The sequence below is a fragment of the Dermacentor albipictus genome, chromosome 2 (assembly GCF_038994185.2).
Source record: "Dermacentor albipictus isolate Rhodes 1998 colony chromosome 2, USDA_Dalb.pri_finalv2, whole genome shotgun sequence".
Taxonomy (NCBI): Eukaryota; Metazoa; Arthropoda; class Arachnida; order Ixodida; family Ixodidae; genus Dermacentor; species Dermacentor albipictus.
Genome location: NC_091822.1, coordinates 31,404,801 through 31,548,979, shown reverse-complemented (window position 1 = coordinate 31,548,979; position 144,179 = coordinate 31,404,801). Strand labels below are relative to the sequence as shown.

Genomic DNA, 144,179 nt, shown 5'->3' with positions numbered 1-144,179 from the left:
GGAAGGCAGGAGATGGAAATTCAAAATGATGAGCAACATGAGAACAAGGTGAAAGTAGGAGCCAACGTTTCCACACATGGACCTTGAAGAAGACAAGTCCACTTGTCGAAATGTTGGCTCCTGCTTTCACCTTGTTCTCGTCCTGCTCATCGTCCTTTTTTTTCTGGTAATTTATATGACTCGCCACATTTTTACAAATGAACCTCAGTTGAAAGTTAGTCCTCATCCATATCTAGTGTCATCCTGTTGATACTGCTTTACGCTATGCACTCTTGCAACATTTGTGTGTGCGCGCGCACACAGGCATGGATTTGGATGTGAAATCGGGCCCTGGGGCAGAGGTATCATTCTTCTGTGCAGCCTCGTGAATTCATTAACTATATTGCAACAGAAATGTGATGGACAGGAACGAAATGAACACACAGAGCGCTTCGTTCTTGTCTGTTGTCTATCTGTTGCACTTTAGTTAATAATGAATACACACAAACTCATCTAGTTTTCAGTTATTATGTCGGGCTTATAAGCCTGCTTGTGTCCTGGAATATCTGCATGGCTACGTATCCTGTAATTTAATTTCTGGCCATGTGCTTGCAAGTCGCGTGTCAATCACCTGATTTTCCTGACAATCTTGTGTGATGTGCAGGCACAGACAGTTTCTGGTGAATCCATGCAGGGTGTTGTGCAGGGTGTAATCTGCACTACAAGTGCTGATTTGATTGCTTTCAGTTCAGCTTTTCTAGGTATAGGATGACCTGGAATGGTACTCACTTATATGGGGTTTAGTTTATGTAGTGTCGTACTACTGTTACACTGCTATTGTCAGATCAGTGTACTATATGTGCCTTATGTTTGCTTGCATCTTCATGATTAGCAACCTCCTCTGTGTGTTTTGCAGTTGCATATAGTCTTCTGGCCTAATTGTTTGCCCCCATATTCCACGGTATGGGCCTGTTGTGTTTCAAGTTCAGGTACTCCCGAGGTTGTGTTTCTGAAGGGAGGGGTAGTCGTCTTTGCATCTCATATGCTAGCTGGCATAGTATCTTGGGACGAGGTTCTGAGCTCTTGAGACAAAGAATTTGTGCTGCAGGCTGCAACTCTACTCCGTCTAGGTGCTTGTTCGTTACTTTCTCATAGAGGTCTTCAAGCATGGTACAGCTGGAAAGACCTGTTATTACTACCCGATGCCTGTATTCAATGAGTTGTCTTTTTGTGTACTGCTGGTAATTCATACCGTACGATACCTTGGACACAAGCACAGCATCTGCGATTTTCTATAGTATCCACTCATCCACCCCCATTATTTCGAGATTATTCTTTTCACCAGATGTGGAAGTTGCGTCCAGGCACTGCATAATTGTTTCACCCACGTGCTGGCTCTGCCGTCATGGGCTTACACTAGCTGAGGATTTGTGGATGTTGACTTGCGGGCATATTTGTCCAGCTATGAGGATCACAATGTGCAATCTGGGGTAGTTCTTGATTCTAGTCTTTTTTTTTCCGACGTTGATATGAGCCGACTTATCAGAAAGCGAGAGGCCAGACTGGCCAAGAAAGTCTGCAGTGTTGTCGAGGGCTTGTTGCATCATTCTTGATTTCTGTATAAGGTAGCTTTCCCATGGACTGTAATACACCATAGGCTGTAGTGTTTCTTGTAGTATGCCCGTGTTGTTGGTGCGTGTGGGTCAAATGTACCTCCAACTCTCACCTGGAATTTTCTGTCTTTGAGAAAGTTACTGTTTAAGTGCTCTACCAGAAATGCTTTTGCTCATCGTTCCTCTTATTAGAGCAGCATGAGGTACTGCTGTTAAAAGCCTTTTCACTCTCTTCATTCTTTCATAAGCGGTATTACACAATGTCCTGCAATAAAGTTTCTGCTGCTTATGGCCCACTCATATCTGCCAGAAGGGACAACTCTTGAAAAAGGTTTTCTTTGTGCTATGTGTGCGACGTAGTATAAGCATTCATGCCTTTTGTACATCTGTAGAACCAGCTTCCTGACAGAGTACTTGCTATACCTGATCATGCTTATTTGTGCAGTGCTGTTGATCAATACATATCGATGCAATGAATATTTACACATTCAAATTATCACGAAAGATGGTTGTTTTACAATTCTGCCCTTTGCTTTCTATTGGTGTTAGATTTTGCATAAGCATGCATGCCCCCCTATGCAATAGTATTTTGAAGTGTAAGGGTACAATAAAAGGTGATGAACTAAATCTAAGTGCAAGAGCTTTTTTTCTCACCTACGACTCCCATCGAAATGCGACTTCCATGGCTGGCAAATCAACCCCTCGCCTTGTGTTAGCAGCAGAATGCTATAGCCACAGTGGCAGGTGAACAAATTGAAGAACAATATTTCTGTCTATAATTTTTTTTCTTGCCTGTATGTAAGTAAAGTTTGGTATAAGTTTGTCATTGCAAAAAAGCCCAGTTTATGGTCTTTTATTGAATAAGCCACATATTGTGTATAGTTGAAATGCAGAAATTTGTTCTGAAATCCTCGGGTGATATATGTTCTTGCAAGTAGCATGGTATTTCATTACTTATAAAGATAATAATCGCAGCGGATATCGTTATATGGATTTACACACTAATACATGTGATCACAAACTTATTAGAAACTTACTAGAAACATGTAAGGCATGAATGTTTCTGCACACTTGATCCGCTGTGAATGTGCAAGAACTGCTTGTACTGGCTGACTTCACTGCACAGTTTTGATTTACTTTTCTTCAGCGTGTCGTTTTATACTGTTTTATCCCCACAAGAACAGGCCGTTTGCCTGCTTTTCGCATTGTTGCACGAGTTCTACATAATTGTGCTGGAGGGTACGTTGTCACTTTGCCAATATAGCAAGCAATTTAATTAATCTGCTAGCTGTACAGTTAATTACCTTGCAGAGCAAGTGTTCATACAGATGCAGTAAGGATACAAAGTCCGCAACATAGTCTATGTTTACTGGTTTCTGTGCAAGAAAAAAAAATATCCACATAAGAGGTGCAACTTAACGTGCATGTAATATTTTATTCAAGCCACGGATTTAATGCTACCGTAGCAAATTCATTACGATAGCCTACACTTTTGCTCTGTCAAATTTAATAAGAGGCAAGATAAGCTTTGAAGATGCATCGGGAAATTCATGCTTGAAAACCGACAAGAAAATGCAACTGAACGGTACCGCGTTCAGCGCAACGTAGAAACTTCGGGTACTTTGCTGTCTTGTCATTTGCCCTTGCCGAGGTTGAAATAATTCAAGCTGCTCCGTAAGCGCGATTTTTGCATGCTACTCAACAAAAGAAAATTGTGACGACCTCGTCGTCTGCTGGGGATCGAACACCTCCTAGGACTGACAACTCGCAAAGGCGCACGAAGCAAACGTGAAAATGCACTTCATTTGCTGTGTAGCGTGTCAACAAACGCATAGCAATAGGAGAATGCAATCTGTACAAGTTTTTTATTCTCCCTTAATTCGCGCACGTACCTAACTCGACGATCCACGTCTCCGCGATTGCACTTGTCGTGCGAGACGCCATCAAAACAAACCGGCGAAATAGCTCCGTTGACAGCTCTCCACGCAATTTCGACGGAAAATCGCAGCGATCGGTGCGACGGTGCGACTGTGCGACCAACCGGTTGTTCGCAGCCGAAAATCGGGGGGACGGCACTGCGACTGCGATTTTCATCGCAAACGACGGAAATCGCACTTCCGGTGCGACGAAAATCGCATCATGTGAAACAGGCTTAAGCTGTTTCAACACCGGAGATTCTCACGGCACGTATCCGGAAGCGGTTTCACGTCATTTTGGAACCAGAGCCGATCACACACTGAACACAAACTTCCAAACGGATTGTCTGTAAACTGTCGCCGGAAAGCATTTGTTGCACCCTGACTGTTTGCGAGCCTTTGTTTGCGTTTGGCCTCGGCCTCGTCCGCGCGAACGGTAGAGTCTTCTCTGCGACGGCGATGAGCTTCTGCTTCAGCCTCGCTTGCTGCTGGTTGCTCTCGACGGCGGCGATGAGCCTCCGCTTCGGCGGTGCGAACGGCAGGGTCTTCTCGGCGGCGGCGATGAGCTTCTGCTTCAGCCTCGCTTACTGCTGGTTGCTCTCGACGGCGGCGATGAGCCTCCGCTTCGGCGGCGCGAACGGCAGGGTCTTCTCGGCGGCGGCGCTTAGCCTCTGCTTCGGCGACGCGTACTCCTGGATCATCTCGACGGCGGCGACGGTAAGCTTCTGCTTCGGCGGCACGCACCTCTGGATTCTGACGGCGACGGCGCTGGGCCTCTGCTCTGGCAGCTCGTTTAGCAGCAGCAGCAGCAGCAGCAGCAGCAGACGGAGGACTTCCATCGGTCGTCTCGCTCATGGCTCAGAAAGAACTGGCAGATAATTTCGCAGTGGCGAACGGCAGCGGCAATTTCGGCTCGGGCGGTGCACATATACAGATCCGCCGCCACCGATCTGGCTCTCTGATTGCCACCGCACAGGGCGAACGGCAGCGGCAATTTCGGCTCGGGCGGTGCACATATACAGATCCGCCGCCACCGATCTGGCTCTCTGATTGCCACCGCACAGGGGTTGCATTGGAGGAGGAGCGAAGAAAGGAATTAAGTTCGAGCCGGCGCTTTGACAACCGGAGACTCGCAGGAAGAGGGGGGAGGGGGGCGGCGTGTACACCCAGCGGCAAACGATGGGGGCAGAAGCGCGCGCAGCAAGCGGACAACACGATAAAGGGAGGAGGGAAGAGATAGCAGCGACTGACTGATGCTGCTGACGCCGATAATGAGTCAACCCCAGCTGCGGAGTTGGTTTCAGGGACAACGCCGCCGATGCCGACACAAACAATATGATACCCTCGCTTCCGCAGCGCTAAGAACCAGGTCTAGCCGTGGGAAGGTGGTCACGTATTCGTCGACGTGCCGGGGCCTACGTGAAATAACCGGCGCGTCGGCAACTGAAGAGCACCCTATCCGCCACACAAGAACAGGGGGGGGGGACCCTTTCCTCCTCTTTCTGCATGGCGGCGACGGTGTTCTATGCAGTCACGTTATCTTGACTCTCTAGCGGCGTCAGCGGCATCCAGCGGTATCAGTCGGTCGCTGCTTGCGCTGGGGGGATGAAAGGGGGGCGGAGCTGGTTACGAGGCCGACGACAACGCCGACGACGACGCGAAACCCAGGAACGGACGCCAAAGAGCTGCGCTCTAAAACGCATACCTGATGGTTTTATGAAGGTGGTACGTTAATATTAAGTTTACAGAAAGCGATCGCTTAGTCCGTCACTTATGTAAATCACGATGTACGCATTCATGCAATAAAGGATGACGCGAATTTCGGTTTCGAATCTGTTTTTTGGATGCGTAGCAGTTTCGTTTAGGTTTGACATGCGATCGCGCGTCGACATCGGACGCTATGGCTCACTCGTGCCTTATGTGCCACCGAAGCCCCGGAGTGGTCTGGCATAATATACCTTCACATGTAACTAAACAAATGTATCTCCTTGTTGAGAATATCACGCGAGTAGGCAGCTCTTGTGGTACATCACAATCGTTTGAGAAGCGTCACAGTAGAGCATTTTTATTTATTTATTTATTTATTAAGTACTGCTAGCCTGAATTCCAGGCCTTAAGCAGGAGTGGGTTACTCTTCGGTACAAATATACCTGAACAACAAAAAGAGCACACATACAAAAAAATGTAACTGGAGAAAAAGTGAATGTTGTGTGAAGTACGGCACTGAATTATATAATTTCAAATGGTAAAGTGTTATATATATGAACACACATCATATCGCAATAGTAGATATATGAATACACATCAAGACATATTTGACAAGTGCGTTGCTCAACAATTGACAATGTGAAGGAAACAAGAGAAAAAAGGGTATTTGGTTCGATGCGTTATACATGTCAATGCGATGCACAATATAAAGAAAACATAACTGTAAAAACATCAAAATAAAGAAAAGCAGGAGATAAGTGCGACGCTTTCATGAAACGTTGCTAGATCATTGGTGAAAAGACACTATGATTTCACATTTTGAAGTGCGGCAGTGAAAGCGGCAACAGAAGAGCTCTCGATTATTTCTCTGGGCAAACGATTCCAATCACGGATGGTACGGGGGAAGAAAGAATTCATGTAAGTGTTGGTTCTACAATAAATTTCGCTAACTTTTTTTGAATGGAAAGAACGCTGCGTAAGAGGTTTGAAGTACGTGTTTTTGTCGATTCCAAGGTTATCATTGTATATCATGTAGAATGTTTTTAGCCTTTCGCGGTACCGTCTTGTTTGAAGGGATTCTAGATTTGCAGAAGTTAATAGAGCAGTCGGCGATGTTTTGCTGCTGTACGAATTAAAAATGAATCTAGCTGCCTTTCGCTGAATGCTTTCTAGTTTCCTTAAATTTATATTTGTGTGCGGATCCCACACTGCTGCAGCGTATTCTAGTGTTGGTCTTATATACGTTTTGTAGGCCAAAAGTTTTACATCGCTTGAAGCTTTGGGAAGTGTTCGCCGTAAGTAGCCTAGTTGTCTCATGGCTTTCTTGTGTATGTATGTGATGTGATCATTCCATCGAAGATCGGATGTAATATTTACCCCTAAATATTTGTAACTTGGAACTACAGATAGATTGTTACCGTTGATGCTATAAGTGAAAATGAGTGGGTTCATCTTACGCGTAAGTCTCATCGCTACCGTTTTGCTGTGGTTTATTTGCATTTGCCACGAAGTACACCAATTTGATATTTGGGCTAAAGATTTGTTAAGAGAAACCTGGTCGTCAGAACTGTGGATTTCGTTATATAGAATGCAATCATCCGCAAATAAGCGGATTTTTACCGGTATGTCTTGAGCAATGTCGTTGATGAAGATTAAAAAGAATAACGGCCCAAGAACAGAACCTTGGGGGATACCTGAATGTACGTAGGCAGAATCTGAACTGACATCGTCGATGGACACTGATTGCTGCCTAAAAGACAAGTATGCTGCGATCCATGCAAGGAGGGAATCGTTTTTGAGTATAGGTGTTAGTTTCGAAAGGAGTTTAGGATGCGATACACGATCAAAAGCTTTCTCGAAGTCAAGGAATATGACGTCAACCTGACCAGATTTATCCAACGCTGCGGCAAAGTTGTGAATGCTCTCTAGTAGTTGCGTTTTTGTAGAAACTCCGCGTCGGAAACCATGCTGGCGACTATCGATTATCTTGTTATCTTCAATGAAGCTGGAAATATGCTTAAAAATGATGTGTTCGAGTACTTTAGCGCAAGTACAGAGAAGAGAAATTGGCCTATAAGAGGTAACAATGGAAGGATCACCTTTTTTGGGTATTGGAGTTATTCTGGCGCATTTCCAATCACTAGGAATTTCGGCGTGTGACAGCGATTTCCTAAATATTAAACATAAGAATTTTGCGCACCACTCAGCATATCGATGTAGGAAAGCGTTAGGGATTCCGTCTATTCCAGATGATTTTTTGACGTCTAGTTTGAGTAAAATTGATAGTATTCCCTCCTCACTGATAGTGATGTCATCAATTGGTGGTACTGCTTCAAACGTCAAAAAATGTGGAACAATTCCATCGTCGTCAGTGAACACCGAGCAGAAGTAGTTGTTAAGTGCATCAGCCATTTCCTTCTTATCAGTTCTAGCCGTGCCGTTAATTAGGAGACTCGCGATAGATTTCTTTTCCTTCGGAGATAGATGTCGCCAGAATTTTTCCGGGGATGTAGAAAGAAAACTTTTTAAGGTCACATTTTGATAATAGTCCCTTGCCTTCTTGATGTCGTGCTTTAGTCGAGTTCGCAGTTCAGATAACTTATGGGTACTATCAGCAGAGGGGCGTCGCCGGTGCTGCCTACTCGCTTTTTTTAGTTTTCTTCCCAGTCGAACAATATCTTTTGTTATCCAAGGATTCGTAGTACGTGGCTGTCTTCGCTTCCAAGGTACAAAATTGTTCATGCATTGCCAGACCGTTTCTTTGAAAAAACACCACAGGCTGTCGACAGATATGTTGCTTGATTCGTACCGGGACACAAAATTAGAAAATGAACAATCTAATGTATCTAGTATGTCGACATCGCTTGCCTGGTTAAACAAGGGAATTAGCCTATCTTTTCTCTGTTTTTCAGGCACGACGTTAACTGGGATTGTGAGACAAGTCATTTTGTGATCCGATATCCCCTCAAAAAGATGCACTGTCGGGTGTCGTTTGAGCAGTGTATCGTTAACGAGGAATAAATCTAAAACAGAAGCGGTAGTTCCATTGACACGTGTTGGTAGCTTTACAAGTTGGGTTAAAGCATGAAGGAGGACAATGTCAACGAGAGGCTCAGCGGAAGCAGAAAGTGCATCAGGGAACTCGTCTGCCCAGCTGACCTCTGGAACGTTGAAGTCTCCGACTAATAATAAATTGCTCTTACAGTTTCTATGTACACACAGGAATTCGTTAAGTTTCTCAAAGAAAACACTGGGTGAATTTGGTGGGCGATAAAATGCCCCAACCAGAAGGTGGAAATCCCCTGAAACAAATTTTACTATAACACATTCTACGTCCGCGATATCGGGTAACCTCGTGGCAGTCACAGATTCGCGAAACATAACTGCTACACCACCGCCGCGAGAGCCCCTATCTTTCCTGAAAATTCTATACCCGACTGGTGTAATTTCCGAGTCATTAATGTCGCCGTGCAGCCATGTTTCAGTGATAACCAATATATCCGGGTTATGGGTGACCACAATAGTTTCAAGGTCCACCGTTTTATTGACAATGCTGCGGGCATTTATGTTCACACAACAAAATGTTCTTTCCGCACAGCGTCCTTGTCATTTTGGCTGTGCACTCTGTTTTATGTGTTTATGAAGAGGGACGATTTTCATTTCGACAGTGTCCCATTCAAACAATTCGTTGTCAATTTTAACTTTATCGTGAATCAACCTCACTTTTCTGCCATTACGTCTCGCGTCAGCAGTGTTATCCCAAAGGTGTTTCCTAAGCTGTCTGGTTGCGGCTGAAAAATCTTCGGAAATCGATACACTGCTTCCTTTTAGCTTAAAGCAATTTTTGAGTACCATCATTTTTTCGCGATGGTCGAACAACTTCAGTATCGTAGGCCGTGGTCTATTCGATTTCGTCGTTCCCAATCTGTGAATTCTTTCGACAGATAGTACTTGCAAGCCCAGTTTGTTCCGGAATAGATTGTCAACCACGCTTTCTGCGAGAAGTTCAGGCGTTTCCCGAGTGGTTTCAGGAATACCAAATATGATTAGATTATTCCTTCTACCGCGGTCCTCGATGTCAACTAACTTTCTTTCCAAATTTTGGATTGTTCTTTCCATATCTGTCATTTTCTCGCGAAATTCTTTCACTACAGCCAGAGACGTTTCGACGTCCTTAAGTTTCCCTCTATCGCGTCAAACCTTTGCTGCATGCTTTTTTGACCGTCAAGTAGCTGTTGTAAAAGCTGTTCAGTGCTCGGACCAGGATTAGATTCTATGTCTCCACAGAGCATAAGTAAGGACAGTGCAATGTTTCGTACACACAACAGAAGGCAACAAACACAGTTGGGGCACTTCAGCTGGACCAAAAATCGGTTGCTAGATTTGATAGATGAATACGTATTACTAACCTGCGTGAAAAACGCAGGTTAGTAATACAGAGTGGTGCAGAGCGGTGCAGAGTTAATAATGCAGAGCGGTGTTTTTATTTGCAGGTTTCCCTTCAGTAGGAAATTGCTGGACAGGCGCACCGGAATTGTACTGGCGAAGCCACAAGCAACTCAAAGAATCTGTTTAATTGTTGCACTTTGAACAATCATGCTTCTACAAAGGCCACAGCAGAAAAACAGCCTGATGCCGAGTATTTCTGTGCCACGAAGTAATCAAGAGGCGAGTGCCTAATGCGGACTAAATCGAGTGCATCGAGACTTAGAACGACAGAAAGCTGAGCTAGTTCGCAAGGATTCATTATGCAAAACAGAGGTGAGGCGTGCAGACAGGGCACAAGAGTAGAGAAGTGGGCGGCGCTCGTGTTGTTTGCTTGTAAATACTCTACTATTGTGTCCTGTCTGCACGCCTCACCTCCGTTTTGCATAACGAGTGCATCAACCCATATATTATTAGCTTAGGCGTTTTATTAACTGTAAAATATTTTCAACACTTCCTTGCATGCCATTTCATGTTGAATATCTTTTCTGGTCACAAATTTGTGCAGCAAATCTATTTGCATGATCGACTCCGGGCCTGTGGGACCGTTCACTTGCACTTGATGCTGAGTCTTTTACATGTATCCATAAACTGCAGGTAGGCACATCAGATCCCTGCGAGCATTTTCAAAATTCAATTATTTTCGACAACAGGCACATATGCAATACTGACATAATCCCGAATACCACTAAGCAGCTGGGACACATTTTTGTTGACCATACTCGCAGGTAAAATAAGTACATCATGTGGACAGCTCCAGCTCATTTTCCTTAAGTCAGTGTGTACAAGGGTTATGCAAAAATAATTTTTTTTCTCGCGCACCGAATATTTTGCGGTATAAGCAAGAGAACCCACCACGTTAGTGTAACGTATCTTGTGCATCACACTAATATGTGCTTTCATTTACCAAGTGAGATGATTTATTTTTATGGCTCATTCAGTCATATCACACTGCAAGCTGCATTCATCAATCTTCAATTGGATTTTGCAAATGTTTAATAAAACATGTTTCCCTTTTATGCAGATATGCAATGGCAAGCCCTTCCATGTATTCCAAAAGTAAAATTTAAGCTCTAAATTAAAGAAGATATTTCTAGTCAGAAATAAGCAAAAATGGTGACTGCAGAGTATCAGAAGCCCAAGGTACAGAAATTATGAGAAGTGTCGAATTATTTTAAGGAAAGAGTCGTATTTGAAAATGCAAGACTCTTTAGTGGAGGTCAAGCAAGTCAATATAGGTAGAATACTCTGCAAAATTATGCGAGTGAGGGGATGTCAAACAATGGGTCAGGAAATGCATTGTTTTTCTGCAAAACAAAAGCTGATTGCCATTACATAAGCCACTTTAGCATCATGATAAATTCAAGAATAAACAAAAAAACAAGACACGCAAAAATAAAAAAAAAACAATTTAATGATATTCCAGCAGAACTTTTTGTTGGGCTAGTTGGTGCATATTACTGAAGTACTATAGCGCCAAACAGATGACACAAGAAGAGACACGGACGAGCGCTTATGTCCGTGTCTCTTCTTCTTGTGTTATCTGTTTGGCGCTATTGTACTTCAGCCATTTAATGATGCTCTCTCCACACTGGGATAAATAAAAACAAACACATCACATCTAATGTGGACATATCAGATGCCTTGTGAAACACTAAAGGAACAATTCAGTTTCGAGCTATGGCACTTGCCCCATAGATGTGGGGGGGCCTTGCACCAATAGTGATAGTTACCACTGCATTTAGAAATTGAAAGCATTCGTGCAGACAAGGATGATTCTTTATATTTTTGGCTACCACTTCAAGTGCCTCCACCAAGTGTTACAATGCTGCACGCAGCCATACTAAGGATCTCGCAGCAACACCTGCAGGTAAAAAGCAGAAGCAGTCAAAGTGCTGGTGTGTTCTGGACACTATGTTTGAAAACTTTTAGGCAAGAAGAGTGCGAGAAGCAGACATAACAACTGCATTTATTTCAATAATTCCCCATTTATATGGCCTTTTCTTTTTGCTTAGAGAATGCCTACGCCTAGCCACAGCAGCTCCCTCATACAGACTCCGCAAGCCAAGAGGCCGTGGAGGCAAATGCAGGTAAGAGGCAATGAGCAATAGCACTGGTATCGACATTCATCTAATTTCTTTTTATTTCGTTTAGGCAGCCAGCACACCTCGAACAGCCACCTTGACTGCGGGTGTGTCACCCTAGTCGCCAAGGAAACATTTGAGGGAAAGTGACAGGCAATGTGAACAGCCACTTCTCCATGTAAACAATACTCTTTCTCTCGGATGACTCCCACGACTCGCCACGCCAGCGGACTTGTGCACAAAGATGCTGCAGAGGCACGTGCAGGTCAGAGGCAAGAAGCAGTAGCACTGGTGTCGACATTTACCCAATTTCTTTTTCTTACACTGAGGCAGCCAGCACACCGCGAACAGCCACCTTGACTGCGGGTGTGTTAGTAGATTCCTGTTGTACATATGCTCATAATAAACTTCAGTAAACTTGAACTTCATAATAAACTTGAAGGCAAATGGGACATTGATGCATTGTATTTTTGAACATTTATTGTACACATACAATATATGTTATACTTTGCAGTGCTACAGAGCGTATTTTGAAGCTTCCCCCTATATTTTGCACCTTTAATTACGTATGTGTTGTGTAGCCCTCAATGCAGTTCATGTTGTAGCAGCTGCTTTGTCTGTGTATCGCACATTGGCTTAAGCTCTTGATATCCACATACTTCTCTCACATATACAAAATAAAGTTCTATGTAGTCCTCAGTGTTACAACAAAAAATGAAGGTAAACAATCCGATCGTGGAATTGTGTTTATTACAGTGATTCCTACGACAGTTACTGGCAAGTTGACAACTTGAACTGGTCAATCGATTCATAGCCTCCTCTATTTTTCAAAAATAAAGGAGGCTATGATCCGTCATGGCAAGGAATTGTATGTATACATAAAAAAGGGGGTATGTGTGTGTTTGTAGTGGGGGTATAGGATTAGGGCGGTACGAAAAAGTGTACCAACACCGTCCTCTAGACCAATTCCGTTAAGGTACCGTAACAAAGCGTATTATGCATAAAGTTCATACAACCAACTCTGATATTACTACAGACGCCAGGCGACGCGAGCTACATTTGTCATGATGCATTCGCGACTGCACCGGATGCCCTCCACATTATTCTCGTTAATCGTGCTCACTGCGCTGAGGCAAAAGAAAGATCATGGGCACAGGTGCCTTTAAAGTATCTCGACCTTGCGAGGCACGGCTGCGCGTGCCAGGGGAGCTGTCCGTGCGAACACTCCCTGGCACACACCTGCCTCGGCGGCCCCAACCTACGTACCGTTCTGCTGTTTGTCAGTTACATGTGCCCTACAGCTGGATCATTACTTATAATAATAAACAAACCCATCTATCGTCACGACGATAGATCGCGAAAGCGGCTTTTGCAACATACCGCGCCCGTGCGAAGAGAATTACGGAACGCCAAAAGAATCTGACCACAGCTTCGAGCTCGTAACGTCGTCGAGTGACACTCCTGCAACAGGCGTGACCGCTGAAAACCGCATACCGCCGGAAACTTGAACAGGATCATCCCTCGGTTGCATAACTGCCAGCTGTACGGCCAACATGGACCACACCCACACCATCCCGCAACATAGAATAAGGAACCGACTTATAAAGCCCAAACGCACGGCTGCACGCACACATCACGACACTACAAGCGAGACGTCATGCTGCTACGCTGCTACGGTTGCCGGATTAAAACTGACTACTGTCACCAAGTCTAGCAAGCGTCTCAGAAGCTGACAACCTCGGCGCGTAGCAACATGGCGGCGCTCTTGCGGTTCCCGATTTTGATGCATGGGCCCTATGGGCAGCTTGTCCTCTAGAGTCAGTATAGTAACTCTATGTCCCCGTCACTCCAGTGTCGTCATAACATCGTCGCCACTCTTTGCGCACATTTTAGTCGTCTATACCTTTCATAAATCGTTACATTTATAATCGTCATGGAGGGTCCGTGCCTTAAAATTTTGAGCTTCCTTTGCCGTACGTGATCCTTGACGAGCCTCGTTGTTGTCTAGGAAGATTTGCATCATGTGTACGTCGATTGAAACAGTCTGTGCGTCGTTGAAGTTCCTTTTGGCGTGGTTTCAAAATATTATATAGCACGACAAAATGAAGACGACGGAAGATGAAAGAACGAATACATGCCCTTCCATCGCTTGTCCTGTAATTTACCTTGTTTTTGTACCATTTCATGCTCGCCTTTTCGTACTAATCAACATGTAGCAATTCGCCTTACAGCTTCCTTCGCTGCGTTCCTGCGTATATTCTTTGTGTAGTTAGTGAAAACAACAGCTGTTCACTTGTCATCCCTTGTTGCATCTTTGCAGATAAAGTGAACGTTGAGTGTGTAGCTTACAGATATGCATTCATGGCACTCTTACATGGCTCCTGCCTTCATTCATGATGGCCAGAACATAACGTAGCCCGCGCATTCACCCGCCGCGGTGGCTTAGCGGCTATGCTGTTGCGCTGATAAGCACATGGTCGCTGGATCTAACCCCGGCCGCGAGGGCCGCGTTTCGATGTGGACGAAATGCAAAAACGTCCGTGTCTCGCGCATAGGGGGCACGTTACAGATCTCCTGATGGTCAAAATTAATCTGCAATCTCCCACTACACGGCGTGCCTTATAATCACATCGTGGTTTTGGCACGTGAAACTCCAGAATTGAATTCAAGCCCGCGTATTCGCGCCAAGATGTTGCACGAATAGCACGATCAGCATTTTTTCAGGACGCCAAGATCACACGCACGCGTTCTTTCGCTCGAGGCACATGCTGGCCTCACGTGGAGAATAAACCCCGTAAAAGGCGGTGAACGTGCCCCAGTGCCCCTGAAGGGGATCGACCGAGAACGCGGGCCCTAACGCAGTTATCTTCAAACGTTTGCGGGCCGCGGAATCTTAAAAATGTGCATCACAACTCCACTTGAGCGCTACGTAATGCGAAACATTGTTGTTTGGTAGTAGAAGGACATTAACGAACCGTGGTAATTTTCTGAAACAAAATGTGTGCCCCCGTTTTTGAATTTGAAATCTTTTTATGACATTGTGTTGTTAGAGGTGATTGCTATGTGCAAATTTACATTTTTAGAGCATGTACAATTATACACATATTCAGCTTATCAAAAATTTATCACGCGAGCGTGGACCGCACAGCCTTAGTGCTGCAAGGAATACTCCTGAAGCGAACGGCCAGCGGATGGCACTTGAACTAGAAATCGTCTTGCACGCCTGCCCATATTGGCGCCGATCCCACCGCCCTTGATTCACCGCTACAAGGCCGTTGACAACACGCCATGTGGTTGACTGTCGTGCGATAATATTAAACTATTGGGAGGCTATACATCACTTCATATAATTACTCGATGCCCAGCGGCTAAAGGATTGTGGTTCCGACTCCAACGCCGGCCCGCAGTGGTGGAGAACAGAGATCAACCAACCACATACAGTGAAATTGAGCAGGAATTTTTTTCTCGGCAGGAGAAACTTTCCCCTTCCACACGAAAAGTTAAATAGAGCGCAGGCATTGACCCTCAGATTATTGCAAACAGGCTCGTATCCTAGCCCGGCTTTATTCCACAAGCTTTATCCCGACACCTATGCCACTAGTTCTTGCAGGCACTGCAATGGCATCGCTAGCCTAGACCATATGCTCAGGCGTCGCCCCTCGTTACGAGGCACAGAACAAATCAACGAGGACAAGTGGCTCTCCGCTATCAAGAGCCCCGATGCCGGGGCGCAACTATGGGCTGTCCAGAGGGCCCACGATGCGGCGGCCGGGCATGGCCTGACTGTCCCAACGTGGGAGCGGCCCGCAGCGTGCTGAGTCTCGTACCTGAGGACCTTCATTGAAGTTTTGCATCCATCCGTCCGTCCGTCCGTCCGTCCGTCCGTCCGTCCGTCCGTCCGTCCATCCATCCATCCATCCATCCATCCACCCACCCATCCACCCATCCACCCACCCATCCACCCATCCATCCATCCATCCATCCATCCATCCATCCATCCATCCATCCATCCATCCATCCATCCATCCATCCATCCATCCATCCATCCATCCATCCATCCATCCATCCATCCATCCATCCATCCATCCGACCATATCTTGACCGGTGACGTCACTAGTGGATTCACCTGTTAAGACGGAGCAAGTCCAATGTGCGTCATAGGTGACGCCATTGCGCGCGAGGTACGCCATATATCCAGCTACGCTATATATGAGTAGAATGTGATCACGTAAGTGCGAAAGAATAAGTGATAGCGCATTGTTCCTTCGACGCTCTAGCGGGTTTGATAGGGGTAACTTAGCAGGTCATATTGATAGAGGTAACGTAATGAAGTGAACGTAACGTCCATGATAGTGTAGTCGGTTGAAAACAGCCTTTCCCGTGCGAGCACAGAATATTATTGCAAATGGTTCATTTCCGCATTCGAGCTCTTTTGTGCTCCTTACCTTCGAAGAATGACAGACTTCATTAACGGCAGAACTAGTTGCGGGGTGAATCGGCGTTTTAAAGCGATGGAACAAAGAAGCTCAGTGGCATGCAGGGACACAATGAACGGGAACAGGCGCCAGTAGCCTTCTGCAAGTATACCGAGGACAAAAGCGGTGGCACCGGGCCAATGCTGGCACACATGTAAATGTCAGTAAATGGGTCCCCCGGGTTGCAACCTTTGTTAGAGACCAAGGATGCTCTATGAAGGCATAACGACAGTGTTCTGTCTTCAGCGACTTTGCTTCACTGTATATATATATATATATATATATATATATATATATATATATATATATATATATATATATATATATGTTGTGAGCATTATATTACCACTCCGTCTTCTTCATCTGTGTATATTCATCATCATGGCCAGCGTCATCGTCTTCAGCGCGCGACCGGCGCAATAAACCGTGGAGGCTTAACAGCTGTCTCGCAAGTGGTGGAGGCTGCTTTCGATCCCTTGGTCCTCTACGCCTTCGAGTTTCCCTGGAGCTTCGTTGAGGCCGCCGCTTGCTCCACCTTTCCGCCAGGATGCCCCAAGAAGATCCTCCAGGAGCCTCCGGCGTCACCGTCTCTGCTCCACCGGCCGTTCCTTCATGGACCGTCAGCACGTGGCAGCGCGATCCCACCATGTTCGCTGGCCTTCGTGGTAACGACGTTGATGACTGGCTGGACAATTACGACCGCGTGAGTGAGTCTAACTGGTGGGATGACATGGACAAGCTTCGCTACGTCGCATTCTACATCACTGACGTTGCCAGGACTTGGTTTCTCAACCACGAGAGCACCTTGCCTGACTGGGCGGCATTCAAACACCAGCTTCGCTAGATTTTTGGCGCTCCCAACGTCCGCTCTGAGGTCGCCAAGGAAAAGCTTGGCGGACGTACGCAACTTCCCGAGGAGACATACACCTCTTATATCGAGGACGTCCTCGCCCTTTGTCACCGTGTTGACGCCACCATGAGGGAATCTGATCGTGTTCGTCATATCCTAAAGGGCATTGCCCACGTCGCGTTCAACGCACTGGTGATCAAAAATCCAAATACAGTTAACGATGTGATCGCGACTTGCCAACACCTGGACGCACTGCAGGCCATCCGTTTACAACCTGTCGTCGGTGACGCGCCTCCTTCGTCGGATACCGACCTGCGTATGCTGATTCGGACTCTCATACGCTAAGAGCTACAAGCGTGCGGCCTGCTCAGTCCTCTCGTTCTTCAGCCTCAGCCTTCGGTTCCTGGCCGGCGCGACATCATCAGAGGAGCTGTCCTCCATTACCTGCGCTGCGAGCTGTGGCCCTCCTTCACCATCCACCTTGTATGCTCAATTAATAATTATGGGGTTTTACGTGCCAAAACCACTTTCTGTTTATGAGGCACGCCGTAGTGGAGGACTCCGGAAATTTTGACCACCTGGGGTTCTTTAACGTGCACCTAAATCTAAGTACACGGGTGTTTTCGCATTTCGCCCCCATCGAAATGCGGCCGCCGTGGCCGGCATTCGATGCCGCGACCTCGTGCTCAGCAGCCTAACACCATAGCCACTGAGCAACCACGGTGGGTGTCGTATGCACAGGTTGCGGCTATGCAGCCAGCGTTCGTTCGGACAGCGGCTCCTGCTACTCTCTCCAACCATCGGGTGACTCTACCACCCCGTCCGCCTGCCACAGTATTTTACACTACCCGGCCTACGCCCCGCCCCATTTGTTATTATTGTGGTATTCGTGGTCACATATCACGTTTTTGCCGAAGATGACAACAGGACGAACATCGTGGCTACGATATTTATGAAAGAGACCTGTTGCTTCCTCCGAGTCCTTACCAGCGCCGGCTCTCCCCACGCTCACTTTCTCCATCTCCCGAAGCGCCTCGCAACTACCGTCCAGGGCACCGCCGCTCGCCCTCCTCTCTGCGACGCTCGACATCACCCTTGCAACCGGCCACCCGCACTCCTGACTACCGATCGGAAAACTAGATGGTGCAGTTTTTTGAGGGAAAGCTGCATGGCTCACACAGACTACAATTCCTCCAGCGTGCCCGTCCGATACTTTATTCGTGTGTGCAGAAGGTGTACCAGTCCTAGCATTGATTGATACGAGAGCATCTATTTCTATTATTCACGCTGGCTTGTGCGCTCGTCTACGCAAAGTTACTACACCTTACAGTGGAGCTCTTCTTCGTGGTGCAAATAATGTTGTGATTCGGCCATCAGCGCAATGCACCGTTAAAATTTCGATCGACGGGATACGCCACCATATCCAGTTTGCAGTGTTGACTTCCTGTGCTCACATGCTTATACTAGGGCGGGACTTTCTCTTCAGCGTCTGCTTTCATCTCGTGCCGTCAACGCCTCGTTAACCTTACAGATACTGACAATTCCGACGACGTGCACGAACCGCGCCTTCGCTTACGAACTGCTGACGATTGTATGGTGCCCCCTGGTCGCGAACAACTCCTTGCAGTTAACTCTGACATCACCGATGGTGACGTTTCAGTTGTACCGTCAGCCCTTTGCTTATCCAAAGGGATTGCTCTGGCACCCAGCCTTGTTCGCTTCACCAACGGCGTGGCCACTTCGGCTGTACTCAACACACCAATCAGCCAGTCCTGCTCTCTAAAGGCACCGTTCTCATGTGCGTCTTGGACACTCAGCCTGTCTCTGTGCTTACCTCAACTACTGCTGTTTCACAACCACCCACAGCTATGTATCCAGTCCCTGCTTCTCACCGATCTAGCACTACAGCAGACGGGGGAGTTACTGGCGTTGTTAGCCAAGCATAAAGACTCTCTCGACGTCCACTCTCCTCTTCTGGGACAGACTTCTACGACGGCTCATCGCATACACACAGATGGAACTTCTATCGTTCGCCGGCGGCCATATCGCGTTTCTTCCGCTGAACGACAGATCATCGATACCAACGTTGTCAACATGCTGAAACGTAGCTTAATCCGCCCATCTTCAAGCCCTTGGTCGTCACCTGTCGTTTAGGTGCCTAAGAAAGACGGCTCAGTGCGATTTTGCGTAGACTACCCTGCCTTGAACAAAACAACCCGCACAGATGTTATCCACTACCCCGAATCGATGATGCGTTAGATTCATTACAAGGCGCGGAGTATTTCTCCAGCTTTGATCTACGCTCCGGATACAGGCAGATACCCATGCACGAAGCAGACAAGGAGAAAACCGCCTTGCCACACCCGATGGACTTTACGAGTTTAACGTAATGCTTTCGGCCTGTGTAATGATGATTGACACCGTACACGGGGCCTAAAGTGGAAGACTTGCTTATGCTATCTTAACGACATCATCATATTTTCGTCGACCTTCCATCAGCACTTGCAGTGCCTCGACCAAGTCCTGACATGCCTCTCAGCTGCTGGCCTTCAGCTGAATACAAAAAAGTGCCACTTCGCCAGCAAAACCATTAAAGTGCTTGGACACTTTGTCAGCAAGGAGGGCCTTCGACCTGACCCCGCTGTCCTCCGCTTCCCCAGGCCTCAAGGCGCCAAAGACTTGCGTAGCTTCCTTGGCCTAGCTTCGTATTCCGGCGCTTCAGACGTAACTTTGCCACCACTGCGGCGCCGCTCCATCAACTCCTTCCTTCTGGAGCTCCCTACGTATGGTCGGGCGAATGTCAAACTGCTTTTGACGCCCTCAAGCATGCCCTCACGTCCGAACCTGTGCTTTGTCATTTCGACAACACCACACCCATTCTTTTAGATACTGACGCCAGCGGACACGGTATCGGAGCTGTTCTTCCGCAAAGTCGGCAAAATTCTGAAGAACGTGTGGTTGCATACGCAAGTCGCACGCTAACAGCTGCAGAGAAAAATTATACGATTACCGAGCAAGAGTGTATCGCCGTTGTTTGGTCCGTCCAAAAATTTCGGCCTTATCTGCACGGCCGCCACATTACGGTCGTTACTGATCACCACGCCTTGTGCTGGTTGGCGACGCTAAAGAATTTAACGGGACGTCTCGGCCGTTGTTTACTCCGTTTACAAGAATACGACTTCGACGTCACCTACAAGTCTGGAAGGAAACACCAGGACGCCGATGCCCTCTCTCGTTGTGCCCTACCACAAACGCTGCTTGCTTACCACCTTCCGTGAGGGAACCGCAGGGCGCGTCGCATGCACTCCCTTCGCTCGCAGCTCTCGACTGGCTCCCATCCAGCCATTATCATACGTTTGCCTCTAGTCAATGTAATGACTCCTACTGCCAATCCGTTATGGAACGTGTTCGCGGATCATCTCGCCCACCTTACGCTCGGCTCCATCGCCAGTTGAAGAACTTCAAGATCGAAAATTCGATATTATACCGGTACGTGTTTCATACCGAAGGACACCGTTGGGTTCCTGTCGTTCCCCAAACACTTCGGGCCCAGATATTGGAGACCTTTCACGACGATCCCACTGCCGGTCACTTTGGTGTCCATAAAACCTACGAGCGAATTCGCAGCCGCTTCTCTTGGCTTGGACTTGCAACCAGCGTAGCGAAATACGCGGCTTCCTGTTCGCTCTGCCAACACCGCAAACGACTGACCTCACCTCCGGCTGGACTGCTTCAACCTGTACAGAGTACTGAAGCTCCTTTCGCAGTCGTTGGTATTGACCTCTGTGGACCGCTACCCTTAACCACAGGCGGTAAACGATGGAGCGTCACAGCTGTAGACCACTTGACACGGTACGCTGAAACAGCCGCACTATCTTCGGGATCCGGAGAGAAGGTTGCAGACTTTTTCTTGGAAGCCATCTTTTTACGGCATGGAGCCCCACGGGTTCTTTTGAGTGACCGTGGCAGGACATTCCTCTCTAAACTTCTCGGCGATGTTCTCCGTGCGTGCAATACCATCCATAAAACGACTTCCAGCTACCACCCTCAAACTAATGGTCTCACAGAACACTTTCATCGCTCGCTGTCCGACATGATATCTATGTACATCAACCCTGACCACACCAATGGGGATGTCATTCTACCATTCGTCATTTTCGCATACAACACGGCAGTCTAACGCACTAGGGGATACTCACCCTGTTTCCTCGTGTATGGTCGCCAACCACTCACTATCCTCGACGCTTCCTTCTTCGGTGTCCCCGTGCTTTCGTTCACATCACTGTGTGAGCAGTTCGTTTTGCGCTTTGCCCGGTGTTGCCAACGTGCCCGCCTCAACACCGACACCAGTCAACAAGACCACAAAATTCGCTATGATGCATGTCACCGTGTCGTTCCCTTCCATCCTGGAGACGAAGTGTTAATGTGGACCTTAGTTTGCACTCCTGGATTGTGCGAGAAATTTCAGCCCCGTTTTATTGAGCCCTACATTGTTCGGGAACAGACTTTGCCAGTTAACTGTCGTGTCACTCCAGTTGTTCCGCCTTTAGACGGCCGCTGCCGTGCCACAAAGATTATGCATGTTTCGCGTTTAAAGCCTTTCATACGGCGTGTCCTGCCATAACAAGCAGCCAGGTTGGCCGCTTCCACGCGGGGGAAATTGTGTGAGCAATATATTACCACTCCATCTTCTTCATCTGTATATATTCATCATCATGGCCAGCGTCATCGTCTTCAGCGCGGGAGCGGTGCAATAAACCGGTGAGGCTTAACAGCTGTCTCGCAAGTGGTGGAGGTTGCTTTCGATCCCTTGGTCCTCTACGCCTTCGAGTTTCCCTGGAGCTTCGTTGAGGCCGCCGCTTGCTCCACCTTTCCGCCAGGATGCCCCAAGAAGATCCTCCAGGAGCCTCCGGCTTCACCGTCTCTGCCCCATCGGCCGTTCCTTCATCGACCGTCAGCACGCAGCAGCGCGATCCCACCATGTTCGCTGGCCTTCGTAGTGACGACGTTGATGACTGGCAGGACAATTATGACCACGTGAGTGGGTCTAACTGGTGGGATGACATGGACAAGCTTCGCTACGTCGCATTCTACCTCACTGACGTTGCCAGGACTTGGTTTCTCAACCATGAGAGCACCTTGCCTGACTGGGCGGCATTCAAACACCAGCTTCGCCAGATTTTTGGCGCTCCCAAAGTCCGCTCTGAGGTCGCCAAGGAAAAGCTTGACGGACGTACGCAACTTCCCGAGGAGACAGCCATTTTTCCCCATAGCCTTAGCCATTTTTCCTCATATTAACTTGTACCTGGCTTCTGAACTTGTTTATTCCTGTCTTCAGCCGTTTATATTCTGTGGTGTATATTGTTAAGTTTTCTTTGATGAATACCTCGTTTGTAATGCCCGCGTTGGGCCTTTAGAGTAATGAAATAAATAAATAAATAAATTCGGAGTAGCAAGGCGAAGAGAAGGAACACCAGGACCTCTTTGTCCTCCAGTACACAATCTGTTGGGCCTACGCGGAGCCCCGACGCCAACACCATCCTGTATATGCCTGTGATACACAACGGTTACATGAAGCGGCTTAATAGGCAATCTGTCTCGGTTCAGCTGGAGATCGTGGTGCCCAACGAAATCACGGACGTTAAAGTGTACACTCGCAAAAATGTACTGGCAGTTGATGTTCTGCCTGCGGGTGCTCTTAGCACCCTACGCAAGGTAACAGATCTTAATGGCATGCAGGTGCGCTTTCACATCCCGCTTGGTTCTGATGTCATCACCGGTGTCATATACGGCGTAGACTTGGCCATCCTCAGCAGTGACTTGCCGGTTCTGGTTAAAACAGCGAGTGATAATGACGTCATTGTTGATGTCTTGCGCCTGGGCAATTCCCGTTGCGTGAAGAGTGTGCTCAAGGGCCACAGCGTGCCGTCGCACGTTAAGGTAGGGACTTCCGTCATCCTGTCCGGGCTTCCATTCCGAAGCCTTTGCAGTGCCGCAACTGCATGAAACTATGTTCAACGACAAGGGATATGCACCGGGTCCTGCGTTGCTCCTGTGCTGTGTGACATTTTCTTGGCTTCAATTGACCGCGACCTGCACAGTTACTTTGACGATAGGTTCTACCTTAAGGCTTTTAGATACGGTATGTCGATGGCTTTTTAATTCTTTTAAAAAGTAACCATGATTTTACCATTGACCAGTGCATTAGCCAGGTCTTAGATGTTTTTAGACTACATGGGAAGGGCATGCTATTTACACATGAAATCCCTTCCCATGGCACTCTTCTGTTTTTAGATCTGTCTTTATTTTTTGACAAAGACCACGTATGTTGGCAGTATAGCCCACGTGCCCAGAAGGAATTGCTACCGTATGATTCGGTACACTCAAAGTTAGTTAAACGAGGAATAACCACTCTTTGCCTTGAATCTGCTCTCATGAAGTCGTGCCGTCACACGATGCAGACTAGCTTTGATAAGCAATTGGCGAGGCTACACACAGCCGGCTACCCGAGCTCGGTCGTTGGGGCGGTGTCTAAAACATTGCTCCAGAAGGTGAAGGGGAAAAGGCGTGCGCCTAGGCCCGACCAGAAACGAGGCAAACCCGCAGTGGTGCCATACGTCCACAAGCTTTCCCACAACTTGAAGAAATTCGCTTCTAGGTTTGGTGTGCCATTTGTTTTCTCGGCACCACGCAAGTTGGCTGGACTGTGTCCGCGCATAAGCCGCGTTGACAAGAAGTCGGGATGCCAGAAAAAGCACACTAGACAGTATGTCAAATGTGTGACGGGCGTTATATACGAAATACCGTTAAAATGTGGGAAATCCTACGTTGGACAAACGGGGAGATGTGTTAATGACCGGGGCCCGGGAGCATGAATTGTCTGTAATCAATAAAGGTAATGCGCATTTACCTGCGCATTGCACGGTTTGCCTGGAAGGCAGATGCCAGCCACTGCTGCGTGAGATAAAGATACATGGCAGGAGTGGTGATACGTTAGCAAGAGAACTTTTGGAGGCATATCACATTAAAGAGAGAGGCACGAGTTGTATTAGTGACACGTCTGTTTTTCTGTTTGAAAACGAGTTGTACCCGCCGTGGTTGCTCAGTGGCTATGGTGTTGGACTGCTGAGCACGAGGTCGCGGGATCGAATCCCGGCCACGGCGCCCGCATTTCGATGGTGGCGAAATGCGAAAGCACCCGTGTGCTTAGATTTAGGCGCACGTTAAAGAACTCCAAGTGGTCAAAACTTCCGGAGTCCTCCACTATGGCGTGCCTCATAATCAGAAAGTGGTTTTGGCACGTAGAGCCCTAAATATTATCGTTATTAAAACGAGTTGCAACTGTTAAAAACGTCACTGGAATCGCTCTAGGCAACACTGATGTACGCATGCGCATTTGTTTATTCTCCCTGTCCTGCTGTAAGAATAAAATCAGTTGAATTTCAGCGCTCAATCTGTCGCTTCGTACTCTTCCTTCCCAAGTCTTTATTTTTCCTTTTTTGGCGCGACAATGTATTCTTTACATGCCAGAGGCTTGAAGTCCGGCATCCCTGATTTGCGCTAATTTGTCTTGAAGAACCGGTTTCCTATAGTTGTTATTTGCGAACCGAACGTATCAATTCCTTACAAATTATCTGGTGACAAAATTTTTCTTCTTACTCATGCGAGGAACGAAGCAGCGTTCTCATTTACATCCGCATGGACTTGACCTATGCTTCGCATACGGTTCAGCCTCACGACTACAACCAATACGTATGCCACCACGTCAGCGACAACAAAGTGTCTTTCACCCTTATTGGTTGTTACAACTCCCCATCAAGGCAGTTCGGCTGTGAAAGACTGAAATATATATTACACGAAATTGATGACCCCTGGGTCATCACTGGGGACTTCAATGCGCATCGCTTCCTTTGGGGAGGCACCAATATCAACTCAAGGCGACGGAATGTTGTGTCGCTTGCCACTGATTGTGGCCTCTGCATCATGAACCACGCTAGCCCGACGTATCTGCGCGGTACGGTGCATAGCAGCTGCCTCGACTTGGCCTTAGTGTCACGGAGCTTCCCGTCACATGTCAAATGGTTTTGCGACAACGAGACTCACGGGAGTGATCGCATTCCTACCTACCTAAAGATTATTGGACTCACTCGGTCTTTCTCTCATACTGTCTCGAAGAGCACTGACTGTACTATGTTCACGTCGCTTATTGAAGAAGCGTGTCGGGGAGATTTCACCGGCAACGCCGACGACACCATCGTAGAAGCAATGGAAACTGCGAAGTGTTTATTATCGATTTCGTCAAACCATACGGATCTCGACATTGAACTTGAGAGACTTCGTGCGATTCGATGGCATGCAGAGCGACGATACAGAGGCACTAAATCTATTTATGATCTCAGAGACGCACAACCCATTCAGAAGAAAATTGAGCCTCGCAGAGACAAACTAGAGAGTGAGCGTTGGAAGAGGTTCCGTGAGTCACTGGGCCCTCGGCAGCCGCTTTCACATAACTGGAGGACAGTCCGCGGTCTTCGTTCATTCCCGCAACAACGACACCCATTACCAACTTTGACCCTCCATCTCGGCCAAACTGAGCTCGGTGTGGCGGAGGAATTCTGTACGAGAGTCACTGGCGAGCCTGTCAATGGCAACATTGATGTGATTGACCTCCCTGCGGCTTGGGTACCAGAACTGGACGTGTCTTTTACCATGAAAGAACTCGAAGCTGCCCTGGCTATTTCAGAACGATCATACTCTCCAGGCCCTGTCGGCATCACCTATGCTGACCTAGGACCCCTTGGACAAAAGGCAAGAAGAGCGCTTGTGAGCAGTTTCATCAACTCATGGCATAAAGGTACGGTTCCTCGGCAATGGAAGTTATGTCGGCTGGTACGTGCGCTAAAGCCGGGAAAATCCCCGTTGAATTTGACGGCATATCGCCCTATCGCTCTGGACAGCTGCATCAGAAAGGTGAGGGAAAGGATGGTCCTTGTACGTCTGAAATGTTATCTCGAGCATGACAATATCTCCCCAGCTTCCATGGCAGGGTTTCGTGGGGGTCGTTCCTCAATTGATAGCGTCATTGACCTGACAACGTTTGTGCAACAGGAGAAAAGCCGTAAACGCATATCAGTTACGCTCTTTCTCAACGTGAAAGGCGCATATGACAAATTTGCACATGGCGCCGTCATCAACTCCCTGGAGAATATTGGAATTGGCGGCCGTATGCTTCGCTGGTTATCCGACTATATATCTCGCCGGTCGTTTTTTGTACGAACAGATGACGGCCCCAGAGCTGAATATTACACTTATGGTGGCGTGCCTCAAGGAGGAGTATTGAGTCCCACGTTGTTCAATGTGACACTAATTGCACTAGCTGAAGTTTTTCCTAAAATAATCTACCTCTCGATATACGCAGATGACATTTGCCTTTGGACGTCTGTGGTAACTCGCCTTCAGGTTCGCGCACGATTGCAGCGGGCAGCAACTTTGAGATCAGCATCGGATCGGATCGGAAAACATTTATTGGGCTCTAGAAAAGAGATCTTCGCGGCTTCAGACGGCGTCTTCCATCTTCTGATAGATTCTTCTGTCTGCAATCACAGGGTTGGTGCCCTAGTCCAAGGCTCCACTGAGTATGGCCAACCCGCGAGCTCGCTCTACTAGGCGCTTTTGGCCGTTCAAGCTTACGCTGGAAAGCATACTCTCCCACTGTTCCGCACTCGGGTTTTTAATTTTATAGATAGTTGGGACTCAATATTTTGACAGGCCCATGATATGTGGTACAGATCTGGCTTCTCTCCGCACCATGGGCACTTAGCCTCATATTGTGTAGGGAAAATTTTATTCAGAAAGTTTAGATTCGGGAAAGTACCCGTCTGCAGTTGTCGCCATGCAACAGCATCCTCTCTGCTTAGATCCTTATCCGGGGGTGGGTACTTCAGTCTGACCCCTTTATAATAATTTAGTATATCTGAGTAGCCCATGGGTACTGACTCGGGTTCCTCAAGGTTGGATGTGTCGGACGCCCGGTTGGTATGCCCTCGAGCTATCCTATCCGCCTGTTGGTTCCCTGTTATGCCAGTGTGCCCTGGTACCCAGATTATGGTATGGTGAACTTTGTTTCCCGGGTCGCATGAGCAGAGTATATGGCGTGCTTTGCGGCCAATTCTGCCGTTTGTATAATTACGGCATGCTGCTTGAGAGTCTGTTATTATTGTTAGGGACCTGCCAGATCGATAGCCCTCCAGTGCTGCCAGAGCCACAGCTGCCTCTTCGGCCTCGACTACTGTGCAGTCCTGTAGTGAGGCGCTGGTGATCTCCTTGAGGTCCGAATTAACCACCGACGCCACTGCTCTGCTGTTGTGTCTTCCGTCTTTGACGAACGTTGCCGCGTCCGTATACCTTGTGTTGTCCTTGTTCGCCAAGGTTCTCTGCACGTACTCCGCTCTTGCCTCTCTACGCGCCTTGTGCAGGTTCCGGTCCATATTCTTGGGTATCGGTGCGACTCGCAGTGTACTGCGATACTTGTCCGGAATGGCCTCGGTACGTTCGATCTCTTGGATCATGTTGCCGCCGCCATATCTTCGCAGGAGCACCCTTCCCGTGGGGGTCTGCATCAACCTACGTGCCTGAGAGCATAGTAGTGCTTCTCTTAGTTCACTGAAGGTATTGTTCAGTCCCAGGGCCAGCAGTTTCTCGGTTGATGTGCGCTGCGGCAGGTGAAGCGCAGTTTTGTACGCCTTTCGCACTATGGCGTCCGCTTGTTCTTCTTCTTGCTTGATGCATTTGTGGTAGGGAAGGCTATACACCACTCTGCTAACCACGAGGCTCGTGACTAGCCTAAGTGTGTCGCTCTCCTTCATACCGTGTCTCTTGCTAGATACTCTGTTGATCATACGGGCTACCTGCATGGTGGCAGCCTTCAGCAGTGTCAGAGTATGATTGCACCGTTGATTGGATTGAAGCCACATCCCCAGGATCCGAATGGTGGTCTTCTCCGGAATGCGTTGTCCCGCGAGGTATACGTTGAGGCTGAGCTCATCGCTTGTAGGGACCGTTCGATTTTGTTTGCCTCGCCACACCCTTAGGAGCTCGGACTTCTCCGTCGAGCAGGTGAGGCCCCTGGCCCTAACGTAGGTTTCTACGCAGGTGGCCGCTTTTTGCAGGCACTCTTCTTTTTCGCTGAGCGATCCCCGGTTCACCCATACCGTGATGTCGTCAGCGTAAATGGCGTGCCGTATGCCTTCAAGTTGTTCTAGTTGTCTTGCTAGCCCGATCATTGCGACGTTGAAGAGGATGGGGGAGATGACCAACCCTTGAGGAGTTCCCTTGTTTGGGGTGCGAAACTTCTCTGATCTGACTGCTCCCAGGCCAATTGTTGCTGTCCGGTTAGAGAGGAAGGCCTTGACGTAGCCATGAATCCTTCTGCCACAGTTCAGGCTATCCATTCCTGTGAGTATGGCTTCGTGGCTGACATTGTCGAAGGCTCCTTTAATGTCCAGTGCCATGATGACGTGTTCGCTGTTTCGTGGGACGTTGCTGAGCACCTCCTCCTTGGGCTGGAGGAGCACGTCTTGCGTCGATAATTTAGCGCGGAATCCAAACATGCTGGGGGGTACAGCTCGTTGTCCTCCATATAATTTTGTAGCCTCATTGTAACCACCCGCTCGTACAGCTTGCCTAAGCATGACGTGAGAGAGATTGGTCTAAGATTTTCTACTTGCAGTTTTTTGCCAGGTTTTGGAATCATCACTACCTCCGAATACTTCCACTCCTCGGGTACTGTCTCCTCCGGCCAGTGCTTGTTGAGATAGTCAGTAAGTTCGACTACCAGCTCATCACTCAGGTTGCGAATCAGCGAGTTTTTTATCTTGTCTGCGCCTGCAGCCGTATTCCTAGTGGTATTTCTTATTGCTGCGTATACTTCCTCTTTGGTTATAGGCCTGTCCAGATCAGAATTTTCTTTCCCCTTGTAGCACTCCGTGTAGGCTGCTGGGTCACCGTCCCCGAAGCACTTGTGCCTTACTCTTTCCATGAGCTCATACTCTGAGCCCTGAAACTGGTGAACCAGCCTCTGTACGGCCTTGTTGTTCTCCGACTTGGTTTTAGTCGGGTCCAGGAGTGCTTTGAGTATGCTCCACGTTCGAGCGGTACTCAGGGTTCCGCTTAAGGAATTGCTAAACTGCTGCCAATTTGCTCTCGCCAATTGTTCCGCATACTCTTCTGTCTTTTGCGTTATTTCCGCAATATTCAGCTTTAGCTTCCTATTAAACTTCTGTCTCTTCCACCTTTTGGTCAGGCTCTGTCTTGCCTCCCATAGCCGAAGCAGTCTAGAGTCAACCTCCGGTATTTGCTCTGTGCGGTCGATCTCCTTGGTGTACTCGCTTTGCCTTTCCTTCAGCATATTCCCCCATTCCTCGATTGACAGTATCGCGCCCAGCGGATGTCCATCGCAGGCTTGTCTAAAGGCATCCCAATCCGTTATTTTTGCTGTACCTATCCGACGCTTTACGTGAGCCATTTCAATTTGCGTCTTGATGATGTAATGATCACTACCCAGGCTTTCCAGCATATTTTCCCAGACCGCCTGTCTCGCTCTTCTTACGAAGGTGAGGTCAGGGCTGGTGTCCTCCTGGACGCTGTTTCCCATCCTGGTGGGGACCTCTGGGTCCGTTAAGAGTATTGAGTCCCACGTTGTTCAATGTGACACTAATTGCACTAGCTGAAGTTTTTCCTAAAATAATCTACCTCTCGATATACGCAGATGACATTTGCCTTTGGACGTCTGTGGTAACTCGCCTTCAGGTTCGCGCACGATTGCAGCGGGCAGCAACTTTGAGATCAGCATAAACACAAGACTTGACTGTATCGACTGAGAAATGTGCATTGATTGCATTCACGCGTGAACCTATGACACCATACCCAGTCTCCATCCATGGACGCACTATCACCTATGGAAAGACCCATTGATTACTGGGTGTAATAAATCGATCGAGATCTTTCCTGGAGCCCTCATTGCACGTACCCGAAGAAAAGACTGTTGCCGATTGCTCAGGTACTGAGATTCATGCGCGGAAAAACATGGGGCACATATGTACTCCCCATGCTTCAGTTTTACAGAGCTCTATTCCTAGGCTATTTACACTACAGCCTTCCAGTGTTGTCCAGTACGTGCAAGTCAAATATTCGCTCATTGGAGAGATTACAGGGCCAAGCATTGCGCACGTCTTTAGGCCTTCCTCGCTGTGCATCAACAGCTGCAACAATCGTACTCACCAAAGATCATTCCATCCAAACATACGTCGCTGTAGATTGTCTCAGAACACATATCCGTCATCTTTCCCGCGTCCCTGATTATCACTTGGCGTTCTTGCCATCTATGAGACCGCGTGCAACGTTTTCTGAAGTTATAATCACGCATACAGCTTCTTTCATTAGGATACATACCAGCAGCAAGACCTTCATTACCCTTTTGGTGTCTTCAACAGTCTCAGGTGCGCCTAAGTATCCCGGGTGCAAAGAAGGCTAATCACTCAACAATAGCTCTGAGACAGGTGACGCTGCTATTAATGAATGAGACATACGGGGCCCCAATACACATCTATACTGATGGTTCGGTCTCACCTCATTCCGGCTACGAAAACCACAATCAAATTAAAACTGTCAAACTTGACAACATCAACGGTGGAAGAGCTTGCTGCCCCACGTGCTGCTGTCAAATATCTCCTGCAAAAGATACCTCAGAAATGCGGCATCTTTTGCGACCTTAAGACAGCACTTCAGAGTCTGCATTTTTCCATGTATCATAGAACTCCTGAGCAGCTGACATATGTAATTAGAGATCACCATCAAGCTAACGCTAAAGGGCATGATATTATGTTCCATTGGCTACCTGGACACACCGGCATAGCTGGTAATGACCTCGTCGACGAAGGCTCCAGGTCTGCTCATCTCGATGCCTGACCAGTTCCAATCCCCTTATTAAGAACCGACGCTGCAAGAAAGCTTCATAATGTTGCTAAAGCTATGACACACAAATACTGCTCTTCTCCCAACCTCCCGAAGTGTCATCTTCATAGCCTGGATCCATCCTTCAGGCTACAAGTGCCATCAAGAATGTCCCGCTCAGAGGCGACAGTAGTGAGCCGCCTCTAACTCAGGGTACAATTCATGAAGGCCTACTCGTTCCGCATTGGAATGGGGGATACGCCCATGTGCGAATCTTGCGGAACCGCAAAAACAATTGAACACATCCTATGTATCTATACCCAATACGACGTCGAACGCGAAGTTCTCCGCACAGCACTCGACCAGCTCGACTCCAGACTATTTTCCTTAATGAAGACCCTTGGACGCTGGCCGTACGGGCCGATGGCACAGAAAGCCACGAAAGTGCTCTTGAAATACCTCAAGTCGACAGGTCGTGGGAACAGTGTGTAGATTCGGTGCGAACCTTCCACTGTGCGCGAAACTGTGCTCTCTCTCTCTCTTCATCCCTATACCCCTTTCCCCAGTGCAGAGTAGCAAACCGGGCGTGCGCCTGGTTAACCTCCCTGCCTTTCCTGTCTTCTATTTCTCTCTCTCTCTCTCTCTCTCTCTCTCAACTTTAACAATACGTACCATAGATAATCTAAGTCCCATCCAGGTCACGTTGCTGTAGGGTTGAAAGGATATCACAGCAGGACATACTAAGTGACCTCTAACAGATGTTCATTTTAAGAATGCAGGAGGTCCGTAGAACATCTAATGGATTTTTGTTGTTCACACTATAAAATCTGCGTATCTGCAAGATGCACAGCATATGTACTGTCGTATACCAATGAAATGCTAACAGTAGAGTGCGTGGCCGAAGCATAGCTGAAAGCACAGTGCGGCATTGGCCAGCCATCATTGCGCACATGCGAGCGCAGGTAGTTTCCACGCGGAGTTCGGGGCTGCTTGCCTTACTGCGATTAGGTCACGTGTATTTTGTTAGAAGCTTGTATAGTAAACCCGAAACTGCAGTGTTATTCCTACCTGCAATTTCTGTTAAGGTGGCTATCATTGTTGCTCCTCCATTCTAATACATTTTTCGTGCTTGGCAGTTTGGGCGAGTTGGTATGTCACGACATTTTTTTTTATTTTTTAGGCTTGTAGCGCAGCTCAGAAAGAGCAAAAAGGAAGGTGAAATGGGTAAAGAAAGGGAATGGGTTGCAGAGTGAGCGCTATTTTAGGCTTGTATCGCAGCTCAGAAAGCGCAAGAAGGAAGGCGGAAGGGGTAAAGAAAGAGAATGGAGAACAGAGTGAGCGCTAGTGTAGCGCACACTCTGTTCTCTGTTCTCTTCTTTTATCCCTTCCACCTTCCTCTTCACTCTTTCTGAGTTGCGCTACAAGCCTAAAAATTTTTTTTAGTGCTATTCAAATTGCGATTAGACAGTGGCAGCTTCGATGATGGAACCAAAAGCAAACCAACGCACGTTAGGAAACTGGGTGCGTGCCAGCTTACATCATGCTACCGATGTGGTAATGGTGCTAGCCACCATAAGAGTGTGCTATCAGGTCGGCTCCACTCGTTTGTTATGCTAATTAGGCCGAGGCTGACGCTCAACGCAGAACGGGCGCCTAAGAGCGGCTCTCGAAAATCACGGCAGAACTCGTTTCCCAATGTCTGTTGACGATAACGCGAATAGCAGTTCAGCAATTTAAGAGGCATAAGAGGCTGGATAGATAGATAGATAGATAGATAGATAGATAGATAGATAGATAGATAGATAGATAGATAGATAGATAGATAGATAGATAGATAGATAGATAGATAGATAGATAGATGGATGGATGGATGGATGGATGGATGGATAGATAGATAGATAGATAGATAGATAGATAGATAGATAGATAGATAGATAGATAGATAGATAGATAGATAGATAGATAGATAGACAGACAGACAGACAGACAGACAGACAGACAGACAGACAGACAGACAGACAGACAGACAGATAGACAGATAGATAGATAGATAGATAGATAGATAGATAGATAGATAGATAGATAGATAGATAGATAGATAGATAGATAGATAGATAGATAGATAGATAGATAGATAGATAGATAGATAGATAGATAGAGCTCAAGACGGCTGAAGTAGACAAAGAATGCTATTCGCTTTAGAAAGCTGGAGTGACAAATATACCGAGCGCATACATATGACCCAAGCTATTAGGCAACATAGGCCACTAGGTAGGCGTAGAAGACGTGATGACGACTGCATGACGGGAGGGAAATCAATAAACCACTTATTTAGAATTACGGCGATGGAACGACCATGATGGTAAAGAGACCATGACCACATACCAAGTGTCCCAAGCCGTTGGACAACTTGGATCACTGAGTGGGTGAAATAGGACAGATTCGAGAGGCTCAAAGCACTTGAAGTAGGCAAATAATGTTAATTCGCATTAAAACTCGCAGGATGGTTACGAGTGTGAAACGCGAGTGTTTAAGCGTGAGCTACTGTGTGAGCTAGGCATTTTCGCTCCCGATCTCGAGTTTACCGATAAGTGTGGGGTTTGCAGGTGCTATTTCCGCGGCATTTCAGTGAATGTTTTACAGCGCTCTTATTTGAGCTACTACGAAGGGCGCTGAATAAGAAGGTATCCAGCGTGCTAGGATAGAAGCTTGGGCGAGTTTGTCGTAGTGAATAACGGCGGTACTGCGCAGCGCGCGGAAGTAGCAAAAGACAGAAGAGCAAAGAGCGCTCCAGCGTATCCAGCGGCCGCGCTACTGCATTCCTCTCCGATGCTCGACTGCTTGCCTGCTTTCTAAGGAAACTATCATCGCCGAAGGCTCTATGACGACGACCGCATGCTGACGGGATGATGATTCTGAATTGACGAAGCTAGTATAACGACGACGGCACGGTGACAACCGAATGACGACAGAACGACCACGACGGCATCATGACGACTGCATGAAAACGATTGCATGACAATCACTGGATGACTGCGATGACATGACAACGCTGGCAGGATCACGACTTAGTGCCGCCAGCACGATTACAATGGAATGGCGAAGGAATGACGTCGATGGAACGATGAATGCGGCATGACGATGAGGATGTCATGAGATGAAGAGGTACGAGGAATATGGCCTGAAGGTGGCTGTATGACGACGACGGCGTGATGATGATGACTGTATGATGAAAAGCAGATGTCGATGGCGAGAGATGGTCCCTACGACTTCATCACAATAGCGGCGTGAGCTTGACGACGACGGCACATACGCAGTGGCACGTACCTATCGGCATGTATCCATGGGAGCTGCAGGTTGTACTATCTCCGCGATTGGCCCGCACCTTGGGACGGCGCCAACGGCGCAAGAACGAGTGAAGAAAGGCTAACGCTTTAATGAAATTCGGAAATGTTGCATCGGTATTAAAGTCATTGGAAAGCGTGCATTGTACACGGGTAAAAACATCCATTGGTCAATGAAATGAATCTAGACCGCAGAAGCTTACCTGGAGAGATAGTTTTGATGCGTACATTTTGAATAACCCAATCGATAAGCGACGGGCACTAAAAGCCTCGTTCTTTCTGCTTTTACATTGAATTTGCAGGCCTCGCCGAACATTACGACGGACCTAACTACATCGGGATCTGTTGAATCTTCTGATTCTTCTTTCCTTGTTTATTTATTTCTTTTTTTATTTCTTTCCTTTTTTCATTCTTTCTTCCTTTCTTTCTTTCCTTCTTTCTTTCTTTCTTTCCTTCTTTCTTTCTTTCTTTCTTTATTGATACTGTCAGCCCTTTCGTTACAGGAGTGGAGAAATAATAATAAAACAAGCAATGTTAACACATCTGATTCAGGCAGGGCGTACAATACATCTGAATACAACGTACAAAAAAGAAATTGCATTGCATATACATTGTAATACAGCAAGCAGAAAAAAACCAATCGGTGTACCTTGAGGCATGTAAAGTAAGAACAGCATACACAGATAATAACGAAATCACAAAATCAGATGATTCAGAAAGTCAGATAATTAACGCACCGCGCTCTCGGAATAAATAATGACATGGAAATTACTCAGAAAATTATTTAAAGAGGCAAACTGAACTACGAAATCGGGAAGCATGTTCCACTCTTTCATCGTTCTGGGAAAGATGCTATATTTAAACGTGTCATTACGGGTTACAAGAAGGGGAATATACACGCTGTGGTGATATCTCGAAGATTCATTAGATTCATCACTATTGACATCGAAGTTGTCGAGAGCCAAGAGGAGCCGCAGTTTGATCAGGGAGGTGACGCAGCCGTGACCGGCGATGCCCCCAAGCTGATGATGCGCTGCTTCCCGATCTCTTCGATTTCAGCGTTCCCAGAGACGTCGTCAGCAAGAGGGAGTTGCCCATGACGTCTAACCTACCGGAAGCGTACCACAAGGAACCGAACTAACTTTTGTTCTTCGAGAAGCGCTTGAGGACCCTCATCTTACGATCCTCCCACAAGCTTTTATGGCGTTTTAAACGTGGCACAAATAAACATTTAATCCCCAAGAGGTGAATTTTCCTTCCTAATAAATTGGATATATTTCTTGATATCCAAAATTTTTGGAAAATTGATGTCACTTCGTTTATTTTTCATATTTTTTTTAACTTGAATTTCCTAGTGCCTTTGCTTTTCAGTCTTTGCCGTGTCGGAAAAGCACACGAGCCCTGTCAAACCTTTCACGATGCTTGTCGTTTGTGTCATCATCATAACTGCACTTCTATAGACAATAATAACGGAAATAATTTGTACTCGTCTCCATGCGAAGCAGGGGCTCACCGTCGCGGTAGGTCAGTGACTATGGTTTTGTTGAGGATGATTGTTTATTGGCATCCCCTTTAAATTTGAGCCGTGACAAATGGTCCCCTAGCCTGCTTGACTTAATTAGGTATGCTTTACTTGATTTTTATTCAAGCATTTTTGTATACATTTGCTTAGTCTTTTCCTTCTCCCAAAACTTCTTTGCCTTCCTTCTACCGCTACTTGCGCCTGTAACGGATTCGGTCGTGTTATTCTCTTCTCTGCTTCATTTCCAGCAATACTGTAAACGTCTCTTGCTTATCTCGACAGCTGAACGGTTGATGCTTCACTCCACTTTAAATCCAAGGGCTTCTGGAAGGTGTAGGTTACCTAGGGTTCTCACTGGGTGAATCCCTGCGCATTCCATTGGGATGTGCTGAGTGGTCTCCGGATTTTTGCTGCAGCATAAGCATGCCTCATCTCGTTGCGAATATTTGTTCCGCAATGTTTTTGTACTTAGGCAATCAGCTCGAGTTTCAAATGACAAGCCACCGTCTTTTGTGTTATCGTACAGATTTTCCGATCTAATTTCTTTCGATTCCTGCAGATATCCATGGTATACTTATATATCTGTGAGCCTGCTTGCCATCACTCGACCGCTATGACAAACGATGCGCCATTTATTAAGGTGCTGAAATGGGCGAATTGGAATTTCGAATCTGGAACCTACGCACTTTTTCGGGCGAAATGGTACGCCTAACATTAAATGATAGGACGGCGGAAGAATGGATTAAAGAGCGAAGTGGGTGGCTGGTATTCTAATTAGGATTAACGGGTTAATTGGATTTCGTTGGGCAGGTGACATAATGCGTAGCACACTTGGTATTAAGAGTAATACACTGGGTTCAAAGGGAAGGCAAAGACAGTCGTTGGCTGTAGAAGAAAGGTCGTTATGTAGGGTTCTATGGCGCAAAAGCACCCGGCGCTATGATGCGCCGACCAGAAATTGGTTGGCACTAGAAAGATTGCGAGAAGTGATGACATTAGGGCGTTTGCAGGCGGCAGGCTGATGAGTCTGCTGGCAAAGGACACAGGTAAGTGAAAATAGCGGGCAGGAAGTTATTGTATTGATTATCACAAGAACTTGGGTCTATATATATATATATATATATATATATATGAACCGGTAACCCATCTTTTATTTAACCATTATTACAAATAGCGCTTGTGTGTTTCAACTTCTCTGTGCTATGCACCAACTTTTTGCACTAAGCACTATGCGAGAGGTCGTAGCAACACGACGCAAACTCCGCCCTGGCAGGAAGTAAGGGGCAAAAACTTATCATCATGCCTGCGCATTTTCGCTGACGACTGCATTATCTATCGTTCTATTAACAGCTCTGATGACCACCTGATCCTCAAAAATTATCATACCCAAATTACTAATTGGTGTAACACCTGGCTAATGACTCTATATTCATCAAAATGTAAAGTGATGTCCTTCACCCGCAAACGCATTAACGTGCACTATTGCTACTGTGTTAAAAATGTCCTATTATCTCAGACTTCATCACTTAAATATCTAGGCGTAAATCTTCCAAAAAACCTCTCCTAGACTTCTCACATTACCACCATCTGTGCCAGTGCTTCTCGATCACTGGGTTACCCGCGTCTTAACCTTCAAAACTCATCAACACTTATCCGCAAACTGGCATTTCAAACATTTGTTCGCCCTCGACTTGAGGTTGCCGCTCCAGTATCGTCTCCCCACCAAAATTACTTAACAAGCTGGAATCAATCCAAAACAGAGCCGCACGTTTCATTTCCCGGGACTATGGCTACCATTCTAGCGTAAAGTAAGATTAATCTTTCACTACTTCTACTAAGTAATCATCGCGAGATAGCCCTTTTGTCATTGTTTCATAAATACGCCCACCACACAAAAAAACGCTCCCTGCATCTAGAAACGTCATTGCACACGTCACACAGATTGCACAATCATCATATTTTCACGCGCATCTATGGTAAAACAGAATCATTTAACTCGTCTGCAGTTACACGTGCCATTCGTCTCTGGATCAACCTCCCCGACAACATAGTTACGGAAACTCACCGTGAAAAATTCACGCACTCACTCAACTCGCTTAGACCTTGTTAACAATTGATATCACACTAACTGTTCTCTGTTATTTTTCCAACCTTTTTCTTGAACTGTAATATGTTTGTTACAATCTCATAGAATTGCTTTTTATTGTACTCATATACAGCTGTATGCAGCTAATACGTTTCTCTAATCTTTAGGCTGTGCACTTGGCTGATGTTTTTTTTCTTCTTCTTCTTTACCTTCATATTGTTACTTGATTTTATGTACTTACTTGATTCTATGCACCCCTTACTCAATCCCTATGTAGGGGCCTTGTAAGGCATTTTACAAATAAATAAATAGATAAATAAATAAATTCTTCGTCCTCTACAGCCATTGGGGTATTTGGATGATTGTGATCTCGACCACCCGGATATCCTCAAAGGCGGAGACTGGTGCTATATATATATATATATATATATATATATATATATATATATATATATATATACACACTAGCGGCAGTCACCGAATATCGTTTCTCCGCATGGTCTGACACAACACGACGACGGCGCAGGCTTGAAGCCTTCAACGAAGCTTTAATACGAATATATGCATCGGTTTGCCCAGGATGCAGACAGCTCGCGAGCGAACTGACAGCCTATAGTCGTGGGAACCATTGCTGAGGGGAACAAGGGGCGCTACTGTTTTCGCTGCCAGCGTCGGATTCGCTTTCGCTTCAAAAGTGCGCCTCGATTCGAGACCCGTACTCATTTCACCCACGGTGCCCAGACGCCGTCGTGGAATTCAGGACTGCCCCGAGGATCGATGGTCTCGTCTACGGGCGGCACGACGGTCTTGTTGTAGACTTCCAGTCTCTCCAACAGCATCGAGAAGAGCTGCACGCAATGACGGCGAATTAGTTTGTCGCACACGGAAACACTGCAGAGACCTGTGCTCTTGGATAAGTATATCAAAGCGCACTAATTAAAACGTGGAATAATAAAAGCGGACGCATAATTGTAGCTGAAAGCTGTAATTAGGTGCCGCAGACAGAAACTTTAGATGCCATACAATAGCATTTGATTTATATCAGAAATATGAAAGAGGCTGTGGGTAAAAGCTCTTCCTAAAAACAACTTGACAGATTTGCACGAGACACTATAGTAAACAGTGACTAAATACAAAACGCATCAGATAAGTCGAAAAAGAAGACTACAACAATATGCGTAGACTTGCACGCATCGAAGGATATAAACCTAACGTTAGAATTCGTAACTACTCAAATGAAAATGATTTATTTACATCGAGGAAAAATTATAAGATTTTTTTTGTAATTAAAGGCGGTTCGCAAATCGCCAAATTACAAGTCCGCTACAGTAGCAAAATGCCAGGCGACATGATGCAATCGTAGCAGTGTGGTAATGTTTCCACCGGGTCTTCGGAATCGACGGAATTGTTGCAAACCAGGTGAACGAAGCATTTCCGCTTATATAGAAGTTCACTGCCAAACATGCGGAAGTTACTTGTAATTCAAGAAGAGGCACAAAACAAAAATATCCCGCTTCCCTCATGTGTAGTCTGACATGCAAACCGTAGAAAAGTCTTCTAGCGATAACAGACATTTCCCAAACACATAATGAATGATCACATTTAGCAACAAAAAAAAAAAACGAGTTAGAAAAATTGACCTTTCGCACAGTTTTTCACTACCACACAAAGTGTGATCCATTTTCTCGAGTAGTTGCTGCTGCTTTTTTCGTGCACATTTAACCTCGAGTGAGGATATTTTCTTCTTCAATTTCGTTACTTTACCCTTGACGGACACCAAGTGCGAGTAGCTGTCGACTTACAGCCGCATTCTCTCGCAGCAGTTTTCACGAGGATGAAAATAATTGCGGGATGTTTACGAGTGTGTGCTGCGAATGTTTATGCTTCAGGCAGCACGGTCCCGTCTGGGTGTTTTCACTCCCTACTTCGAGCCCGCTTCCCGGAAGAACCTAGACAGGTTAAACCTTGAGAGGGCGCTAGACTCTAGTTGTCGGTGTTCGAAATCTGACAATTTCATCTTCCGTGCTAGGTGTTGTGCACGGCGGCCATTCTGAAGGGGGATGCCACCCCTGCGACATGCAGTTGTAACGCTTCACGCTACGATTCTTCGCACCTGTCAGCAGCCCAAATTGGCCTGTGTAAGCTGGAGTGAAGGTCCGTGCAACGCTACGCTTCTTTTCACCTGTCAGTCGCACAAACTGGCATGACCACGCCGGGGATCGGAGTCAGCCTGCGTTCCCTCTACTTTCCCTCTTTGTGCCCAGTGATGTGCGTGCGTTTCCGACTGGGCTCACCGAAAGGGGCAACCTGCTCACCGATAACATCGGCGCACCGAAAGGGGCAACCAGCTCACCCACGCCGGCATTGGTTCCCTGATGACATCTGGATCCTGACGCCGGATGGGTGGAAACCATGAACAAAGGCGACGCTGGCCTAAAACGCGGATTCCGACGGCTGAGGAAGAGGACGCTCGGAGACAGTGTGACTCGGACACGTTAAGACGTTACCATGGTCTGCTCCGATAGTTGGAGCCCTTTTATAATCTCAACCATGTACCTTTTTCAATATGTTCCTTTTTCTTATTTCTCCTAAGCGTTGCTAGGAACCCATTCTCCCGGCACCTGGCACGGCGCCGTCGATGGAAAGTTCGTTGGCCGTACGAACCCCCGACTTCGCAACAGTGGCAGTCAGCGGTGAGATTGATCTCACGGAACTTGGGACGTGCTGACAATCGCAACAGTATGTATGCTGGCACAAAGGCGCGGCGTTCGTGCGAGCTGGTATCTTCTAAATATTCTTGTCCTTTTCGTTTTTTACATGTTTATTGCAGAGAACTTTCAAACTGAAGATAGGTGCGCGAATATATGACTTCTAACCGCAAAGCGAACATCTCATTAATTTGATTCGGTCTGCAACATAATTTAACATGTACTACGCTGTCGGATTCTTATATCAAATAGTTGGCATTGGCTATTACAAGCAGCACAGTTGTTATATGATAATCGACCATCACGCAAGCCTCACCTGACAAGCGGATTTGTAACAAAGGCGGTATCGTTCTTCCAAATTCAAATTTGTCAACCTGAGTAGTAAATCATCATCATCATCATTATCATCATCAGCAGCAGCCTGGCTACGCCCACTGCAGGGCAACTACTACTTCTCCAACTACCCCGGTCACGTACTAATTGTGGCCATCTTGTCCCTGCAAGCTTCTTAATCTCATTCGCCCACCTAACTTTGACAATTTCCCAGTATTGATCAGCGCCTATCAAAAGGTCAATATTTTCACTTTCGCCACCCTGCGAGGCGTCTGCGACTTGGAAGCGAAATCTTGAATGTTGAGGAACTTCCAGCGCTTCCACTCGCACCCCTTTTCCGCAGTACTGGCTTCTCAGGATGTGTCGACCACATGACGCGTTTTTGTGCGTGCTATATCTGACTGGTCACCAAAAAGCTCCTCTTCCCTGTGATGATGATGATGATGATGATCATCATCATCATCATCAACCTGGTTGCGCCCACTGCAGGGCAAAGGCCTCTCCCGTACTTCTCCAACTACCCCGGTTATGTACTAATTGTGGCCACGTTGTCGCTGCAAATTTGTTAATCTCATCTGCCCACCTAACTTTCTGCCACCCCTTGCTACGCTTCCTATCCCTTTCCTTGGAACCCAGTCCGTAACTCTTAATTACCATCGGTTATCTTGCCTCCTCATTACATGTCTTGCCCATGCCCATTTCTTTTTCTTGATTTCAACTAAGATGTATGTAGTGGCGCGAAGCGCCGAATGATAAGACAAGACAATACGTTGACGGGGAACCACGGAACTGACTTGTATTCCGATCGCAATCGCTTATATATAGCTTATTTAATTGACAGCGCCCCCTATACACAACACATTCCCCTGTCATAAAAAAAGAAAGGAAAGAAAAATCAATCCACTTTCGCGCACTCACTTCACAGCACATGGCACGAACGATGCTCTTACAGTCAGGTAAGCTCATAATCTTCATATTGCGCTGACATTCTTCTTGTTCCATCTGGCCTGGTGCGTTGTGGTGCTGTGGTTCTGGTCAACTGCGACAGAGGGATAGCCTGCTGATCGGGAACCTCTAGTATAGACTCCGTTATTGTGGGCTGGGCACCATCAGAATTGTTAGCGCTTCCCTGAATCTCTTCTAGTGGCACCAGTTCAGATTGATTCTCGATGGTTGTAAGTGTATTTTGCTCCGCTATCTTCCCTATGTGAAGATCCAGGTCGCAGGAAAACCCTGAGGCTGCACTGCGTCGCGCTGTAACCGCGTTACCTAGGGCTTGTGCCTGTCCTGTCCCTACTTTACCAATAACTGTTAATTTTGATGCCTTCCATTTCGTACCGTTTGCCAGAAAAAACGAATTCGCGTCCACTCGTTTCTCCACTTGGATCGGCTAAGAAAACTTGTGTTTCGTCTTTGGTCCGCCTTGCTTTATTTTTACGAAATCTCCTGGCTCAGTGGTAGACGCTCTGGCACCTCGTTTTTTATTGGTGTACTTTTTTGTTCGTTGTTGCTGCTCCTTAACGCGCTGTTTCAATTTTTCCATGGCGACACGCGGCTCATTGAAAAATTCAATTTCTGGAAGGCCGACAACATCCAATCTTGTTCTGGGTCTTCTTCCATGCAGTAGGTAAACCGGTGACGCTCCTGTAGTTGCATGTGGGGTGGCCCTGTAAACACCCAGGTAGTCCCAGATTGCCACCTTGAGTGGTCTTCGTTCCAATACCGCAACCTGAATATATTCCTTGAGAACGCGGTTGAACCGCTCAATCTGACCATTGCATTGCGGGTAGTACAATGTTGTAAGGCAGTGCTGGATTCCCCGATCTCATAAAAACTGCCAAAACATGTCGACATAAACTGACGCCCATTGTCAGTTACAATGGTTTTCGGGTATCCTTCTCTCGCAAAAAGTTCCAAAAGCACTTTCACCACTGCCTGCGCAGTGATTGTGGACGCAAATGCCACCTCGGGCCACTTGCTGTGGTAATAAATAATAGCGATTGCAAACCTGCACTCCGGAGGGGCCCGCTCCATTGGCCCAACGATGTGGATTCGAAGCTTTTCCCACGGCTTCTCGGGCCACTTTACTGGCTCCAATGGGGCCATTATAGTTTTTGCAGATTTATCTGATGCTCTGCAGATAGCACAATTCCTAACCAGAGATTCAACATCACTGTCCATTCCCGGCCACCAGTACTTTTGCCTCAACCGTTGTTTGGTCCTTACAATGCCTGGATGCGATTCATATGCCATCATTACCAGCCTGGAAGTGAGTGCCGCTGGGGGAACGACCCATTCAGCGCGAAACAGTAGCCCCTGTATAACCGACAGTTCTTCTTGTATACGAAAAAACAACCTTAGTTTTCCAGCTAAACAGCCCTTTTCCGGCCATCTGGACATAACAGGCTGCGCCAACTCATTTAGCAATGAATCCTCAGCTGTTGCTGCTCTCAACTCAATCTTAGGGATCATGCTGGAAACCACAGCAACTACTTCCTCCACAGGTTCGTCCTCTGCAGAGGTCAAAGGTAACTTAGAAAGCACATCCGCAACGACATTAGCGTTCCCCTTTGTGTAATGTACAGTGAAGTTGTATCTCAAAAGTCTAGCACACCAGCGTTTAATACGCAGTGGTCGTCTTCCAACCCCATTTGTGGACAGCAGTGTCACCAAAGCCTGATGATCAGTTCGTAAGACAAACTTGCGGCCCCACAGATAAGCGTGCCAATGTTCGCACGCGCATAAACATGCCAGCGCCTCTCGTTCCTCGGTAGAGTAGCTGCGTTCCGTTGGAGTTTGTGTCCTCCAAGCGAATGCCACTATACGTACTTCTCCGTCGACTACCTGCTGTAGCACAGCTCCCAGTCCATATGCCGAGGCGTCAGTGGTCACTAGTACAAGCAAAGACTCGTTGAACATAGCCACCACCCCGCATGACGAGAGAATCTCCTTGATCCTGCAAAAACTCTCCTCGGTGCTCTGGTCCCTCACGAACTCCTGTCCTTTACGAAGAAGCCGTCGCAGCGGCTCCACCACCACTGCATAATTGGGAAGAAAATGAGAGTAAAAGCCTACGAGCCAAAGGAAAAACCGCAGCGAGACTACATCAGCAGGCATTTGTGCTTTAATCACAGCATTCACCTTTGACTTTAGTGGGGCAAGATCACTTGCACTCACATGGTGACCCAAAAAGGAGAGTTCCTTGACAGCGAACAAGCATTTCTGATTTAGCTGCAGCCCCACCTCAGGGATCCGGTGCAATGCCTTGCGAAGGTTACGGTTGTGCTCGTTCTTAGTCTTTCCAAATACTATAATGTCGTCGATATAAAACAACAGACCCTTGCAGCCTTTCAAGATTACTTGAATCATTCGCTGAAACGCGGCTGGTGCCGATGCGAGGCCAAAATACACTCTGTGGAACCTAAGTAAACCTTCGTGCGTAATAAACGTCGTTAATTCGCGACTCTATTCGGAAATTCCACTTGATGGTAGGCTGCAGCAAGATCCAGTTTCGAGAACCATGCTGCTCTGTTCAGCGCATGCAGTAGTTCCTCCGTGTGCGGCATAGGGAATCCAATGACTACTTCTTTCTTCGCCTCGCGCAAATCGACGCATAGACGGATAGTTCCATCTTTCTTCTGTACAACCACTATAGAAGACACCCATTCCGCAGCACTGACCTTTTCTATAATGCCTGCATCCAATAATCTTGCCTGTTCAGTCGCAACTTTCTCTCGCAGCGTCAGGAGCGAACGTCAAACCTTCGCTGCTACTTGTTTTACATCTGCGCGCCGCTTCACAGAATGTACAAAGCGTTTCGCTAATCCCAACTTATCAGCGAAAAGAAAGGAAGACTCACATAATTCAGGAGGAAGCGACTGGGGGCTGACCCTGACTTGTAGACACTCCAGTGTAGAACCGATGATATGCAACTGTAGCTGGTAGACCCCATCCAGTCCTGGTATGCCATGCATTGGGGAACAACGTAAAAGCGAAGGCAAGCCGATTGTTCCCGCGTACAACTCTGGCTGTGAACCATCCCAAGACTGGAATTTTCTTCTGTGAAAAATCCCGCAGCGTCGCTGAAGCCGCAGTCAAAGGAAACCTGTTGGCGAACTTGGCTCGATAAACGTGGTCTGGCAAAATACACACCGACGACCCAGTATCTATACTGAAGTGGCTCGTTCTCAAAAACGACGTCAACGACCTTCGTCCTACTTGTCTGACCGCCCGCACAGTGAGCACATCCTCCTCGCTAGCGCCGTCGTTTCGGACCGTCCACATGTCCCGCTGCGTCGACCTGCCACAGACCGCTCGGAAATGTCCCATCCTGCGGCACTGGGAGCAACGTTTCCCCCGTGCTTTACATTCCTGTGAATTAGCTAGCTGCCTTGTAGAGCCGCACCGGTAACACCTCCGCACCGGCGTCATTGCCGCGTCGCTGTGTGGGCTTCTGCCTTGACATACGTGCTGCACTATGTCCGTTTGTGACGGTTGTTGTGCCATTACCACCAGCCCGGATTCCGAATCTGCAAGATGCAGAATCTATCCTGCGAGCGCCCTAATTCTCCCTTCACAAGTCAAGATGCTGAGAGGTCAGGCAGCGGGATCCAGCGGAGAAGCCTCGGCGAGCCGCAAGTTTGGACGTGTCAGCGTGTGCCAGACAGCCCGGCGCCGCGCCTCCCTTTGCCTGGAGGTCACCGCGCGCGCGAACTTTGAACCGGGTGGCCAGCGCGGTCGCTGGTTGGACCCCTCGGACGACCGTCGTGTGCTGACTTTGTATTGGGCCGTTGGAGTGACAATGGTTCCTCGGGGATTATAAAAGCAGCAACGCGCAGCCTGAAAAACAGGATCCGCCAACCCACCGGGAGAGAGTGTCGCTCCCGACTGGGGTGAGAAGTGTCACGCGTTTTCGCCGGACGTCGTCGTGCGAGAACAGTCGCGTTTGTTGTGAGCACTCGGCCCCAGTGCCGACCCGTTCATGTCCTGTATGATAACCTGTATATAATGTATAAAGTCCCTTTTGTTATTCTCATCGACGCCAGGCTCGGAGTCTTCGCTACCAACGCTCTGTCACGAAACGGGTGACGAGCGCTACGGGACCACAAAGCCGTAATCGTGGTGCAGCGGTACAAGTTCGTAACACTGCTGGCACCGGTTGGATGTCGTAACACTGGTGGCACCGGTTGGAAGTTCGTAACACGGTCCTTGGTCGTAGACTGCAGCACCCTCCGCTGCCTGCTCGTACGTCTGCAGCATTTGCGCTGCCTCGGCGAGCGTACGTTTTCACCCTTTCAAGAGCAATTTCTGTCGCAACTCAGTGCTCCGTACTCCGTCAACAACCCTGACTCGCAGAGCAGCTTCCAAGAATTGCCCGAAGTCGCACGTCTTTGCGAACTTTCGGAGGGCACTGATGTACTCTCGTAACGGCGGATTCGGCAGTTGCCGACGTAACGTGAATCGACGTCGCTCGACCACTACGTTGACGGTGCTTGAGAACTGCCGCTCCAATAGGCCCAACGCCTCCGTGTAACTATCCCCTTCCCTTGCTTCCATCTTGCCTTTTCCTGCTGGTTATTTTGCTTGCCGCCGGCCCGGCTTCTGTCGTGTATTACGTTCGTGCCGGCTCTAGGCCCAATGTGCGAAAAACACGTTGTCCCTCGGCCCAAAGACATTGCAGCAGAATGGCCTTTTTCCGTACTGGCAGTCGCGCGTCCATCCCCGTCGCCTCAAGGAAATTTGTGAAATCATCGCGCCACTGTTCCCATGGAATTGTCGTATCTCCAGGAGTCTCCAGGAAAGGCGGTAATGGCGGTAGTCCGTACGCTGCCATCTCGTAGGTGACGCCCCTTGGAACAGCACGAAGCCAGGTAAGGAAATACAGTTCGTCGCTAGCTCGCTAGCTTCGCTGACTGCGCCAGATTGTAGTGGCGCGAAGCGCCGAATGATAAGACCAGAGTATACATTGACGGGGAACCACGGCACTGGCTTTTATTCCGATGGCAATCGCTTATATATAGCTGATTTATTTGACAGCGCCCCCTATGCACAACAATGTCGTTAACTCGCGTTTATTTCCTCACCCAATGTACTCTTTTCTTATCCCGTAACATTACACCCTTGATTCTTCTTTTCATAGCTCGTTGCGTCGTCCTCAATTTAAGTAGAACACTTTTCCTAAGCTTCCAGGTTTCTGCCCCATGCGTGAGTACTGGTAAGACACAGCTGTTATACACTTTTCTCTTGAGGGATAATGGTGACCTGCTGTTCATGATCTGAGAATGCCTGCCAAACAGACCTCAGCTCATTCTTATTCTTCTGATTATTTCCGTCTCATGTTAAGGATCCGCGGTTACTACCTGCCCTAAGTAGATGTATTCGCTTACCCCTTCCATTGCCTCGCTACCTATCGTAAACTGCTGTTCTACTCCGAGACTGTTAAACGTTACTTTAGTTTTCTGCAGATTAATTTTTAGACCCACCCTTCTGCTTTGCCTCTCCAGGTCAGTGAGCATGCATTGCAATTGGTACCCTGACTTACTAAGCAAGGTAATATCATCAGCGAATCGCAAGTTACTAAGGTATTCTGTATTAGGTCTTATCCCCAATTCTTCCCAATCCAGGTCTCTGAATACCTCCTGTAAACACACTGTGAATAGCATTGGAGAGATCGTATCTCCCTGCCTGACGCCTTTCTTTATTGGGATTTTGTTGCTTTCTTTATCGAGGACTACGGTGACTGTGGAGCCGCCATAGATATCTTTCAGTAATGTTAGATACAGCTCGTCTACACCTGGATTCCGTAATGCCTCCATGACTGCTGAGGTTTCGACTGAATCAAACGCTTTCTCGTAATCAATGAAAGCTATATGTAAGGCTTGGTTATATTCCGCACATTTATCTATCACCTGATTGAGAGTGGGAACGCGGTCTATTGTTGAGTAGCCTTTACGGAATCCTGCCTGATTCTTTGGCTGGCAGAAGTCTAAGGTGTTCTTGATTCTATTTGCGATTACCCTAGTAAATGTTTTGTAGGCAACGGCCAGTAAGCTGATCGGTCTATAACTTTTCAAGTCTGGCGTCCCCTTTCTTATGGATTAGAATTATGTTAGCGTTCTTCCAACATTCCGGTACGCTTGAGGTCATGAGGCATTGCGTATACAGGGTGGCCAGTTTTTCTGGAACAATCTGCCCACCATCCTTCAACAAATCTGTTTTCACCTGATCTTAACCAGCTGCCTTCCCCCTTCGCATAGCTGTCAAGACTTTCTTTACTTCTTCCGGCGTTACTGTGGGATTTCAAATTCTTCTAGACTATTCTCTCTTCTATTATCGTCGTGGGTGCCAGTTGTACTGTATAAATCTCTATAGAACTCCTCAGTCACTTGAACTATCTCATTAATATTAGTAATGATATTCCCGACTTTGTCTCTTAACGCATACATCTTATTCTTGGCTATTCTTAGTTTCTTCTTCACTGCTTTAAGGCTCCCTCCGTTCCTGAGAGGCTTTCATAGCAAGTCCCCCCTGGCCTTTTCTTTTTGTTTTACTTTTCCTTCTGTAAGTGATAGCAAGATTTCTGTGGAGCTGTGCGCGGTCCTACTGTGAAACGGCAATAATTTATTGTTGGCATAACTGTTTTCATCATGTGTAAGAAAAACCGTGTCCCAGTTCTTTGGTTTTGTGTATTTGTGTTTTACCATGTGCATGTAAACTTCCCTACGCTAGATGGTAGAAACAGAAGACTGTTGGATTTGCACGTGCAAAAATTAAAATGCGCTTTTATTGTGCGTTGACTACGCACCTAGGCTGCATCACTCAGCCCATACTAGCTTTACAGAACAAATGTATATAACAACAGTCGAGAAGGGAAGAACAATAATAAATTCGTTTGAACAACATACAAGACGAAATGCCACTAATACCCGTTGCTACGGCGACGAGCGGCGATTCGCACCAGGCAGTTTTTCAAGTGAGCAACTTTCTATTGCGTTTTCACCCATTTTCTAGGTAAGGTTTACACAAGCGATACAAAGGCGCTCGTGCAACCAAGTTGCGCGGCGTGTTCGTCGTCGAGCGTATATCGAGGGCACACATGGCACGTGCCCACCCGTATGCCCCACTCAGTCACGTACCCAGGAATTTTTGTCGGGGGGGGGGGGGGGGGCCCACCACCTCAATCATCATCATCATCATCGTCGTCGTCTTCGTCACCACCACCACCACCATCATCATCATCATCATCAGACTGTTTTTATGTCCACTGCAGGACGAAGGCGTCTCCCTTCGATCTCCAATTACCCCTGCCCGGCGCCAACCGATTCCAACTAGCGCCCGCGAATTTCCTAATTGCATCGCTCCACCTAGTGTTTTGTCGTCCTCGATTGCGTTTCCCTTCTCTTGGTACCCATTCTGTAACCCTAATGGTCCAACGGTTATCTCACCGGCGCATTACATGACCTGCCCAGCTACATTGTTTCCTCTTGATGTCAATTAGAATATCGTCTATACCCGCTCGCTCTCTGATCCAAACCACTCTCTTTCTCTCTTAACGTTATGCCTAGCAATCTTCGTTCGATCGCTCTTTGCATGGTCCTTAACTTTCTCTCAAGTCTCTGCCCCATATGCACTGGCGAAATGCACTGGCAAATGCATTGGCACTGAACATATTGCACTGGCAAAATGCACTGATTGCACACCTTACTTTTCAATAATAATGGTTTTGGTGAAATAAAAATAGCTTTGGTGAAATTGTGTCTCCCTGTCTGACCCCTTTCTCTATAGGTATCTCCGTGTTTTTCTTGCGTAGAATTAAGGTAGCTGTAGAACCTGTGTAGATATTCTAACGCGAAAGACGAGTCAGTAAGAAGAGAAAATATTTACAGATTATATTTACAACAACGGTTGCAGCGCTGACCGGTTAGATTCACAGCGCGAGCCCAGTTCGTTCTCCCTCCTCTTTTCCGGAGTGATGGCGCCTACGCGCCTCGTTCAAACAAACAAATACCTCACGCATGTGGCAATATTTTCCAAGCTTTTACGTAAGCGTTCTGCACTCCTTGATTAGGTAGTGCCTCTACGATTGCTGGTATCTGTGCTGAATCAAATACCTTTTCGTAATCTATATAAGCCACATAGAGAGGCTTATTGTACTCTGCAGATTTCGCGATAACTTGATTGATGACATGGATGTGATCCATTGTAAAGTATCTCTTCCTGAAGCCAGCCTGTTCCCTTGGTTGACAAAATCCAGTGGTAACCTTATTCTATTGGAGATTATTTTGGCAAATATTTTATATAATACTGGGAGGAAGCTAATGGTCCCATAATTGTTCCATTCTTTAACGTCTCCTTTTTTTTTGTGTGTGGATGAGTATGTCTGCATTCTTCCAGTTTTCTGGGACCCTTGCAGTCGAAAGACACTTCGTATAAAGAGCCGCCAGTTTTCCAAGCAATATGTCTCCTCCATCTTTGATTAAATCGACTGTTATTCCACCTTATCCTCCCGCTCTTCATCGTTTCATGTCTTGCAGGGCCCTTCTGACCTCATCGCTAGTTATATAGGAGACAGGCACGTACCCAGGATTTTTTTTCGGGGGGGGCCCACCACTTCCATCATCATCATCATCATCATCATCATCATCATCATCATCATCATCATCATCATCAGCCTGTTTTATGTCCACTGCAGGACGAAGGCCTCTCCCTGCGATCTCCAATTACCCCTGTCCTGCGCCAACCGATTCCAACTAGCACCCGCGAATTTCCTAATTTCATCGCTCCACCTAGTGTTTTGTCGTCCTCGATTGCGTTTCCCTTCTCTTGGTACCTATTCTGTAACCCTAATGGTCCTACTGTTCTCTAACCGGCGCATTACATGACCTACCCAGCTACATTTTTTCCTCTTGATGTCAATTAGAATATCGTCTATAGCCGTTCGATCTCTGATCCAAACCACTATCTTGTTCTCTTAACGTTATGCCTAGCAATCTTCGTTCGATCGCTCTTTGCGTGGTCCTTAACTTGCTCTCAACTCTCTGCCCCATATGCACTGGCAAAATGCACTGGGAAATGCACTGGCAAATGCATTGGCACTGGACATATTGCACTGGCAAAATGCACTGATTGCACACCTTACTTTTCAATAATAATGGTAAGCTTTCAGTCAGGAGCTGGAAACGTCTGCCGTATGCGATCCAACCTATTTTTATTCTTCTGTGAATTTCCTTCTCATGATCAGGGTTCCCTCTGATTAATTGACCTAGGTAGACGTACTCCTTCACAGTCTCTAGTGGCCGACTGGCCATCCTGATCTTTTGTTCCTTTGCCCGGCTATTTATCATTATCTTCAGCTTCTGCATAATAATATTCAACCCCACTCTTACACTCTCTCTGTTAAGGTCTCCAATGATTTGTTGTAACTCGTCTGCATTGTTGTTGAATAGAACAATGTCATCGGCAAGCCGAAGGTTGCTCAGATATTTGCCGTCGATCTTTACTCCTAAGCCTTCCCAGTTTACTAGCTTGAATTCTTCTACGCACGCAGAAAATAGCTTTGGAAAAATTGTGTCTCCCTCTCTGACCCCTTTCTCTATAGGTATGTCCCTGCTTTCCTTGTGTAGAATTAAGGTAGCTGTAGAACCTCGTAGATATTCTAACGCGAAAGACGAGTCAGTAAGACGAGAAACTATTTACAGATTATACTTACAACGACGGTTGCAGCGCTGACCGGTTAGATTCACAGCGCGAGCTCAGTTCGTTCTTCCTTCTCTTTTCTGGAGTTATGGCGCCCACGCACCTCGTTCAAACAAACGGATACCTCACGCATGTAGCAATATTTTCCAAGCTTTTTCCGTAAGCGTTCTGTACTCGTTGATTACGTAGTGTCTCTATGATTGCTGGTATCTCTACTGAATCAAATGCTTTTTCGTAATTTATAAAAGCCACATAGAGAGGCTTATTGTACTCTGCCGATTTCGCGATAACCTGGTTGATGACATGGATGTGATCCATTGTAAAGTATCTCTTCCTGAAGCCAGCCTGTTCCCTTGGTTGACAAAATCTAGTGTTAACCTTATTCTATTGGAGATTATTTTGGTAAATATTTTATATAATACTGGGAGCAAGGTAATGGTCCCATAATTGTTCAATTCTTTAACGTCTCCTTTTTTTGTGGATTAGTATAATGTCTGCATTCTTCCAGTTTTCTGGGACCCTTGCAGTCGATAGACACTTCGTGTAAAGAGCCGCCAGTTTTCCAAGCATAATGTCTCCTCCATCTTTGATTAAATCGACTGTTGTTCCTCCTTATCCTGCCGCTCTTCATCGTTTCATGTCTTGCAGTGCCCTTCTGACCTCATCGCTAGTTATAGGAGAGTTTCTGTATCCTGTTCATTACTGTTCCTAAGTGAACTATCGTGACTCCTCTGGGTACTGTATACAAGTCAGCTTAGAATTTTTCCGCTGCTTTTACTATATGTTCGAGATTGCTGATGATATTATCCTTCTTATCTTTTAGTGCATACATCATGGTTTGTCCTATTCCAGGTTTCTTTTTTACTGATTTCAGGCTGCGTTCGTTTTTTACGGCTTCTTCAGTCTTTCCCATGTTACAGTTTCGAATATCAGTTATTTTCGCCTTGTTGATCAGTTTTGACAGTTCCGCGAATTGCGTAACGCTGTGCGGCCGCCAGTCCCATACAACCGCGTAGAGCGCAGGACTCTGCGATTATAGACGTACTGCGCTCACTGCGAAAGGTTAGAAAAACACCCACATAAGCACAGCAGAGAAGTGGCTACGTGAGGTGGTTCGACCGATAACTGTAGAAGCGTCATTCAAAACAAGTAATCATTCTCCACTTCCGGCGGCCTCTTCTCTGCTTTCTTTTTAAATAAAAAGATGTTGATCCATAAATATTCTCATAAACAACGGTTACCTTTTTTATTATTCGCTTTTGCTTGTAGTTTGGTTGTTGCCTTGGCTCTTCCTTAGTAGATCGCTTAATTTCTCAACTCCTTGCGATTTTTGTTTCCAGTTGCCAATTTTGCACGAAAAGTGCTATACAGTTAGGGAAAAAGAGACCAGGTAACGGGCGACAGTCATCTTGCTTATGGGTTTAAGGGTTATTGCCAGGTTTCATGATCGACGCTCTTTCACATTATTTTATTTCCCACCTTATCTAACCCATATCACGTGTGTATGGTTCCGGGCATCTGCCAGCGTCGCGGCGAGCCGTAACTCAAGGAAATAATGAAGCAAAGGGAAAAGTTAAACGTAATTGGCGTTTTCTCCCGCCGCAACTCGTTCCATGAGAGTACAGACCAGCTGAGTAACAGCCGCATCCCTCTCATGGTCCCAGGATCAGCCTAAACAGACAAGGTTGAACTAACAAAAGCAACAGCTATGCGCGTGACGGTTGGCTAGATGGTGACAACTGAACGCATCTCGAGTTAATCACGCGGGTGCGGAATCTACGAGAAAACTGTCCTTCACATTACAAGAGATGCCGATAACTACCGCCATCTAAAAGGAGTGAAAAAGGAAGCATAATGCTGACCGATGAACAGCTGCGAAGTCTCAACATTGATCTGGCGGCGCTTTAGGAATGTGTGAGGAGTGGAGGCGTGGGTGGGGAGGGGGGGGGGTATGCCACATGATTTCGGGGGGGGCCCGGGCCCCCCCGGGCCCCCCCCCCCTGGGTACGTGCCTGATAGGAGAGTTTCTGTATCCTGTTCATTACTGTTTCTAAGTGAACTATCGTGACTCCTGTGGGTACTGTATACAGGTCAGCTTAGAATTTTTCCGCTGTTTTTACTATATCTTCGAGATTGCTGATGATATTATCCTTCTTATCTTTTAGTGCATACATCGTGGTTTGTCCTATGCCAGGTTTTTTTTTTTACTGATTTCAGGCTGCGTTCATTTTTTACGGCTTCTTCAGTCTTTCTCATGTTATAGTTTCGAATATCAGTTATTTTCGCCTTGTTGATCAGTTTTGACAGTTTGACAGTTTGTGCGGCCGCCAGTCCCATACAACCGCGTAGAGCGCAGGACACTGCGATTCTAGACGTACAGCGGTCACTGCGAAAGGTTAGAAAAACACCCACATAAGCACAGCAGAGAAGTGGCTACGTGAGGCGGTTCAACCGATAACTGTAGAAGCGTCATTCAAAACAAGTAATTGTTCTCCACTTCCGGCGGCGTTTTCTCTGTTTCCTTTTTAAATAAAAAGATGTTGATCCACAAATAGTCTCATAAGCAATGGTTAACTTTTTTATTATTCGCTTTTGCTTGCAGTTTGGTTGATGCCTTGGCTCTCTCCCTTAGTAGATCGCTTAATTTCTCAACTCCTTGCGATTTTTGTTTCCAGTTGCCAATTTTGCACGAAAAGTGCTATACAGTTAGGGAAAAACAGACTAGGTAACAGGCGACAGTCATCTTGCTTATGGGTTTAAGGATTATTGCAGGGTTGCATGATGGACGCTCTTTCACATTATTTTATTTCCCACCTTATCTAACCCATATCACGTGTATATGGTTCCGGGCATCTGCCAGCGTCGCAGCGAGTCGTAACTCAAGGAAACAATGAAGCAAAGGGATAAGTTAAACGCAATTGGCGTTTTCTCCGGCCGCAACTCGTTCCATGAGAGTACAGACCAGCTGTGTAACAGCTGCATCCCTCTCCTGGTCCCAGGATCAGCCTAAACAAAGAAGGTTGAACTAACAAAAGCAACAACTATGGGCGTGACGGTTGAATAGATGGTGACAACTGAACGCATCTCGAGTTAATCGCGTGGGTGCGGAATCTACGAGAAAACTGTCCTTCACATTACAAGAGATGCCGATAACTACCACCATCTAAAAGCAGTGAAAAAGGCAGCATAATGCTGACCGATGAACAGCTGCGAAGTCTCAACATTGATCTGGCGGCGCTTTAGGAATGTGTGAGAAGTGGTGGCGTGGGTGGGGAGGGGGAGGGGGGGGGGTATGCCACTTGATTTCGGGCCCCCCCGGGGCCCCCCCCCCCCCCTGGGTACGTGCCTGGCCCCACTCGCTCGGCCCTTCTCCGGTCAAGTGTGTGCCATCCAAACCTTCTCGGTTTGGCACTTACTTTCGGTTGTTCTTCGGCCAAGTTTTTCAGCTCGCACGGATCTTGCGCGATGTCGAACAGGTAGCGATTGCCACCCGCCGCGAAGTTATCGGCGGCGGCGTCTGCGCACGTGATCGTCGCTTCTCGCCTCCACTGGCTGGCGTGCTCGAAGACGTCCTCCTTCCCGTACAGGCGTCTGAGCACGGCTGCCGCACTTGAATTGCGCATCAGGGGGTCCAGGTCATCGTAGGGGCGGCTCCCTCCTGGTATCTCGAAGTGTTCGTCCATGTCGCCGAAGTCTCCCAGGACCAGCTTCCAGTTCCTGTAGCGTAGCGCCGATTGGCCCGCCTGCCGGTCGATGTTGATCTCCGACCGCGGCGAAGCCTCTCCCGTGGTGAGCGCCCGCCACATGTCGAAGCCGTCCAGCGGTGTCAGGCGCTCCACGTCACCCCCTGTCCGAGGACAAAAATTGCGAGTGCTATGTGCATGTCCACTTTATTGGATCACATCTTAAACCGTGTGTCGAGTCCATGGTGACCTGTAAAAAAGCTATAGCTTCATTTGTTTTGTTCATTCACATACACTTACATATCACCTAAGCAGGCGTTACAGTAGAGGAAATTGACAATTAACCCCCACGGTGCACCATATAGTTGTGAATTATGCACCACAAAATGTTCACCATGCAAAAAGAAAGAGAGAAAACGAAAAGTAGTTTCGCCCGAACAACGAAGCACTCACACCGATAGCAAGGTCGCGTTGCGGTTCCAGCCCTCAGAGGTTGTCCTAAGTGTACATGCATACATCAGACGCTGGTGCACGAATATTTCTTACACCCTTAACAGCTTCAACGCGCCACGTAGGGCGTTTAATATCAGCGCACAGGCGCCACTACACCGCCTGGAATGAGCTGCGCCAGTGAGATTGTGAGTGCTTGGATTGTTTTGCTCTTTTGAATGGTCTTAGGAGACTTAAGAGAACAGCTATGCGCTGTGAATTAAGTGTTTTATAACTTTATTCTACGCTCTGCTAGTCTAAAGAAATGAATAATTCAACGAAGAAGGTAAGACCTGACACACGGAACTATCCTGGTTGAATGGCATAGCATCTATTTTCATATACGGCACAGATAAGCAAATAACATACGAATGCATATTGACGAAGCGTGACCGCGTTAATTTGCGTGGAGTGTCCATATACTGACTATCACAATAAAAGACTAGAGTGAACACAGAGAAAGTTCTGTAACCAGGATTTCCCAGTGGAATGAATAAACAAGAGCGCATGAGATACGAACCGCACAGCAGCAGTGAGGTTTCGCGAATCAAACATTGGGATTGCACCGAAAACCATATGCTGCTGTTGTACTCGAAGCTGCGCGGGTTCCGTCAGGCCGACTACCCAGATCGCGCCCATCAGATAGTGCATGTTAGCGACAGAGAAAGATAGAGAGAGATCTTTTCTGTCTCGCGACTTTTCCATTTAATAGACAGGCAAGTGTGTCTTAAGCGGAAAAGGCGCAGGAAACGAACTTCAAAAATAAAGACGGAAGAGAGAACACGTGCACCAACTACACTAGTGAGCGCTTACCGAAACGTGCAAGGAAGTATACGGCAATCATACATCGAAGGAATAGTATGCAAGCACCATTGAGGCGCCACCACTAATCGCTCCCTCTCTCTCAAAAACGGTTGAAAGTAACCGAGACAGTAGGACTGAAACCAGTTAAACATTTCACGCGGTTAACATTCCCTGTTGTAGCGACCGTCCGTCACTTCGTAGTCCCCACCATCAAGTCATTGTGCCTTGGCCCGGAAATCCAGTTTGCCTCGTCGTGGGGTCACTGCCCCCTTCTCTTTCTTGGAACCGAAGTTGCTGCACGACTGGGGTGCCACCACTGCCACTCTGCAAACCTGCTTTTACTTTTGAATAAAGCCAGTTGATTCTCCGTTCTCGACCTGTCAAAACGTGTATTACTTGACTCAGCTAAACCGATCTCCCAGCAAGCGGTGACCCAGGACATTTCCTTTTTTTTTTATCGAGCGCTGCCGTGGACGACACTGCTCATACTGCGGCTGACAGAGAAGACACCACGATTACGTATCCTGTCATCGCCGCAGAACTTCAGCTTCCCAGCTTTTGGCCCAAGAATCCCCGACTATGCATGTAGACGCCTGTTTTCAACTCCAGCGCATCACTTCAGACAGCAAGGTACCTGCACCTCATCGCCAAGCTACCCTCCGACATCGATGGCGCCATGGACGACTTGCTAGCGGGCACGTTTTCGGCCCCAGCCCAAAACGCATGGTCCTGCGGCGCCTCGAGCCATCACAACAGAGTAAGCGCCCACAGCTCCTCTCCGAAGAACTGGGCGGCCAATGACCGTGACAACTCCTGCACCGATTGCGTCAGTCACTGGATGAGCACTCCACAAACAAGAGCCAGCTTCTAATTTTGCGCGAGCTGTTCTTGCAACGCCTTCCCCATTCCACACGAATGGTACAGGCAAGTTCTCACAAGACGAATCTCGATCGGCTAGCTGCACTCGCTCACCGCATATGCGACTGCTCCTCTGCGTCACAGCTAACCATCGCCGCTGCGTCAGAGCCAGGATACCGACTATCAAGTCTGGAGGAAGCGGTCGACCTGCTTTCCAGAGCACTGGAGAAGCTGACGACGGGTGGCAACACTGACGACCAACTTCGGCTCAACCATTCGCCTTCACAGTCTCGCAGCGCTCCTAGCGACTCCCCACGGCAGTTGTGCTGGTACCACCGTCGCTTTCGCGAACAAGCAAGTCGCTGCACCCAGCCCTGTTCATGGACGGCAAACTCCCCGGCCAGTCGTTAACAGTGGCATGCGACATGGGTCCTCGAGCAAGTCGCCTATTCTTCGTGGTCGACCGCATCTCACGGCTACCTGGCCCTTCGTCGACAACGGAGCCAAGTTCTCTGTCGTTCCCGTCACTGCCTTAAATAGCCAACGCCACAAGTCCACACCCACGCTCCACGCTTTGAACAAGAAACCAGTCAATAACACTAGACATAGCACTCTGCCGCTTGCACAGATGGTTGTTCGTGATGCCGAGGTTAGCTTTGCCACAATGGGAGCGCACTTCATCAGCCATTTCAACCTAAATGTGAGTGTTCGCGTTCAGTGCCTTAAGCGTCCGATCCCTCGATTTACTTGCCCTGCAGTCCAACCTCGCCTCTTCTCGCAGCTGTACGTTTCGGGTGGTCTAAACGTACGACAACATACTTGCTGAGTGCCCGCAACTTGCGAAGCCCCGAAACTATTCGCTGCCAGTGAAACACAAGATGAGGCATTATATCACCACCACCAGCCCACCTGTCACGGCGCGGCCACCGAGGCTTGCTGGACGGAGGTTTGAAGTCACCTGCCGTGAGTTCGAACTCATGCTTCAGCTCGGCGTTATTCGTCCATCCTCGAGCAATTGGTCTTCTCCTCTCCATCTGGTTCCAAAGTAGGAAAATGGTGACTGGCGGCTTTGTGGTGATAACTGAGCTTTGAATACCGCCACTACTCCGGATTAATATCCCCTTCCGCGCATAGAAGACTTCTGCGCCCGTCTCGCAGGAATCAAAATATACAGCAAGATCGGTTTGATAAGCGCGTACCACCAAATAGCTGTCGAGCCCAGCGACACACCGAAAACAGCAATCACTACTTGATTTGGCCTATTTGAGTTTGTCCGTATGCTTTACGGTGTGAAGGATGTGGCGCAAACTTTTTAAAGGTTCATGGACGAGGTTACGCACGTAGTTCCGTTCATTTTCGTCTACCTTGACATTCTGGTTGCAAGTTTCACAGACGAAGAGCACAATGAACACTTTCGCCTTCTCTTAGAGTGGGTGAATGAACGGTCTAAAGCCCCACAAATGCATTTTCGGAGTTTAAGTCTTGGATTTTCTCGGCCATAGCATTTCACCCCAAGGGATCAAGCCACTGGAATCACGGGTGCGGGCAAACGAGGAATTCCCCTTTCCAACTTCTTTCCGAACGTTGCACGAGTTTCTCGGGCTCTTAAATTTTCACAAGCGTGTCATACCATCCTGTGTACAAATTCTTCAGCCGCTTACCGAGCTGCTGCTTCGCGAGCAAAAAAAAAAACGCACACCTTCCTTTGGGAGCACGAACACTCCTTCCAGGAAGCCACAACGCCGTTGGCGACTGCAGTGCTGCTGCTTCATCCATTGCCCGATGCGCCAACTCGCCTACGGTAGACGCATCGACCCCGGTAGCGGATGCAGTACTGCAGCAGCACGATGGCACAGACTGGAGGCCACTGAGCTTTTCCTCAAAGCGCCTCAAAACTGCAAAAGCTGGCTGCACCACCTTCGGGAAGGAGATGTTGGCCATCTGTTGCACTGTCAAGCATTACCGTTTTTTCTTGAAGGCTGTAGCTTTTACATCCTAACCGACTACAAGGCATTAATATTTGCTTTCAAGAACAACAGTTCCTCGTACTCAGAACATGAGCTTCGGCAACATTGCTTTATCTCAGAATTTTCTACGGAAGTCCGCCATATCTCTGGGACCAAAAATCAGGCTGCTGACGCACTGTAGCGGTTCGGCGCTGTGCACGATGGCCCTGTGGATTTCCAAGGTTCGCCTCCGCTCAGCAAAACGACCTCGAACTGCGTCAATTTCGGGTATAAGGCTCGTCGCTCCAGCTTGCGGAGGTGCCACTTTCCTACACAATAACACTAGTCACGTGCGACAAATCATAGGCAGCTCCTCGCCCGTTGTGCCCCATCAACTTCGGCTGCCACTATTCGATAAACTGAACGGGAAAAACCATCCCGGCATCACAGTGACACAGAGGCTTATCACAGACAGCTTGATCTGGCCACGGATCAACAAGATGTTCGAAGCAGGGCAAGAAGCTCCCAAGCCTGTCAAGGCCATGAAAGTGACCCGACACACGCGTTCAGCGGTGCAGCCGTTTCAACCACCAGAAAGCGGTCCTAACTGCCACTTGTATTTAGACTTGGTGCGGCCTCTTCCGCCTTGTCAAGGTTTTAGGTACCTCTCCACGTGTGTCGACCGGTACTCGAAGGGACCTGAGGCGATGCCTCTACAAGACATCACGGCCGCCACGGTGGCGGAAGCATTTGTTGCAACGTGGGTGTCGCGGTACGGTGGCCCTCTGCGCATAACTACTGACCGAGGCCGACAATTACAATTCTCGCTTTTTTCTGCCCTGGGGAAACTGCTCGGCACGCGCCTTCATACCACCGCAGCTTACCACCCACAGAGCAACGGCATGGTCGAGCGTCTCCACCGACAACTTAAGGCGTCATTAACGGCCAAGCTCAACAGACAGCACTGGGTGGGTACTACTGGGGCTGCGAGCAACTGTCAATGATGACTTTGGAGTCAGTGCAGCCGAGATGCTCTATGGGTCAGAAGTCCGCGTTCCAGGCGAGTTTTTCGGCATCCAGCGAGGAATTCCGCCAGCGGCCGCGCAGCACATAGAGAGGGTATACATTCCTGGCTCGAACAGCTTCGACCTACACCCCCACGTATGGCCCGCGGGCAGCCTGTGTTCCGTTTCGCGACGATTGACACAACCACGCACGGCTTTCTGCGGCGCGACTCAATCAAGACACCATTGACTTCTTCCTATGAATGCCCCTTTACTGTGATTTCGCGTTCAGAAAAAACCTTGAAGAATGACGTTCGCGACAAGGAGGCGACAGTGTCGAGCGACCGCGTGGAACAAGCCTATCCTGAACAATGACTCTTCATCCCTTCCGCTATTCACACCTAAGCCTCCGGCATTCTATGGGGGTGGGGTGGGGCTTGTAGCGACCATCCGTCACTTCGTTGCCCCGCCAATTGGGGTCGTTGTCCCTCGCTTCGGAAATCCAGTTTGCCCCGTCGCGGGGGTCATTGCCCCCTGCTCTTTCATGAAACCGAAGTGGCTGCCTGACTTGGGCGCCATTGCTGCCACTCGGCAAATATCTGCTTTTACTTTTGAATAAAGCCACACTACTCTCCGTTCTCAAGCAATCAAAACCTGTATTTCTTGCTTCCGCGAAACCGAGCTCCCAACACTGTCATTCAGCGCTTCCCATGACGGACAAGTTACTCGCTCATGGATCTGATAGCATTTGTACGATGCGCGATTTGCATTTCCGTGCAAGAATCTCGTTCAGAGTCACAGGAATGAAGTTCAGGTAAATCCTTCATTCCCATAATATCTCAAGTGTCAGAGTAGATTCCCGTGGAAATACTGGACGAGGCTTCCAAGCGCTGGTTTCTGCATGAGGCGCCTGCGGTGAACTGCTACGCCATCACTGTGTAATTGGGAGCCCATGTGAACTAGCTTCGTTCAACGCCATGTGGCGGGCTTACGCGTGCTATGGTTGCAATTCCTCGCTTTTGCGTGCTGCGCAAGCGACTTTGTGACTCAATCTAACGGGAATTTATTGCTAAAGTGCGACATGGTAACCACACTATTCTAGAAGTTAGTGGTTTCGCCATTAGGGTAGCAAGATGGGGTAAATGGCGATATTACGGCGGTAAACGCGGTTTCGCTGCGATATTATATCGCAGGCGTGACATGCTCTAACTGACCTTGTGGAGCCTCGGGCAAGAAAGTTCAACTCAACATAGAAGAGCGAGAGAGATAACTTTATTTGGAATCCGGCGATCGCGCGACCCGGGCCTGGGGCCGCCTAGATGGACTCTGGGAGCTGAGTTCTCAGCTGAGCAGCGCGGCCGACCACCGCGCCCGTAGATTTTCGGGGGAGACTGCCATTTTATCTCGATATATTTTACATCCCTCCAAAATGTGTTGAAGGGTGGCTCCAGCATGCTTGCATAGCTTGCATACATCACTCTTGTATATCGGGGTAGAAAGCTTTTAGTTGCACGGGACTCGTATAAGTTTCTGTTTGTAATCCCCTACAAGTAACGGACTCAGCTCTGTTCAGTTTTGTGTGAGGCGGTGGTAATAATCGCCTCCAATTTTGATAGAGTTTGCTAATATCACTAAATCTTGTTATTCTTTGTTTTTCTCTCCCGATGTCCTCCTTCGCGTTCTCCTGACCGATGGAAGCTCAGCTCGGCGTGCAAGACCTCGAGCTTCGCAGTGTGCTACCTCGTTGAGGTTGATCGCATGAATGCCTGGAGTCGTATGCGCTGAGGACCAGACCAATTGCCTGCCGTTCTTCTCTGTGTTGGACAATTTCACTTTATTGACTCCGATGATGTGCCATTCTACAGGAGAGATCCTACCTTTTGCATAATTTCTAATGGTCGCCTAAGAATCACTACTTATGTATTGAGCATTCGTGGAGACCAATGCTAGCGCAATGGCTACCTCCTCTGCGGTCTTAGAATGTTTGGTATTAACTGACACGCTTCTAAGAAGTTTTTAGGTGTGATCTACGACAACTGCCACGTAGATATTTCTGTGCGGGTATTCAGGCGCGTCTACGAACGTTGCTGTGCCGTCTGACCCAAAGCTTCGGAGCATTTTCTCTGCTCTATTCTTGCGTGTGCCCTCGTTGTAACCTGGATGCATGTTCTTGGGTATATTTGGTACTAGGAATTAGTCACAAATTTCTCTTGTTGTCGTCATCTTTTCCCCGTATAGGTTGTGGTAACTTATTCCTAGCTTGCGTAGTATATGCAATCGCGTTTTGGTTTGGGTTAGTTGTTCTGCCTGAGATGTTTGTTGTGCTTCTATGAGTTCGTCCAGTGTATTGTGGAGCCCTAACAACTTTAGAAAGCGATCCGTGCTCGTACTTATGGGAATCCCTAGTGCTAGTTTGTATGCCTTTTTTATCAGGTTGTTAATTTTAGTATTTTCAGCTGTGAACCAATTGTGTAAGGCTGCTATGTATGTGATCTGACTGGTTACGAATGATTGTATCAGCTGTAGGATACTTTCTTCCTTCATACCCTGGTGCTTGTTCGTAATTTGTTTGATTAATCTCATGGTGTTTGTTACCTTTGTATTTAACTTCTTTATGGTTTCCCCGTTTGTGCCTTTAGTCTCGGCTACTAGACCCAGCACATTGAGCTGGTTGACTATTGGGATATTCCGCCCGTTCTTGGTGTGCAGCTTGATTTCCCTAATTAGCCTCGTTTTTCTCGTATCCTTTGGGAGGCCTGCCCCTATTTGTGGGGCGGTATAGGAGAAGTTCAGATTTCCCTGCAGAGCATGTGAGGCCTTTTCCTATGAGGTGTTTTTCTACTATGTTTATTGCAGTCTGGAGCCATTGTTCTATCCATCCATCGCTGCCATCACAAACCCATATAGTAATATCGTCCGCGTAGATTGTGTGATTCAGGGACTCTGTGTGATTTAATTTTTCGGCGAGTCCCATCAAGACGAGATTAAGCAACATCGGGGAGATGACAGTGCCTTGCAGCGTGCCCCCCTCACGCCTATGTCAATCTCGGGCGGCTTGAGCCCTCCGACAGAGACGACGGCTTTCCTATCTGATAGGAAGCTCTTCATGTATTTATACAACCGTTGTCCTAGTCCTATTCCTTCAATTTCTTCCAATACGGTTGTGTGGTTGGCATTATCAAAAGCCTTTTAAGGTCAAGGTCCAAGATGGCCCTTGTATAGCACAGTTTATAATCGACTATCTCATGCTTAATTGGAAGCATCGCATGTTGTGTCGAAACGTTTTTGCGAAACCCTATCATTGTATCTGGATATATGTTATTCTACTCTAAGAAGTTATCTAGTCTGTTAAAATTACATGTTCCATTAACTTTCCGACGCAGGATGCTAGGTAGATCCATCTGAGGTTGTCGATCTCAAGTTTCTTACTAGGTTTTGGAATGAGCGTTATCGTCGCTTTCTTCCATTGAACTGCCACTTCTCCTTTTACCGAACACTTGTTTATGTATTTGTTAGTTTGGTGATCGATTCATCATTGAGGTTCCTGAGAGTCTTGTTGGTTATACCGTCCGGGCCTGGGGCTGATTTGGTGTTTAAGTTTTGCAGGGCCGCGCGGATTTCTGCCTCTGAGAGTTCCTCGTCTAATTTTGCGTTTATATTCCCGTTGTAGCTAGGACGGCTGCGAGGGGGTGCCTCGTAAACAAAATTATTGCAGCAGTCTTGCTTTCAAACGCAACGACCGAAGTGCCGTGTTGTGAGCAGGAGTCATTTGGCTCAGGGCTATTCGACTCACGCTCGCATATTACTGGGGTGCTGTACGTGCGCAGCATGATATTCGCCGCACCAGCTCTGAATGCTTGCTGATAACGCATGAAAATAGAGTGCACACGAAGGAAAGGGCCGGCAATGCTCACCTCGTCTTGTTTATTTCGTGCCTCACCTACTTCCTTGCTGTTATCGCTTTACGTTTTCTCCGCGCCGGAAGTAATGTCAGCTGATTTCGCACCAATGACAGCGCGAAGCAGCGAGCTCTGCCGTGCCCGTCCGACACCCGTAATACATGTGGACATTGTATAAAGGAAAATATTGTAGGCAGCGCACTGAGCCGATGTATGGGGTAGTACTTTCAGTTAGTTATACGCAGGAACAGTAGCGGAATAACAAATTAGGTGACGTTTTCGTGCTGTTATTTAATCACTGCGGCTGGGAAATGAACAGTTCGAAGGGGTTCGTAACGCATTTCAAGTGTGCAGAATTCAGCAATGCGCTTGTACGTACTGCTTTAGTCCTCCCACTTGTGTGCTCGCGCTGTGACATTCCATTCACTAAAAGAGGAGCGAAACAAATGCACCGCTCAGGTCAACAGGCAAGCTGAAAATTTTGAAGGAAAGATTCTGTCCCAAGTCTGTAAAGGCCTTCTCCCAGGCTTACGCACTGCAAAGGACGGCCGATAAATAATGCGGGTGCGCGAAAAAAAAAAAACATTGTTCAGGATGCGTCGATGATTACTGTTGGCGTAAGCGATGCGTCGCTCTTCGTCTTATGGCTAAATCAGCTTCACGTGTAATGTCGGTCTTCACAGGCCAAGTAGCTGCTGTATTGTCTGCACGTGAAAGCGCTTGGGAGGTCTTGATTTTCTAATGTATAGTTGTGCACAGCTATGCCGGAACACGTGCTAGGATGCACGAACGGCTGTGAGTGTGGTGTCACGCGGCACGGGACGCATGGTTTTTGTCACCTGGCAAGGGTGCCTCGATAGCCGGGCTTAGTCTGCAGCAAAAACTGAAAGCAGCCACAAACACCCTCCGGACTTGAAAGTGCGCTCTAAACAATGGGAGTTGGAATCGAGTGAAGACGGTATTATAGTCCGACCACAGCATGAAAACCATTCCCAACCGTAGAAATATAACTCGCCGGGGTTGCTGAATGGTTATGATGTTAGGCTGCTAAGGACGAGGTCGCGGGATCGAACCCCGCCCACGGCGGCCGCGTTTAAATGGAGGCGAAATGCGCAAACAACTGTGCATTTAGATTTAGGAGTACGTTAAAGAAGCCTAGGGGGACCAAATTTCCGCAGTACCCCACTACGGCGTGCCTCATAATCAGAAAGTGGTTTTGGCACGTAAAACCCCTAATTTAACTATAGAGATACATTTGAAAGGAAGGTACTGTGCATGCGCAGAGGGTAGGCGCGCTCATATGCAGTACCCATGACGAAGTAAGATGGGATTACCACTTTGCGTCAACTTCAAGCAGAAATTACTTCAAGCAAATTACCTGTCATGGAGGCATATGTGTACATACGACCAATCATACGACCAAGATGTTTGTCACAATTGCGTTCATAGAGACCAGTGGATCGCAAAAAGTACAAATATGGTAACGTGGAGTCATGGTCGTACGTAAGTATGGTCACGTCAATAGTGTAGACTTCCGCGTTCGCTCGTTCAACTGATTTATCATCAGCCTGGTTACGCCCACTGCAGGGCAAAGGCCTCTCCCATACTTCTCCAACTACCCCGGTCATGTACTAATTGTGGCCATGTTGTCCCAGCAAACTTCTTAATCTCATCCGCCCACCTAACATCCATCCGTAACCCTTAATGACCATCGTTTATCTTCCCTCCTCACGAAATGCCCTGCCCATGTCCATTTCTCTTTTTTTTATTCCAACTAAGATGTCATTACCTCGCGTTCGTTCCCTCACCAATTTGCTCTTTTCTTACCCCTTAACGTTACACCAATCATTCTTCTTTCCATAGTTCGTTGCGTCGTCCTCAATTTAAATAGGAACCTTTTCGTAAGCCTCCAGGTTTCTGCCCCGTGCGTGCTTACGCGTAAGACACAGCTCTTATACACTTTTCTCTTGAGGGATAATGGCAACCTACTGCTCATGATCTGAGAATGCCTGCCAAATAGACCCCAGCCCATTCTTATTCTTCTGATTGTTTCCGTCTCGTGATCCGGATCCGCGGTCACTTCCTGCCCTAAGTAGATGTATTCCTTTACCACTTCCAGTGCCTCACTACCTATCGTAAACTGCTGTTCTCTACCGAGACTGTTGAACATTAGTTTTCTGCAGATTAATTTTTAGACCCACCCTTCTGCTTTGCCTCTCCAGGTCAGTGAGCATGTATTGCAATTGGTCCCCTGAGTTACTAAGCAAGGCAATATCTTCAGCAAATCGCAAGTTGCTAAGGTATTCTCCATTAACTCTTATTTCCAATTCTTCTCAATCCAGGTCTCTGAATACCTCCTGTCACGCTGTAAATAGCATTGGAGATATCATATGTCCCTGCTTGTCGCCTTTCCTTATTGGGATTTTGTTGCTTTCGTTATGGAGGACTACAGTTGCTGTGGAGCCGCTAATAATATTTTTCAGTATTTTTACTGACGGCTCGTCTACACCCTGATTCCGTTATGCCTCCATGACTGCTGAGGTTTGGAAGGAATCAAACGGTTTCGCGTAATCAATGAAAGCTATATGTAAGGGTTGGTTATATTCCGCAAATTTCTCTATCACCTGACTGATAGTGTGAATATGGTCTATTGTTGAGTAGCCTTACGGAATCCTGCCTGGTTCTTGGGTTGACAGAAGTCTAAGGTGTCCCTGATTCTATTTGCGATTACCTTAGTAAATACTTGGTAGGCACGGGATAGTAAGCTGATCGGTATATAATTTTTCAAGTCTTTGACGACCTCTTTCTTATGGATTAGGATTATGTTAGCGTTCTTCCAATATTCCGGTACGCTCGAGGTCATGAGGCATTGCGCATACAGGGTGGCCAGTTTCTCTAGAACAATCTGCCCACCATCCTTCAACAAATCTGCTGTTACCTGATCCTCCCCAGCGGCCTTCCCCCTTTCCATAGCTCCCAAGGCTTTCTTTTCTTCTTCAGGCGTTACTTGTGGGATTTCAATTTCCTCTAGACTGTTCTCTCTTCCATTATCGTCGTGGGTGCCACTGGTACTGTATAAATCTCTATAGAACTCCTCAGGCACTTGAACTATCTCATACATATTAGTAATGATATTGAAGGCTTTGTCTCTTTACGTATACATCTGATTCTTTCCTATTCCTAGTTTCTTCTTCACGGCTTCCTCCGTTCCTGAGAGCATGTTCAATTCTATTTATGCTATACTCCCTTATGTCAGCTTTGTTATGCTTGTTGATTAACTTCGAAAGTTCTGCCAATTCTATTCTAGCTGTAGGGTTAGAGGCTTTCATACATTGGTGTTTCTTGATCAGATATTTCGTCTCCTGCGATAGCTTACTGGTATCCTGTCTAACGGAGTTACCACCGACTTCTATTGCACACTCCTTAATGATGCCCATAAGAGTGTCGTTCATTGCTTCAACACTAAGGTCCTCTTCCTGAGTTAAAGCCAAATACCTGTTTGGTAGCTTGATCCGGAATTCCTCTATTTTCCCTCTTACCGCTAACTCATTGATCGGCTTCTTATGTACCAGTTTCTTCCGTTCCCTCCTCAAGTCTAGGCTAATTCGAGGTCTTACCGTCCTATGGTTACTGCAGCGCACCTTGCCGAGCACATCCACATCTGGTATGACGCCAGGGTTAGCGTAGAGTACTAAGTCTATTTCATTTCTTGTCTCGCCATTCGGGCTCCTCCTCGTCCACTTTCGGCTATCCCGCTTGCGGAAGCAGGTATTCATTATCCGCATATTATTATTTTCTGGAAACACTACTAATAACTCTCCCCTGCTATTCCTAGAGCCTACGCCATATTCCCCCATTGACTTGTCTCCAGCCTGCTTCTTGTCTACCTTGGCATTGAAGTCGTCCATCAGTATAGTGTATTTGGTTTGGCTTTACCCATCGCCGATTCCACGTCTTCATAGAAGCTTTCGATTTCCTAGCCATCATGCCTGGATGTAGGGGCGCAGACCTGTGCGACCTTCAGTCTGTACCTATGATTAAGTTTCACAGCAAGACCTATTGTTGCCGCCCTCTGGGTAATGCTATAGAACTCCTGCATGTTACCATGCAGCTATATCCTTATTAATCAGGAATACTACTCCTAGTTCTCGTCTCTCCGCTAAGCCCCGTTATCACAAGACGTGCCTGCTTTTTAGCACTGTACATGCTTCTTTGGTCGTCCTAACTTCACTGAGCCCTATTATATCCCATTTACTGCCCTCTAATTTCTCCTATAGCACTGCTAGACTGGCCTCACTAGATAACGTTCTAGCGCTAAACTTTGCCAGGTTCAGATCAACTTTTTTCAGAACATGTGTCAATCGCCCCTTTTCTCTTTCATTCATCTTTCGATTCACTTTCACTTGGACCTCACAGTACGTTTGAGGAGAATGTGTATGGGCCCTTCCGTTAGAAGGAAAATACTGCAGCATTCCCAGCGAAGTGAGTGTTATAATGAGGAATACACGGAGGCATTTTAAAAGAATGCGTAACAGATGATTACTGTGAATTCAACGCACTTACCACCATTCGTCACCCCTAGCAATCTACTCGTGCTCTTTGACCATACTTGGTTCTTCTGCCATAAAACACCACATATCATCATCATACTAACAACCTACGACAACGAACCACAGCCAGAGCCTTCTATATGTATGCATAAATATATACAGCACTGTGACATGAACGACAACCTAGGAAATTCTTAGGAAAATGTTGAAATTACACAACCAAGCATCTTAGCGTACCAAAACATAAGCACTGCTTATGTGCAGAACCAGATGTCCGCTTGAGTTATTTTGTGCTGTTATTGCGTTCTGTTGCACACCTGGCCGACAGCGTTGTCTAAGTCAGAAACGGCGTACTTAAAATGAATGCAAATGGAAAAATGCTCCAGGAGCTACCAGCCGCAGAGTAGAGCGTGGGAAGCCAGTCGGTGATGTGCATCAGCTGGTAAGACACCCGGCGGCGCTGCAGAAGCTCGGCAGTCCAGAGGAAAGCGGCCGCACGGATTCCGCCCTCCCAGAGGGTGCCCTTGGCTCCGCGCAGGGGCCAATTCATGCCTCGGTTGGAGATGGGCCCCGTCGGAGCACCGCCGTTGTCGCTGCTGAAAACTATGATGATGTCGCGCAGCATGGACGCCTCTTCCAGCGCTTCCAGGATGATGCCGACGGACTGGTCCAGGGCATCGGTCATTCCTGTCGATGGAAAGCCAGTATGCAAACTTTCGACTTGCGTTTGCCAATATGGTGACACATAGCCGCTGTCGAATACCGCCACCTTCTACCTTTCGGGTGAGCCAGTGAGCACGTGACCTATCTTAGCGCAAAAGGAGGGTACTGCGGGGCGGAAGAACACTGTGATATATATATATATATATATATATATATATATATATATATATATATATATATATATATATATATATATATATATATATATATAGAAGCGATGCAGTAATTAGAACACAAATTGCTGCCGCTTTGGTCGAGTTAGTGACTCGTTTTGCGAGGGGATGTGCTAAAAGACGCGGACTCCTACGCGTCTCCTGTATGGGCATTTGCGCGTCCATACTGTGCCCCGTTCAGTAAGGACAAGATATATGGCCAGATGCATCAAGCTAAATGAGCATGTGGCATTCTCTGACGAGGGTTGTGTATGCGATGCAGCGGGCACCAAGAAAGAGGCGAAAATTATCGTCGTCAAAATGCTTGAAATTCTTCGATTCTGAATGAACATTTTGTACTTACGATGCCATAGTCGTTGTTCGAGATAACTGATTATTTTTCGAAGAAAAAGATGAGTCATGCCTAACTTTGTCATTATGACTGCATGTGGCACCGTATCGCTACCATGGTTATCGGTTTATTTCTGCGTTTCTGAGGGTTAATATTCAATTGCCTCTTATACCCTCGTATGTTTGTTCAAACGTCAAGGGTACCAGAATTGCCTGTTTTTGTTATCCGGTTTTACATGCCTCGTGCACTGTAATGAATATTCAATATCCGCCGCATTTGCTGTAAATCGCGCTCATTAACACTCTAAGCGCTATATCTAGTACACATGCACAAATACCTAAGAAAGGGCACAAATGGAGAGATTTGGGGGCAGAGGACAGTAATCTCCCTATCTCAAATTATAAAGCACTCCCCCCCCCCCCCCCCCGCGTCATCCGGAGGTATGCGGGGTACGGCTCCCAGCAGTGGCAAGTTGTCGTTCGAAAATTTTCCCCGTTTTTTTTTTATGGAAATGTGAAACTTATCGCACATTTCCTTTCTTCCATGAATATTCCTATACATCAGTTGAGAAGGATTCCCGGCTATGTTTTCATAGACTTCACTGTATTTTGGTTTTTGGCTTCATACGAGAATACACTGGAGTGCCTCGCACTGATAGCCGCCCGGTGACACCATGAGCTTTGTTTTTGCATGACTACGCAGTAATGCAGCCTGCGAATAAATTCTAAAGTGTATGCAAAGAAAGAACTACACGGGTCAGCGCCAGCACAGCTGCGGTGGCATCGTAAAGGAGGCAGGGGAACTACAAACGATTTCTCCACGGCGTTGTGTCCGGGACCTGGAGGTTGGGACCTGTCAAAAGTCTTATGCACTGGCTCCCAAAACCGGCGCCTAACAAGACAGTTACTCGACAATGAAAACGCGAAGTTACCTGCGTAAACCTTCCTGTCGTCCTCGTCGATGTAGGGAAACTTGGCCACGTTCTCTCTGGGAGCTTCAATCGGCTCTGGGCCGACGCCGCCGTGCGTGGCTTGATGCGCCAAGTACAGAAACAACGGCTGCGGGGAGAAAAGACCTTGTGGGTGCAGTTCGATGCAAACCATCGACATGTTCTCGCGTTCCTATCTCATTTCGCATTAAACCGTGTTCAGCTTTAATTGTTTCTCAGCATGACGAGTACATTTGTAACAAAGCAGTGAAATTTTTATTGAGTATGTAAATAGTTAGTACACTAATGCATTAATGCATTGCTTGCTGAACTAACCACTACCGAAAACTTGCTTCAAAGTATAAAAAAAGCTGTTACGGACTTTGCGCCTGATATTGAGACAACAAATGAAGTTCCTGTTTAGTTTCTGTTCAGTTTCACTTTGTTATTGCACAAAAACAACGTTTCAAATATGGAATATACAAACATACAAAGGGAGGACCCATAGTCAAAATACTGCAGAGGGCCCCTCCCGTTAGTAGTAACTAGAAACCTTCAATACATGGAGCCATTATTCATGACTATAAAGAAGACACAACATATCGCTAATGTCTCCAATTAACGCAGAATTTTTCGAATTATAGGGCAATCGAAAAAAGCAAATTTGGCTGAGAAAACAATTCATTTTGATAAAGTCGTCATTCTGCCGCAAATGGTACGGTTTCATGCCACGTACGTCCACAATATAATCTCGGTGGTACGAATTAAGCAAAGCCAGAAAGGCTTTCGCTTGCACTCCACCCCCGCGGCTGATAGTGTCGCCCGTACTGCGGCGACACCATCACGAAAAGCGCCGACAGCGGGGAGCGAATGCTTCGTCTGCCTCTCTCTCCAACGGGTCACCGGAACTCGACATTGCGTAACCTCCAATAGCAAACGCACGGTAAGGCTGGTGCCACACCATCTCGGCACGCCCACTTATTCCACACGCGGGAGATTGCCTCCTCTAAAGGAGGGTGCCCGACTACGTATGCGCTCAGATGCGCTTACAGCCATGCGAAGCTAAGGCTGAAAAAAAAAGAAAGAAAAAGAACGCAGTCAAAGAATAAAGTGTGCTGGAGCCAAATGTTAACGATGGCAATGGTACGCATTTTTATCGAAGGCCACAGCACATTTTGCCACCAGATACGCAACAGCGACAACGCTGTTTCGAGAGGCTTCAAATTCTGCTGGGACGTCGTAACCGGGAACCTTAAAGCCGTGAACACCGGTATGAAGGTTGTCGAACAAGAAAATCGGTGGTTCTTCTCCTGTGCAGCCTCATGAATTCAATAACTATAATGCTACAGAAATACGACAGACAAGAACGAAGTGAACACGCAGAGCGCTTCGTTCTTGTCCGTTGTCTGTCTGTTTCGCTTTAGCTAATAATGAATAGAGAGCAACTCGCCCAGTTTTCAGTTCTTATGTTGGGCTTATAAGCCCGCTTGTGTCCTCGAACATATGCATGGCTATGTATCCTGTAATTTAAATCTTGGCCTTGTGCTTGCAAGTCGCGTGTCAATCTCCTGATTTTCCTGACAATCTCGTGTGATGTGCAGGCCCAGACGGTTTCTGGTGAATCCATGCAGGTGTGCAGGGTGTGATTTGCACTACAAGCGCAGTTTTGATTGCTTTCAGTTCCGCAATTTCGACGGAAAATCGCAGCGATCGCTGCCACGGCGCGGCTGTGTGACCAATCGCAGCCGATAATTGGGGGGTCGGCACTGCGGCTTCGATTTTCGTCGCAAGCGATGGAAATCGCACTTCCGGCGCGACGAAAATCACCTCATGTGAAACAGGCTTTACGCCGAGGAAGCACCAAAGAAACCTTCACAGAGGGCCCCTCACTAAGGATGCTTTCAGAGTGACATAAGGTGGCCTCACCAGAATGAAGGCTTCCTTACTGAGGTAGAGAATATCTCATTGTTTGGCCCTTAGAGCCGAAGAAACCTGATCGACATAAAAAAAAAAAGGACAGGCGGGTCGTAGAACCGGCAACGACTCACATGCGCCTCCGGTGTCGCTCGCTTCGGTGGCGTGTCTGGTGTATGCCACACGCATCTGGTGGGTCTGGCGTGCCATTGACTTACCGCTATACGTAACGCAGGAAAAATAATTCGCAAAGTATAGGTTCGTTTATATGCGAACCTTTGTTATTCATTGCAGGAAATGATAGAAATGTAGAACTTTGTCTGTTTACTTCATTTCACATTCTTGTTTCCCGATGCACTCGTTAGGTAACGGCTGGCATCAATACAAACGTTACGTCTGTCTTGTTCCCAGTTTCCGCTGGTTGCCCGCTTGGGTTGAATGTCCTTCTTTAGTCTTCTAGTGTTACAAGTTGCCGCTGGGAAAAATGGCGACCCGCACATACCAGTGCGAGGAGGAGAGCCGCGCGGTGCGCTGGTTCGAAGCTAAGATCCTCTTCGCCGATAAGGCGATCTATAGCAAGTCTTCTCGCTTCGAAGGAGACAGCTTGTCAAAATAGATAAAACAATGACCGTAAGATTGAAGGCTGTTACAGAGCACCACCCTCAGGCGCCCGTTCCTGCAGCGAGCGTCCGCGTCCCTCGGCAGCCCTCGTCCTAGCTCCGCGTAAGGGAGCGAACAAGTACAGCGAAAGTTGAAAGCGAACGCGGAGCGCAGTGGTGGATAAAAGACGCGGGGAAGAATGCGGAGAGGAGAGTACAGCGGAACCATGAGGTGTAAAGTGGAGGAGGGTATGGCGAAAGCGTGAGAAGAAAAGCGCAGTGTGACTACGATAGCTACGAGATGGCGCCAGTGTAGCGCGCGTCGTCTGGGAGGTCGGTTCGCAGCGGCGGCTGCTGTGAATTGCGCCCACGCGCCACCCACGCAATGTCTCTCGTGATCTCCAGATTAGTGAGGCAGTCATGCCGCCCTTCGCTCCACTTGCAACGTGTCGCACGAGACAGATTTTCAGCGCCAGCCAATATTTAGCGAAATGAAAATAATGTTTACAGCTGCGCTCAAATTTCGCATTAGGGAGTATCGTAATCATCGGTGAATTTTTTACAGAGTAATAAGCACTAAAATGACCGGTGATGACGATCAAAGTCCCAAACGTCGTTGCTAAAACTTCACTTCGTATGGCGGTAGCGAAACGATTTGATCACGAAATGTAGTTGCCTAAAGCCGGCGGTGGTAGTAGTAGTATCCCTTACAAAAATGACTTTAGACTGTCTATAGAAAGTCTATAGACTTCTTATAGACGACCTTTCCTTTCTATAGATTTGGACTTTTGTTGACACAAAGTCTGTAGACTGTCTATAGACGAAAGTCGATAAAGTTTCTATTTCTTTTTGTCTATACGCAGTCTATAGAAAAAAGTCGATAAGGTGTTCGCTTTTTTTTGCCTACTTCCCCTCTATGGACTACCTATAGACGAAAGTCGATACAGCTTCTATCTATTTTTGTCCATACTTTGTCTATAGACTTTCTATAGACGAAAGTCGATAAGGTTTCTATTTCTTTTGTCTACTCGCAGTCTATAGACAGTTTATAGAAAAAAGTCGATAAGGAGTTTGTTTCTTTATTGTATCCTTCCCCTCTATGGACTACCTATAGACGAAAGTGGATTACGGTCTCTATCTTCTTTTGTCCATACTTTGTCTATAAAATAAAATTAAATTATGGGGTTTTACGTGCCAAAACCACTTCCTGATTATGAGGCACGCCGTAGTGGAGGATTCCGGAAATTTCGACCACCTGGGGTTCTTTAACGTGCACCTAAATCTTAGTACACCGGTGTTTTCGCATTTCGCCCCCATCGAAATGCGGCCGCCGTGGCCGGGATTCGAACCCGCGACCTCGTGCTCAGCAGCCTAACACCATAACCACTGAGCAACCACGGCGAGTATACTTTGTCTATAGACTTTCTATAGACGAAAGTCGATAAGGTTTCTACTTCTTTTTGTCTACTCGCAGTCTATAGACAGTCTATAGAAAAAAGTCGATAAGGTGTTTGTTTTTTTTTGTATCCTTCCCCTCTATGGACTACCTATAGACGAAAGTGGATACGGTCTCTATCTATTTTTGTCCATACTTTGTCTACAGACTTTCTAAAGACGAAAGTCGATAAGGTTTCTATTTGTTTTCGTCTACTCGTAGATTATGGACGGTCTATAGAAAAAAATCGATAAGGTATTTGTTTCTTTTCTGTCTACTTCCCCTCTATGGATTACCTATAGACGAAAGTGGGTACATGTCTCTGTCTATTTTTGTCCATATACTCTGTCTATAGACTTTCTATAGACGAAAGTCAATAAGGTTTCTATTTCTTTTTGTCTACGCGCAGTCTATAGACGGTCTATAGAAAAAATTCCGTAAAGTGTTTGTTTCTTTTTTGTCTGCTTCCCCTCTATATGGACTACCTATAGACGAAAGCCGATACAGTCTCTATTTATTTTTGTCCATACTCTGTCTATAGACTCTCTATATTAGACAGTTAATAATAATAGTTGGCTAAGGTTTCTATTTCTTTTTCTTTCCTGGTGTATTGAATGTCTATATAAGAAAGTCGATAATATGTAATGCCGAGTTCCCATACTCCCCGCCCTCTGCGAAGGCGATGATATGGCACTGGTTCATGCGCGACCGGCACCGCGTGCAACCCCGGCGCGGCGGGCAAACCGTGCAGACTACTAGTCGTCATTCGGTGCAGCTGCACCGAACGAGGATCGCGGCGGAACAGGCAACGTCCGAGTCACAAAGGTCTTCCAGGCACCCGAAGGCCCTAAACCTGGCTGCTTCCCGGACGTACACTTCGCGAGACCAGCTGGTGAAGGTCAGATGGTGATGATGTGGCAAAGGTGGTGAATAAGTCGCGAAAGCCGGCAGACCAGGTGGTGAATTCACCACCTGGTCTGCCTCTGAGTTGTCGTGGTATTGCATGTCTATAGATTAACAATAGACAAACATCGTTAATCTGGGCCCAACCCGTGTACGCTGTAACCAAGCGCAGGTACCGGTGGATAATACGTAGCTGCGTTTGATATAAGCCACTGAAGTTGTATACTGCTGAGATTGCTGTAGAGCCTATTTGTAGACATTAGTATACACATAGTGTATACCTCCGCATTTGTTGACCACATGATATGATCTACGTAATCGGTCTCGGCAATCCCAAGACAGTCTTCACAGTTGTCACATCACTTTTGCGGCAGTAGAATAAAGAAAGCAAAACGCCGATCCAATTGTTATAATAGTTGTTATGAACGCCAGCTTCAGCTACAAGTGGATTCAAAACAGGCATCGAGCTAACAGCAAGGACACTCGTAATGTTTGTAGCTGACAACGCGGACTTTGTGAATGTGCGATGAACCGATGTCGCGCATGTGGTGTTCGCGTTGTGTGTCGTCCGATTCTCGGATACTTTTCACATTTTCTTCATACCTCGGCTGCGTCACTAACATAGGGCGGTTTTTTGTTGACTGATATCCTGCACTATAAACCCATCAAAGTTTCTCATTCACTTAAAATAGGTGCCAAATTATCAGAGCCCACCCAGTATTTCGCCGGCGGTATGCCTGGGCAGCCACGCATATGAGTACCTCAATGCTGTACTGATTGCTTTGACCTATCACCGGAACAGAAAATTAGCACTAACATACGTGCGGGCATCACATTTGGTGGTATGCTGGAAGATATGCTACAAGTACGCTGTATTACTAATCGACGCTGGCAATAATGCGTCTGAAACGTTTGAAGGGCCCTGTAATGGCTTTTACAAACAGCGCATTCAAGTTAGCGTTCCAGTCTCATACGATAGCCCACAGCGTTTGTCATACAACCTGCCAGCGCATTTCCTTCGTCCACGAAAAAAGATGAATAATGGTGATAAAGAGAATAAGCCACCCGTTCCGGCGCGCATGGCGCGCAGAGAGAGAGCGAAAAACAAAATGAAGGAGGAAAAGGCGCTCACACTCCTCCGAGCGCGTACGCCCTCGCGCGCGGAGCTCCTGCGCATGCTCGGAGATCTTGCGCATGCGCGGCGGTGCGCCATCTCAACGAGTGCGCCGGGCACGTAAACGGTTGTACCGGTGTGCGGTGTCCGCCTGAACGTTGGTGTCTGTGTATGCGTGTCATCTTTGTGGCATCACACGTCAACTACACTGAACGGTAAGCTTTAGCAAATATGTTTTGCGTCAATAGCTCATGATTATGTGAGCGCATTTCGTAGCACGAAGCGGCTGCATGTAGCGCAGGCGACTCGGGTATAGTGTCGGTTTGTCGTTGACATGGTTTCATAACGCGCTCTTGTTCTCGCTTCTACTATACGGAATGCTTTACGGCGAGCGATCGCTCGGGCTTGTTGATTTTCGCATAATAGTTTAGGTGCGTAAAGAAGGAAGCTACACCATGTTTTAACTTGATATTGAGCTACCACTAAGCGGATTGTGTATGTTGGGCAGCCAGTGTGGTAGATCTCATTTCGTGGCGCTTGATCCGGCCGCGATGAATGCTGCGCCGCATGTGTAGTGAAATTCTCGTGACACGCTTTACGTATATATCTCGAAATTGTGTTAGCATCAAGAATGTTCTGACAGACACGTATAGTTAAATAACTGGATGAAAGGATGAAAGGCCGTGTTTGCGGGGAATGCATCAGCAGTGTGTGCACTGCCGTTTTCGCATTGTTTAAAGGTAGCAGTATTTTTAAGGTTTCTGGCAACCAATCTAAATAATTTTGGGAAGTTACCGCAAGCAAAACACAAGACTTGAAGAAATGTCAAGCGAAAATCTCTAGATTCACCCAATCTATTTATATGCAACCACAAACGCTTTTGGAGCAGGAAATCTGCGATAAGCTCAGTCACTCGCATCTTCGCAACTTAGCCGAAAAAATTGGAGCACAATAAATTAGTCGCTCCGGGAAGCACCTTTACACGTTTCAGACTGAAGGCATTGCGTTTGACGGTAGTTGGAAGATTTGTTTTTTGTCTCTTTTTTAAACAGTTTAGCAGCAGAAGTTATCTTTCGAGCTATATGAAAAGCGTTAAGCGCCTTTCGATGCTTCTGGGTTATGCAGTTTACGTGCTCTTAATCTCTAGGCAGCTGCTGGCGCAGATTCGCATTGTGCCAGTCGTGCACGGTATGAAGCCCTTGTCGTGCGCAATAAGTGTTCCGGTTTCCGTTACTGTTGCATGTAGTGCCGTCGTCTTGGACAGACTGCATACTATATGCGCTGTACAAAAGAAAAAAGAGCCAGATTATCAATTTGGTGGTCTTTTCTTAGTAGATAACGCACAGATTATTCAAATAATTCAGTGGACATTGCATTTGTTCTACCCTTATTAACACACCTAAGAGATCGTAACATGTTTTAGTTGATAAGTAACCTGATCAGTACGCCCCCATTCCACTGAAAGTGTGGCAAATGTATTCATCTCGAAGTATGAGAAAAGAGACAATGCAGACTGTTCTAAGCGGAAATAAATTGCAAATGTTAACGTGATTGTTCAAAACTGCAGTCAGTATGCTGAGCATGTTCGATCGGCACGGGCACATTGCATTAACACCTGAAAAATGTGCACAGTACAGCAGGGTATCTTTGTTTCAACAATTATTATTATAGGAATCGTTTGGGATTCTCACATTTGTTTTATTTTTATAAGTACACTGTGTGTCACATGAACCTGTCTTGAAACGAAACGTACCGTTGCTAACACCGGCGACCATTATGGTTGTCTAACTGCTTATCATACTGTAATATAACGAAACATCATAATGGTACTGATTAATATTGCCATGTAGTCTTTAGTCATAGGTAAACAAAGTTAACTAGAGGCATAAGTGGTGAGAGCAAATTATATAGAAAACTACTATTGAACCGTAAAAATAACTCATTGTATAGTTTTCCCTCACATTGTTGGATTTGTTTTACGCGTGTCTCTGTGTCTTCCGTGCTGTACTCGTGTGGCCATCAATTACGAACTTGCCGAAGCCCTTGTCAGCTTTATTAAACAAGGGATTCAAGTCAGTTGCATCTAATACTACATGTTAAGTGACTGACGTGTTATTCGTTTTATCTAAATATTATGGACTGGCACTACTTGGCAAGCATTAAACCATAGTATTTTTTATTGCACATAAGCTGCAGGCGTCATAGATTGCCAGAAAATTTTCATGAAAACAGCCAGGAAAGGCTTGGAAAAAGATCGGGAAACTTTAATTTGGCCACATAGGTATGCTGTCTTGTTACATGTCAAAGTTTCCAGAGAGTCTCTGTGTTAAATATATTTTTAAAACGTTTCACTTCATAAAAATTGAGGGAAATTGGTTCTATTTATTGAAAAAAAAAGAAAGTCAAGCAGACTGACAAGGCATTTCTTACTCAATATGTTTTTTTTTGCGTTAACTAAACGTCCTGAACCTCGATAGCCTAGAAAAAATTTTCATCTTTCAAAGCACCTTAAATAATTTACTGTGCTAGAATTCATTCGAACTATACTATCAGTTCTGTTTCCTAGGAGGTGCATATCTGTCGTGCCATGACACAAAGTGCTCGTGTGGTATTTCGGGTGCTCATGTGGTATTAGCCCCGAGAATTAGGAGTGGCGCCCTCTCGCGAGTGACGTCACGGCCAGGACGCCGCTCGCTCCGGCTCGCTCGGCTGCCGCGCGCGCTCGTTCCCTTCGTGTACGCTTGGGGTATGGGTGGCTCGAGCCGTACGTATTGAAGAATACGTCGGCTTCTTTCAGCTGCCATACCTTAACCACAGTTTCTTCTTCAAAAGCGTGTGAGTCGAGAAACTTTGCGGCTTGGATATCGCAAGCTAAGTAGCGTTAAAGGGGTCTACTCGGTTTTGCAATGCATATATGCGCCGTGTCCATCGGTAAATTTTGACTAAAAAAGAATATCTGCAAATTCAACGCACGAAGTTGTGTATGATGCTTCGCTAAACACTTAACATTCCTTTAGTATTTAGTTATGAGAGGCATTGCATTTTACGTGGAAGAAAAATTTGGTAATTGGCGTCAACATGTTATCTGATTTTAGAAAGACACTGCCCAGCGAAGCTCTCATCATGATTCCTATTACTCTGGTGTGTTGTTCTATTCAAATATGGCCATTCATTAATGCGTAAAAAAAATAGTTAGGCGCGCATTTCTTATGAAAAAGTTTGCTGCTACTTTCATCCCCCTCTGAAACAGGCCTCCAAAAAACGAATTGCTAATGGCTGCTAACACGACGGCGCGTCGTGTAGAGTATTTACATAGTTAATTCACAAACACCATAGTAGCAATCACCTGAGAGAAAAGTTTCGTTGTTAAGATCGAGAGCCACTCCATTGAAAGTGATGAAATGTTTCATAGTGGCCCTTAGTAGCCTTTATCGACAATATGGCACACCCCCGATCACGTAACGGTAGCAATCGACTGTCCGTACGGCGAGGCACGCTATGTTCGCGAAACCCATCAGTTCACTACAACTTCGAATTAAAACCATAAAGCATTTTTTTTTACAGCGCCAACTAGAATGGCTAAAGTATTCTCGAGCTACTACACCGCAGCTTAGATTTCCTGTATACAAAAGGTATAAACTTTTTTAAAACAGGGTTGAAGTGCCTCAGACAGGCTGGCCAACGTTTCGATAGGTGGACCTATCTTCGTCAAAGGCGGCCTCGTCATCCTCGGCGTGTTAGTTTTAAAGGGTTAGTGCAGTGACGTCACGTGCGGGTGTTGTCGCTGGCGGCTGGTTTTAAAGAGAGAGATTACAAGAGGGAACAGGCGTTGTCGTCCGACGTCTGTGAGCCTCATTCTCAAGACGAAGGGACAAGAGCGTGAGAGTGGGCACGCGGGGAGGAAAGAAAAGAAATAGAAGCAGAAAAAAGGGGGAAAAAAGGAAAAAAAAAAGCAGGGGGGAGCCATGGCCGTACCAAGACACAACAAAGGGGGGGGGGTGAAAGAAAAAGAAAGAGAAAAATGAAATCTTTTAAGAAATACGGGGGCTTGGGAGCGTGTTGGGGATGTGAAAGGTTAGGAGGTATTCAGGGGAGTCGTTGGCGGCATGTTTTTGAGGCATTAGAACGGCCGGTCAAGCAATAGGTCGAGTAATTTTGAAATAGTTAAGGTGGCGGCGAGGAGTCTGCGGTGCAATGTGTGGGGTGACTGAAAGGCAGCGGCATGGTCTTTCAAGGGGCACTGCCCCACGTGCTTAACGTAGGTGTCGTTACGGCGGCATCCAGAAGGCGATACTCCGGGTTGAGGCGCCGAAAAAGGCATATTGACTTCGGAATGTGTTGTCGAGGGGATTTCAAAAAAAAAAGACTAAAAAAGGGGGAAGGGGGAAGGGGGGGGCGAAATCGGTATAGCAAACAGGAGGGTGACGCGTGCAGAAGCGGGCGCGGGCAAGTGTACATGGAAGAAGGGGATCGTACACTTGGTGTAGACGTAAAATCCTGAAAGAGTACATTAAATTGAGTAGTAGGCAGGAAATTTTTTTTCCCTTTCTCTCCCTCTCCCTCTCCCCTCCCCCTTTCCTCCGAAATGAAAGAGTAGGTGAGGTTAAGAATTAAAGTTGGCTGGTGGCCTAATGTGTTTTGTGTATTGGTTGATGATATGAGAGTTTCAGATTTAAGTTACAGCTTTTAAAGATTCTAAGTTGCCGCGTGCCAAATTAATTCCTGTCGGGTGTAGGCAATTAAACTTGTGTATGAGGTATGATTCCGTGTACTTCCTTTCGCGAGGGGAACGGAAATTTGTTTGTAGTATATAGAGCCTTGCTTTGTCAAACACATGTCCATGTTCATTAAAGTGGCTGGCTACTGCTTTGGGTAAATTGTGTTTTGTGTCCGCGCGGTGACCATTGAGTCTTGTATTGATTTGTTGTCCGGTCTCACCTATGTATTGTTTGCTACAAGCGGCGCATTCTAGACAGGAAAATTCAAGCACCTTCTGTCTCACCATGTCTCGATCCAGCGTTATTCAATTATACAAACGGATAACTATTCGCTTCGTCGGTACATAAAAGAGAACCTTGCAGGCAAATTAAGTTTGCTCCAATCCAATCGCAAACATTCATAAAGAAAGCACCACAAGCCTTGCATATACTTTCACTTGATTTCTGACCCTCCACCGGGGGAATTTCGATATCTTCAATATGTCCCATACTACTAATCATTGACGCTTCGACTTCTTTCTGGGTGCAGCTATGCGGTCCAGCAGGCACACTTCACTAAAAAAATTGGGCCGAGCAGCCTGTGTCAGTTCGCCAAACAGATTCGTCATGTATATTCCTCAAGCAGCAAGCACCAGTAAATTTCTCAAGTGAGTTTGATTTGATTTATTAATTTCCATTTACACACACACATGTACAGAGGAGTGGTAAGTTGAGGTGGATGAGGGAAAAAAGTCGCACAGACGCGGCTTGAGGTAACCTCACCCCCTTAGGTACAATATGGCTGCACGGGGTAACACATCAAGCGCCATATAAATTACATTTATATAGTGGCCATAAAACATTGCAGTTATACAATATATGAAAGAACAGTGAAATATTTCCACAATAACAATGCAAAACACACTGCGGCATTGAAATAAATAAATGATATACACTTGGAAATATAGACAAAAAAAGAGGAACATAACTTACATTATTAATCATTAACAAACGCGCCCTAAAGAGGTGAGTTGAACGTGTAGCACGGAAAAGGAAATATATATTGGTACATTCCTATTTCTACTCTGTAAATAGCTGTAAGCCTTCATTAACTTTACTTCAAATTTCCGCCGCTGAAAAAAAAATAAACACGTGAAGAACCGCCTAATGTTGACAAGCAGTTAAAGAAGCAAGTGAGGCGTGTAGAATCTAAGCTCCAGTATAATTCAAATCCCCGTGCTACTGCCGAGCGTTTATGTGAGGAAATGCAAAAATTCGGTATTATACCATGAACTACTCGTCGTGAGCAAACCTACTTTAGCGGAATAAAATCAACGTAACTGCTGTAGAAGTCATATATAGCCAGCTTTGCGACATACTTGTTGCACCGCGGCAGTTATGGTATCATAACTGGATTCCTATAGGCTATGCTTTTGCGATTGTCTATCCGCGCATGAAAAACCCGCAATGGGCTGGTCTGCGTCGCTTCGGCTGGCACTGTAGCGTTGCCTTCGAGAGCTGCATTGTTGTCTAAGAAATTAGCTCTTTGAATAAATGTTCGCAAAGAAAGACGTCGTAAAAATATATTTGAGACGACCACCATAAGAATACAAGCAGAGAGAACGAGGGCGAACAAACGAAAACACCGCAGAAAGCGCCCGGACAACGCCCGAACTGTAGCAGACGACAGGCGCGAGTACTTGCCCTGACGTCACGCGAGCGGCGCTCGCAGCGCCGCCCGTGTTCGTTCTCGGGGCTAATACCTAACTTGGAAACCTGTTAGCATGCCCAAGAGGCCTCATTACCTGCAAGAAATTAAGGTACTATATCAATACAATCAACCCATCTGCCATCTGTTGAAGTTATGGCAAATGACCCATTCATTTAAAAGTATGAGAAATACATTTAAATGTGTACTAAGCAAAATAAATTACAATCTTAGGCATGATACTGGGAATATTCCAGTCACGTCTTCTGAAAACATCCCTCTGCACGGGCATACTTAACTACCAGCCAAAAAAACTGTACAGACAGCCCAACTGGGTAACGTTTCCGCAATAAATATAGGGACCATTTGGGATAAGTACATTAATGCATCATATATGAACTTGTCATAAAAGGGAACATACTGTTGCTGACACGAGCAGCAGTTGTGACTGTTTAATTGTTCACCATACCATGCAATAGAACATTGCATAAAGGTACTGATTTGTATTGACAAGCAGCCATACTATACAAGGGCATACTTAACTACCAGCCAAAAAAACTGTACAGACAGCCCAACTGGGTAACGTTTCCGCAATAAATATAGGGACCATTTGGGATAAGTACATTAATGCATCATATATGAACTTGTCATAAAAGGGAACATACTGTTGCTGACACGAGCAGCAGTTGTGACTGTTTAATTGTTCACCATACCATGCAATAGAACATTGCATAAAGGTACTGATTTGTATTGACAAGCAGCCATTAGTCATAGTTAAACCGCATTAAGTATTGACTTAGATGGTTTGAGTAAATATATTAAGCTGCTTAATGAACATACAAAGAATACACATCTGTTATTTTTGCCTCATATTGCTGCATGTACTTATTTGCAGCATACACCTGCAGCACCTTTGGGACTAATGACACAAAGGTCAAGGCCAGCCTGGCGACCGTGCTTGCCAAGGAGTAGTGTAAATATTTAATCTGTTTCCCTAATAGCATAAGACAAGAATTTAAGGAATTCATGTATTATATCGAGCAATAAAAACGGTTAATGCATTGCCGGTGCATTTGTTTTATTTTTTGCACTGCATGATTCAGCACTATATAAATTCTTTCTGTTTATGCAACATATATGAAAGTACAGCTGGTTCAGGACCTTTATTAATCTACTAACGGTAATGCATAAGTGCACATGAAAAGGAACAGGTGCACATGCATAATATCTGCATTCCATGCATTTCCATGCATTTCATATCTATAAAATGAAATGAAATACATTCAAAACGTTTTGCTACCGCATGTAATGAAAAATGTAAACTAACTTGTAGATAGCCGCTATGGAGTTATGGCCTCATACACTCTTTGTAGACTTGTCTATAAAATGTCTGTGTCTATAGAGTGTCTATAAATTAATGAAAATGCATGTTTGTTGGCAAGTGTATGCAGAATGTCATAGAAAAAAGTGTATTGGATTATAAAGTTCTGTTTTTGTAGACTGAAGTCTATAGAATGTCTATAGTATATATACATTTGTCTGTAGACATTCCATAGACTTCAGTCTACAAAAGTAGAACTGTAAGCCTATACACTTGCCCATAGACATTATGCAGACAGCTGTCTACAAACATGGATTTTAATTAATCCATAGACACTCTAGACTCAGACTTTTTATAGACTAGTCCATAAAAAGTGTATGGCCATAAGTCTATAGACAGTTTATAGACAGTCTATAGACTCAGACTTCTTATAGACTAGTCTATAAAAAATGTATGGCCATAAATCTATCGAAATTCTATAGACAATCTATAGACTCAGACTTTTTATAGACTAGTCTAGAAAAAGTGTATGGCCATAAGTCTACAGACAATCTATAGACAGTTTATAGACAGTCTATAGACTCAGACTTTTTACAGACTAGTCTATAAAAAGTGTGCGGCCATAAGTCTATAGACTGTCTATAGACTAGTCTAAAGAAATGTCTATAGACAGTCTATAAACTCAGACTTTTTATAGACCAGTCTATAAACAGTGTATGGCCATAAATCTATAGACTGTCTATAGACCAGTCTAAAGAAATGTCTATAGACAGTCTATAGACTTCATAGACAAATGTCTATGGACTGTCTATGGACTTTCTATAAAAATTTTTGTAAGGGTAGTCATCCTGAGTGTTTGTGACTTATCCCCACAGTGAGAGATAATGGAGCTCACTAATTTTAAAATTTTGTCTAGAAGACGTTCTGCAGAAGAATAAAAAATTTCCACACGTTTTTCTTGCAACCTCGATGGGTATAGATACTTTGGATCATAGCCTATCAATAAACATCTGTAGATTGTCCTTTTTAAGCATTCCTCTAATAGACTGAAAGGCTGAGCCGACTGTCATGGTACGGCTGGTACCACTGTCAAGCTACAAGTGATGCAGGATTACCTAAAGTTGAGAAAAACATTGCGGAATTATTTCAGCGGCAATGAAATATGGCCTTTATATTTACGTTCTATTGTAATTTTAACGGCTTGCTTTACAGCCTACAAGGATGTATGAATGAAGTATGCAGGCCCGCGTTATATCAGAATTGAAAGCTTGATTAAGGAACTCCTTGTCCATGACCCAACACGTACAACTATCTGTGGGATCGGTCTGTATCTTGGAAGCTTCTAGAATTTTGTTTTGTGAAGTCCTCGTTCTTTGAGACATCCACAGCATATGGTGAACGTCCACTGTAGATGCTGCGGCAGAACCATCTCGAAAGCTCACGGGTACTTCAGGTGTGAGCCCCGGGGCCCAGGTGACGATACAGTTGCTTTCATTAGGTAGAAGGTATAGATCATGACCAGTACAGATGGGAAACATTGGCCTATTCTTTCCGCTAGACAAACGTGCGGACTTGCTGATCAAACTTTCTTGACTGAAACTACCCTCTAACACAGCAATAAAAATTACGTATCAGGATAACAGCAAAAGATCTAGACATGCTCGTAGAAAATAATGGACCCTTATTTTTTTCCTGGGGAGGTGATGTTGGCGCAGCTTTTTTACTCAGGACCACGACTGCATGAAATACTCTGCCTGCAGGTGATTTAGAACTATCCTCATATACCCGTTACTGGTAACGTGACAAAAGAGAAAAGCGTGCCCACCTTTGACTTGTCTCTGTTGGCGATAATGGATTTGGCTCTTGTCGTGAACAGCGTAGTCGCATACGTGCCATTCTCAGTCGTAAGGGGCTCCGTGTTGTGCCAAAAGTCGAGACCCTGAAGTCCATCCTGGAGCATCGAAGATCAAATACAAGCATGTCCACAAATGCTTTGCCTTTCACCACAAATGTCAGAATTTATACTTTCAACTGCAGTGGCTAAAAAAGGAACAGCGCTATCTACGGAACAGTACAAAACAACGAGGAGCCCTCAGTCACAGCAATGTTACCTTTGTTATGGACACGACAAACAATAATAGCAGTAGGACAGCGCTCTGTCTGCGGGATATTTAACGCGATAGCGTTAAGGAGCCGGTGTCACAGAAACACGACACCGGCGTCCTGTGGCCGGAGTCAGACGTCGTTTCGGCAAAAAGATTTCGAACCACACATACCGAAGCCTTCCACGTGACGCAAGGAATGGACTGAAGTAATTCAATTTCTCAAGCTAAAATACGAGGAAAAGTCGTAAACTACGAGTTACAAACAAGCTACAAACATGATAACTCTCGGATTGTAATTTGAATATACGCGAAAACATAATTATGCTATGCGAAAACTCCAACAAACCCCTTTTGCAGCGTTTCTACAGTGCACAGACCGGCGACGGTGTTCGGCGCGTAAACGTCCCAGAGTCCATGGAGCGGCACGCCCGCTTCTTTGAAACACTTCGAGATGGCACTCGCCTGCGCTGCATCGCGGCCCATGAAAGAGACCGTGTTTCTGCCAGAAAGCCCGCCTTCGTGCATAGCGTTCGCCGCGAGCGTTTCCCGGTAAACATTATGGTTACATATGTTGCAGTTTCCGAGAAGATTGAGACGCAGTCAGGGATCTTTGAGTGCTATCGCGTTCCGTTCTTAAAGGCAAATCTTAAGCGTTCTCCAAATCTTTTGTAACATCTTTGTCAGGTAGCTCTGTCTTCGTTTTGTAACCGTGAACCACCGAGCGCGTCAGTCATTCCTTGGGTGGCGAGGCTCATTGGAGTCGTCGAGCGCTAGTCAGAAGCACAGCGGCAGTAATAATAGTTCAGCTAGACGGGCGACAGGCGATGACGCCTGTCGATTGGCTATTAGCAGCTGGATGGATGGATGGATGCTATGAGCGTCCTCTTTGGTAAGATCTTGATGAGGGCTAGTTGGTTCATACTTAGAACTGAGGTGAAACAGCGCGAAAAAGACAAGGACACAAGGAAACAAATACCACAGACAAGCGCTGACTGCCAACTGGAAGTTTATTTGAAAATCACCGGACATTTATAGCTTTCATCAGCATAGGCATGCGCTAGACATAATATCAATTTGGTTTTCAGTGCCCCGTGCAAGTTGTCCTCGATATGCAATCGCATGAACAAGCGCGAAAGGCACTTGTGCACCACTAATCATAAAACACGTTTCACTGAGTGCAGGAGCAATGTCATCTATCAAATACCGTTAAGCTGTGGGAAATCTTATATAGGTCAAACGGGACAGTGCTTCAATGAAAGAGCTCGTCAACACAGCACTAACCTAAAGAATGGCTATGGGAGTCATTTAGCTGGACACTGTAACAAGTGTCAATGCACCCCCTTATTTGAAAAGACTAAATTCATAGGGAAAGGAAAGAGCAAGAAGGAAAGGGAGATAATAGAGGCCTTTCATATAAGAAAGGAAGGCGATAAATGTGTGAGCACTCCCTCTCTTGCCTTGTCGGGAAAAGAAATAACATTTTTGGAAGAAAGATTAAAATGATGATTTGCAGATGTTTTTGTGAATGATGTGCGCATGCCTATGCTGATGAAAGCTATAAATGTCCGGTGATTTTCAAATAAACTTCCAGTTGGCAGTCAGCGCTTGTCTGTGGTATTTGTTTCCTTGTGTCCTTGTCTTTTTCGCGCTGTTTCACCTCAGTCCTCTTTGGAGTGGGGTGGTAGCTTGCACCACCAAGCTCTTGGTATTATCATCATACCTTGTTGTGGAAGCAGCGCACTGACAAGGACAAGGTGAAGACACACAAGAATACACAACAATCGCTGCACTCGCAACAGTGTTGCGTATTCTTGTGTGTCTTCGCCTTGTATTTGTCAGTGCGCTGCTTCACCACCAAGGTATGATGATTAATCACCAGCTAGCCCAACATCTCACATTACCGAATCTTATTATATTACCTAATGTCCTACCTATATTAAATAAGACAAAAGAAAAGGAAAAAAGAAACCCCACGATAAATTCTCATAATCAACGTTTCTGAACCCCTATTGTGAACTTGTTTGAAATTGTTTTTGTACTCCTCCATTGTTTGTCGTTTCCTTACTTTTCTTCGACCAATTTTCCAATCGCCTCTTACTAATCTCTATTGCGGACATATTTACTTCCCCCTGCTCTCGCTGAACCCATGACTGAACCCCATTGGTTCATGGAGGTCAGAGGTGCCTAAATCAACCGCCGGGCAGATATCTTGACATTCTAGTAAAACACATGCTCCATAGTTTCCCTAGCTTTGCCGGAGCAAGCACATGCCTCTTCTTCCTTGTTTTACCTCGCTTTATAAGTGCGTGTTCTAAGAGATAAAGAGCTTCTCTTTGAGTTACAAATTGTTTCTTTCCTGATTTCGTTTTTTCCTCTGTAGTAGTCACTCATAGCAGGTTTCCTTTCCATTTCCGCCACCCATGAGATTATCTCAGCTTCTGATTTTCCGCTTGACGTTCTTTGTTGCATGTTACTCATCATACAGGTCGTATACTTGCTGGCAAGCTTCCTAGTTCTTCTTTCTCCACTGTGAATCAATGTTTTTTCCTGTACAAATAGCTGTACACTCTCCCAGCCCATTTGCTTTCTTTCATATTCTTCAGTCGTTCTTCGTAATCAATTTTACTTTGAGCTTCTTTCACTTCAAAATTTGTCCAGCTCGTATCACCCTGCACAGCCTCATTTGTAGTCTTCCCGTGAGCGCGCAATAATTGATGAAGGGCGAGAGCTCGGAATGGCGCCCTCTCGCAAGTGACGTCACGGCCAGGGCGCCGCTCGCTCCGGCTCGCTGGGCTGCCACGCGAAATCATTCCTTTCGTGTATGCTTGGGGTATGGGTGGCTCGAGCCATACGTACTGAAATAGATGTCTTCTTTCTGCTGCCATGCCTGAACCACAGTTACTTCTTGAAAAACGCGTGAGTAAAAAAAATTGATGGCTTGGACATCGCAAGCTATATAGCGCTGAAGGTGCCTACTGGTTTCGCAATGCATATATGCGCCGTGTATGTCCATAAATTTTGCGTAAAGAGAATGACTGAAAATTCAACACACGAAGTTGTGTACGATTATTTGCTAAACACTTAAAGGGGTGGAGACATCAAAATTTTCGTTCATGCGTTTGTTGATTCAAACGTTGCGTCATGCTTCAGGGAGCACGATACACACAGCGGGATTCATATACATCCGATAAATAATTCAATAATAGCATTATTATACCGAGCGATTTCGGTTTCGGTTTCTGGGCTCCGGGGGATGCTATGACGTCACAGAGGAGGAAACGCAACATGGCTTGGTCACGTGGGCCACAAAAAATAGTGACGTAAAACTATGCTGCGTCGTCTGCTCGCGCATACGCGTGCTCTGCCAGCAGAGGTCAACTGGTGATTCGAAGTGCATGTCGCGATTATTATAATTATTGCGAAGAGCGACAACAACGGTAAGAAAATATTGCGGCTTGTGAGAGTCAGTGATTCATTCCGAAGCGCCGTAAGCTTTAGCTTCGAAGTGAACCGGAAAAGGCCTATCCACGATATCGGCGGCGCCGAACGATCAGAGGCGGTGAAGCTGCCATCGGTGCACAGAGTGACCACTCCTCGGACGCTGATTGGCCGCTTCGCCGTACGGCTGCCGCACAAATGGGTCCCGGGCCCGTGCTCTCTACAGCTAGGAAATCTGGCCGTTCGCGAGCAAAACCGCCGTCGCACGGGGGCCCGCGAACGGCAAACGGCGTGCGGCGAGTTTCCGTGCCGGTTTCTATATGCCTGTAGCTCGGTCATAGTGGACTTTATGCTCGGTCGCTTGGCTCAGCAGGCTCCGTAATCGGCATTTTATCGCTACTCATCATACGTCACGTTTTTGTGCTGGTGTGCTATGACGTCAATATTTTCGTTCCTCCTCTGTGACGTAGTAGCTGCCGCGCTAGCGATGGGTCTCGACTACGAGAAGGAGTTTTTAATGACTTTTTGAAGCTGAATTAAAATTATTTTGAAATATTTGCAGCGTCCGATACCTCGTTCTGGGTGTCCTTGCATACGGAAGCAGCCTACAACATGCTTTTTATAGCCTCAAAATTTGGTGTCCCAACCCCTTTAACATTTCCGCAGTACTTAGCTATCAGAGACATTGCATTCTACAAGGAAGAAAAATCTTCGTATTTGGTGTCGACATGTAACACGCTAAAGACACTGCCCAGCGCAGCTGTGATTATGATTCTTATTACTCTGTTGAGGTGTCCTAGTCAAATATGGCCCCTTTATCAGTATGTAAAAGAAAGAGTTAGCCACGGATTCCGTATGAAATAGTTAGGTGCTACTTTCACCACTATCTGAAACAGGCCCTAATAAAACGAATTGCTCATGGCTGGTAACACGACGGCGCGTCATGTAGAGTATTTACATAGTTAATTCACAAATACCATAGTAGCAATCACCTGAAAGAAAAGTTTCGTGGTTAAGATAAAGTGCCAATCAATTGCAAGCAATGAAAATGTTTCATTGACAATCTAACACACCCCTCACTCAATAGCTGCAACCGACTATCGTTATGGAGAGGCACGCACGGTTCGCGAAGCCCATTATTTCCCTACAACTTCGCATTGCAACCATGAAGGAATTTTTTCACAGCGTCAATCGCAATGCCTAAAGTATACCCGAGGTACTACAGTGCAGCTTAGGCTATTTAGAAAAGGAAAATTCAAGCCCCTTCTGCCACACCATGTCTCGATCCAGCGTTGTTTCATTATACAAACGGGAAGCTATTCGCTTCATCAGTAGATAAAAGATAACCTCGCAAACCTTCATAAGGAAGACAGCACAAGCCCTAATTATTTCACTTGATTTTTGACCCCCCACCTAGGAATTCTGATATCTCCAATATGTCCCATACTACTAACGAATGACGCTTCGGTTTCTTTCTGGCTGAGACCATACGGTTCAAAAGGCCTATTTCACTAAAAACATTGAGCCGAGCAGCCTGTGTCAGTTCGCCAAACAGATTTGTCATGTATATTCCTCAAGCAACAGACACCAGTAAACTGCTCAAGTGAGTTGAACGTGCAGCACGGGACGGACGGACGGACGGACGGACGGACGGACGGACGGACGGACGGACGGACGGACGGACGGACAGACAGACAGACAGACAGACAGACAGACAGACAGACAGACAGACAGACAGACAGACAGACAGACAGACAGACAGACAGACAGACAGACAGACAGACAGACAGACAGACAGACAGACAGACAGACAGACAGACAGACAGACAGACAGACAGACAGACAGACAGACAGACAGACAGACAGACAGACAGACAGACAGACAGACAGACAGACAGACAGACAGACAGACAGACGGACGGACGGACGGACGGACGGACGGACGGACGGACGGACGGACGGACGGACGGACGGACGGACGGACGGACGGACGGACGGACGGACGGACGGACGGACGGACGGACGGACGGACGGACGGACGGACGGACGGACGGACGGACAGACAGACAGACAGACAGACAGACAGACAGACAGACAGACAGACAGACAGACAGACAGACAGACAGACAGACAGACAGACAGACAGACAGACAGACAGACAGACAGACAGACAGACAGACAGACAGACAGACAGACAGACAGACAGACAGACAGACAGACAGACAGACAGACAGACAGACAGACAGACAGACAGACAGACAGACAGACAGACAGACAGACAGACAGACAGACAGACAGACAGACAGACAGACAGACAGACAGACAGACAGACAGACAGACAGACAGACAGACAGACAGACAGACAGACAGACAGACAGACAGACAGACAGACAGACAGACAGACAGACAGACAGACAGACAGACAGACAGACAGACAGACAGACAGACAGACAGACAGACAGACAGACAGACAGACAGACGGACGGACGGACGGACGGACGGACGGACGGACGGACGGACGGACGGACGGACGGACGGACGGACGGACGGACGGACGGACGGACGGACGGACGGACGGACGGACGGACGGACGGACGGACGGACGGACGGACGGACGGACGGACGGACGGACGGACGGACGGACGGACGGACAGTGAACTTTATTTGGTCCTGAGGAGCTTCAGCGGAGGCCTCTATCGGGGACCCACGGACGCCGCTGGCCGCATCCAAGTCGGGGCAGGAATACCGTGATGTTCCGCCCTTTCTCGGGCCCTCTGGATTGCCTCTAGTTGTGTCTGGAGCGATGGGCTCCGGAGTGCCTCTTCCCAGTCGGCTTCGCTGGAGAGAGGGCCGTTAGGTAACGCGGGGCATTGCCAGAGCATGTGCGCTAAGGACCAATAGATCTCATTACAGTCCGGACAGCTCGAATCGACCTCTGTGTAGATACGGCTGAGAAAGCCCAGCGAAGGGAACGAGCCCGTCTGGAGCATTCTAAGTAAAACTGATTGAGACCTGGCTAACTTCGGGTGAGGAAGAGGATAGGCCCTTCTGCTAAGCCGATAGTGAGATGTTATCTCGTGAAACTTAAGGAGCGGATCGTTCTGCTGGATTTCATCCTGTCCCCATAAGGCCTCCATGCCGCCGCGGCGCGTTAGATCTCGCGCACGGTCATGGGCAAGCTCGTTGAGGTTAGGTATGTTCTCATGAACGTCCGCACCCATATGGGCGGGAAACCAAGAGATGAAGTGAGTGCCAGGGTTTGTTCTCTTTTCCAGAATGAAGGCAGCCTTGTGGGCTAGGTTACCCGATTCGAAAGCTTTGATGGCCGCTCGTGAGTCGGTGAAAACGTTGGTACGCGAGGGGTCGGTCATGGCCAGGGCTATGGCGACCTGTTCCGCGACTCCACTTTAAGCAAAGCTAACGGACGCCGAGGAGCGTAATTCCCCTTTGCCGTGATCATCATCATCATCAGCGTGGTTACGCCCACTGCAGGGCAAAGGCCTCTCCCATACTTCTCCAACAACCCCGGTCATGTACTAATTGGGGCCATGCCGTCCCTGCAAACTTCTTAATCTCATCCGCCCACCTAACTTTCTGCCGCCCCCTGCTACGCTTCCCCTTCCCTTGGGATCCAGTCCGTAACCCTTAATGACCATCGGTTATCTTCCCTCCGCATTACATGTCCTGCCCATGCCCATTTCTTTTTCTTGATTTGAACTAAGATGTCATTAACTCGCGTTTGTTCCCTCATCCAATCTGCTCTTTTCTTATCCCTTAACGTTACATCTATCATTCTTTCCATAGTTCATTGCGCCGTCCTCAATTTGAGTAGAACCCTTTTCGTAAGCCTCCAGGTTTCTTCCCCGTAGGTGAGTACTGGTAAAACACAGCTATTATAAACTTTTCTCTTGAGGGATAGTGGCAACCTGCTGTTCATGATCTGAGAATGCCTGCCAAACGCACCACAGCCCATTCTTATTCTTCTGATTATTTCTGTCTCATGATCCGGATCCGCCGTCACTACCTGCCCTAAGTATATGTATTCCCTTACCACTTTCAGTGCCTAACTGCCTATTGTAAATTGCTGTGCTCTTCCGAGACTGTTAAACATTACTTTAGTTTTCTGCAGATTAATTTTTAGACCCACTCTTCTGCTTTGCCTCTCCAGGTCAGTGAGCATGCATTGCAATTGATCCCCTGAGTTACTAAACAAGGCAATATCATCAGCGAATCGCAAGTTACTAAGGTATTCTCCATTAACTTTTATCCCCAATTCTTCCCAATCCAGGTCTCTGAATACCGCCTGTAAACACGCTGTGAATAGCATTGGAGAGATCGTATCTCCCTGCCTGACGCCTTTCTTTATTGGGATTTTGTTGCTTGCTTTATGGAGGACTACGGTGGCTGTGGAGCCGCTATAGATATCTTTCAGTATTTTTACATACGACTCGTCTACACCCTGATTCCGTAATGCCTCCACGAGTGCTGAGGTTTCGACAGAATCAAACGCTTTCTCGTAATCAATGAAAGCTATATATAAGGGTTGGTTATATTCCGCACTTTTCCGTCAATGATTGTCAACGCGAACGTGCTAGAGTTGCCGTACTGAGCCGCGTCGACAAAGACCATCGAATCTTGATTCTCACTGGCCTTCTGTAAAATCGCCCGTGCTCGGGCTTTTCGCCTCCCTACATTGTATTGCGGGTGCATATTCCGAGGGAATGGGCTTACCACAAAGGTTGCATGTGCCTCCCTGGATAAGGTGATTTTCCCTTCATTGAGTATTCTTGGAGCCATGCAGGCCTCGTCTAGGATGCGTCTCCCTGCCCTGGTTGACGAGAGCCTGACTACCTGAGCGGTGACCTGCGCTTCGATCACTTCATCAATGTCGTTGTGCATACCGAGTTTGCTTAACCTGTCCGAGCAAGTGGTTACTGGTAACCCCAGTACCTTTTTTATGCTCTTGCGCATGAGAATGTTAAGCTTATTCTTTTCGCTTTTGGTCCAGTTAAGGGCCGAGGTTACATAGTTGATGTGGCTCATTAGGAAAGCGTGATGGATCCTGAGGAGGTTGCCTTCAGCTAGTCCCTTCTTTCGTCCGGATACTCTAGCAACTAGTCTCAGCATGCTCTCGGTTTTCGCCGTGATGCGCGTGAGCGTTTTGGCGTTACATCCACGCGCGTCAATCAGTAATCCTAGGATTCGGATAAATTCGACTTGAGGAATGGGCTGCCCGTTTCTTGCAAAGAGGGATATGGGAAGTTGGTTTAGGGGGGTGAGCCCCCGAACACCTTGCCTGGCCGGCCTGTAAAGTAACAATTCAGATTTGTTTGGGGATAGTTGGAGGCCTGTGTCTTCCAGGTAGGACTACGTTGCGTGTGGGGCTGATTGTAGCGAGTGCTCTACCTCTGCGAGTGATTCTCCGGGGCACCAAATCGTGATGTCGTCTGCGTATAGCGAGTGGCTTATATTAGAAATAGATCAGAGCCTTTTTGACAAGCCCTTCATGATTATGTTGAACAGTAAATGGGAGATGACTGCTCCTTGGGGAGTGCCTCTGGCCCCTAGTGCGAACTCATCTGACTTGAGTTGTGCAATCCTGATGGTGGCTGTTCTGTTTATGAGGAATGATCTAACAAAAGCCTCAAACCTTGCTCCCAGACCTAGGCTGGCCGTGGCCTGCAGGACAAATCGATGAGATACAGTGTCAATAGCCTTGGTCAGGTCAAGGGCTAAGATGCCCCTAGCATCTCTAGTGCTGTTATCGAAAATGTGCTTCTTAAGGAGTAGCATTACATCCTGTGTGGAAAGGCCGGGCCTGAAGCCGACCATGTTGTGCGGGAACAGTTCGTTGCGTTCTATGTAACCCGATATCCTGTGCAGGATTGCATGCTCCGCTACCTTGCCTACGCAAGAGGTTAGCGATATCGGCCTTAGGTTTCAAGGTTTAGGGGCTTACCCGGTTTCCCGGTGCAGCACGGGAAAGGGAATATTTATTCATACATTCCTTTTCGTATTCTGCAAATAGCTGTAAGCCTCAGTTAGCTTTACTTCTAGTTACCGCGGCTTAATATAAACACTTCAAGAACCACCTAATTTTGAGAAGTAGTTAATAAGGCCTAGTGCTGCTGGTAGAATGTAAAGTGCAGAGTTAGTTAAGTCCTCGTGTTACTGACGAGCGTTTCTGTTAATGAGTGAAAAAAAATCGATATTAAACCATGAAGTACTCGTCGTGAGCAAACCTGTTTTGGCCGATTAAAGTTAAGGTAACATTTGTAAATATCAAATATAGTCAGTGTTGGTGCCATACCTGTTGCAGTACGGCAGGTATGGTATCATAACTGGATTCGTATATGCTATGTTCTTGCGATTGTCGATGCGCGCACGAAAAAACCCACAGTGAGCTGGTCTGCCTTCCTTCCGATGACACTGTAACGTTGCCTTTGAGGACTGTATTGTCATCTCAGAAATCAGCTCTTTAAATAACTTTTCGCGAACGAACACGTCGCAAAAATATATTTCACGACTGACAGAGGTATCCAAGCAGATGAAACGAGAGCGAACAAACGAAAACACTGCAGAGAGCGCCCGGACACCGCCCGAACTGTAGCAGACGACAGGCGCGAGTCCTTGCCCTGACGTCACGCGAGCGGCGCTCGCAGCGCCCTTGTAGTTCGTTCTCGGTGCTAATAAGGCTTCAGTCTATCTACGTGAACAATTTTCCTTCCCTGGCGTCGGTGGTGATTTGGGGGCGTCAGTGGCTAGACGATGTAGTGGACGGGCGTTGTTCGGGCAATGACGCGATAAGAACCATCAAATCTTGGAAGCAGATTGGAAGAAAGGCCAGGACTCGTAGGTAGGACCCAAAGACATTCGAGAGATTCAGGCGGGAAGGTAGGAACGGGTCGGCAGTCGTGACATCGAGGCTTCTGGCGGGATTGGCCTGCGGTTCTGAGCGAGCGGGAAAGTGCCGACATTCTTCGCCACGCTTAGCGGTGGTGGAAACCGCAGTGCACTGTGAAGCACATGGATGATATTGAAAAATTGTGTCGATGGTACAGGAAGGCTCACGGCCGTAGAGAGCGAAAAAAATGGAGATAATCCGATTGTGGCTTGTTTGGCGCTGTTCTATGCGTTTGCTACGAACTGTAGAGCAAGGTCCCAGTTGGAATGATCCGAGGCGACATACATGGGCAGCATGTTGCAGACAGTACGGTAGAACCGTTCTGCCAAGCCATTTGTCGGGGGTGATAGCCGGTTGTGATGCGACGTATGATGCTGCATTGATGAAGCAGCGACTTGACTACTTCATAAAGAAACACTCACGCTCGGTCATTGAAGAGTTCAAGAGGAGCGCCGTGGCGCAGAACGAGGTGATGGAGGATGAAAGAAACGACGTCGTGGGCTGTGGCCGCTGGGAGGGCAGTGGTTTTTCATGTCGCGTCAGGTAGTTTCATGTCGCGCCGAACGGTTGCCAGCAGTCGTACAGGTGAGGAGACCATATATTTAATCCCGACACAGTCGAAGGGGCAGACTGGGCATGGAACTGGCTGCAATGGAGCGGCTGAATGAGGAGCCAATTTGCGACTTTGGCATTCACGGCACGAGCAAACGTAGTTGCTTACGTAATTTACATGCTCCGCCAGTAATATCGAAGTCGAAGGCACATGTAAGTCTTGGACACACCGCCATGGCCACACTGCTGATTGGCGTGAAATGAAGCGCAGATATCGCTACGAAGTTGGCGCAGGACCACTTGAAGTCATTAGCAACCATCGAAATGGTAATTTCGGCAGTAGAGAAGCCCATCTCGAATTGCGAAATGTGGTATTTGACGGCGGAGCGCCCGAGGCATCGGTAGTCCGACAGAATTCTTCAGAAGGTTCAGAAGAGTGGCTACCCATGGGTCCTTTTGCTGCTCTGAAGCCAAGTCGGTGATGTGCGAAGGTAATAGAGCGGTCGTCAGGGGCGAAACAATGTCGACGTCGGGTGGGATCGGCGAACGGGATAAAATGTCGGAGTCGGAATGTTTGCGCCCGGAGTGGTAGACAACCTTAACGTCGCATTCCTGTAAACGTTGGGCTCATCTCGCGAGCCGACCAGATGGGTCGTTGAGGGACGACAAGCAGCAAAGCGCATGACGTTCAAAAGGTGGACCGTAAAGGTAAGGCCAAACTTTGGTAAGAGCCCACACAATGGCCAATTATTTCTTCTCAGTCACAGAGTAGTTGGCATTAGCTTTGGTGAGAGTTCGGCTGGCGTAGGCTACGACGTATTCGCACAAGCCTGGTTTTCGTTGCGCTAGCACTGCACCCGCACTGACGCCGCTGGCGTCACTTTCATTTCCGTGGAGCATTCGGATGGAAGTGACGTAAAATTGGTGGCGAGGTAAGTAGACAACGTATGGCGGTAAATGCGACGCCGCACTTTTCTGACCAGGAAGAAAGGTCATTGGTGCCGGCAAGAAGTTGTGTTGGGGGTGCAATGATGTAGTAAAATTTCGTACAGAACGGCGAAAATAGAAGTACAGGCCTATGAAGTAATGGAGTGCCTTGTGTATCGTTGGCTTAGGAAGTTCGACCATGTCTTGGAGCTTAGCGGGATCAGGAAGTACGCGATATTTCAAAACAACATGGCCCAATATAGTTAATTGTGCTGCGTTGAAAAATCGCTTCCTTAATTTAAGCAGCAGATTCGCTTGCGTGAGGCAAGTCAAAACTTGTTTCAAGCATTGCAGGTGTGTCTAGGACTTGGGCGCAAACACTAGAACATCATCTAAATAAAATAGGCATGTTTGCGACTTCAGGTCACGCAAAATAGTTTCCGTCATCCGTTCAAATTTGGCCGGTACATTACAAAGAACGAACGGCATGATAATAAATTCATATAAGCCGTCCGATGTGACAAATGCCGTCTTATAGCGAACAGCCTCGTCCATGGGCACGTGCAGGCATTCAGATAGAAGATGTAAGGAAGAACAAAAAATGCGGTCCTCAGAGTAGTCAAGTGCTTCGTCTATGCGCGGCAAAGTATCTACATTCTTCGCCTGGTCTTATTCAAACGGCGATGATCGACGCAAAATTGCATGGAACCATCTTTCATTAACTAGAACGATTTGGGATGGCCATGGATTACTTACTGCCAAAATAACGCCGAGAGGTAGCGTGTCGGTCACCTGCTCATCAATAACCCGCCTCTGTGTGTCCGAAACCCGGTATGGTCGCTGCCGCAGAGGAACATAAGAGCCAGTGTCAATAGTGTGGCAGACAGCTTTCGTTCGATCCATAGAAGTACTGTGGCAATCAAATGAAGCTTTGAAGTGAAGAAGAATACAGAGAAGCTCGTCGCACTGCGTCTTAGTAACGTTACAGTAGATGGATGCGGGAAAGGGGTGCAGTGAATAACTCGAAAGCACAGGGTCTACTGCGCCAGTGTAAGCGACAGGTGGATGGGTCTCCGTGCGTGTTGAAAGGGAAGTACACCACCAGCCGTAGTTGCTTAGTGGCTATGGTGTTGGGCTGCTGAGCACGAGGTCGCGGGATCGAATACCGGCCACGGCGGCCACATTTAGATGTGGGCGAAATGCGAAAACGCCCGTGTACTTAGATTTAGGTGCACGTTAGAGAACCCCAGGTGGTCGAAATTTCGGGAGTCGTCCACTACGGCGTGCCTCATAATCAGAAAGTGGTTTTGGCACGTAAAACCCCATAATTTAATTTAAGTACGCCATGCTCAGTATGACTAAGGCACTCGTGGCGTAACGAATGAAGCGGGAGTGACGTCGGGTTAGACAAACACATCGAGTGACACATCGATTCATCCGATGGGCTCATAGAATCGAAAGGCGGATCCGATGAAACACGGCGTTGAAGTTATCTTGGCGGGTGGTTTAAAGTTCGTTCCGAGAGGCATCCGGAGCAGGCAGGAAGGCGCCACGTGGCCAGCAATTCCGCAGGAGTAACAAATCGGTCGCTTGTCTGTTGTGCGCCATTGGTTTCACACGCGGGGATACTGTGGCACTAAATGGGCGGGAGACGGTGATGTCGGGGGTGTCCGTGTTCGTGCGTGAAACGCGGCACGGGTCAGCGTTGCGGGCACCGCGCCGACCTGCGCATAGCTGATTGGGGCAGCAATAGGAGTGTTGCAAAAGGCAAGGGGAATTCACTCAGCGACTTGTTCCTGGATGACGTGCTGCAACGCGACGTCAAAGAAGAGGAGGGCGTCTTTTGCGTGGGAGACGCTAATGAAAGTTGGCGGGCCACCGTTTCACGACAAAACTATTTAATCTGCGTCATCATTAAAAAAATGGCTGTGGCTTAGCTAAGGTTAAGCCCAGGATGCGAAGCATACTAGCCTTTATTTTAGTTGTTGAACCACTGTTTAGCCTGGTGAACTGCTGTTGCTTGGCTATATTTGGTTCGGCTAGACGAAGAAACAACTCATGCGTTACTCTGCTCCGCCTTCAAGAGTGGAACGCGACAGCGTTCCTGTCGACCCGCCAGCGACTACGCGCCCCGCATTGGACGCGGTGAGCGTCGAGCAACGCAGCGTTCGGCGCGGCAACGAAATGTGCGCCTGAGCAAGCGACGCACGCCTGAGCCTTAGAAACAGCTCGTTTCTAAGGCAACACCGCATTCACTAGAGGCGCTTTTGTACTGCTTTGAAGCATCGTACTCGTGGCTCAGTGGTAGCGTCTCCGTCTCACACTCCGGAGACCCTGGTTCGATTCCCACCCAGCCCATCTTGCGAGAGTTGAGCGACGCCGCGAGCGACGGCGCGAGTTGGAGCCCCGTTTCTCCTTTGTCGTGACGTCACGGTGTCACGTGGTATGGCATGGGGTCAAAGGTCATTGAAGGCGACACCGCCGCGCCTGAGGAGCTGGGTTGAGCTCTCGTAATATGCTTCGCATAAAAGCGTCGGGCAGCAACAGTCACGCCAGGGAGAGCCTACCAGCGAATTGCACGTGGTGACCGCTGCTTGCACCAGTCATTGTAGTTCCGGCAAAGAATCACACTTTAGACGCAGTGCATGGGGTTCTTTGCCAACAGCATCTGAAAGGCATCAAACCCTTCTAAAATATGCCTGATCTTGTCGCTTTGTGCCATTGTCGCATCGACACGATTGCACATATTCATGACATCCTCGCTATAACTTGTGAATGTCTCACGGCTCTGACGCGCTCGTTCTCACAAACGTTGCTCGGCGCGAAGCTTGCAGACTGCAAGCCGCAAGCACTTCTGTAAGCACTTCTGTAAAGCTAATTGTGAACGCCGCCCAAGTCGATAGGTCAGGTTCGTGGTTGCGGTGCCAGAAGTTGACAACGTCGCTCAGATAGAATATGACGTTGTTCAATTTTGTAGCCTCGCCCAACTTGTTGTGGTTGCTCCCCCTTTCATAGGAGGCGAGCCAGTCCTCCACTTCATGGTCTCCTATCTCTCTGGAAAGCGGCAGGTTCGCGCTGAGGCAATGCACCCGAGCAGGTCACGGCAGGCATAGGGGCCGTTGGACGCAGTGAAAGGTCTTGCGTCACGACGGAAATGTATAGCAGAGTCCTGCTTTGAAGTTCCAGGTTTCCAGGCGTATGCAGCACCTCCACCAAATGTGACGAAGTTTATTGGAGTCCTCAAGCGATAGCCAGAAACACAGCGGCAGCAACGATAGCTCAGGTAGACGGGCGAACCGCCAGGGCGACCCGCTATGGTGATGGCGGCTTCTAGCATGCCGATCTTCTGGCTACGTGACATGCAATGGAACTGTCTGGTGCTGTTCTTCCTTGCACTTGAAACACCAAATATGAGCACGTTGTTGTCTCTCACTCCTTGTCACAAAAAGGCATAATCATGTGCCTACGGTTGCTTGCGGGATAAGTTCCACATTGACCCGCTTACTTAACCCCCCCCCCCCCCCCCCCTATCATTTCTAGCGGTCTGTTGGGGCACCTGACTCGGCCACGAGGGAGCGCGATGATTGGGGCAGACCTTATTAAAAAACGCATCGCGTTTTCGAAAAGTGCAGTGCATTAGAATGAGGTCGAGCTGGCCAGACGGCGCTCGCCCGCTGAGGTGCCGCGCGTGGACAAATTGTGCAAGGACGCTGCGAGCAAACTGGATTGGAGCGCAGACGCGCTCCACGGCATGTTCAACGAACTTTCACTGAGGGCGTCGAGGACGATTGCGCGTTGTACGCGCTTAGAATATTGCTTTATCTCAAGTGAAAATTTATGCTTGCGCTATTTTGACAATTATATTTATTTGAGGCGTGGATTATGCAGCTCGACGTTTTCAATTTTGTTGTCATTATGAAGTGCGTCGTCGGCTAACGAGCGCGCGTTCGTTGCGTGGATACTCGGTTCCGGTTGTAAGGAGCTTGCGCAATACATTTTCTTACATGTATTTATTTGCTTTGTGCACCCATGGCTCTTGTTGGCTGTTACCAATTGCAATTTTGGTCCGATGGAGTGGTGTCTTCAAAACGGATTCCTAAAAGTAACCCGTCATTTTGTCACAGCCGCCATCAATCTGCAACATGAAGCTACGTAAGAAAATTTAATGGTGCTGTTCCACGCCTGCTTCTTGGTGGAACATTAAAGAGCATGGACATTAATCGATGAAAACAACAATATAGTGAAATAAATCAGGTTTTTAAGTGCGTGTAGCGAAGAAGACAAGCGGATCATTAAACGTAATTCTCTATAAATGAAATGGTATACATATAGACATACTACGACATTTACATAATAAAAAAAATGACCAGACACTTAAAATGCACGAAGTGGCAATGTGATAACCCTCGACTGGAATAAGCTGGTTAGTGAACGCGGAACCAGCATACCTTTCTTCGTGGTTGTGTCGCGCGTGTTCATGGGAGCACGCACGGCAGCTTCGACCGACGGCCTCTAGCTGGAACCCCATCACGGATGGAACTAGAGTGTACAACAATTTCAGTAGACTCTAGATGGAACCTACTGCAGTGTACCAATGGGCTTTCCAAAAGAAGGAACCATGTCAAAGATTGGATCCCAATATGAACAACAGTGTTAAGAGAAAGCGTATTACCTACGTATACTCAGACTGAATCGGTTAGTTTGTGAAGTAAAGACTAAGGGGAACTCCATGGCTGGTGTTGCAATATTCAATATGTGAGCAAATGTAATGAAGCAGAAACATATACAAGTCTCATCGAATGATATTTGCTATTCAGATCGTATGCGATTCCTTAATTCGCTATTAGATGTGACCGAATAGTCGTGTTTGTTCGAATACAATGCATAACAACACTTTGAATTCTCTGGGTCGTGTCCGATGCAAGTGGGGACTGTTCCGAATGATTTTGCTGCTGGCGACTAGTGGCTGTTGCGCAGAGGCCTACCAGTTCCTGAGCTTATTATCACACTGGGTTTGATAACCTCTGCATAAAAATTGGTCAGTTGAGCTGATGTACAATTGGGAACGGCATTACGCGTAGGTTTGAAATAAGAGATCAACAAACCTGTTTTTCTGAGAAATGAGACTCGAAAATAATTGAATTTTGTCAAATTTCCTAGAAAGGAGCGGAAGGACATAGCTAACTTCCTTTTTAAAATAGAGAAGTTCTGGGGTTTTGCGTAGCGATATTACGTAACGATATGCGACTATGAGGAACCCGCGGCGCTTGAGTTTTCACAACACATGTTTTCAGCATGCACCTAAATATAAGTACATGAGTGTTTTTCCATTTTGTCCCCATCGAATTCAGCGGTCTGGATTGATCCCGTGAGCTCTAATTGAGAAGCATAATGCCGAAGCCACTACTGCCACAAATTAAGCTGCGATACGCCGGCTTTTTCTTTTCTTTCTTTGAGTATGGACTTCATGGCAAAAAAATTTAATGTGGCTTGCGGGCCAAACATTAGTATACAGAATAGCTAAATGAAACTGTTTTCGGCGCCCGAGCTCCGAAGCAATAGAGAGTTTTCAAATAGGGCCCCCAAGAGTTTGGGGCCTTAAAGAGCTTTGCGGTTGTTAGCATTGGGGAACGCCGGAGTGAAGAATTTTAGAATAGGGCTTTGCGTTTAGGGATAGCGTCTTGCGCTTGCAGCTCCAATACGGCGTCAAAGAAAAGCTATTATGAATACTAAAATAATATATACCATTTTATGACATGAGCAGTAATCTTGCCTTTCGTGTTTTCACGTTTAATTACAATTTAGCAGTTATTCCATTAGCAACAAGCAACTTGTGCTTAGTTTTGAGTAAACAACTTTACGGGCCTTCAGCAGCCAAGTTAAGTCGAGTTAGGCCTACGAGCCACAAAATTGACAATTGAAGTCGGAACCAGGGGCGTCTAATGAATCAATCTTCATTGCAGATGTTAATTGAAAGAAAGTGATTACCGTAGTCATTTCTTCTAGCTTACGAACTTCACAAACTGCCACGAATCAAACCCAGTTTTTTGCTAGGCTAGAGCCGTCACTTCTATGGGTGCGGGCATGTTTGTTGATGCATAGCTTGTAGGGCAGCGTTTGGGGCTCCCGCTAAATCAGTGAAATATGGTGCCCGATGCAAAACCCAAACGCAGTTTGCGTGTCGCGCAGTGGCTTCGACGCTATTTCATTGGAGCCTCAAAACATTTCGGGACTCTATCCTAAAACTCTTTAATAAGAAACCCTTGCCAATTACTCCGCATTCTGTTACGCGAGGAATACGCAAACATGAACAGAATGTCGTGCTGGATTTTTCTCCTCGCTCTCAGTATACTTTGCGTAAATCTGACAACAGGGCAACAGGGCGCACGATGAAGCAATAGGTTGCATTTGTCAAAGGGGCAATCAGGAAGCTTACTGTCTTTATTTTTTCGTTTGCGTTTCGCAAAAAAACACTGATGGAAAACTATACGCGCTAGAATACACACTAGAGACGCATGGCGCCTATAGAAAACCAAAATAATCTTCCTCCAAGGCAACTAGAATAACATACAATGAAAACCTACACTGCTGCCGCAATGCGCGCGCAGCCACCGCGCGCGCACTCCTTTTGTGGCATAAAACCACAGAAAGGAATCTATTCCTAATACATAAATGCACGTCATATGTAATTAGAAACACCATTCGAGCGCTCTGATCGCAAACAGCAGCGCGCGAAGCCGTACGAATGACTCCGGCAAGCAGAATCGCCAGCAGTTTCCAACGGTTGCCCGCCCAAGTTGCCCGCCTACTATCACGTACTACTACGTTTTCAGCTTCGTTATTTCTTCGAGCAGCCACGGACTGGAACGGCCTACCCCATGACATCGTCGCCATCGCTTCAACACCTGCTTTTCAAGAACGCGTAACAGATCACCTTCAATGTTAAATCACCATCGCTGTTTGTTTTCCTCACTACAAATGTAATCCCGCCCCTTATGTAACACCCCCTGAAATGGGGGCCTTTAAAGAATAAAACTGAACTGAACTGAACGGCGCGATCTTGATGCGGCCAAATCCACGTCGATCGCAGTGCCTTCAAAATATTTTTTGTCGTCGCGCGCCTCATTGCAAAGCAAGTGCTGCTCCGGCCGCTCGTCCCACTCAACCGTATTCTAGTACATTCTAGCACAAAGGGACCTTGAATAGAAACTTTTTTTCGACTCTACGGAGTCGGGGGAGAGGGGGGGAGCGAATGTGACACTGCAGTACAATGAAAATTTCTCAGTGATTCGACGGCAACAAACTACTCGAGGAACTCACTTACACTCTTAAGCGTTCGAATGAGCATCGAGGGTAGTTCGTTAATAAAATATTCGCTCTGTAATCGTACTGGCTTGCCATAGAGCGCAGTAATATCGTAAGTCGAAAGGCAGCGCTGTGATGCCCTCTTTTATGTTGAGTTGCTGTGTGAAGGAATGTTCTTGAGTTCTGTAGTAGGAGCTCCTTGAAAGAAAGTTCGCGCGACGAATGGCATAATAGGACATTAACTGAGTTGCAGCAAGGTATTGAAAAAAATGTGGAAATGTTTTCTTTAAATACGTAGATTGTTACCGATTTTATTTTGTTATAACTCCTGCTAAGATGCTATGGAGTATCTGCGAGCTTTTATGTTTGAGTTTGTCGTGAGAAAAGTAAGAAAGGCTTCTTCCACTTAATTTCCTAACAAGGGAGATTTAGTTAATGGAAAAAGAAATTGTGCATGTCCTACTCGCATGTTGGAGTTTGCGAAGTGCAGCATTCGAGAAGCTTTTAAATAAATGTCATGCAACTGTATAGATTCTTCATGGTATTTTTCTGATGATGCCTATACGAGGGGCCCCCACCACGTGACCCATGCTCCCTAACGGTGGCGGCCTAGCTATTCAAGTGCGCTCGGGAAGGAGGCAGTCGTTCACCCTAGATTTCATTGCCACATGTGCGGGTTTGAAGCTAGCAATGAATCACCACCGTTCGGCGGGAAACTGCACAACTACACGACTGCTTCGCGTTGTGTGCTAAAGCTGCCGCGGCTTGTAAGCACCGACGTTGTTGGTTTTATGCGGCCTGTTAAATTATCGCACCAGCTGCCACGTATTTCATGTTTTTGTATCCATTTTATGCACGGCTTCGCGGAAGTTGAATTGCTGCTAGTTGCTTCACGCGTAACTTTTTTTTTGAGTACCAGGTTCTCGTTTTACCATACCACATCCTACCAGGTTCTTGTCTCGTCTCGTTTGTATCAGAGTTAAATCACACTTTGCTTTATCAGATTAAGAAGAGGCAAGCGCTTCATTAGCAGCTTGATTTTTTTGCCAGTCGACATCTTCGATAGTGAGGTTGCCTAAAAAATGTTTTAGAACCGAGGTAGCTCTAGGTTACGATTGCTGTTAGCTGCTGCATGCGGTGCTGCTGTTCGATTTCAACGACAAGATTCACATCATATTTGTTAAGTCGATAAATCTTGATAATGTGTGAGCAGACTTACCACACAGAGCACTTGTATCAGAGCCGAGTGCCTGTTCTGTGTGCATTTTGTAGTCACGTCAATTCCTTTACCGTGTCTTGCGGCGTAGGCGGGCTCTTTACGCCGCAAATGACTAAATCCTGCTCCTGCCGCCACCGCCCATCTACACTGGCCGGCGCAGCTCCGCCGTTAAATATGTCGTGTGTCTTTTCTCTTCAATACCATTTGAAAAATGATACTCCTATTTTGGTGAGACTTGAGCTGTGTACGTTTCAAAGCACGTCATTGGGATAATTTCAAATTGAGAAGACACTAGCGGGAATAGGATTTCGCCGACGTACGCAGGGGCATTGCATCGGCGGTGCAGCACGATGTCGTACTTGTATGCACCTGTGCTTTTGGCGAATTCATTGACGATGGTACGGATATTCACTGGCAGTTTCATAAAGGCTCTTCATGAGACGATCTTTAGGACGGTTATTCAGCAATGTGACGTGTATTAAGCGGTAGCAATATCACTACAATGTGTGCCGCCATTGGGATTGCGGAGTCGTTTGAGATATGAGCCTGCACTAAAGACGTGCAGTTGTTACTGAGGCATAGAAGCAATAAGTTGACAGCGGTAGAAAAAAGAACAGTAGAGATATCTCACTAGCCAACAAAATAAGATCGCTACTTGACACGAGCTATCTGTTACGCTTGTCTGCGGGACGCACCTGCACGTATGCGGTCTGGGTGGTCCCCAACTGCGGCATTATCGCCTACATGTCAGCTCTCATAGAGGCCCGCGCATCCCCTGCAGCTGTCACCGCAGAAGCAGCAGTCTAGCATCCGAACAAAGGAGAAATCGCAGCCTCGAACTTCAGCCATCCTTGCTGAAAAGAGTTGTCGTCTGTTACTGCTTCCTAGCGTTCTTTCGAAAGCACTTGCTAGGTGGCTGCCAGCGGTGCCTCTACTTAGGGTGCCTCGATGCCACGCTTCTTTGTACAGGGTGGTGACACGTCTAGTTGCGCCACCATATTGTGTCGGAACATGTAAAGGCGCGCTATGGTGCGCAACGGGAATTTAAGTTCTGTGCTCGCTGACAGTGTAAAAATTTCTAATTTTTGCAGTTTTTACGATGACGTGCATTGCAATATTTACTTCTCACCTTAAAAATGGAGGTTGTGGTCTCCGCCTATATAGCGGTGCTCCGCCGGGAGTCACCTAGACCACCGCGCGGGTCCGAGGATCCGAGCCCCTCAGGGGGACGATCAGCTCAGCCGCGTGTGTAGCGTGTGCCCGAAGCAGACGCTCGTTCGGTCTCCTCTGGGAGCGAAACAGAGCGCGGCAAGGAGAAGGCCCAGAGTACAAGGAAGGCGTTTATTGTACGACCACCTTGGCGTTCAGGATATCTGTATACACCCGTTTCGGCGCGGGGCTCATGAGCCGAAGCTCCCGCAAGTCAAGGGGTGACACTCAGTTATCTCAAAAACGCGGTAGCACGCCGCTATACGGGAGGATGGCTCCCAACGACCGTGCCACCAGGGCAACGTTCTTTCAGCTCGGGGTAGCCTCCGAGGGCGACTCGGCGCAGTACGACCGCGCACGTCAAGTGAGCCGCGTCTCCTTGGCGTATCCTTCAGAACAGGAGCAGCGAATAGGTACGCAACCGCCTCGGGTCGAGGACCTTCGGCGAGACCGGCCAACCAAAGGGATGACCGGGAGAATGGGAAGTCAGTACGCACCGTTTCGCTGTCCGAGAGCTTCTCCCCGCGTTGCCGCTCCTCGGTCGACTTGAGTCGCCAGGGGAGAGCGAACGCGGGTTCCCACCCAAACAGACCAATCGGGTGAGCCCCTGGACCGTTCGGGGGCGGACGGCAGCAAGTGTTTTACGGTCCCGCTGCCGTTCGGCGCCCTGGGAGGAATGAGAGAGGGGGAAAGCGGTGGACCGCGCGCGCGAAGTTCAAAAGCGACCTCGCCGCGCTCGGATGCCCAAAACGTGCTGTGCTATGACGCTGCAACGAAATGGGCTACGCAGTCCCCACACTCTCCCCTCCTAAATCGCCCTCCCACCGGTCTGACGTGGTCAGCCCAAACAAATTTCTATAATTGCTCTTAACCAGTGCCATGCATGTCTACACTAAAATAACCATGAAATAAAAAATAATTACTGATCGCTACAAAGAAAACACGAACGGAAACCATATTATAAAGTTACGTGTAATATTATTATTAGGCGAAACACACACGCAAATAAACAAACAAAAACAAAAAAACAGCAATACAGAAGCGGGGGAAACGATAATAATTTTCCACCCCACGAAGATTATTTACAGTTACACACAGAAAACGCGTATAGTATAGTAAAGTTAAACACAAAATGATAACACAATAAAACAAAATGATAATAATAAGGGTGGCCCGAACAAGGACAATGGCACTCACTGGAGTCCCATAGCGCTATGTTCGTGCCCACGCTCCCCTGCGCAACGCCCGGTCACGGCCACGAAAGCCCCCCCCCCCCCCCCCCCCCCCAGTTCGTGCATCAGTTCGTCAGTTTGACGCGGGTGTGTGGGGGAAGCTCCGCAGCCCGTCACCTTGGTCTTGACGCCCGGTGCCGTATTCTCCTCGATAGCCGCCGTCGGGGTCACCGCACCGACCATTGCCGCGAAGCCGGGGTTGTCTCGCAAGCGTTGCCGGCACAGGGCCGCCAAATCCGAGTCCGCAATCTTCGGGCCGCTTGGTGCCGGATTGCGGTCGCCAGCACCAGCCTCGAAAAGGGCCCTTTCCCGAGCCCGGTGCAGAGAACCTAGGAAATGGGTCTGTGAGTAGACCGGCGTGGCACATAGCCGGCAACAGCGGACGCCGTCCGGAAGAGGGAACTGCGCTGCGGCCGAGCCGCTCGTTTCGGCCACCGCGAAATGGATGGGGCGCCAGGCTCACCTGCCTATCTCGGCGAACCCGCCTCTGCGCTTTCTATGGGGCGCTGCTGCAGAAGGTCAGGGGCGGCGCCCCATCCTGCTGGCACGTCCAGGTGGCCACACTCCTCGCAGCCCGTTCCTGCCGCCGAGCACTCGTCTGACGCGGCCGGCGGTTCCTCTTGGATGTCCGGCTCCGCCGAGGGGCCGGGCCAGCCTCCACCAGGTCCCGTTGGGAGCCAAGCCTTTCTTTTGCGAATGGCCCTGGATGCTGCAGATCGGAGTCGCCGCGACGGTCGCCGTTTGTGCAGGACTGCGCAGCCATCGATGTTGCACCTTGCGCCTTGAAGTCAGGGAGACAAGTGCCCGCGCACAACGCGCAAGAGTTCCGGTGGCGCCCGGAAAAACGCGGGAAGCCTCCCCATTCGCCCGTCCGTCTCGACCCCAACCGAGGCGGCCACCAATGCACACAGGGTAGTACACACACACAAACCGGCGGTTCAAAGTTGCGCTCAAGGAAGTGGGCCAGGACCGCCGGCGCAACCCTATCCCGTTACTCTTAGATGGGACCTATGCCATAAAACATCCCCTCCGTCAGCCGGGGGAAGCGAGGTGTGTCTCGCGTCGCGGGCCGCAGTGGTTTTCGCTCGCCCTTCCCCGGGGAGGTGCGAGTAGGGGCACAAGGTCGGGGATGACACTGGCGATCTAGGGCGTCCAAAGAAGCGCGCACGCACACTCGCCCCGGGCACGGGCGAACTCACACACGCACACACCACCCCCACGCAACATGTTCACAGGAATGCCGCCAGACGCGCGCACACAAAGCGGCTGCGGCCACGTCACAGAGCCCGACAAAAGAACAACAAGCGTCTTGCGCGCCTTTTCGGCAGTCACTCCCGCTGCCGCCCTCAACTAGGAGCGCCAGCACCCCCACAACCCCGCAACACCGTTACGACTATCCCCCGCATGCGCACATCCGGAAGCAACAGCCAGGCGACCGCAGCTTCCCCCTCGAGGGGAAGCTGTAGCCGACGTGCAAACTGGCCTCCCAAACAAAAAAAAACACATACAAAACAAAAACCGCGACTCCCCGCCGCGTTCCCGCAACGGCTCCAGCCCCGAATGGGCCAGCGAAGAAAACCCGCGACACAGTACTGGCGGTCAGTTAACTACACGGAAACTGCGGTTCGTCGCTATTTACAACAAAGCAAAACAAGGACGCACACATGCTTTTGAAAGTAAGAGCACTTACATGCAACAAAAATAAGTATTTACGTAGGAGCAACACGCAATAGCATATACACACTGAAATGAACATGCACTTAGAGCAAAATTACTTAGCATGGGCTGCGGCAAGACTTCTTTTCGGGGAACGCCCGTCGAGAAAGAAGTTTGCTTACTGAGGCTGCGCGTTGCCTGAGGGCCTTCGGTGGCGGAGGGGGTCCGCCGTCCGGCGCAATATCACACAGGTGATCGCTTCCTCAGACTGTACCGTTTGTGGTTGGCCACAATGGGTGTGCCCTGTCGCTGGCGCCTTGTACGACCGGGCTCGGGCGTGAAATCGCCAGCCCGAGCGACATAGGCTTTCAGGTCTGCGACATGGGCACGACCTAGTTTCCCCGAAGGGGGACCCTTCAACAAGCACACGAGCGGAGATCAAACTCTCTGCACTCGGTACGGACCAAGCCACTTAGGTGCCAGCGAGGCTGAGAACCCCTTACTAGCATCGCTAAGCGCATGGTTCCGCTTCAGGACCAGATCACCCACCTTAAATGAAAGGTGGCGGTGCTTGCGATCGTACTGAGCCTTTTGCTAGGCCCTGGCCTTCGTCAAGCTCTGCCTTGCTCTGCTGAGAGCCTGACAAAGACGGTCCCGAAGCTTCGATGCGTAAGCAGAGCGGTCTGCCTGCGCCTTCTCATCCTCGTGCTGGCGGCGAATTACCCTGGTCATAGGATTCGCCAGCTCCCTTCCAAAATTGAGAAAGGCAGGAGAGAAGCCAGTTGAACGATTTTCAGAGGTTCGGATGGCGAACGCGAGCTCGTTCAAGTGGTCAGCCCAATCCTTCTGGCGCTCGGCAAAGGCACAGAGCATAGGTTTGAGCGTTCTGTTCATTCGCTCTGTCATATTGGACTGGGGATGGTAGGGCGAAGTAGTGCGGTGATCAATTCCAAAGGAACGGTACGTCGCACCAAACACCCGAGCGGTGAAATAGGACGCATTGTCCGTGATCAGCCTTTCCGGGTATCTGAACCGATTGAACACTTCTAGGATCTTTCCTAGCACCGCCCGCGCTGTCACCTTCCGAAGAGGAAACAGTTCAACCCATTTCGAAAAATGATCAGCAACTACCAACAAGTAGCTATACCCCTGCTTACTCCTGGGGAAAGGCCCCATTAGATCGCAGGTGGCTATCTGCCACGGGCGCACACTGTCAATTGGTTTCATCAATACAGGTGGCTTGCCTCCTCGTGATTTCACCATTTGACAGACATGGCAGGAGCGGCAATAGCGGAGTATATCCCGCCTCATGCCCGGCCAGGTCACAGTTTGGCTCAGTTTTGCAAAAACTTTGGAGCCACCCATATGACCGGCCAAGGGTTCGTCGTGAGAGAATCGCAACAGTGCGCCTCTCAGACTCTTGGGGATAACCACCTTAAAGGCGTCTACGGACTCATCATCAGTGGCTATGTACTTCAGCACGAGCCCATCATGATCCAGCAAATATGAATCCCCAGAGGCCACAGCGACACACGCTGGCTTCGCCTCCACCGCGCCCGCTGCAGCACAAGCAGCGTCTCGGCGCTCTGTCTCCCGGAGACCGTCACTCAAAGCGCGACAAAACGGGTCACTTTGCTGGGCCGTCAGTAGCTCTTTCCGGCTGAATGCGATTCCAGTACCCACGCAGGCGGGCCTAGTCTCGTCCGCACTCAGGACTGCAGCCATCCCTACCACCCGCGTCAGCGTCGTGGGTTCGCTTTCAAGAAGCTCCCCCTCTCGCCTGCTTTGCGGCACGCTGCTTGCCTGGATAGCGGCACGGGTTTGCCCGTTTGCGGGCTCTCCCTTCTCACCGCTCGGCGGCTCGGCCACCGTTTCGCCCCTGATACTTGCTGGCGCAAAGGCGCCGCCATCGACTGTCGCACCTAGAGGAAGGCTCCTGGTGGACAGTGGAGCACGAGATAGCGCGTCAGCTACCACGTTGGTGCTCCCCTTTCGATATTGCACTGAAAAGTCATAATGCTGTATCAGGAGGGCCCAGCGCGCGAGCCGGCCCGCAGGCTCGTGGAGCCGCATCAGCCAGCTTAGCGCACTGTGGTCTGTTTGCACGACAAATTTCGTCCCGTCAAGGTAGACATCGAACTTACGTAGTGCAAACACGATGGCGAGGCATTCCTTCTCGGTCACGGAATAATTCCTCTCCGAGGGTGTTAAGGAGCGGCTGGCAAAGGCCAGCGGTTGCAACACGCCATCAAATACCTGTAGGAGGACGGCTGCTAATCCCAAATCGCTCGCGTCAGTCTGGACAACGAACTCTCTGGTCAGGTCGGGGAGCCGGAGCTGCGCTGTCTCCGCAATGGCGCTAGACAGACGGCGAAACGCCTCTTGCTGCTCAGGTCCCCAATGGGCTCCCCGACCTGACCAGATCTATTTCCCAATAGCTTGGTCAAGGGTGCCTGCACTCGGGCACAGGACGGAACGAACGACCTGTAGTAGTTGGCCATTCCCAGAAAGCGGCGCAGGCAGCGTACGTGCTTTGGCACGGGGAAATCGAGTATGGCTCGAAGTTTCTCCCCGTCCGGCTCAATGGAGCCACTGCCCAGCGTAAACCCGAGTAATTGAACTCGAGTTTGCGCGATTTGGGCTTTCGCCGGATTCAAAGTCATCCCGGCAGCCCACACCCTCTCGAGCACATCGGCAACATGGGTCAAGTGCTCTTCGAAGGTTCGTGAATAGATCACGATGTCGTCGAGGTAGCATAAGCAGTGTGACCACTTGGCTTCCCCGAGAACGCGGTCCATCAGCCTTTGAAAGGTCGCCGGACCATTACAGAGGCCAAATGGCATACGAGTAAACTCGAAAAACCCTCTGTGGCACGTGAACGCGGTCTTGCACCGGTCACGATCATCCATCCGGACCTGTAGGTAACCTTTGGAGGCATCTAGCGTAGTAAAGTACCTCGCACTGCCCAGGTTTCCTACAATGGAGCTAATCGTCGGGAGCGGGTAGGCATCCTTTCGAGTCACTCCGTTCAGACGGCGGTAGTCTACGCCAAGACGCTGACTGCCATCTTTCTTAGGCACCAACACAATTGGAGACGCCCAGGCACTGGAAGAGCGTCGGATAATGTCCGTCGCTAGCATCTCATCCAGCAAACCGTCAATCACCTGCCTCTTGGCCAGACTGACAGGCCTAGGGTTGCACTTCAGTGGAAGCGCATCACCGGTTTCGATCTTGTGGCTCACTAGATCGGTACAGCCAGGTAGATCGGTGAATAGCTCATCGTATTGGCGTAATAGTGACGACAACCGAGCATTCTGTGCACCACCCAAGTGAACCGCACTGGCGGCCAACGGGTGTAGTGCCTTAACGTGCCGTGCCACTTTATGCCAATGGGAGCTAGGAGCAGGCGAGCGCACAGCGCAGGGGCTTGCCCCCGAACTTTGCGCGAGGCACGGTCCGAACGCCTCTTCTGCACGGGCAAGAGTCGGCGCCGGCGGGCTGATGAACGGCTTAAGCGAGGAAAAAGGTCCGTCGCGATAGCCACCATTAGCAATGTCCACTACGATCCCGGTTTTCAGGAGAAAGTCCCGTCCGAGAATCACAGGAACACTGAGCCCTGGGAGGTGAATGAAACGCGTGCGTCTCAGTCGTTCCCCCCATCTGACGGTCAGCCTTGCGGCGCCTGCCGAATGGGCCACGCCTTTCGCAAGGTTGAAAGTCGTTCGGCTGTCTCTCAAGCGCACTGCGTGCTTGCTCAAATGGGAGAAAGCCTCATCGCCGAACAACGAGGCGCTAGCGCCCGTGTCCAGTAGCGCCGCAAATTCACGACCAGCAAGGGTGATCGGAATAAACGGCGCGTGCGCACCAGCATCACAGCTTGCCCGGTACGCACAGGGAGCTGACAAGGGTTCGGCCGATCGTGCGCTCACGAGCGACCGCGGTTTCCGTTTCCCTGCCTCGCCGGAGGCCTGTCAACGGTGCACTCCCTTGCCATGTGACCCCGCTGCGAACAGCGGAAACAGCGCATTCCAGCCCGATCTCGATCACAGGCTGGATCAGCTGCTCTCCTCCCGGGTTGGTTCGACGGAGTGCCGCGGGGCTCTCTGTTTTGAGGCTCCCCAACGCGATAAGACGGATGACGTCCCTTTACGCGCGTTTCGAGCGACGGCGTAGTCAAAGCCACGCGCCTCTCATAGGAGAACGGGTCCAGAGCTCGTTCACTCAGCTCCCAGTGGTTCGTCCCGCTTGTTGCTGCACAGGCAGCCTCAGCGGGGCGCCGGGGGGGAAAGAGCATGGCTCCACCCCACGCACAGCGCGGCTCAAGGGCCTCGCTGACCGGCGGTGGCGGGCGGTACGTACGAGTGGAGAGAATGTCCCCCTGTATGCGCTTCGCCTCGGCGGCCAGTTCGCCTCGGCGGCCAATCGCACAGGCGACTAACTCAACAATGTGCTGTAGCCAACGCTACAAGGTGGGGACGAACTGCTGTTAGCTCCGCAGGGAGCCGTTACAGGCAGTTGTACCAACACGCACAATTTGGGGGAAGCAAGGCTCCGTTCCCAAACGCACTACGTCCGCTCCAGTGGGAGCGATAGCGTAGCACTACGCTGACGTTTCCACCCCCAATGTGGGCTGCAGCGAGCGTGCGCGAGAGTGATTCTGCCAGCAAACGAACGTTTGCGCCACTTTGTGATCTCTCTCACGTGGTGTTCCTATGGGAACAACCTGCCGCATGCCGAGGATCCGAGCCCAAAGGGACCGATACGCTCAGCCGCATGTGTTGCAGGCGACACTTCGTGGTCTCTCTCACGTGGTGTTCCTTAAGGGTCCACCTATAGACCACCACGCGCGCCGAGGATCCGATCCCGCAGGAACGATACGCTCAGCTGCGTGTCTTTCGTGTGCCCGAAGTGGACGCTCGTTCGGTACTTGGCAGAGGGTCGTCCGAAAGCGGAAAGCAGCAAAGGGCCACTCTTGCTACCAGACCTGACGCGGCAAGCCTGATCGTTAAAGCGTTCTGGCTCGGCTATCAAGCGGTCAAAGGCTTAATGAGCCCTTGGCCCCACGTTGGGCGCCACTTTGTGGTCTCCGCCTATATAGCGGTGCTCCGCCGGGAGTCACCTAGACCACCGCGCGGGTCCGAGGATCCGAGCCCCTCAGGGGGACGATCAGCTCAGCCGCGTGTGTAGCGTGTGCCCGAAGCAGACGCTCGTTCGGTCTCCTCTGGGAGCGAAAAAGAGCGCGGCAAGGAGAAGGCCCAGAGTACAAGGAAGGCGTTTATTGTACGACCACCTTGGCGTTCAGGATATCTGTATACACCCGTTTCGGCGCGGGGCTCATGAGCCGAAGCTCCCGCAAGTCAAGGGGTGACACTCAGTTATCTCAAAAACGCGGTAGCACGCCGCTATACGGGAGGATGGCTCCCAACGACCGTGCCACCAGGGCAACGTTCTTTCAGCTCGGGGTAGCCTCCGAGGGCGACTCGGCGCAGTACGACCGCGCACGTCAAGTGAGCCGCGTCTCTTTGGCGTATCCTTCAGAACAGGAGCAGCGAATAGGTACGCAACCGCCTCGGGTCGAGGACCTTCGGCGAGACCGGCCAACCAAAGGGATGACCGGGAGAATGGGAAGTCAGTACGCACCGTTTCGCTGTCCGAGAGCTTCTCCCCGCGTTGCCGCTCCTCGGTCGACTTAAGTCGCCAGGGGAGAGAGAACGCGGGTTCCCACCCAAGCAGACCAATCGGGTGAGCCCCTGGACCGTTCGGGGGCGGACGGCAGCAAGTGTTTTACGGTCCCGCTGCCGTTCGGCGCCCTCGGAGGAATGAGAGAGGGGGAAAGCGGTGGACCGCGCGCGCGAAGTTCAAAAGCGACCTCGCCGCGCTCGGTTCCTATGCCCAAAACGTGCTGTGCTATGGCGCTGCAACGAAATGGGCTACGCAGTCCCCACAAGGTTGAACGCTTAGAGTAAAGCAATACTAGAAGGAGCTTCCATCCCAGCAGATAACTACTCGTTTCTGCCAAAAACGACAAAAAAATTTGTTTTACACACAAAGTTGACGCATATACTGTACACTAAAGCTTTTAGAAGTTGTCCATCAAAAAGATGGACGCAAGCCTTTACCGTAAAGCTTCAGCTGCATCATGCCATGAAAAGATACAGGACAGGACAAGGGGAATAAATACGGCAGCATTACAAATAGCTGAAGGTATTGTATTAATCGAGATACAAATCGTGCGTGTTAAATGTAAGAATGATAAAGAGCACGTAGTCGGAAACAGTCTTACATTAGTAGCGACAAAGTATGCGAGTGTTAAAAAGCAAGCTCGTGGTCGCGGTTCCGGCCACGGCCGTGGTTGCCGAATTTCAGACGAGGCAAAATGTAAAAGTGCGCATACACTTACATCTACCTGCATGTCAAGGAACCACAGGTGGTCAAAATTATTTCGAAGTCCCTCACTAAGCATAATAATCAGAGCGTGCTTTCGGCTCGTAAAACGATAGAATTTATTCTTTTTATCGAGTGAAAAGTAGAAGCAATGTAATTATACTGCCTAAATATTTTGATAAAAACACGTTTGCCTTGGTTCTGTATGCAACGAACCGTAATGAGCCCAAACATTTGAGAAAAACAACATAGTGGCACGTCTCGCTAATAGAAAGGGGACAACTTGTATCTGTTTTATACGTACTCCTTTGAGAACACTTCCTTAACAAGGGTTTCCGCTCATAAATATCTTGGTGTTACTATTGCGTCCGACTTAACATGGAATGTTGATATCGATGACGTGTGTACCAAGTCACGCAATGCACTATGGTCCTTAAGAAGACGCATTCACAGCGCAGCTCCTGAAATAATAAAATTCTGGCATACAAAACGTTAATTAGACCTATCTTGGAGTACGCCAAAATAATATAGGACCCTTACACGGTAACGAATAAGTCTAAACTTGATGAAATTCAACGCCTCGCTTTAAGTTCTTATTTACAATAAGTATCGGCGGCATGACTCCCCCTCAGAACTTAACAAAATTGCCAATGTACCCTCTATAGTATCTAGAACTTCCCTCGAAAGACCAGAATTTCTCTTTTTTGTTATTCATCATCTCGTTAGCATAAATAAAAACGATTACCTTATCATCCAACCAAACACCTATTTTAGACATAGACAGAGTATGTACATTCCCCCTCCTTCTGTCTTTATTGATTCTCCTAAATTTAGTATTTTCCCTAGGGCTATCAATGTATGCAACGGGCTACCAGACCCTATAGTGAAACTATCATCAATAGGTGAATTTCAGGAACAAATTAAGTCTACATATTTTGCATAATTTGTCCCCTGTGACCTTTATTTGTTCATGAGTACACCTCTATAGTTCGTCTTCCAAGAAGTGTTCATTCGTTCGAATATTTGCTCAACTATGAAGACAGTATTAGAAGTGCAATGTTCCGATCATACCGTATGTTACTTTTGTTAGGGTCTGGACACTCTTTGTATGTCTTTCTATGCATCACCTTTGTATGCCACTTTGAGTGCCTTTGTGTACAATACGCTTTCTTGATCTTGTATACCTTGTATACCTAGTTTTCATCTGAAAGATTATTCTTGTACCTAGAAAATCAACATTGATGGATGATGCTCCACTACCTGCCAAGGAATGTAACACTTTGTATGTTCCACTCCTGTAATGACCCATCGTGGATTGACAGTATTAATAAATAAAAAATAAATAATAAATAACGGGATACTTATTGCCAGAGTGATCATTTATTGTCGCCTGTTTTAGATAATATAATTCTAGTTATTGAGATGGATTGCTCAGACAGGCGGGCATCACTTGCACGAGAAATTAAAACACATATTCAACTAGTTAAAGAATGTCTAACTACCTTCCCGAATAATTACTTTACGGCGCATATTGCAATTTACCAATTGCAGCTGGTGAACTTGCGAGGCGTATCCACTTCGAATGAATTTCCAGTATGACCCCACATTGGATATGTGCGTCATCAAACTCGCCGTAAAAATGCGTTGTTGTTCTGCTTACTGTTTTAATTTCAAGTGGATACGTTTTGCAATCACAGCGGCTACCGTTCATAAATTGCAGTGTGCCGCTAAGTAGTTAATTATAAGCTTAATTAGCGTTTTTTGTAATTTTTGTGTACACGTTTTGATTTTTCGTGCTATTATTGTCCGCCTTTTTGTATATACCAGTTTAAGGACAAGAAGTATGCTATCGGGCTCAGGCGAGTTTTCGAAATCCCGGAACACTTGAACAGGGTCACCCCATATAGTTGTCACTGGATTAAAAACAGAGGAAGCGAAGACGAAAACAGAAATGTTCAAGGCAGCTCACTAACGCACTCAGGCTCTCTGAAGCCATAGGAGGCCATGCTCACAAACACGAGAGAACTGATAAAGCAAGGCTTATCAGTTCTCTCATGATCAGTTCAAGTTTACATCTGCGGTGGTTTTACTTCCACGTTCCTTCTCCGTGTTTACATCTGGCTGATACAATCAGTACAAATGCTGAGCCGCAATAACACAGAACATCCCAGGAACATTTTCCTAGCATTAGGATGCTCAGTGCATGGGACTTGGAAATGACGCATTGAATTTGAGCAGGCTTCTCTTCACTTTGATTAAGTTATTTAGATGACAATTAGTACATACGAAAATTTCCCGAAGACCGTTTCACCCGAAGACACAAATTTAGGAATCATGGCTTAGATGAACAAGGTTCTTGTCGACTTTTTTGCTGCGTTCTGGGTTGCTGGCAAACGTAAGACATGGGTGTCGTTATTGCGTTCAGCTGGTGCAGAAAGTTCGCAGCGCACGGGCATGACGGACTATTTCTAGTGATAAAATTGCCGAGCACCTTTCATCTGACGTCGTGAGGCCAAAAAGTAAACTTAGTGAGGTGATCTGCATCTTAGAAGTAACAAACACTAGGCAACACGACCGTGCCGCACTAATGCACGCACATGCACGGCCACTGGAACAGTTGGGACACAATATGGCGGAGGTGCGGCGCGGGCCTAGTCGAAGGGTTTCACCGCCCTGAACGGCGGGAGCCGGCTCTGACATCGAGGTTGCCTACCTCTACATAGATTTACTGTAGATGCTCCCCTTGGGGAGCAGAGCGGCGCGTCTGATTTAACGCGCCACTCGCGCCTCTATTTGCCAAATCTGGTCACATGGGCAACAAAGCAGTCGTTTAAGGGAAAGCCAACTTCACGGCGGCTTCTGCGGTGCCACCCGCCACGCCACCACCTTCGCGAGCCTCTGCGGCCTCTGCCACGCCAGTGTTGGATGTGTTGTGTTGGTGTGCTGTTCAGTGCAGTTTGGATGGGCATTCATTTTCTTGCCCTGTGGCGCAGCGTCAAGATACGGTGCTGTACGGTGCTTCTCAGTGCGACGAAATCGCTACGATGACATGGCGCTGTCGAAAAGAAGAAATCTCTTGTTCGGACGACTCGCGAACGGCATCCATCTGCCTATAACTAATCAGGTTCGTCAGTCAGCATGAAATGGACAGCTAATCGTTGCCTGATGTCTTGCATGTAGTCACATCTATTCTTATTTTATATTCTAACATTCTATTTTCTAAGCGCGGCCTCTGGTTTGCTGGCTCATAGAGTCACGAAACGCCACCACAGGTACTGTGTTGCCTGGGACAATGTGTAAATGTCGAGATGCAGAAAGCACTCCTTGGGCACAAAACAATCCTTGTATAGCAACCAGGCCTGAATCATCAGAATTTTGTAATAAGGTGTTTTGTATGATTACATTGCCAGTTTTATTCGTGAGAGTGAACAAGGCCGCGCCCACTTTGTGACTCATGAAACTGACTATTGGACAATACTGTTAACGGCCAGTTTTTTCTCACACCCGCTGTGTTATGTAGTTCCAAAACACAAAATAAACTGTCTCTCTTGTCCAGCATGTGCCACCAAAAACAAGTGACTTTCAAAGCAAAATGATCTTCGCATGTATAAATCGGTACTGAGGGTCGAGTACGTCGGCCGTTCAATACCACTCGTTATTTATTCCAGCCTAACGGAACGTTCCAGAATGCATACACATCTGATCACATAGAGTAAGACTAAAGTTTCTGCCTTCCTATACTCGTAACAGAGAGTGCTCCAAACTGGTGTAACCAGATTACTTGGTAGAGAAACTTCTCTTCAGCTGCTATCGTCGTCGATTCTCCTCATACATCAGACATGAGACGCTATAGGCGTTTCCACTTGGAGAACAGACTTTATGTACACAATATTTACATCGACAACTATTTAAAGTAAGTCTGATGTATCAACTCGACGTAGCCGTTAGTGCATAACACTGCTTCTACGTCAAGACCCTTTGGTTACACTGGGACCGGTGACTTAACTCGGCAGATTCGAAAGTGCAGAGCACCTTTCCTGCATCGAGAACCCTCCTGAAAGGTTGGGAGCCAGGCTTTGACCCTTCGTTTGCCCCTCCCCAATCTCCTCACGCCAAATCACGACACCCCAGTGACCTGATTGGGTCAACTGGCTGTCACTCACTGGTCACTCTTTCTCTCACTCTCTCCCTGCGTTCCTCGGAACATTCAGAGAGATAGAGGGAGAAAATGAACCTCCAAATAACAAATAAACAAATAATGTCCAAACCGTCCCGCTCTGCGACATGCATGGGAAAATCTCCCTATGTTCACAAGAACAATTGCGGGTAAAGGAACATCTGCGTCGCCCGGTCCTCGTGGCTTAATGAAACATCGCACACTGCATGCCGCACAGAGCACCCCTGCCGAAGTGCACCCACCTATTCACTATGCCGTCTTGTGCGCGAATCGTCTCCTGCGGAGGGCCCATAAAACTGTCAGCGTAGAGACGGATTGTGGCTCTGGTGCCAGCCCGTCTTTCAAGAGACCGTGCATCGGGTCACACGATCCCTCTGGTTTTGAAGTTGCCCCTTTGTCCCCCAAGCACGCCCATTGACGCCAAATGACGCTCCGCCCGTGGTCCGTCCCAGGCGGGGCGCGAGAGGGCAGCCGTTCGCGCCTCCGTCCGCGCTTCTGGGCCAAAGAGCTCCCAATGTCACACACTTTCCCACGTACCGAGGCCGCACGTGCGACGTTTTACAATGTCCTGGGGTGGCGACACGGATTCTCCACAGCCAAAGGGCCCCTCCTGACCCAACCAAGCGCCTCGCTGGTTTTGCCCCCGGCGAAGCCCGAAAACGGCGATGTTCCACAATTCTGGGGCTAAATTACTTTTCAGATTCCATGCCGTCATACCGTTTGTCAATATGTTTTGCAGTAAATATAAATCTCACTAGCAATATTTCTTTGATGAGAATCCACCATAACGTCCAGGAGATGTATGGTTCCTCTCACACTACGTAACAGCTGGTTAGCAGGTGAAGAAAGCTGTACCAAAAAAGATACAAATGTGTGCGTCAGAATAAAGTATATATAAAGATTTACTTTACAGAAATGACAGAGCAACGTAATACAGTCTATATAGTCCGTCGTAGTCCATCGAACTGCGAAGTGCAAAAGTTTGAAGCCGTATCGGTCGAGGGTGTATTACCCAAGCCTACCTCGATCCGCGCAAAAGTTTACTTAGCGTGCGTTATTTATAAAGCACACAGCACATATAATTTTTAGCACTTGTTTTATTCAGAATCGTTGTTTGCTCAAGTTACCGGATCCATCTTTCAAAGCACTGTGTCAAAACGACGTGCAACGAGCGATGTGTAGAACTTACTTGATACAGAATAGTGTCTGTTCGACTTCTGTTACGTTTTAAGCAACGAAAATGTTTCTGCCGATAGCAATTCGCAACGAACAATTCAAAGAATCAAGCTTAACTAAATTCGTTCTTTCTTAGAGTTTTCCTTTTTTCTTTGGTGTGAGGCTCTTCTAACCGCCAACGACAAGGAATGAACGAGTAAGCACACTTGCCCGCTAAGCCTGTGTTCCTGTGTTCAAGAGGAGTGGCTCTCCTGCTTAACATGAATGTGTCGGCGGGCAAGATGGCGGACCTACGTGCAACTCTGCCCCCTTAGTTGGTGAAAGACCTACCAAGCATATGTGCCAAACTTTAAACCCTGGGACAGTAGGCACAGAAAGGTCTGCTTAATATCGCAACTGTGCTTTTAAGTGCGTATATCCGTTACAATGACGATATTTATGTATCATGCGTTTTATCACTGAGTAATTCCGTAGAAAACCAGGCCAGCCGCGAGGACACCTGTAAGGGTTATGGTGAAGATGGTAGTGCTGTCCTGCATGCTGGCTCTTCGGCAAGACAGGAGCGGCGGCCATGATAAAAAAACTACGGGAGGGCTCGTATAGAGAGCTTCGAACGATTTAAAAGAGAACAAGCACGATCGCCCGCGCGCAAGTGTGTCTGGCTTTGAGCTCAGATTCTGTCATTAGCAACGTTTAGCGAACTCGCACTTAGCAAGAGACTCTTCAGACGCACCTAATTTGAGGTACCCTGTTACTTAAGCCTTGGAAAAACTTGATGTGCTGTAGGACGCGATTAGCGGTATTACCAGAGGAAAAAGATGAGGGCGTTGTTCGAAAGTCCGCGCTTTCTGATGACTCCATCATGTGTTTCTATAACTTTTAGTGGCTCACTATGCTATTACGCAGTCTTAAAATTAATGGATCTCAACAGCTCCCTACCTTGCCTTTATTTTCTTCATCTTTGCTTTTTGAACTCGCACATAGGCCGCTGAATATAACGTTCACTTATATCTACACAGAGATAAGATTTAGAGACCAAAAGCACAAACAATTACATATAATTAGGCCTGGTGTCTATCGGTTTGCACAGATTTTACGGCTTCCATCCCTTCTGCCAGCTCCTTCCGTTTTTTTATAGGCGAGTGTTGCCGCTCTTTTTCAATTTCAAAGGAAAACACAGGCAAATTATCAGTGCAGTAAAGTTCGAGGCCTAGGATGAACCGCTTAAACAGACTCACCCACTTCAGCACATGAGTGTAATAGTCTGTGGGACCGACGTGCATTCCGAGGAAGCTGTCGAAGCCACGGTACGTTGGAGTGTAGTTGAAGCTATAGTATCCCAAGTGCCACTGGAATGAGAGCAATATGAGTACAGTTGCAGGACTACAGTCAGCAACCAATGTGGGGAATGGAAAGTTGATTAAGGGCAGAAGAAAATATTGTCAGAGTGTCCACAGCTAGTACCATGTGGTCCGGAGGAATCATAGGGCCCTATAAAGTAAAAATATTCCAATATCTTTTTATTCCAATCTCCTGCCGCCAAATTTGCGTAACCGCCGACGCAAGAATCGAGTGGTCATCCACAGGGTTGTCAGAACAGACCAATAAAATGCTTTTTTCGTTCATAGGAGGTCATTTTGTTTGCTTGAAAAACGAATAACATTGCCTACACTTAGCGGTTTGTCTTATCTAATTGGCTGACAAGAGGCGAGGAGCACGCTCAAGTGGAGAGGGATTCGATGGGACCGAGCCACTGCACTGAATATCGATAACCGGACCAAGAAGGTGGTGCCGGCGTCTGCCGTTGGTCCGCTTTCCCTTACTTAGCTTGCGGTGGCTCGTCGAAAATCGTGGCGGCATGCAACGGAAGCTTGAGAATGACGCCGAAACGGATCCTCAGCAAAGAAGAGTTGGCATAACGAAGTTGTACACGTGCCGAAAGTGCTCAGAAACGTTACATGGCCACGCAAGAAGGTTTATTATTGAAGTTAAACCCGTGCTCTACGGCAAGTGCGAGTCGCCAGTGCCTGAGCGATCGCCAGCAGCCATCTTTTATTCCTTTCGGAACGGGGCAGCCTGCGTCTATTCAGAAGAAAATTGAGTTTCGTTCGGCATGTGAATGCATCTTTATCGCGTACACGTCACTTTGACGCGGTGAGTTTTTGCAGTTTTGTGACGTTGAGTGACAGGCAGGTGAAGTGGGTGCAGCCCGAAAACGTTTGACCAATTGGCGAGGATTAATGACGAAAAGCGGTCGAATCAGAAACAACAATTTTTTTTCGTTCGATCAAATAATGCATAATAAGTGTGTATTGTAGGGGTTGGAGGACGGACTTCGGGATGAAAACCCAAACTTGGGAGGGATTTATTCTACATTATGTACAGGGAGGTGAGAGTCAATGAACATTCGTACAGTCATTACGGGCCGGCAGCAAGTCGGACGCTGCGGCCCGCGGCAAGAAGTTCGAGAGAGGTGAATCAGGGAATCAGGGCATGTCCCAGAATGCTCAGGTCTCTCTGGAAAGCTTCTTATAAACCCTTCGAGCACTGTAAGTCACGTCATGTTTGACCAATGGGAGAGTCCGCTCCGATGACGCCACTTTCAGCCAATGGTAGGCGCCTGTGTCGCGGTGTCACACCTGGCGGCTCTCTGCGGTCTTGCCTCGCAGACTGGCAATGCACTTCTAACGAGGAGAAGGGGAGGGCTGTTCATGCTCCATTGTCGGATGCCCACCTGCTAATCCCGGCGGCGCACAAACTTGTTGGCACGTGAACTTGTTGCCTTAAACTTGTTTGCTCGGCCGCTCCTCTGGAATGCGCTTTCCTGCTTCTGCATTCCTCAATTAGCTGTGCTGCAATCCGATGTGGTCTGGGGAACTCGAAGTAATCGCAGGAAACAGCTCCATATCTAACAGCTCGTCCTCGCCCCGGTTGTTCTGAATGGCCGGTGAACTCAATTCGCTGGCCATGAGGAACGCTGAAAGAAGCTGCAGGGTACTGGGGTCGAGCCTCGTTTGACAACCCTCGGGATCCTGGGCCCTGGAGAACATACGTCAAACAAACCAAACAACACAGCGCTGCACCACGCGTAAGCGCAGGCTCTTCACCCCTGACTCGCCAGGCTATTACTGAGTCAAAATCAACCCTGATCTTTTAGTTCCCCAATTTTGACAAAGCAGTTCCAACCACCCTTCCAAACCGCTATCCATTTCTCCTCGAATGCCGACAAGACCAGAGTACTATTGTTGTTGCAAAACAAAAGGGTCGTCGACGATGCAAACAACAAATGAAAACAGCCGAACATACTTAAGTGGCCTGACTACACGAACAGCATGTTTCTACTCTATCGCAGTGGCGTACTTATCGCACGTAATGGTGCCACTGAACAATCTGGTCAACCTCACAAGTACGTAATCACAAGCGCGCTAGCCTTGTGATCACTATTCAGAACGCATACTTGTGTCATAGGCAAACTCTTCATTACGCTTACTCACGTTTCTTCCTTTAGTCCCTCTAGGACACGTGACTTAAACGAACAATTAAACTCGCGGGACTTACACACTCCGCAGAATTCTTAAAATGATGCGTCTTCTACTAACTCTTTCCACGCACGTTCACTAAAGAAGTCAGAATACGGCTGCCCTCCACACACACTAGCAACCCAGTCATAAATCTGCTTCCCTCCGTCCACACAGGACACGCGCTAAAGGAACTAAGAACGCCTCTCAGTGCAAATCATGCACTCACTGAAAATCTACGCGCTTAACCTTAGAAAATTCAACACTTAAAAAGAAAGAAGGTTAAATAAAACACACGCGCGTTACGATAGGCCTCTCATCAATAACCTTGACCCTCAGGTTACTCACACACACAAAAAAAACAACCTATCTACTTATTAATGAGCATCTCGCGAGACTACATGTTTACATAAACCTCATCTTTCAAATCTCGAGCTTCTCAAACAAATCATAAGCAAAGCTCATACCTTACATATTGAAAGAAATCCTAGTCTCAAATCGCGAAAACTTTCCGATGCTCAAAATAAAATACAAAACAACACGTTTTCCTACTACGGAAGCTCTCTTGGCCTCCCATTCCAAACGCTTACGTCTGACTCATACTTTGAGTCGTACCCGGGGAGGGCGCGGCTTGAAAGCTACTCTGGCTGCCGAGAAACAACAAAAGGGCTGATTTACTATCAGCTCCCCCAAGACGTTACGGTCTCCTGCCAATTTGTGTCCTCGCGCCCCGCTTTCCTCACAAACTCGCTTGACCGCGTCGCTACTCCCAACCTGGTCTCGTTCTGCCACCTTGCGTTTCTTCGAACTGCACGCTGAGCTTTGAAAAGAACTACGGAACGACGAGGAGTTTAACAGCCTCGTGCCCTTTGTCCGCGTCCGTGCAGAACATTCTTCGCGGTCCCCCTTTGACCGGTGGCTCGAACGTTCTGGATGCGTCAACATCGTCCTAGACGACCGCACCTTCTTCCTCGCGCCCTGCCCTTTTGGGTTTCTCGCCATCTTTGGCGGCGCTACATAAGTTACCGTTTTTCGGTCTTTACCGCGCTTCTTTTTACGGCGCTTTCTCCTTGCACTCGCTTTCATGTCGCCTTCTCGTGCCTCGTGCTGGCCGGTACACATTTCGTCGGCCCGGATCGGTCTCTTACCCGCACAGTCTGAGTGATTTACATTTAAATCAACGCTCTCTCTGCCTCGACTGGCGGACAGCTCAACCAACTCTGGCACAATGCAGCAGGCTTTACTCGAGTTAGACAACTCGCACTCTTGCGAACTGCCCTCTACTACATTGCCCAGCTCACGCTGTGAATCGGCACACAGCCCGTCGGTATCGATCGCTGTCTCACGCGCACAGTCCGAATGATTATTAACTGAACCATCCCTCTCTAGGCTATCTAGACTGGCGGAGAGCCGCACCGATCCCTGAACAATGCAGTTGTATTCTCTTGAGCTACGCAACTCGCAATCCTGAGAATTACCCTCAACTGCACCGCTCAGCTCGCACTTCACTTCTGCACGCAGATCTGGCTCTACATGGGTGCTCGCGTCTGTCGCGTCAACAGTACCCTTTTCCTCTCTAGCAACCTCGCTAACCTTACCAGCGACGCACACACGCGGTAACTGTGCCAATTTGTTCGCAGCTGGCCTAGCTGTCTCCACAGTCATCTGTTGGCACAGCACCTCGTCGCTCTCACTCTGGCCTTTAACGGCCTCTATTGCCACTAAGGCATCGTTAGCAGCTAGCCTTTTCCCTTTTCCTATGAATCTGCAGCTAATCTCACAGGCACTACTCTTTTCGTCGGCTTCTGGCGAAAATCTGCTAGATGCTTCCTCATTCTTTCGCTCTGTACTACCTACAAAATTCTCAGACAGCCGTTGTCTCTGTGCCAATAACTGATCATAATACTGTATCTCTTTGATCAGTGCTGCCTTCTCTCTCTCATACTTTTGCTCACGCTCAAGCTTACGTTGATTCTCACGTTCGTGAAGCTCACACCTAAGAGTAAGTTCTTGAAGCTCATGCTTCCGTTCATTCTCGCGTTCTTTACGCTGACGCTTACTCCTAAGTTCACGACGCTCTCGCAAACGTACACGACGCTCCCGCTCCCGTGGCTCCTGTATCACCTCCCAAGCAAGCTCAATGCTTTTGTCATCATTGCCACTATCGTTAATCGCCTTTATGATAGCTGGCGTCTTCATCCGTTCGTCCGCCTCAACTCCCAAATCGTCGCACACCAACAACAAGTCTAACCTCGTCAACCTTCTAAGATCCATGGCAGCTGCCCCGACAGGTGGTTAAAACTGTTTTCCTTAATTAATTTGTGCAAATACACAGTGCATCAAACTCCCGATTCCCAGAACTATCAAAATTGAACACACAACCTTTGAGTCTGGCGAATCATAAGGAAAAAAACCACGCGCTCACTTACGGTTGCAGCACCCTGCCATCCGGTTCGTTCGTCCGCTGTTTCCGGTTCCTCCGGACTCTCTGGGTCGAAGGCTCGCTCCTTCTTCGCTACTCCCAGTTTCTTCGGACCTCTTTCGACGAAGGCTCTCTCTTCTTCGCTCTTCCCGGTTCCTTACGATCTCTCTCGACGAAGGTTGATTCGTAGCGCTGCCACCAGCTGATGCATTCGGAGGCGATCCTACCGCTGCCAACCAGATGTAGGGGTTTGGGGGACGGGCTCCGGGATGAAGACCAAAACTTGGGAGGATTTTTTCTACATTATGTACAGGGAGGTGAGAGTCAATGAACATTCGTACAGTCATTACGGGCCGGCAGCAAGTCGGACGCTGCGGCCCGCGGCAAGAAGTTCGAGAGAGGTGAATCAGGGAATCAGGGCATGTCCCAGAATGCTCAGGTCTCTCTGGAAGGCTTCTTATAAACCCTTCGAGCACTGTAAGTCACGTCATGTTTGACCAATGGGAGAGTCCGCTCCGATGACGCCACTTTCAGCCAATGGTAGGCGCCCGTGTCGCGGTGTCACACCTGGCGGCTCTCTGCGGTCTTGCCTCGCAGACTGGCAATGCACTTCTAACGAGGAGAAGGGGAGGGCTGTTCATGCTCCATTGTCGGATGCCCACCTGCTAATCCCGGCGGCGCACAAACTTGTTGGCACGTGAACTTGTTGCTTTAAACTTGTTTGCTCGGCCGCTCCTCTGGAATGCGCTTTCCTGCTTCTGCATTCCTCAATTAGCTGTGCTGCAATCCGATGTGGTCTGGGGAACTCGAAGTAATCGCAGGAAACAGCTCCATATCTAACAGTATACGCCATATCAGATGGGGAGCTATCACGGTTTTCGTGACGTCGCGTGACACAATGGTTAAGGGGGGTTGGTCCAAAAAAGTTTTTGACCAATCGTGGAGGGCTGATTGCTGAATTTGAATTGAAAAGTTTGGAATAGTTTTACGTTATAGCGCCCATATATACATTAAGAGGCCCGCTCACACCACGACCTACACTCTCAAAGATATAATGAGAGCAGCATGCCAGCCCCCATAAAGCACGCGTGCTCGCCAAGCGCTCGCTCCTTTTAAGCCCGCGCGGTGCAGCGGCACGGGCGCAGTGTTTTGCCGGAGCCATTTCGGGACCATGGCCGCTGGACCCTCTGAACGAGTAACTGGCTTTTCCTTTTTTCCTTGTTGACGAGGCGTAAGTTTGCCTTTTCGCTACGTCCTATACGTTACTTCTGCAACTGCTTTGGTTACCGTTCTTTTTTTTCCCACTCACTTTTTGCACTGTGGGCGCACTTTTGTTATTACCGTTTGCCTAGTTGTGTGCAAACCCGCTCTGTTGTGAAATGTGCCCTTGACAACTGTAAACGTTTCGGTTCGCCACAATACTGGTGGTCTTTCTTTTAATGCAACTTCTGCACCCCTCCATTGAGTCGGGGTATCTCGGACCCTTTCCTTCGAGGCAGTGCCCTCAATGTAAACGGTGCGTAAGAACTTTGTGCATGGGTACCTGAGCTCGTTGACCCATATGTTTGGGTCACAGGAAAATTTCCTAAATATAAGCAATAAAGAGCGCGTGTTACGACGCGCGGAACGCATCTTTCCACAACTACTCGTACAGGAGCATAACAAAGCGAGACATTATCAAAGAGGTTGCAGTACACCTTTCCCACGATATGTGGCTCGTAGCCCAACTCCTTGAAATATTCGGGCATGATCTTGACGTCGAGAGGTAGGCCCCCGAGTTGTCGTGGCAGCAGGGGGCTCTCCTGAAAACCTGAGGCGCAAAAGGATGACTGTATTAACAAAGCGTATAGGCATATGCCAGTATACGGCATATGTGCGCTCCTGGTGCCATCTTGAGATTTTCAAGCATAATGCATTACAAACGTAATGATGTTGCACGGCGATTGTCGCAAAACAAGAGACTCAAACACTGTCGCCATTGCTATGTCGCCGGAAGGGCGGTCACCCTAGCAGGTAAATAGCCACTCGTCGCAGTGAAGCCTCTGAGCGGTATGTTTCGGCCAGAGCGCGGTACTACGGGCGGGTGAAATCTGCCGATGCAAAGTGTTTGCGTTGGCAACAAGCAATTTCGGGAAAAACACTACTGACTTCTCCTGGCCGAATATACTTTGCATATAGACAACAGTTCGCATCGGTAATGCGCACGTGTCCCGGTCACTGGCTCGGGCTTTTAAACACTTATCGCTCTTCATCATCAACTTACTCCTTCATATCGAGGTACACGTGGGCGCCCGCTCACTCCTCATTATTTAATGGTGTTTACTAGTATCAGAAAGACAAGAAGATAGTTCCATCGCAGACGTTCCGGGAGAGAAGTCCGCATAAAACGGTTAATGGGGGTGCTATTCGACCGTTTTTCGACGCGAGGCGCGCGGTAGTTGGGTCATACACTTTTCTCGTACGTCTCTGTTGCGTACTGCTTTTCTGGGGCGAACTTCACTGAACAAAAGAAGGACGGAGAGCTCTTCACATGCACTATCCTTTCACTTCATGTGCGCTGTATTCGCTTCTTACATCGACGGTTTTTCTACAACTTATGTACATAAATCTATGAAAAAGTGGGAAAATAAAAATGAATACAGAATGGCTTCAAACGCAGCTTAAAATTCCTTTTCATGACATGCACTCGGACATTGATGTGAACCTACAGGCTGACGCATACTTTCTTGATTATGCAAAACAGTTAATAAAATCTCTCACCACCCGCTGCTAGTGCAGTCTGACATATTCATTTGTGACTATCAGCTTCTAAGAGCACACTGAGTTTCCTAACATGTAATCTCTTCCACGTGCTGAAACAGGGAAAGCTACTTGCACACAAACCAGAACTTTGGGCAAGACTAGACTATGAATCCGATGTCTGGAACACACAATAAAATTATCTCATTGACACGTTTGAATTAGTTCAAAACTACACTGCACGGTTCATTCAATCTTGCTACTCCGCGTAGGCGGAATGTTTTGAGAGTCTCTTCTTCCGGGGGGGGGGGACGGGACGCTGTGGCCGAAATAGGTTTCTGACCCCCTCCCTCTCTCTCTCTCTCTCTCTCTCTCTCTCTCTATATATATATATATATATATATATATAGTAGTGGGTAAGAGAGTCGGAAGACTATTGAAAGAAGACGACGAAGTCCGGCAGCCCAGAGAGCAAACTAAATTCATCAATATCGACGGCAGTCATAATGACGTATTCTTCATCTTTATGTACATCACTTATCACATATAGTAATACTAACCTTTTGCGTACACTTCGTTTTCTGGTGCCTGCCCACATCAGTTTAATTGATTACTTTAGGGGCCTAGTATTGCGGATTATAGATGAACGAAATGGCTGACAACCTCGCGAGAGCGGTCCTCAGTGGCCCTGTACTATCATAACTTCCTACATCAGCCTGTCTAACTACTGCTAAATTCAGCACATATGCGATTGCTCAAGACTTTTTGAACCTAACTATAGCAAACTTAGCAGAATATCGACGCCTCCTAATCCCTTGGCAAAAATTCCTTTCACATCAGAAAGACTGAAGTAATTTTTGACAGATTACGCTGTCAAACACCGTAATCAAATTTTTATAGTCACAGGGCAGGCCTGACGCCCTCCCCATGTGCCCAATCTGTGCATAAAAGAGGACCATAAATAATTTTTTTTCTTCTGCCGCCGTTTTTATTCTTTAGAAAAAACCATTTTACAAATAACGTCAGACAACTAGGTTTATATTTTTCAATTCTAAATATCTTTCTTCTAGGAGCCTCGTCTCTTGGAAACTGCCACAGGAATGTTTGCTCAGCCATGGAGGAATTTATAGTTGTGTCAAGGCGATTCTCCCGAATTCTGCATTCATTATTTTTATTTATTTCGACCTTACACTTGTGCTAATTTTTGTGTCAGCAGCATCTTCCTAATACCATCAAAATATTGGCTAATTCTCCGCATTGGGGATGCGTCATCGTAGAAGGATATTCTATCCTATCCTATCCTAACCTATCCTATCCTGGAGAGTGCAACAGTGACCCACGCTCTTAGGCCAAGGCAGTTGTTGCGTAGCCCTGCTTGTAAGTAAGCCCTTTTACAGTTTGGCGGAAGGTACCAGGTATCTTCCAGTCTCCCAACAAGGAACAACGAAGTTGCACCTAACCTCCAGCCTCAGCCATGCCTGAAGAAACTACCACACAAGGCTCCGAGAATCATGCCACCGTCTGTCCTGGCGTGGTGCCTCAGCGTCACTCACCGATATTCAGCGGGACTGGTGACCCACACGTCGAGGACTGGTTGGCAACTTACCAGAGGGGGAGAGCAGTCAACAAATGGGACGATGCGACTATGCTGACTAAAGTAATCTTTTCCTTGACCGGCGTCACTAGTCTCTTGTTCTGAAATCACCAAGCGGAGATTCGTAACTGGGCGTCGGTAAAGACTACTTTTTCGGAACTCTTCGGCCGCCCCGCGGTACGCAAGCTCCGCGCAGAAGAGGGACTTCAGGAACGCGCTGAAGGACCCGATGAAGACTTCACCAGTGAAATTGAAGACGTCGTCGACTTGTGTAAGCACATACACCCATCGATGCACGAGTTCGATAAGATCAAGCAAATTCTCAAAGGAATAGCCGATGATGCATTTGAAATTTTATTGGCCAAAGACTCACAAACCGTTGCAGATGTTGTCAGCTTGTGCCAGAGTTTCGAAGAATTACGCAAGCGACGTGTGCAAACTCCACGCCCTCTGGAACAGAACGACTCGATTGCGGCCTTGACTCTGAGCGACCAGAATGCACTGTTGATTCAGATCAAGCAGTTCGTTCGTGAGGAGGTCGCCCGACAGCTCTCCATTTTATCGAGCACGCCCGAGCCATCACAGGGACCACATCTGGCCCCAGTGATACAGGAAGAGGTCGCTGGCGCTTTGCCTTTCGCTCGTCCGCCACCTCTGGAGTCTGCGCACTTGTCGTACTCGCAAGTCGTCGCTGCCGGCTAGCGCCGCTAACCAACCGATTCTTCGGCGTCGCCACCCGTTGGGCCACCACCAGGTCCGCTAAGTCAACCAGTCCCCACGTTTTCGAATCCATTGCGCACTGCGGGCAATCGGCCTAGATGTTATTCTCGCGGTCATGCATGACATGTGGCATGCTTCCATCGCCGTCGCCCTCCTTTTCAAACTGTGCCATGCGCACGTCTGCGTACGATCCTTTAACGGCACAGCGCGGCTACAACAATCCTCTTCGCTCGAACGCCTGCCCTCAGCTAGCCCCCTATCCCCATCGACGTCACTCGCTGTCGCCTATGCGCCGTTGCACTGCCCTTCTGACGTGGAAAACTAGATGCTGCAGCTCCTGAGGCGTGAGCTGTGCCAACGTCGAAAAATTCGAGTTTTCAAATTTCCCCAGCTAACCTCAACGAAGTTTCTCTGGAAGATATCATACCCTTGCGCTTGTGAACATTGGTGTTACCGTTTCAGTGATATATATCAAACTTAACCACTTGCTTTCTTTCTTTCTTTCTTTATTTGTTTTCATTGCTAAAATACAATGACGAGGGCTAAGATAAAAGCTGCAATGAGGCAGCTTGAGGTGCCCTTAGCCCCCGTGTTACATGGTGGCAGTGAGTAGCGCAATCAACCGTACGCAAAGAACATTACATATAAATAATACTTACAATCATCAATCAAGAGACTTTTCTATGACGGAACAAACAAACAAGGAACAAAGAAATGGGATAAGGACAAATAAAAGCAATGCAGATAGTAGGCACCACCACATTACATACACTTGGCAATACATAAATAAAAGTTAAAATCGCGTACACTTGACGATGCATAATTAAAGGTGAAAAGAATCGATGGTTGATTATTATTGGAATTATTAAGTGAAAGAAAAGGACGAGCAAAAATTATGTCATTACAAACATTAACAAGACACACATGTGAATATAGGTAAGAAAGGAATTACGCTTGATTCATTTTTTAGGAGAAGGTTCTGATAAGTAACGACAGTTCTGACCGTGTTATGTTAATGATGTCAATACCAGCGTCATGTAATGTATTAAGCAGTCTGGGTAATTTATTTTTCGTCATTTGCAAACCGTAGTTAGTTCTTGAAGGGGGTATAGACCAATATTCTCCGCGTCGGGTAATATAGGTAGCTGTATTTCTTTGCAGACAAGCAATTTCATTAAATACGCTGTTTTCAGAGTTTGAGTTTGAGTGCCATGTACGAAGGAGAGAGCGGTTGTATAGAGAGTAGATTGTAGGTATGTTGTATTGTTTAAAAAGGTGTTCACTGTGACTGTGATATGGCACATTTGCAATTATACGTACGATCTTTTTCTGTAGTAAGTGTATTTTCCTGAGGTTAGTTTCAGTTGTTGTGCCCCACACAAGGTGTGTGTAATTAATGTGTGATGCAAATAGTGAGTGATAAATTAATATTTTTACGGATGTTGGTAGACGATATCTGTTCTTGTTTAGCATTCCTGTGATACGGCTAAGCTTTTGTACTACAGAGTCTACTTGTCGATCCCAGTTTAGCGTACTAGAGAAGTATGTACCTAATACTTTAATTTCATTTACTATTTCTATGCTCCCTTTGTTCATCTCTAAAGTGTGTCTTTGTGGAATCTTTGTGCCTTTCGCATAAAAGATTACGGCTTTTGTCTTATTTGAATTTAATTTTAGATAATTTTCTATAGACCATGAGGATATGTTCTGGAGAAACTCGTTTGCGCTGTTTATTAAACTAGTATACGATGCCGATGAAATGAACGCACTAGTGTCGTCTGCATATATGATAAATTTTGCCTTGGGATAGATCAGAACAATATCGTTTATGTATAAGTTAAAAAGTAGCGGTCCAAGAATGCTTCCTTGTGGGACTCCTGTTTTTATTTCTCCAGAAAACGATTTAAAGTTATTTATGTGCACATATTGCAGTCTTTTTTCTAAATATGACTTAATTAGCTGCAGTGGGAGGCCCCTGATACCATACGTATCAAGCTTTGTTAATAATAGGTTATGATTAATATGATCGAATGCCTGAGTAAAGTCTACAAATATACCTATTGTCAGTTGCTTCCTTTCAAAATTTTGCAGTATATGGTCTTTCTGGTGTAGTAGTGCTAACTGTGTTGATTTGTTTTTTTGAAAGCCATACTGAGCTTTCGTGACAACGCGATATTTTTCACAGAAGGATGTTAACTGGATAAATATTATTTTTTCAAGTCCCTTAGAAAAGTGCGGTAAAATTGATATGGGGCGATAATTTTGAATATTGAGCCTGTCAGCCTTCTTATATATTGGAATGACTTTAGCAACTTTCATTTTTGATGGAAAGATGCCTTCAGCAATAGAGATATTATAGATATGAACTAGAATGGGAGCTATATCATGTATGACATATTTTATGGGCTTTATCTGCAGGTCGTCTGAATCACAGCTTTTAGAGTTTTTCATCGCCATAAATACAGAGCAGACCTCATCAACATTAGTTGGATGGAAAAAGATTGTGTGTGGGTTTCCAGGTAGGGAGAGAGTGGTTTTCGGGTGCGTATGCGCTTGTGTTTCTCTGTTCAGGAAGTATTCGTTAAACGCATTCACCATGTCTGTTTCGGAGACTAAACGACCTTCTAGGCTAATTTTTTCAATAGGTTCTGCGCGTTGTTTCCGCTCCAATATATTATCAAGGTTCCTCCACAGTTTTTCTGAGTTTCCATCACACAATAAAAAGGATTGTAGATAATAGTTATCTCTGGTTTTCCTTATTTCCTTGCTTAGACTGTTCCTGAAAACTTTAAATTCTTTAAGATCAGCAGTTTCACGAGTTTTAATGAATCTGGCGTACAACTTTTCGCGTTTTCTTATTTTCTTTAATAGCTCTCTTGTTATCCATGGTTTCCGGCACGACTTGGGTTTATATTGCTGGACGGTGAAGTGTTTCTTATAGATAACTAAGAATTTTTCAATGAAGATATTGTAGGCTCTTTCTGCATTATATTCCTCAAGTACGTCCTTCCAACTTACTCGTTGTAATTTTGTTTGAAACGCTGCCATTGTACGCTCATTGATGTTCTGAAATATCCTAGTTATATTTTTGTTAACCTTTTTTAATTGGCGCTCGATAAAAATGCATATTGGATTATGATCACCAATTGGGCTGCTTAATACAGCACTTTTCACATATGAAGGCTCATAATTTGAAGGCTCATAAATGAAGGCTCATTGAAGGCTCATAAGGAAGGTTACCACGACGTCAAAAGAATTGTACCTCTGTACCGCCTGCGCGCAGCATATTCAGCCGTCAGCCGCCTGCACAGCCTGCGTCGTCATTCAAGGTTTTTTGTATCCCGTTGAGTTTCTTGTGTTACCAGCCTGTTAGCATGATGTCATCCTCGGTTGGTGTGTTCTCTCTCGCCATCATGCTTTTATTGATTGTGCTCGTGCCAAGGTGGCGTTCTCTGCGTTGTGTTCTGCGTCGTCTGATCTTACGTTGGAAAAGTTGTTTGTTGCCGACAATACGAACATACCATCCAGTAGAACAGCCCTCGTTCCCGTGTCCTGTGCCGGTTTTGGGGGTTCCAAAGTTCTATTTGCACCTTCTGAGACCGTTCAACACCGCAGGAATCTCGCGTTGCCATTTGCCGTTCTCGACATGCCGAACGGCGCTACATCCTTGTTTGTAATTAATCCGTTGCCAGTTCCCTCAGCCTTACTCCATGGAAAGGGTATAGGCAGAATTCAGGCATTCGACATATCCTCCATCTTCTGCCTTGACGACGCGGACAACTTGCAACTTAGTGCCCTGACGCCTTCTACTGGTACGCCTGATCGCCCACCTTAAGTATGTTTGGCTCCTCCATCGACGACAAACTAGCAGCGGCGTATCGCGAGAAACATCTTGCACTTCTACAACATACACCAGTTTCGTGGCTCGTTATATGACCAGAAGACGTACACTGTTCTCCATTCGTTTGACACCGGCTCCCAAGTGCATCTGCGACAGCGCTCTTACTGCGTATCCCTTGCTGAACGTCGTGTGGTCTCCCAACAATTCGATCACATGCTTCAGCGCGGCATCATTCAGCCGTCCTGCATACTGTGGCCGTCGCCTGTTGTTCTTGTCAAGAAAAAAGACAGCTCGATCCGCTTCTGCGTCGATTACCGCCGACTAGACAAAGTTACGCGCAAATATGTGTATCCTCTGCCACATATCGATGATGCCCCGGACTGCCTTCAAGGAGCCGATTTCTTTTTATCACTAGACTTAAAGTCCGGTTATGGGCCGGTTCTTATGGCACCATCTGATTGAGACACATACCATTCACATGCATTTCACAGGCTGTCGATGAGAGGCTCTGCCGGAGGGGTCACTGATGTCTGCAGTTTTTTTTTCAGTCAACAAAGCACGCAAAGTAATTCGTAGCTAGACGAACATGCAGCAAAATATTCCTTCTCTAGGCATAGGTTATCCATACTATCAGAAATAATTGTTAGCTGGCTAGCTTCTTCTCTTAAAAAATATAAGAAACTTTGTCCTGTGCATACAAGGTGTCCCAACTATCATGCAGCAAGATTTAGAAATATACACATGCCACGTAGAGTAAAGGTGACGTAGTTTACAGTCGCTTGGAGATACTCAGATTATTATTTTTGCATTCCGCCAATTAAACATTAGTCTTAATTGAGTTTTCATTTCAACCTCTCAAAATATTATGCTTAGATGAAAAGTGCCAATGAGAAAGTTGTAGAGTGACAATAAAAACTACCGATACAGCTTTATGTTGCACGATACGTGCTAACAGTGGTTTCCAAGCGTGACAGAAGCCCGCGAATACACGCAACATGGCGTCGCGACGGGACGCTTGAGGCACTTTGCGTGTGTCAGGAGGCTGCTTTGACGCTCGGAAGAACACTTTTGTGTAGCTCGTATCGAGCCACAGAAAGCTATATGGGGAGTTTTTCATGTTGCTCTACAATTTTCTCAATGGCACGTTTCATCTAAATATAATATTTGAGAAATTGAATAATTATTTAGGACAATTTATGTAGTTAGGCGGAATTAAATAATCTCGTTAACTCCAAACGACGGCAAACAAAATTACTTTTGTTCAGCTACGTGGCCTCTGTATACTTTAAAACTTGGTGCGTGATAGCTGGGACACCCTGCATGTTTGCATGTGCGTATTGTGTCTGTGCAGGATGTTCACAGCGGAAATAAAGAAAAAAATACGGATTTCAAAAATACGGATGAGGTAGCTGCCGCTGGTGCTTTAATGCACTTGTCCTCCTATGGTCAGAATATGCAGAAAAACGATAATATGAATGAACAGCTGTGCAGGTCCACGCCAACAATTATGCAGTAAGCTTTTAGTCGCAGTAAAATTTTAAGTGAAAAGGTAGAGGCAACTGGAAAGAAACATCAAATGATGTGGATAATAGAACACTCTCATAATGACAATGCAAGGGGGACGGGGTAGGCTGCAGCATCGCCGGTTGGGAGAGGGGGCAGCTCTGACCCTTGCCGCCCCCCCCCGGCAAACTCCGGAGTGGGCTCACGCCCCGGAACTCCCCCTGTAGTCGGCATCTATGCTACACCCACTATATCAGCGTTGCATCACCGAAGTTATAATCCAGCCTATCATCATTGTACCGTAAGTATTCCCTTCATCAAACAGCCTATACATCACACCAGCATCACACAAACTCTTACTGGACCAGCTATTAGTCTCAAGCTGCGACATAAGGGAACAGCTTCCCCTGGATGTTGTCTTCACCTGTACGTCAATTTTTGCAACGAGTCACAAGCCATCATGAGCCCAGTTGTGGATAAACCAGTTTTATTTTACGTCAGTTTTGATTTATCCCGCCCATGATGGGATATCCCTGGGAACAAGGCTTACAAATATAAACCGAACTGCAAGCATTATCCAATGAATAAGAGGTAAATGAGATAGAAGCTTAAGAAAACGTCCCATCTCCAAAAGAAGGCACACTGGATATACCTTTTGCTTTTCATCTATAAGGACGTGAACTTTCTTTCGGGGCAAAATGGTTGTCCGACTAAAAAAACCGTGAGCTAGTGATTATTCTTGAAGATCTCCCTTCTAAATCTCCTGATCAAGCAGGCGGACACCAATCTATGTGTATGCAGTAGCGGCCACTCAGAAGCGCTCCCCTGGAAGGCGAGCAGGTCGGCTGCACGTAGTAGTTGTTGAGCACCACTCCCGTGCTGGCAAGTGCGTCGATGTTGGGCGTGGGGATCTGTGGGGAGCCGTGGAAGCTGACGTCGCCCCATCCCTGCATGAGGTGAAGGTAATGCGAACACAAAATCGCCCTGTGACAAGGCGCGTTGTTTTTTGGCTCTACCAAAAGGAAAGTGTATGTTCGTGTGGGAGAGAAAGAACGCTCAAGGAAAGTGCAGCAGAGTGGAGACCTTCGTTAGTTGGAGCAGATGCCTTCTTAAAATGAGTGCTAAAATCATCATCATCAGCAGCAGCTTATTTTATGTCCACTGCAGGACAACGGCCTCTTCCTGCGGTCTCCAATTACCCTTGTCCTGCGTCAACCGATTCCATTTAGCGCCCGCAAATTTCCTAATTTCGTCACCCCACTTCCGCCGTCATCTACTGCGCTTCCCTTTTCTTGGTTCCCATTCTGTCACCGCAATGGTCCCACAGTTATCTAATCTGCGCATTACATGACCTGCCCAGCGCCATTTTTTCTCCTAATGTCTATTAGAATATCGTCTATACCTGCTTGATCTCTGATTTCAGCCGCTCTCTTTCTGACTCTTAAAGTTATGCCTAGCATTCTTCGTTCCATCGCTCTTTTCGCGGTCCCTAACTTGTTCTCAAGCTTCTCTGTCAGTCTGCAAGTCTCTGCCCCATATGTCAGAACCAGTTAACTGCACTGATTGTATACTTTCCTCTTCAATTATAACAGCAAGCTCCCAGTCAGGAGCTCACGATATCTGCTGTATGCGATCCAACCCATTTTATTCTTCTCAGACTTTCTTTCTCATGGTCAGGGTTCCCTGTTATTAGTTGACCGAGGTACACGTACTCCTTCACAGACTCTAGAGGCTGATTTCCGATCTTGAACTCTTGTTCTCTTGCCCAGTTATTTATTATTATCTTTGCCTTCTGCATATTAATCTTCAACCCCACTCTTACGCTCTCCCTGTAAAGGTCCCCAAAGATTTGTTGTAACTTGTTCGCATTGTTGCTGAATAGAAGAATGTCATCGGCAAACTGAAGGTTGTTGATGTATTCGCCATCGATTCTTACTGCTAAACTTTCCCAGTTTAATTGTTTGAATACTTCTTCCAAGCACGCAGTGAATAGCATTCGAGAGATCGTGTCTCCTTGAGTGGCCCCTTTCTTCATAGGTATCTTCCTACTTTTCTTGTGTAGAATTGTGGTGGCTGTGGAATCTCTGTAGATGTTTTCCAGGGTATTTACGTAAGTGGTCTGTACTCCTTGATTACGCTATGTCTCTATGACTGCTGGTATCTCTACTGAATAAAGTGCTTTTTCGTAATCTATGAAAGCTATATAGAGAGGCTTATTGTACTCTGCGGATTCCTCGATAACCTGATCAATGACATGCATGTGATCCATTGCAGAGTATCCCTTCCTGAAGCCAGCCTGTTCCCTTGGTTTATTAAAGTCCAGTGTTGCCCTTATTCTATAGGAGATTATTTTGCTAAATATTTTATATATTACTGGGAGTAAGCTAATGAGCCTTACATTTTTCAGTTTAACGTCTCTTTTTTTGTGGATACGTATATTGTTTGCATTCTTCCAGTTTTCTAGGACCCTTGCACTCGATAGACACTTCGCATAGAGGGCCGCCAGTTTTAGTAGCATTATGTCTCCTCCACCTTTGAATCAATCGACTGTTATTCGATCCTAACCTGGCGCTTTTCCCCGTTTCGTGCCTTTCAAGAGCCTTCTGATCTCGTCTCTAGTTATAGGAGGAGTTTCTGTGTACTGTTCCCTATTGTTTCGAATAGAATACTCCTGAGTCCCCTTTGTACTGTACAGGCCAGTATAGAATTCTTCCGCTGCTTTTATTATACTTTCGAGATTGCTGATGATATTACCCTGCTTATCTATCAGTGCAAACATCTTGGCTTGTCCTATGCCAAGTTTCCTATTCACTGATTTCAGGCTGCGTCCATTTTTTACGGCTTCTCCAGTCTTACTCACGTTATGATTCCGAATATCACTTTACAGGACCATAACACGAGTGTTGCGAGATAGGGCACAGTGTCGCTTAGGGCGACGACAGAAAGTTGAATGTGAAGTAGCACGAAATAATTAATCAGAAACCACCCTGTCTGCGTATTCCCTTAGGACACATCCCATAACAAATCAGCGAGCAGACTTCGTTCACGATTATGTGAAGAGAGTGACATTTCGGATATGCGCTTACCATGTTGGGTTTCTAAAAAAAAAGTACAGTGCCCTTTTACTCTGTGGAGGATGACCAACGAATCTGCGAATATTGGCCGCTTACTGGCGAAATGCAGCTCCGCCGCGAGTCGGTCCGGTATTGCACAATATTCGGGATCGGTCAACGCATGGGGAGTACTTAACGCCTGCTTCACCTCTGCCGCAGGTCGGCCCGGCATTAGGTTATCTTCGGGATCGGCCCACGTAACGGGAGTGCTTGACGTCCGCTTCACCTGCGCCGCGGATCGGCCTGGCGTTGCATTATCTTCGGGTTGGGCATACGCATGAAAAATAGTTGGTCTATGTCCACGGCGACTAGGTGCACCACAACCTAGCCATAAACAGCTTCGCGGTAAAAGCCTCGACAAGTTCAAGTGCCCTTTCAGTCCCTGCGCTTAGTGATAGCTATAAGAAAGTCTACATGGGCAGACTGGCATCTGCATCCAGAACCTCTACTCAGCAGAACATTAAATAAGAGGGAACGCCTTGTGGCAACTGTCGACATGTGGTTTCAAGCCTTCCTTTAATCAAACAAAGGTTTCATTGAGTACAGGGATGAAAGGGTTTACGAACTTTTGTAGAGCAGCTTTTATTTTGTCGTGCCCACCGCTAAAGCAAGTTCAACTAGCTTCTAAGTATACTTCACACATTTATTTTCCTCGTACGTGTTGGTGGATATGCTCAATATTAGCCTCAACAAAAGATACAACGGAATAAGAGTGTTAAGGAATTATAATGGTAACACTCGTGAAACCAAACCACTCGGAGCACCACCTACGCTCTGTGACAGAGGTAAAACGTGATAAGAAGCCTAGTCGGCTGAGAGCATCCATGCAGGACGTGTGCGCAGGATCCGGACCACCGAGGGTCGTGAGCAAGAGAGCCTGTCAGGCGTGGAGGGGGGGCGGGGGGATAATGCAGGAAGGACAGAGTTTGGCAAAGTTGAAGATCTCTGTGAGCTCTGGTGACGCGCTGAAATAAATGAGCCAATGGTATCAATGCTTTAAATTTAACACCCCGCACGCCTCCAGTTTCATTAGTTTATCTCGATTTAGTTTTGGCTTATCATCACATGGACGTTACATCGTGGGCAGCTGAATGAGGAGGAGCCACGTGGTCGAACCATCGGTACCTTCTTTCATTCGCTTATCGTTTCACTTAGAGCATTACCTGTTCAAGTAAGATATAGAAAAAAATGTTATGTATCAAATTATTCGAAACAAAGGAAATGGTTGACGTGAAAATACGCCACGTCCTTTCCCTTCGCATCGGGCGGTGGATAGACAGATAATGTCAGAAAGAGGAGACACGCCCGTCGTGCCCACCAGATAGGTGTGGCAAGCAGCTTGTGCTGAGCATGCACATAGATAGAAGGGTAGTCACGGTATTGCGATATTGCGTTCATAGCAATAAGCGCTGCTGGCGCGTAATATTGTCCGGTCTTCCTTGTTCGAAACGAGGAAGCGGCTTGCGCAGGGTGCGCAGGGCCCCTTCATGGCTTGTTGTTTAACGTACGGGAACGCAAAGGAAAGGGAGACGTTAAAAGATTGGGCCCCATCTGGTGCCTCGTGCTAAACGTACCCAATCCAAGACAATCCAATAGCAACAGTAGTGCTATGCGCAGGC

General features: G+C 47.5%; 1 protein-coding gene across 1 annotated transcript; it reads right to left on the bottom strand.

Moving 5' to 3' along the window:
• Nucleotides 1-38,595: 38,595 nt before the first annotated feature.
• LOC135916590 (arylsulfatase J-like) lies at nt 38,596-130,856 on the bottom strand. The gene is made up of 7 exons (XM_065450024.2): nt 130,748-130,856; nt 124,349-124,459; nt 86,652-86,777; nt 71,139-71,265; nt 69,374-69,667; nt 55,164-55,594; nt 38,596-38,859 (listed from the first exon to the last, which is right to left on the bottom strand). The coding sequence occupies exons 1-7, from the start codon at nt 130,796-130,798 to the stop codon at nt 38,731-38,733; spliced, it is 1,269 nt and encodes a 422-aa protein (XP_065306096.2). The 5' UTR covers nt 130,799-130,856; the 3' UTR covers nt 38,596-38,730.
• Between the last annotated feature and the right edge of the window lie 13,323 nt (nt 130,857-144,179).

Excerpts from the sequence above, each read along its gene's own strand:
- LOC135916590 (XM_065450024.2), bottom strand. The coding sequence starts at position 130,798 with ATGCCCGAATATTTCAAGGAGTTGGGCTACGAGCCACATATCGTGGGA. Across the intron at positions 71,266-86,651 it reads CCAACAGAGACAAGTCAAAG|CCGTTGTTTCTGTACTTGGC; the intron begins GTGGGCACGCTT and ends TTCTCCCCGCAG. Across the intron at positions 69,668-71,138 it reads CGACAGGAAGGTTTACGCAG|GAATGACCGATGCCCTGGAC; the intron begins GTAACTTCGCGT and ends TTCCATCGACAG.